The sequence below is a fragment of the Mirounga angustirostris genome, unplaced genomic scaffold (assembly GCF_029215605.1).
Source record: "Mirounga angustirostris isolate CCGP_5_RB_7025 unplaced genomic scaffold, mMirAng1.0.hap1 SCAF_2, whole genome shotgun sequence".
NCBI lineage: Eukaryota > Metazoa > Chordata > Mammalia > Carnivora > Phocidae > Mirounga > Mirounga angustirostris.
In genome coordinates, this window is record NW_026991710.1 from 181,269,905 (window position 1) to 181,414,083 (window position 144,179).

General features: G+C 36.6%; 1 protein-coding gene and 1 pseudogene across 5 annotated transcripts; one reads left to right on the forward strand and one right to left on the reverse strand.

Annotated features, from left to right (window-relative positions):
• Positions 1–15,743: 15,743 nt before the first annotated feature.
• On the forward strand, positions 15,744–120,741 carry MICU3 (mitochondrial calcium uptake family member 3). 5 transcript variants are annotated; one of them, XM_045879736.3, is made up of 15 exons: positions 15,745–16,347; positions 58,314–58,467; positions 65,032–65,063; positions 72,183–72,261; positions 75,992–76,039; positions 79,324–79,406; positions 82,204–82,275; positions 85,330–85,368; positions 97,427–97,522; positions 103,107–103,207; positions 103,648–103,819; positions 114,807–114,915; positions 116,695–116,852; positions 117,927–117,995; positions 119,606–120,741. In XM_045879736.3, exons 1-14 carry the CDS (start codon positions 15,958–15,960, stop codon positions 117,993–117,995), a joined length of 1,602 nt encoding a protein of 533 aa, XP_045735692.1. In that variant the 5' UTR covers positions 15,745–15,957; the 3' UTR covers positions 119,606–120,741. The 5 variants fall into 5 exon arrangements, with proteins under 5 accessions (XP_054364558.1, XP_064441678.1, XP_064441679.1 ...); XM_054508584.2 differs by lacking the exon at positions 15,745–16,347 and adding an exon at positions 32,685–32,905; XM_054508583.2 differs by lacking the exon at positions 85,330–85,368 and having other exon boundaries at positions 15,744–16,347.
• On the reverse strand, positions 36,967–37,582 carry LOC123847693 (chromobox protein homolog 1-like; annotated as a pseudogene).
• Positions 120,742–144,179: the final 23,438 nt, after the last annotated feature.

A 144,179-nucleotide genomic window follows, 5' to 3' on the forward strand; every position in this document is an offset into this window, starting at 1 on the left:
CTCCTTTGGGTAAATATCAAGAAGTGTGGCTTCTGGATTGTATGCTAGACTATGTTTAGTTTTGCAAGAAAATGCCAAATTGGGGATGCCTGGGTGGCTCAGTGGTTAAGCGTCTGCCTTCAGCTCAGGTCATGATCCCAGGGTCCTGGGATCGAGCCCCACATCAGGCTCCCTGCTCAGCGGGAAGCCTGCTTCTCCCTCTCCCACTCCCCCTGCTTGTGTTCCCTCTCTTGTTATCTCTCTCTCTGTCAAATAAATAAATAAAATCTTTAAAAATAAATAAGTAAAAATAAAAATAGAAATAACAGTATCTAATACTAAAGATTGTGTTGTTACTAAATATGACGACATATATAAAGTGCATAGTAGAAGACCAGCTTCACAATGGGTGCTCAATAAATAGTCCCTGACGGCATTATTATTTAAAAAATCCATAGTGGGCTGCCTGGGTGGCTCAGTCGGTTAAACGTCTGCCTTCAGCTCAAGGTCATGATCCCAGGATCCTGGTATCAAGTCCCATGTCGGGCTCCTTCCTCAGCAGGAAGCCTGCTTCTCCCTCTGCTGCCACTCCAGCTTGTGCTCGCTCTCTCTGACAAATAAATAAATAAGAACTTTAAAAAAATAAAAAGAAAACGCCAAATTGCCTTCCAAAGTAGCTGTACAATTTTGTATTCCCACTAGCACTGAATGAGGGCTCCTATTTCTACACATTCTCAACAGCATTAAGTGTTGTCAGAGTTTTGAATTTTGGCTATTCTAATAGGTATGTAATAATACCTAGTTGTTTTAATTTGTGATTCCCTAATGGCATATGATGTGGAGCATCTTCTTATATGCTTATTTGCCATCTGTGAGGTACCTATAAAAGACTTTGGAACATTTTTTAATCTGGTTTTTGTTTTCTTCTTGTTGAATTTTAAGAGTTCTTTATGTATTTTGGATAATAGTCCTTTATCAGATGTGTCTTCTGCAAAATTTTCTCCCAGTCTGTGGCTAGTCTTCTCATTCTCTCAACATTATCCCTCACAGAGCAGAAGGTTTTAAATTTAATGAATTTCTACTTATCAAGTATATCTGTCATGAATTGCACCCTTGGTGATGTATCCAGAGAGTCATCATCATACCCAAGGTGCTCTAGGTTTCCTCCTATGTTATATTCTAAGAGTTTTATAGTTTTTATCTCACACTTAGGTCTATTACCTATTTCAAATTAGTTTTTGTGAAGATTTTAAGATCTGTGTCTAGATTTATTATATATATATATATAATATGGATATATATATATATATATGGGTATATGCATGTGGATATCCTGTTGTTCCAGCACCATTTATTTTTTTTATTTTTTTTTTAAGATTTTATTTATTTATTAGGGAGAGAGAGAGAAAGTACAAGCAGGGGGAGTGGCAGGCAGGTGGAGTGGCAGGCAGAGGGAGAAGCAGGCTCCTCGCTGAGCAGGGAGTCCAATGTGGGACTCGATCCTAGGACCCTGGGATCATGACCTGAGCCAAAGGCAGATGCTTAACCTACTGAGCCACCCAAGCGTCCCAGCTCCAGCACCATTTATTGAAAAGACTGCCTTTATTCCATTGTAGTGCCTTTGCTCTTTTTTCAAAGATCAGCTGACTGTATTTATGTGAGTCTATTTCTGTGCTCTCTATTCTGTTCCATGGACCTATTTGTTTAGTCTTTCATCAATACCACACTGTCATGACTACTGTAGCTTTATAGTAAGTCTTGACTTCAAGTATTGTCAGTCTTCTAACTTTGTTTTTCTCCTTCGATATTGTGTTAGCTATTCTGGATCTTTTTCTTCTACATATAGACTTTAGAATCAATTTGTCAATACCCATCCAATAACTTGCTGAGATTTCGACTGACATTGCATTGAATCTATAGATCAAGTTGAGAAGAACTGACATCTTGACAACATTGTCTCATATTCATGAACATGGATGATCTCTCCATTTATTTTGTTCTTTTTGACTTCTTTCATGAGAGTGTTGTAGTTTTCTGCATTTAGATCTTGTACATATTTTGTTATATTTATACCTTTTCATTTTTATGAGCTAATATAAATGCCACTGTGTTTTTTGTTTGAAATTCAACTTGTTCATTGCTGACATATATAGCAAAGCAATTGACTTTTGTGGTTAACCTTTTATCTTACAACTTCATTATAGTTGTTTATTAGTTCCAGGACTTTTTGTTGTTGTAATTAATTCTTTTGAATTTTCTATATAGATGATCATGTCACCTCCTCAGCAGAGAGCCTGCTTCTCCCTCAGCATCTCCCCTTGCTTGTGCTCGCTTGCTCTCTCTCTCTCTCTCTCTCTGTTAAATAAATAAATAAAATCTTAAAAAAAAAATAATGGGACAAACCAATGCCATGTGCCTCTTAATACCTTAGGAAGAAGACAATGTCACTCATTTGGTATTCCTGTCAAAAATGCACAATTTAATCATGAGGAAACATCAGATAAGCCCCAAGTGAAGGACATTCTGTAAAGCAATTGGCCTACATGCTTCCAAAATGTCAAAATCAAGAAACACAAAGACAGGTAGGTTGAGGAAGTCCTCCAGACTAAAGGAAACTAAGGAGACATGAAAACTAAATGTGTTGCATGATCCTGGCATGGAGTGTGAACCAGACAAAAATACAACCATAATTGACATTATTGAAAGAACTGGCAAAATTTTAATATGGATTACGAATTAAATAATAGCATTGTATCAACATTAAATTTCCTGATTTTGACAGTTGCATTGCAGTTATATAAGGAAAAGTCTTAGGAAATCCAAAATAAAACTTTATGGATAAAGGGGCATGATGTCTGCAAAACTGTCCTCAAATGGTTCAGAAAAAAAATGTTTATGCATCTAGAGACAGAAATAGATGACAAAGCAGATGGAGTGAAGTGTCAACAAAGAATGTGAATAAAGGGTATATGGAGTTCTCTGTACTATTCCTGTAGCTTTTCTATAAGCATGAAATTTTATAAAAATTTAAGTTTTTAATGTGAATTTTGGAAGGCCACAGCTCAGATATTAGAAGCGCTTTCATTGTAGGAGAGAAAAAACTAAATTCAACAGCCATTATGTAAGATAACTGACATTAAATCGGAATTTCTGAACTATTTGCATGGAAGAGTCTCAGTCTGCACAAAATCCCAAACCTCCACCAGAAGAGGTTGGATATTTTTTTGTGAATAGTATTGACCACACGTGGAAAAAGGAAAGTTAATTGACCACGAAATCACATAATTTAGGGGACCAAATTTAAGCAGAATAAAATTTTTTTAATTTTTTATTGTTATGTTAATCACCATACGTTACATCTTTAGTTTTTGATGTAGTGTTCCATGATTCATTGTTTGTGTATAACACCCAGTGCTCCATGCAGAACGTGCCCTCTTTAATACCCATCACTGGGCTCACCCATCCCCCCACCCCCCTCTCCTTTAGAACCCTCAGTTTTTTTTCAGAGTCCATCGTCTCTCATGGTTCGTCTCCCCCTCCGATTTCCCCCCTTCATTTAAGCAGAATAAAATTTTGACATAAACTGAACAACTTTGTCATGGCCTACTTATTTCAGGAATGTCAACTCCAGCCCCCCTCCCCACTTTACCCATCACAAAGAGCAACAAGAGTAGTAAACAACACATAGTTTGATTTTTACCATGTATTTTTTTCTTTCCTTACTCACTTTTTAGATATAAGCAAAATGTTGCTACTCAGTAGTGATAAGACCTTGAGAAAATTAAATTACTGGAGCCCCAGAGCTCAATTTTTTCCTCTATAAAATTGGGATAATAACGTGTGTCCTATCCAACATGCAGGCAGAAGTGTTGTAGGAAGCCTACAGACAAATGTGTATGAAAATCCATTAGTGCTACAACATCTAAGGGATTTTTTTTTAAGATTTATTTATTTATTTCAGAGAGAGAGTGTGTGCACGAGGCGGGGCGGGGGGGGGGTGCGGATAGAAGGAAAGGGTATGCAGACTCCCTGCTGAGCTCAGAGTCTGACGCTAGGCTCATCTCCTGACCAGGAGATCATGATGTGAGCCAAAACCAAGAGTCAGACGCTTAACTGATGGAGCCACCCAGGCACTCCTAAGTGATTATTTTAATGACAATATTTATTATCAATTTTTCCTGGGTTTTAGGCCACTTAAAATTCCATGGTTTGCTCTAGGTTGCAAGAAGATAAAGATGGCTTATCAAAACTATCATCAAAACTAATAGTGGTCTGTATTTGGAGCATAGAAAAAAATGATCTTTTGGTTCTTATAATGAAAGATTAAACTAATTGCATTTCAAGGTGGATCTACAAAAAGTATACTTCTAAAATAAAGTTTTGGAAGTAACCTATTTCACAACATCTGGCTAAATACACATCATTCATTCCTATTTCATATGATCTTCTGTCATTGTTTGAATATGTCATAAAATTGTGGTGTGAAAGTATTTTATCTTTTTCATGTCATGGAAGGAACTTGCCAACTCACCTCAACCAAACACCTTCATTTTGCAGATGAGGGAAGATGGCTTTCAGAAAAATGCCACCTAGTTAGTGGAAAAACCATCATTAAAATTGAAATAGTTCACATCTATTTCCAAAGCTGTTCCCACCCCACCTGCTGCAAATACCAAAGTACTGATAAAAGCTGATTCTCTAGAGCAACTGAAGTATACCTTATAAAAAAAAAATTGACATCATTGCTCATACACATTACTTCATTTGTTTGCTCCCAGAATCAGCAATTGAAGAGTGAATTAAGATAAATGATTATGGTTGCTAACTTTTTTCACTGCTTATTACCTCCTTACTATGAATGTATTCATAGATTCCACTAAGACTCTTTCTTTTTCATTTCTCCATGTTCAAAGTACCGAAACAGTATTTTAAATTAAATATGCCTCATCTGACTGAAACAAAGCCACATAAATACTAAAAGAGTATTTTTATTTTAATAAATAAAAATCAAATCATCAGTATTCAAATAAATTGCATTTTTTGAGGGCACAAAATTGCCATCAAAATTCTGATTTAAAAAAAATGACACTCGGGGCGCCTGGGTGGCTCAGTTGGTTAAGCGACTGCCTTCGGCTCAGGTCATGATCCTGGAGTCCCTGGATCGAGTCCCGCATCGGGCTCCCTGCTCGGCAGGGAGTCTGCTTCTCCCTCTGACCCTCCCCTCTCTCATGCTCTCTCTATCTCATTCTCTCTCAAATGAATAAATAAAATCTTTAAAAAAAATAAATATAAAATAAATAAATAAAAAAAATAAAAAAAATGACACTCTTCCAAATAAAGAATCTATTCATAAAATTCAGGAAGTCAGTAGATTTAAATAATTAATGAGTTTGTTCATTGTCTCTCCTGAGAATGAATTAAAAATAAAACACACCATCACAAGAATGGAGATACAAGAGTTTAATTTATTTGTGACACCAATAATATGGATGAATTACATTCTTTTTAGAAAACAGAAAATGGAAAAGTGATTAATTAAACCACCTTGAAATTTCATATCTTCCCCCAAAGTAATATGATAAGAGTAACTGAAGCCTTATTTACCCATTTTATTTCTCCCCTAATTAGAGGCCTCCGATAACCAGTCCTGTTTTTGCAGAACTGGAGCATAGCTCTAGGCAAAAACTGCTCAGAAGGACACTAGCTAAGTTAGTGCTGGTGTAGGGAGGAGAACTGGGAGAAGGGGAACGGAAAGAGGATTCAAAGGCACTTCTTACATTTTGGCACACAATTTAGAAGATGGAAATAGCGTTCCCGAAGGGTCACTCTGGAGTGAGCACCATTAGCTCGTGTGAGTCTAGTAATGCAAATGGTACCAGCTATGCAGGTGACATGGTGCCAGCCACCTCCATCCTGGCCTGAAGGCGGCTTAAGAAGAGAAGGCGAAGGGGCGCCTGGGTGGCTCAGTTGGTTAAGCGACTGCCTTCCACTCGGGTCATGATCCTGGAGTCCCGGGATCGAGTCCCGCATTGGGCTCCCTGCTCGGCGGGGGGTCTGCTTCTCCCTCTGACCCTCTTCCCTCTCGTGCTCTCTGTCTCTCATTCTCTCTCAAATAAATAAATAAAATCTTTAAAAAAAAAAAGAAGAAGAAGAAGAGAAGGCAAACATCCCTTACGTTACCGAATGGTGAGAATACAGTTCCTGGTAGTACAGGTTGTGAAACACATCACATTTACAAGTAGTCCGGTTTGAATGTCAATCCAAAAGGAAACACGTTCTTTGTCTGTTTTCTTCACTTACGAATATCAAGCACCTACAACAGTGCTTGGCATTTTTTTATGCCTGATAAATCTTTATTGGCTGATGGATATACGGTTTCGGATTTTTCCAGAAACATGAAGGACTTGCTTAGATTTTTTAATTTATTTTTCTATTTCCCCTGAGAAAGCTTCCAAGTCATAGAATGTATATGCAATGCTGTAAAATTTAATTTGACTGTTGGAAAACTCGGGCACACCAGGAGAAATATTCTTCATCCTAAAAAATAATAACCTCCGCTCATAAGCCCATGCACTGAGAGAAAGGACAGTCTTGGCCACAGTGGCCGAGTGGTATAGCTCGTCTCCCATGGGGTCAGCCACTAGAGGACGGTGTGGGTACACATGCTGCCATGCCCTTGAGAAGGCCAAGAGGGACCTTGATAGACAGAAATAAATGGTGCCCAGTTTCACTTCAGCTCCTAACCATACTACTGGTAAATTCCTCAGCCAAGTCTCCCTTCCAAAAATGGAAACAGAAGACGGCACAATTGTAATGAGCATGTCAGTGGCAAAGATAAAAATCACAGGAAAACTCTGAAGATGTCAGTAATCTCCACAGGAATAAAATGCAGCTCAGCAAATACTATACAGCTGTCAGGATCCCGTGAAAGTGTTAACACTGAAAATATTTGACTCCAGCTGTTGAAAATATTTGACTCCAGCTGTTCTTGCAAACAAGGCTCTAACCAGTCCTGTTAAGAAAATGCCAAAGAAAGGAGGGGTAGCAGACAGAAGCTAGATCAGGAAATATCTCCTGGTAAGGCATGATCCATTCAGTTTCCTCCTGGCTAAAACACAGACCTTAGACTAAATTATCCCGTGGTCCCATTCAATCTAACATTTTATGATTGCTATCCAAATTTCAAGGTAAAATTTAATCGGAAAATAAAATTCAGTAGCTTTGCTCTATAGACTAATTATAGACAAATCTTTAGAGATAACCTCTCTCTTAAAATCGTCTAAATTCTCCTTTTCTTAAAATCAGAGCTTTAAAGGAAGGTTCTAATTATGAAACTCAAATACTGATATTTTATCAAAATAAATATGTAGATAACGATATTTATATACATGAGATTCCAACTTCTGAAACATAATATTTCTGTAGATGTATCTGCAAGTTCCCATTGTTATGTAAATGCTATATAATTTATAATTTTTGACTCTAACATAATCCATGTATGGTATATGTAAGCTGTCTTTCAAAGTATGATTTTTTTTTACTAATATCGCATTTAAAATTCAACTAAATTTCAGTACAAAGTTCCGTAGCAGTCAGCTACCCCCATTAAGACCTCACTCCCAAAGCTTTAGTTCCACATTTTTAAGTGCCTAGTGACCTCTTCTAGCTGGATGTCATAGGAGTCCTTCATAATTATCAGAGAAAGTTGGAAGAAAATTTAATTTTAATCTATAGACTTGGAGAGAAGAACAAAGGAGCATTCACACGATGTTCTGAAATTCATTTCTCATTTGTTTCCATTTTTAAAAGACTTAATGATGAATTACTCTTTTTACCCCAACTTTTAGCTTGTCCTTCTTCTTAATTTGGTTCATTTTCAGTTTGAAACAGAACCTGGTTTGGATAACGATCTTGAGTTTCACATATTGTTTTCATCATTGTTTGATGTTTCTCTTTATTTAAAATTCACTTTAGGGACAAACTCTTTACAGGCACATAGATGTTTATTAAGTCAGGGTAATTATTATATTTAACCATAGCCAAGAGTTCAATGATTAATTCTAGATATCAGAGAACACAGGCCTCCATTACATAGATTTTGATCAAAGCATGTGCCCTGAAACAAATACCACACACAATAAAATTCTAATCAAACATGGTTTCCTTGTATAATACTAGAAAGATGGAGGAACAGGCCTACTTAATCTGGAATAATTTGTTTAAGGAGCCCCATGCACCTGCATGATGATGTTAGAGTAGCTCATTTAGTGGTTTTCTATAACGTCTTATCATCAAGTGAATGGTTCACTTCATTTCCCTTGATGTGGAGGTCTGAGGTTTACAGGTTCCTGAACACAGGATTTGCGACAATCCTGAAAAAACTGCAATCCTTTCCAAAGTGCAAGAGTTTTGATATGCTTCAGTTGCCAAGGAATTTATGAACACCCATATTTTCAGACTTTTGTTTTCAGATCAATCTCCAGTGTTTGAGGCAAACTGATTTATTTTAACAGAAAAAGATATGCATAGTGACCTAAATCACTTGTTGATTACTTTGGCTTAAGAATGACTACCTTCCTATGGACAAAATAGAAATTTTAAGTGTAATAAATTTAAATATTGTTTAGATATATTATATTACTGTAAATTTGAAATAATATATTTTAATCAAAGCTAAGGATTAACATTAACATAAAGCAAGACCTAATGACCTGGTAAGATCAGAGCTCATTCCTATTGGGTATTGGCTTTTAAATGCACAGCTTTCTACTCTGGGAGCCAAGACTCAGCTCAAGAGTAGTCTCTACCCTGCCCCCACCCCCCAAAAAAGAGTAGTTTCCACCTGAATAATCTGATGGTTGCCAGAGGGGCGGGGAGGTGGGAGAGACAGGTTTCCAGTTATGGAATAAATAAGTCATGGGGATGAGAGGTACAGCATAGGGAATACAATCAATGGTATTGTAATAGTGTTGTATATAACAGATGGTAGCTACACTTGTGATCAGCACAGCATAATGTACAGAGGTGTCCAATCACTTTGTTGTATGCTGAAACTAATGTAACATTGTGTGTCAACTACGCTTCAATTAAAAAAAAATGAAAAGGAAAACATTAAAAAAAAAAAAACAGTAGTTTGCACCTGGTTCTGGGTAGTCCATTGTTCCCATCCATACCTGAGAGGATTCTTTAACTTCAAGTCTTTGGAACAGCAAATATAATTAATCGGAAAGAGTAAAAATAATTCCATAGTAACATCTTTATATAGGTTGATTGAAACCAATTAACAACCCCAAGAAGGGAAGAAAGGTTGTTAACCCCTATTGACTAAAAGATGGGTAAATTAATTCGCTGTTTGTGGCTAAAGGTAAATTTTTAATTCTGGTCTTTTTTTGGCTTAGTCTTATGTCCTACTCATACTGTTTCCTTCTTGTGTCAAACACTGATCTTCAAGAATGCCCAAACTCTCTAATGGATATGGTAATCGTTAAGTACCTGCTAGTAGTGTCCTGGAGATAGCTTGCACAGCTCAATGGAACTAACAATTAAATTTTCAGGAATTTAGTGAGCCAGACATTATTAGATTAGCGACATTATTAAAAATTAAAATATATGAACTTACACTTGGATACATTATATTAAAGTCAAAGGTAATGAGTACTAAGAACTTATCACTTCCCAATTATTTTCCTACACCTATTATATCTTTCTATGTGTTTAATGGATATTCTATATGATGATGTGCTACTGCGTCTTTGTCATGTAGGTAGCTTGGCATCGGCCATGGTCAGAGTATTTATACCATGGAAATCTGCCAATGCCATAAATCACGACTCCCTACTTCTTCTACCCCCAGAATCAATTGTTAGACTTTCACCAGCACACCAACGGTACATGCCCAGGGGGAGTTCTAAGAGAAGCTGTTCTCCCTATATGCCCGAAATAACAGAACAGAAAAACTGGAAAATGCTCCTCCATGACTCAACCTTTTTCTTCCTAGGCACAGCTGACTGGCCCAACAGTAAGAAACTAACAAAGGTAGAAAACACACCAAGGCCACACCAAGTCAATGTTTTCTCTTTAGAACCTAAACTAAGATTCACAGAGACTGATGGAATTAGTGGTCAAGTCATGTTCACAGGAGTATGTTAGAATAAATGTCCTTGAACACTTACTATGTAGATCTTTAGAGCTGACCTGCTTATCACATTTCCTAAGACTCAGTACCACTCTTCCCTGGGTCAATATGATTTTATCCTAAAAATATCTTTTATTTGAGCTAATGCCATTTCTTTCTATTTTTTGCAAGTCAATGTGCCTTAAAAAAAACTTTTAAATTTTTTCTAATTCCAATATAGAAACTATGTAGAGGTAGGGCAGAATATTGAAACACAAGTCCTGATTGTGTGACCCAGAGAACATTCTTTAACCTGAGAGCCTCTGTTTCCTCATCAGAAAAAAATTAGAACTGTACATTTTAGTGGTTTTTAAGCCCTAAGATTCTACAGAAATGCTTCAGGCCTGGCTATGAGAGTTTAAAGGGAGGCTTTAAGTGAACGGGGTCCAAAAACCCTCCTGTGTTCAGCGAGAAACATTCTACTGTTGAGGCACTTGGGTGGCTCAGATGGTTAAGCATCTGCCTTTGGCTCAGGCCATGGTCCCAGGGTCCTGGGATCGAGCCCTGCATTGAGCCCCACATCGGGCTCCTGGCTCAGCAGGGAGGCTGCTTCTCCCTCCCTCTCTGTCTCTCCCCCTAATCATGCTCTCTCTCTCTCTCTGTATCTCTGTATCTCAAATGAATAAATAAAATCTTTAAAAAAAAATTCTACTGTTATTTACTTTGTACTTGGGGGCTTCTTTTGTTTATTTTTTAAGATTTTATTTATTTATTTGACAGAGAGTACACTAGAGAGAGCACAAGCTGGGAAAGCAGCAAAGGGAGAGGGAGAAGCAGATTCCCTGCTGAGTAGGGAGCCCAAAGCAGGGTTCAATCCCAGAGTCCTAGGATCATCACCTAAGCCTAAAGTAGTTGCTTAGCCGACTGAGCCACCCAGGTGCCCCTGGGAGCTTCTATATCAGATTTCTTTTGACAGTTTCCAATAAGGACTCTCCACACTACCCCTAAAAGCTTTAAACGTTTACAAATTTTCCAGATTAATTTATCTCTAAATTCTTTTCAGTCTGCTAAATCTTTCAAGGGCAAATATAAGATGTTCACATGTGTATTACAGAAACATTTAAACATCTTCCAGTTTTTCTGTTCTATTATTTACGGTCTTCTCCAATTGGAGAGTTGCAAGGAAACCATGGTGGTCCCGTAACACAGCTCAGCCCAGTCTGATAGCCTACTCTTTGCAGGCATACTCATCTACCAATGTATTTTTTCCTCTGAATTCTGGACCTGGTCTGAAAATTTTGCTCAGTACAGTGTTTTGGATAACCAGTACCAACCAATTGGCGTTGGCAAGAAATGAAGCTCGTTTGCCATCCCTGTAAGTTTCTTCAGGTAAGTACATGGACTTACCTTATGCTATGTTTGATTTCTCTAATGGTTCCCTCTTGGCGCTGTTCTTTCTGTCTGTTCTGAAGGCTGCCTTTCTGTTTGGTTATCTGCCCTTAAGCAACTTCCCGTCTAACACCTGACAGTCTGGGGTTAGAACCAGAGACAAGGGTATATATTGGTTATAACACCAGACACCTACTGGGTCTGTCCATATGGACATTTTTCAGGAGAAAGTGTTACAAGTTAAAGAAGATAAAACAGTACATTGTTGCTTAAAAAAAGTTCTTTTCGTCTTTTCTTAGTAAATAAGGAAAATATCTACTGAGCATCTTCTTAAAGGTTTTCAGGTACTACAAGTTTTTTATTAAGATACTCATTGGTTAAATCTCTTTAGGCTATATTAAGATTCCCAAATACATAAGAAAACGAGTTCCTGCCACCAAATGAGGGACAAAAATGGCAAGAATTGAACAGTGAGACACTGCCAGCTGGGCTCTGGAAATCATATAAAGTCAGAAATTATATAAATCGGACTGGACAGATGTAATCGTCAAAGTGACTTTATTACTTGTCTTGAAGTTAAAAACTTAAGTTTGTACAACTGGCAGCTTGGTTGTTGTCACCAGTGAGATATGGAGTAACAGAAAGGGAAATGTCAAGCTCAACTCGCTGACAGTCAGCCATGGACCATGCTGGAATTCCTCAGAGGACCAGAAGAACCTGATGAAACCCTGTTCCTTTAAGGCTCTTGGTCCAGCAGGATCATGCCAAAATATATGTACGAGGATGACTTCAAATCACAAAATCACAAAATTTGTTCCTAAATCAACCCTTCTCCATGACCACACTCTATCTCGGATCCTTCCTTGCCAACGTCTCGCTTTCTCCTTCTGGCCTTCCATTTGCTTTAGTTACATTTCCATATGTGCTGCTTGGTTTATCAGCTCCTTTAGCCTCTGATAAACTACCTTATTTCCTTGCCTCCTGAATTGCCTTCCCATCTTGGCCTCTTCCCCCTACAACAATAAAAAAAAAATTCCCTTCTTCATTTGATAAACATTGCCTGGGGTCCTACTATGCGCCTGCAGCAGGGCTAGATACATACTTTGGTTTAATGGAGCTTAGGCACAGCTTAGTTTTGACAGAGGGAGAAGGGCAGGGGACAAAGCATTGTCAGTCTGTCTTTAGGGGTGGAAGATAGTCAAAATAACAAACAGACCCTCAGTGCCTTGGGTAACTTGGTTTTCATAGCCCTGGATGCTGAAGAATTGAGTTCCAGACTCCTAGTGGCTAGTCCTATAAAGACAAAAGACCAAGAAAAAGCTATGGCCCCAGAGAACATCTCTTGCCCATCACTTTCACTCTCTCCTTTGAATTTGCTAATTGTACCCTAGGGAAAGCAGTGCTGAAGATGGGGACAATTTTATGACAACTTTCCCAAGAGAGAAGGGGCTTGCTGCAGCCTTGCTCTTTGGCTGGTAACTTCCCTCTGTTGGAATTGAGTGCACCTGCTGCTAGGGGACTCATGTGCCCTGATGTAGGGCCTTAGATATAATTGCTCATTTTTTTAAAGATTTTATTTATTTATTTGAGAGAGAGAGCGCAAGTGAGAGAGAGAGAGAGAGAGAGGGAGAGCACAAGGGTGGGGGGACAGCAGAGGGGGAAGCAGACTGCCCTGCCGAGCAGGAAGCCCAATGCAGGGCTCGATCCCAGGACATCGGGATCATGACCTGAGCCGAAGACAGATGCTTAGACGACTGAGCCACTCAGGTACTCCGCTCCTTTTTTTAACTGGTCAAAATTCTGGCGCTCAGATTGAGTCACATAAGGTAAGCAGAATATTTAAATAGGACTATTGTTAGACAAGACATTTCTGCCTAGGCAGGACACATATTACACTTAAATTTCACATTTTTTAAAAAGATTTTATTTATTTCTTTGACAGAGAGAGACACAGCGAGAGAGGGAACAAAGCCGGGGCAGCGGGAGAGGGAGAAGCAGGCTTCCTGCCGAGCAGGGAGCCCGATGCGGGGCTCGATCCCAGGACCCTGGGACCATGACCTGAGCCGAAGGCAGACGCTTAACGACTGAGCCACCCAGGTGCCCCTAAATTTCACATTTTTAAAAGTCACTTATTTGCAATTTAAAAAGTAGTGAAAGTTTAAAATAATTAGGTCATTGTATGGAATTTTAATAGGAAAGAAAGCCATTGTAAGGCATTTATAGGTTTTGAAAAGAGAAATGACATGTGAAAAATGCTCTGAAGTATTTGTATATGTATGCTTGGTATGCTTGGAGCATTTTGGTTAATTAGGACCATGGGTTCAGAAGGTGATCACCTATTCAATTTCATTATTTTATAGGAAATTGTGGCCTTCAAAGCATTATAAGTTTATGCAACTAAGATGTGGCAAAACCAAGAGTCCAAATCTTTTGCTGCCTAGTTTATTGCTCCATATTGATAAATATGCTTTCTTGATAAAACTTCTTTGGCTTGATCCCTGCTGTTGTAAACATTTTAAAATGCTTCAGAGCATTTCTTTTTACTTAGATCATAGTGAACATAAGTGAATTTTTTTGAAGGTATGGACTCTCACTGTGGAATAGGGACATTTTTTGGATATTATTAATGCACAGGAGAATTGACATAAAAGTTGAAGGAAATTGGACTAAATCTATATTGATCTAATATTATCTTTAATTTTGAAAAATCCCAAATTCCTAATATCATGTTTTCCTGTAATTTTTCCCCTTGAGAGTAAACCTAGGAAAATATCAGGTAATAAAGGAATTTGGTTATTTTTATGTAGCTATAATCACAGAGAAGAAAGCAATATTCTTTAGGAAATTTTGCTTTTAGAGGGGAAGTACTGTGGAAAATTGTAATTAGAATAACTTTTGCATACAGAGAGAGCTTTATCTAAAGCTCTGTGAGAACCTAACAAACCTAAATCCAGCACCTCTCGTAGCAGAACTTGGTTTCTAGCCAGAGAAATGACTTGCAGGAGCTGTATTAAATTTATTTAAACTAGAAAGAAAATACATACATATTTGAAGTCATCTCAGAAGGAGAATTTCTGTCATTTTCCTGATCTGTAAGATGATGTTATGGTGTCACCTCTTTAATTCTCCTTAGAGCTACTCAGCTTTTAATATACAAGTAATAAAAATTCATTAGTCTGTCCAAGAATTCTGCCATTAGGCCATGTTGGAAATTTATAAGAAAATCCGGAAATTGTGTTCAGTTCAAAGTAAACAATGCCGGAAGAAGAACTGTGTTATATATCCAGAGAATAAATATTTCTTTGGGAATACAGAATTTTCCAAAATTCAAAGAAGGCAGAAATGGAAGGAATTGTAGTGATAACACAAGGAGCTAGTCTTCCTCATTCCTGCTAGTGAGGAATGGGAATAGCAAGATCTGTGTCGGAAAACCTCATTTTGTTTGCCCTAGTCTTTATAAGAATTGCCAGAATCAACTGATCTAATTCCCTTGTGACTATAGCTCAGTAGAGACAACTGGATTTTGTTGTTTACACCCCTAGATGCAGAATATTTTAGGGGACCTGGCACCATTCCAGAGTATAGAGACCAAAGCCAGCATTACTCAGTTAACCAAAACTGGGCTCAGGGGTGGGAAACTGGTAAGAAGGTCATATATACTTTCTCATAGAAGTGACACTGACAAGGTAGCGAACAAACAGGTATATCAATAATAAAAATAAAGACGACACAATCACACTTAATCTTTATTTTATACTTATACCAACAGCATCCCCACAAAAGTAAGGGTATCTTTCAAGACGCTTCTGATTTGAATTAAGTGACAAGTATGGTCATGATTTTTTTTTTTTAATATTAATTGTAACTAAAAAATGTTAGCCTGCCCCCCTTAAAAGTCCAGAAGCTGTCACTGGGTAGTCAAAGCAGTCTTTGACTTAATCTGCCATCTTTTTGCCTTGGGCCACACTTGACCTCATTTTTACTGTACACCTGAAGATACGATTGCCAATTTTTCGTGACCTTGTGTCAGGGGACGTGACTTTCTTAGAGGAGCACTACCAATGATTCAGAAGCCACCCAGCAAAGCGAAGTCGATGGGCCAGGTTTGCGGACGGACGCCTGGACTCCCCCGCGCCCCAGGGCTCTTTGAACGTCTGCGGACTTGGCTGTACCCTGCGGGGCTGGGTTCTGGCGCAGTCAGGTGCTGCCCGGGCAGGCGCAGTCATTCACGACTGCGGCGTCGAGACACGAGTGCCGGGCGGAGGAGCAGCCGGGATCCGCCCCCTCCCCCAGGATCTCCCGGCCCGACGCCCCGGTCGCCCCAGCTGAAGGCCGGCTACGGGGTACCCCAGGCCGCACGTTTGAAGGGCTCGCCCTCGGGCAGCATCGAACCTCCGCACACCGACTTCTCGCGAGGTTTCGTTGCCCCCCCGCCTCCCCGCCGCCTCTTAGGTCTGCTGCGGGCAGCTCCCGCAATGGCTGCGCTGCGGAGGCTCCTGTGGCCGCCGCCTCGGCTCCCGCCTCCGCTCTGCCCTCACCATCCCTTTCCTGGGCGGTGGGGGCGCCCTGCGGGGGTAGCCGCGGGCCCGCCCGGCCGGCCCTTCTCCTGCCGGGAGGAGGAAGAGGGGGCTGTGGCGGAGGCGGCTTGGAGGCGGCGGAGGCGCTGGGGGGAGCTGAGCATCGCGGCAGCGGCCGGCGGGGGTCTGGTCGGCCTCGTGTGCTACCAGCTGTATGGAGACCCTCGGGCCGACTCCGCGTGGGCACCCGCCCCGGGGCGCCCCTCGGAGAGCTCGGCCGCAGAGCCGGAGGACCCGCCCCGCGGCCGGGGGCTGCTTCCCATCCCGGTTGCGGCTGCCAAGGAAACGGTAGGTGCGTGAGCGCGTGCGCGCGCCGGGACTGGCCCGCAGGTGACGCCCGAGGGTAGGGCCGCCGAGGCGTTCCACCTGAGCGCCGGAGGGAGGGTGCGACAGTCCTGCTGGGTGCGCTTGGGACCGTGGGCCACCGTGACACCGGACATTGGAGGTTGTCGCAGCGTGAGGTCTGCGGCCGCAGACGGGTACCTCCCGGGAGACGAGACCGAGACGTAGGCCAGGCAGCCCAGGCAGTCCAGGGTGTGTTCACGCAGCTGTTGGGAAGACGTAGCTGATGCTGTCATTGATGCATCAGGACCTCAGAGGTTGCTGCAGGTACCACCTATTAACCAAAACCCCAAACCAAGACAAAACAAAACAAAACGACTACAAAGAAGTCAAGAGTATAACAGGCAGAAAGTGGAGGCCTGGGTATGTGAGAGACAGGAACGCCCGGGCTGGACCAGGTAACAGCAAATGATCCAGGCGGTCCAGTGCAGTAGGATGAGTTCTGAAGCAGTGGTCTGAGGTCTCAAAAGCAACGACATTATTGCATAGCACTTTATTAGTGCCAAGGGAATAAATGCCAAAACTGTATAACTTCCTTATTATAGGTCAGAAAGAATGAAGATACCCCCAGATTGGAAACGGAAAAAACAAAAAAATCTATTCAAAAGAATATATCCCGTCCCACCCCACCCCCAAATCAGAAACTCTTAAGTAAGGAAAATAAGTGAGAAGATGGATAGGACAGCACAAATAGGAAACTGAATGAGGCTAACTCCTACAGAAGATCAAGTGGAAATGTTCAAGTATCATTATGCAACTGATAACGTAAGGTAAAGATGAGGGTAAGAGTGAGTGGGGCAAGATGCTTTTGTCATATCGTTGTATTTAATAAATAGTCATGTAAATGACTAGGAGTCACTTAGGGAAATTTTCTTTGCAAGACTAAAGAGTGTGAAGGGCTTAGATGACAGTAATTTAGGAAAGAGGTAGCTATTCTGTTTTTAACTTTAATGAAATGTATAGATTCCTTATTCTTTGCCCAAATACATATTGGTGGTCTGAGGTGAGTGCATCAGTTCTTTCGGTGGAGGTCGTTGATGCATTTAAATCAGGGAATCTACTGTGCTATGGACTTTCTAGCTGCAAATTATAAATACATAGGATAAAGTACTTCTATACAATGAATACTTAAAATGCTAGCAGCAAATACCCTCAACTTTCATCTCCCACTCCTCTTCTCCCCACCCCCCCCATACATTAAACTTGTGTCCCCATTGACCAAGACAGAATTTTTCATCAACCATAGTTGATCTGGGAACAGATTAGGAAGGTAGAGAGCATTAAAACAGTATTTTCTTCTTTTTTAAAAATTAATTTTACTTATACTTTTTTTTTTAAGATTTCATTTATTTTATTTGAGAGAGAGAGAGCGCACACACGCACATGCCTGGGGGGGGGAGGGCAGAGGGAGATGCAAAATCCCTGCTGAGCGGGGAGCCCCACTTGGGGCTCAATCCCAGGACCCTGAGATCATGACCTGAGCCAAAAGCAGATGCTCAACCAACTGAGCCACCCAGGTGCCCCTAAAATTAATTTTACTTTTAAAGTTGAGAGATAGTATGTAGTTTTTAAAAGACCACACTTAATAGTGTCTTCCTCATAGTTATGAAAATTAAATGAATTAATACATTTTGAATAGTTAGAATTGAGAAATCACGAACAGTGGGGAAGGGTAGAGGGAGAAGCAGACTCCCCGCCGAGCAAGGAGCCTGATGCAGGACTCGATCCCATAACCCTGGGATCATGACCTGAGCTGAAGGCAGACGCTTAACTGACTGAGCCACCCAGGTGCCCTGAAAACTTTTATAATCTCTTTTTACCCTGATATTTGAAACTCATAATAAAGAGCTTTATGTGGGCGTTTTTTCATTTATTGTGCTAGGAACTTGAGGATCCTTTCAATATAGAAATTCATGTTTGAAAGTTCTGTATGCTCTTCTTGTATTATTTCTTTGACAGTTTCCCTTTCTGCATTCTCTCTGTTTTCTTTTTCTGGAACCTCTGTTAGTCTGAAGTTATGCCTCCTGACAGATCCTAATCTAATTTTAATCTTCTAACTTTTTGATCTTGCTTGTTTTTATGGGAGATATCTTTGACTTTATCTTCCAGCTGTCCTATTGAAAGTTTTATTTCAGCTATCCTAATTTTTTAACCCAAAACTATTTTTTGTTCTCTAATGTTCCTGTGGTACAGCCTTCTGTTTTTGTTTTATGGCTGCTAAATTTCTCTTTTTACTATAAGGATATTAATCATAGTTTTGTTTTGTTTTTTTCATTGTCTTCCACTTCATGCATTGTGTTGTTTCTTCCAGGTTAATTTTTATTCCTGTTTGATTTTCTAAGCTCTCACTTTCATTTTGGAAGTTTTCCTCACGTATCTGTGGTTGTTGCCTTCTATATTTGAGAGCTACTCAGAAGCTATTTGTACATGAGAATGGCTTTTCATTTGGTAATCTGGGCTTTTTAATAGAGTGGCATCCAAATGTCAGTGTTTTGTTTTGTTTTTTTTAGTTTGTTTTGTTTTGTTTTGTTTTAGAGAGGGAGGGGGGAGCGGCAGAGGAAGACACAGAGAGAGAATCTTAAGCAGGCTTCACGCCCAGCATGGAGCCCAAAGCAGCCCATCTCAGTCTCACGACCCTGAGATCATTACCTGAACTGAAATCAAGAGTCAGATGCTTAACCAGTTGAGCCACCCAAGCGCCCCCAAATGTCAGTGTTTTCTAAGTCCTTTTCTCTGGTGTCACGGAGTTTCTCCAAAGAATAGGAGAGGTTGGAGGAGCTGTAATCTAGATGCAAGTTCACAACTCCTTGAATTCCCAAGGTCTTAACCTTTCTGGGGTCTGTATCTCCAGTCAGCTCACTTCCATTTGGTTTCCTCCTCCTCAGTACTCAGGTATTGCCTCTGCCCGCCTAGGTCAATTATCATTCATCCATCTCCATTTTATAAAAATTTGATGAATTCTTTTGATTGTTTTAGTCTCCTTTCCTTTTTCTCTTTCTTAGTTCTTATATGTTTCTATCTTTTAAAAAAATTTCTTTTACTGTGATTTTAATGTGGTTAAGAAAGAGATGGAAAGAAACTCATGAAGTCAGTCTGCCATTTTTCAGAAATATTTAAAGCTGTTTTGCCACTTTACTCATTATGCTCATTTGATTTTCCTGAACTGGTAGAAATTATTCCTTTTGTGGTTTAAAACTATAAGAACCTTTGATTTATAAAACTTTTAAGCAGCATGTTATGCTAAACATAAGCCTAGCAATAAATTAACCTGTACATGTTATGAGACTATAAAATTTAACTGATAGGCATGAATAGCAGTAGCTTACAGACATACAGTTCTGTTACCATAGCCTTGAAGATTTTTGTTTTTAAGACATTGCCTCTCAACTTCCTCCAGGAGGCTTTCCCTTACTCTATAGATATTAAAATGCCCCTGTTTATCCTATACTACTAGGTGATGACTTTTTGCAATTATTTTTTGTCTTCTCTGCTTTTTTTAGCTCTTTAAGGAGAGGCATTGTGTTGGTCGTGGTCTCCTTTATATCTTCATTGCTTGATATGGGGCCTAGGCCTGGTAGACACACAATAAATATTTGTCAAATGAATAAGCCCATGCTAAACATTTGCACGGGACATATGCACTGAAAAGGCACAACCACATTCTGTGAGAATTAATAGTTTAATATTTTGTTCAGCTAAATGCTGGTTATTTATAGCATTAGGAGTCAGAAGACTTCGGTCAAGGTCAAAATTCCAGGCTTTGGGAGACCAATCACGTGACACTGTATTTATTTTAATTGTGCAAGTTTGGCTTGCCAAAATTTTTCAGTAGACATGCCTTGAACTTTATTAATATTGTAAAGAGATGGTGACAAGATTCTGTTTTGAACCCTACAATTTTAGCCTTAAAACATTATTTTTATTAGTGGGAAAAATTTTGTTCTAGGATTGCCTTTTTGTTTCAGGTTCAAAAAAAAAAAAACTTAGGTTGCTTAATACACTTTAATCCATATTTTACTCATTGTACAGAACACATCTATTTTATGACTTGCACATAGTTTTACTCTCAAGTGGAAAAGAGAACAGTATTTGTATCTCTTTGGTATAGTTCTATAATAATTGCCAATAATCAAGCATTTTTTATTTCTTTCACTGTATATCTATTCCAACCTCTTTTTAAGGCAGCACATTTTGAAACAGGAAGTTATGCTTATTCTTTCCCAGAATATCGAAGACTTTGATGGATGTATAAATGGAGAAGATCCCTCACTTTTTATAGAGTGAGGGAAGGATCGGTTAATTTTGTGTAGAAGAACATTTTGTAGAGGAGGCTACACAAGGTGGGTGATCCCCCCTTTTTGCTTTCTGAATCACTCAGTGTCAAATCCACCAGATTCCACGCACATTTCTTCTAGTGGCCTGACCATGTTATAGATTCACATACAGTGATTTGAGTGTAGATTTTTTTTTCTAAGTAAATCACAGAATAAAATTTGGATGAATTTGGAAAAAAAAATATATCCTCTTTCTGGTTATACCAAACCAGGAGTTATAGAAGTGCAATACTTTTTGGTCTGGGTTGCAGTGAAAGATACAACATTTTATGGATGTCTTTTTATTCAGATCCACATTGGGAATCAGGAAATGAAGCTGTCATGACTTTGAACTTAAATTAAAAAATCCTCATCTGTAATTCTCTTTTAAGACTTGGAAATTGTCAAATAATGCACAGCAGTCAGTTTGAATGAAGGTGTATACAGGTTTTTTCCCTTGATCTACATAATCTCCACTTTAAAAAAATATAACATTGAGTTGTATTTTGAATTGGAATTCAGGTAAATAGTATTTGGGTTTAATGTAACTTCCTAGTCGATTCTCACATTCTGACATGTAATTCTGTTTATATAATTTGGGGCTGGACTGTTTATGAATACTAAGTAAAGTAAAATGTAGCTTTCCTCTTATTGATTGAATATATAATTTATCTTTAATAATTTTTGGAAATGGATGCCATTTTCTGCCTAAAGATTAAAGAATATATTTGAGATTATTAAAACAGTTATATTAACCCTAAATTTTTGAAGCTTCTTTGAGGGAGGTTTCATTCATCCTCCATATAGCACATAAATTTTGTAGCTCATAAGATTTTAATAAATTCTTATTTGATGACTGAATGAATGAATTCTAAATCCTGAAATAAGTTACAATATTTTATTATTACAGTTCTTTAAAGAGCTTGCTTTCACAAAATCACCTCATCCATGCAAATTTGCATTTGACTTTAGAGATTAGAAAATTAATGCAAGGGAAAATAATGGGTGTATTACTTCTTTGTGTTATCTTTGAGGATTAATGACTGGACACTGAGTCATAGCATTAGTAGTATATTTGAATTCAGTAACTAATTGCAATTTCATTAGATAGTAGATGCAGAATGCATACATTTTTGTTTTTTTCTCTCTATATGAGAAGACAACAGATTCATTCTCTTTAGAGTCCTTAATCTTTTAGTATTAAATACTTTAATATTTTACTTTGAGGTGGTTGCTCATGTAAAATTATATATCTAAACTATTGACTACCAGATTCCTGTACCAGTTTTCCAAAAGTTTCTTAGTTGCTATCAACATAGCAGTTCTGTCACTAAATGGCTCCTTTAATATCTTCCCCCTCCATTTCTTTCTCTTTTAAATAGTATACATAAAATGCTAAAGAGTATTACCTTTCCTGTTCCTGGAAAAGTATTAGGGGAGATCATTTATCTTAGAGTACATAATTCTACCCAAATGATTAATATTTTTTAAGATTCATGTATTAAGCAGTTACTTTCAGGTTCAGAGCCATAAGATCAAGATTTCCATCTCATGTCCCATTTAGAAACAATTTATCCATCTTTCCACTCATCCATTTATTCATTCAAATACTTTACTCAAGAATGTTTATTGAAGTGTAGTAGGTACTAGAGATATAGTCGTGGATGAAATAAAATTCATCTCCTTTTGTAGCTTACAGTCTAGTGAGGATACAGAATAATTATAATGCAATATGCTAAAGTGATGTGATGGGAAAAATAGAGTATACTATGGGATCGTATAGGAAGGAGATAAAACCCAGGCTTGGGACATTAAGTGTGGCTTCCTGGGGGAAGTTAAGTCTAAATTGAAATTTAACAGAGAGGTAGGAATTATTAGGGAAACAGGGAGGCAAAGTGGGTGAAGAAATGTGTTCCAGGAGGAAATAACATGTGTGGGAACAAGCATAGCGTGCTTCCAGAATTGAAAGATCAGTGTGGATGTATAGCAGAGAATTTGAGGAAGGAGTGATCAGACAGACTTTAGGCTAGAAGGTAATCAGGAGGCAGATAGTACAAGACCTTCTAAGACTTATCAAGGAATTTGAACTTTACCTTAGGAGTAATAGAGAGGCATTGATAGATGTTTAGGCACAAGGATGATATAATTAAATTTGCATTTTAGGAATATCACTTTGACTGGATAGGGATTGTAGAGGGAGGGATGCAATGCTGAAAAGGAGGAGGCCAGGTAAGAAGATTACTTCTTAGATGAGAATGTTAGAGGGTATGATTCTCTATATTCTTTAATTAAAAAAATACATCTCAAACGGTTTTTACCCATAATATTTCTTTAGACAAGAAATGGTTATAACTTTACTAGGGAAATAGCAGTGAAGCAATGAGAAGTTGCTGCATTGGAGAGAGCTTCAAGAGGTAGGATCAACAGTATTGGTAGTTGACTAGATTTTAGGGATGAGAGAGATGGAAGAATCTGGGATGATATTCAAGTTTTTGTTTGGGACACTGGGTGGATTGTGCAGCAGTTCACTGAGACGGGTCCTCAGGAGAAAAAAAGGTTGGGGGGAGTGTGCTGAATGATGTTTTTAGAATGGATCAAGGTGTCTTCTGGACAGCTGAAGGGAAACTTCCAGTTGGATACATAGGTCAAGGCTTAGGAGAGAAATCTGTGCTATAGCAATAGATTTGAAAATCACCAAGGGCTGACTGGGTGATAGACACTGGGGAGGGTATGTGCTCTGGTAAGCGCTGTGAATTGTGCAAGACTGTTGAATCTCAGATCTGTATCTATGAAACAAATGCAATATATGTTAAGAAAAAAAAAAGAAGATAGCAGGAGGGGAAGAATGAAGGGGGGAAATCGGAGGGGTAGACGAACCATGAGAGACGATGGACTCTGAAAAACAAACTGAGGGTTCTAGAGGGGAGGGGGGGAGGATGGATTAGCCTGGTGATGGGTATTAAAGAGGGCACGTTCTGCATGGAGCACTGGGTGTTATGCACAAACAATGAATCATGGAACACTACATCTAAAACTAATGATGTAATGTATGGGGATTAACATAACAATAAAAAAGGGAAAAAAAAAAGAATGGATGACATTGTTCAGAATATATAGAACATGAAGAGAAAAGCACCTTAAGGAAGGAGTCCTGGTGAGCATCAGTCATTTAAAAAACTGTCAGAAAAATGGAATCCTGCAAAAAGCTGAGAAGTAATGTCTAGACTGGTAAAGCCAGGAGAGTCATGGAAGCCAACAAAAGGTAGTACTTCAGACAAGAAGTACTGTAGTCAGTTTCAATGAGCACTACCAGAGGAGTTAATCATAGATGAACAATAGAAAGTGGTCACTGGATTTAGCAATAAGGAGGTCATGGATGATCTTGGTGAGATTTTAGAGGTGAAAATCAAATTATAGTTGGAGAAGCTGAGAATAAAGGTAAAGAAAAGGTGATGTGGACAAGATGAGTCAGAGTTGACAACACTTTTATAAATTTGGCCATGAAAGGGAGAAGCGAGGGCAGTAGCTTAAGGAACATAGAATTGATTTTTTTTTTTTTTTTTTAGAGGAAGACCCTTAAATATGTTTAAATGTTGAAGGACAGAAGAGGAACACTAAACCAAAGGAAGGAGAGGTGATAATTGATTTGCCAAGAACCAATGTACAGATGGGAAATGAAAGTTAAAGCACAAGGGAAGATTTTAATAGGAACAATGCCAAAAATAGTGTAATGGGAAGAAGGGATGGGGACACAGAGATTATACATTTTTAGTGGCAAGTGGTTGAAGGAGCATCAGTCATTTAAGGAGTTCTTGCCTGATGATTTCTATTTTTGCTGTGAAATAGAAGGTGATGTCATCTTCTGAGAGCAAGATAATAGAAATTTGTAGGGTAACCACGATAGAGATTTGGAGAGTGGTGGATTGAAATAGCCATTAAAAAAAAGCACAAACCACTAGAAAACCATGAAATCTTTTTTAACTTGCTCATGAAGTGTAGAAGTTTTTCAATGGATATTTCTACATGGTCACAGCTTTTGCTATTTTAATTCTTGTTTATTTTATTCCACTTTTAAGATGTTATAAACCTTAGTAATATGATCTAATTAGTACTTTTTTTACCCATGATGTAATATTTAACTTACATAGGAAATGGACCAAACTTACAATACACTAGAGATTTTATTCTTTTATTTAAACTTGATGGGCAAGTTTAAACTGGAGGCTGTTAGTTCTCACTGATCTCCTGTAATTGTTGTTCCAAACACTAAGAATTTAAGTAACTTTACTTTGTTTTAGTGTAAACACACTTGTATTGGAGAAAAATGTGTTTAAAAAAATCAAAAGTTTTATTTATGGCGTTGTCTATCTAGCATTAAGGAAAATGCCTAGTCATTTGTGTACTAAACAGGATTCTCTAGACATGTTTTTCATCTTCCTTTTTAAGTAACCCTTTGCTCCTTAATGCTTTGACGTATTGATAGATTATATAAGCAAAATAAAATGTGGAAATTTAGTGCTGTATCATTTAATTGATTAGCGTAGGAAGTGTTTGTTCATCAAAGAGTTAATTTTCCAAATTGGAAAGTAGAATCCAAGTTTTTTGCTTTGTCTGCATTCACTAGGTTACCTTTTATTCATTTAATACTCCAGCTCCAGAATTTAGAATACAGAAAGTGTATATAAAAGAATTTCAAATAATTCCATTTTTTTCTGCTCTCTGATAAGGATGGTATCTATCTAATTGATATGTAAATATTGACTAGATGAGATATTTGGATGATCTCTTTCTCCGGAAGGGTTATAATGGATTATTCAATTGCTTGGAACAATTCAAAATGGATTTTTCCTAACCGGTTTCACATCAGGTCACAAAGGCTCTCATAGGTTATGTCCAGTTTAAGCTAGCTCCAGCCTGTTAAAATTAGTTACATTCAAATAGGATCATCTAAACTTCTTCCAACTGCAGTTGACCTTTGAACAACAGGGGTTTGCACTGTGAGGGTCCACTTATACGCAGATTTTTTTTTTCCATAAATACAGTACTGTAAATGTATTTTCTCTTATGATTTTCTTAAAACATTGTCTTCTTTTTTTATTAAAGATTTTATTTATTTATTAGACAGAGAGAGACACAGCCAGAGAGGGAACACAAGCAGGGGGAGTGGGAGAGGGAGAAGTAGGCTTCCCACGGAGCAGGGAGCCCAACATGGGGCTCGATCCTAAGACCCTGGGATCATGACTCGAGCCAAAGGCAGATGCTTAACAGCTGAGCCCCCCAGGTGCCCCAAATGTGGTCTTTTCTTTAGCTTACTTTATTGTAAGAATCCAGTATAGAATACATATAACATACAAAATAATTGTTAATCAACTTTCAGTTTATTGGTAGGGCTTTCTGTTAACAGGAGGCTATTGGTAGTTAAATTTTGTGGTAATTAAAAGTTATACACGGATTTTCAACTGCACAGGGTTTGGTGCCCCTAACTCCTGCATTTTTCAAGGGTCGACTGTACTTTAATTTTATTCTTAATACTCTAAAGATGAAAGGTGACTTGTAATTCTCCGTATATGTACAAGCGCATTCATTTATCATCCCCAAGAGATTAAGACAGGTTTTGAAGCTGTTACTACCATCAGACTTAATGATGGAGTCCTATGGGCAATCATAGGCAGCTTTTGGACTAAGGTTTGTGCTGAAAGGAGATCAGTACAACTTTTGTTGTCAGATGGCTTTCTCCATACTGAGTCCTATCCAAATAAATGGATCATATTAGGATTTTATGTCCTCCTAGTAAAGAAGCCAGTCTGAGTGACCTTTTGGTCCCGTGCTGTGTACATGTATAGTCGCATATGCCTGTCCTGTTCTCCTCTGATCTGCCAGCCCTGGTGATTGCTTGATCATCATCAAAGTCAGATAAGAATTTTGATTCAAGTGGTTTATAACACAGGCTTAATCAAAGTGAATACATCCTATCTGGGGAGTAAAATTAAAATCTGTAATTCATACTTTGATATTCTAAATTTTATTGGAAGCACAAATACTGGGTGCTTTTATGAACTAAATATTTAATTATCAAAAATATTTCATATGTATCACCAAATAATTAAAATCTAGAACTTATCCTGAATTATTATAGTAGTTATTTTAAAATTTTTGTAAAACTGCAGGCAAGCAGGCAAACTTATCAAGGTTCTGCCATTTGCTGGCAAATTATAGGAGAGTAGCACTTTGTGTCTTAGGTGTTTTACCCACATCCCCCACCCAACAGAATTCAGAACATGGCTAAAGCCACAGATTGGCTTGCACATTGATCTTCAGTAGAATGGTGAAAATTGGAATGATATGGAGAAGTGAACCACAGAGCGATTATCTGAATGTCAGATAAATAAGAACAGAAGTTACTCAGGGACCCAAGGGTATGTTATTTGATTATAGGCTGATAGAGAAGTTCTAGAAACATGTCTCTTCCATATTTTGGTTATATGTTTTATTAAGGAAGGTTTCTTAAAGTCTACAGAAAAGTGCCATTCTCTCTCTCTTTTTTTTTTTTTTTTTGAGAAAGTGGCATTCTTAAATGCACTGTAAAATTCAAGTATCTACAGCTATGCTTTCTTAATTGTAGGAGAGCACAGTGGCTCCCTAGGGAGTGAGTTTAAGTCCTTTGGTACTAGTACTGGGGATCAGGGTTTTGGCAGACAGAGGGGTCAGAGGTACCTAGAAAAATCTGTGAAGGCACCGTGGTATCCTACTGAGTCACTCACAGCACTACATCCTAATCCAAAAGCGACTGTGATCTTCATGTAATTGTTTAGCTTGGGAAAATATAGAGCTTCCTCCCTTTCTTTTCCCTCACTTCCTCCCTCTAAATGATCTGCTTGCCCATTTCTACTTATGAATGCCCTCTACAACTTTAAATTCAGGGATTAAAGAAATTATGGAAATAACATTGGTTAAAATAAGTGAAAGTAAGGTGCCATAAGAAGCAGATAGCTTGGGATCAGGAGAAATGAGTCACCTAGCCTTTACTTACCTGGGCCCTGAATAGCAGAGTCAGCTCCTTTTAATTGGCTTTTCAGGAAGTCTCAGAAAACACTTTCATTTATTACATTTTACTAGCCAGAATTTAGTCAAAATAGTCATTTTTACTTAGCTTATGTAACTATCTAACTACAACAAAGCCTGATGAATGTAACCTTTATTCTATGTGCTATTGTGCCTAGCTAAAAATCAGTTTTCTTTCTAAGGAAAAACTAGAGAATGAGTAATAGGTATCTATCCATCTTTCTTAGGTGTGAAGTATATTGTATTAGGAAAATGGCTTTTTTTTTCTTTTAAATGAAATGAAAATGCTCATAAATAAATTATGGAATGCCCATTTAATAAAATAAATGGTTTAGACTTTTGGTTTTAACAATATAGCATACTATATAATCTGTCGTAAAAATATTTTAAACATCCTTTTAAATACCATACTGTACTCATAAGAAATTAAGGGAAATTGCCAGGGGCAGAAATAAAGAGGAAACTAATAACTAGAACAGCGTGAGCTGTGGCTTGCTTGGGCGAGCAGTGGATTATTATTCATAGAATTGTAGGCACTTGGATTTTAATGCCTGTTTGGGGATGGAAACAAGACCTTGGGAAGTTGAAATTGAGACACCCAGAGCCCTCTTCAAAAGAATGGACTAGAAAAAGTCATTCTCTTAGTGTGATGACAGGGAAACCTGAAGATGTCTGCCTGGACTGCAAGTGGAAAAAAACATCTTCTGAGAATGTATAAACATGGTCCCTCACTACCTCATATGGGTTCAGAGTTAGAACTTACATTACCCAAACAGAGAAAAAGCTGATGTCACTGACAGAAAGAAATAGAAAACTTTTTTGGAGGAAATACCGTGAACACTGGCCATATGTAATTCCTACAGAAAAGATCTGGAAGAGGGTAAGCTCATAATCCCAAAGTACAAAATATATGAAGTTTTATTAAAGAAGAGTTAATAAACTGAGTGGATTCCTAACAAAAAGTAGGATAATTTGGTTGAATCTGTAAGTTAAGTGTATGCAAAATGATTAAAGATAATGAAAAATCAGTATGAAAAAGAATTAGTAAAGAATTTCTAGACATGTAAAATATAGTCCTTGAAGGCTGGATCGTTAAGGCAGCATATAAGATGTAATTGAAGAAGCAATTAGTAATCTGGACAATAATTTTGAAGAAACTACACAGAATGTAACACTTTTAAAGAAATGGTAAACATTAAGGAGAATTTAATAGACATGAAAAATAAACTGATTCTAAAATTTGTCTATCAGGGGGCACCTGGGGAGCTCAGTTGTTAAGCGTCTGCCTTCGGCTCAGGTCATGATCCCGGGGTCCTGGGATCGAGCCCCACATCGGGCTCCCTGCTCGGCAGGAAGCCTGCTTCTCCCTCCTCCACTCCCCCTGCTTATGTTCCCTCTCTCGCTGTCTCTCTCTCTCTCTGTCCAATAAATAAAATCTTTAAAAAATAAATAAATAAAATAAAATTTGTCTATCAGGAGGTACAGACTGAGAGAATGAGAGAGGCAATATTCTAAGAGAAATGGTAGAACAGTTCCCAGAAAGGAACAAAGATGTTAATCCCAAGATTTAGGAAGCATAAACTGTCCTGGGTGGGATAAATAATAATAAATTTGTAGATTGTAGTAAAACTGTAAAATCAAAGATAAAGAGAAGCAGGACAGATTTGTACTAAAGGATAGTAGCTGGCCTGATTGAAGACTAATTTGTAACACTGGATAGAAGTCAGAAGATAGTATAATATGTCTTCAAAATGCTGAGAGAAAATAATTGTCATCTTAGATTTCTATACCTAGGTAAATTGTCATTTAGGAATGAGGATAAAATCATTTTTGTAAGATTGGGACAGCTTCAGAATATCATTGAAAGAATTACTAAAGAATGGATATTCTTAAACATTGACTACATACTACAACAAAAATAGTAATTATTGAAAGGAGTTAAAACAAGGTGGTCCTCAAATATTGAACTATAGTGATATGGAAGACAATAAGGCTTGATTAAAGGTTAAGTGTTCTATGTGGGAAACAAAAATAAAATTAGATGTCTACCTCATGCTGTAATAATCGAAGTCAATTAGAGTCCTAAATGTGATTTAAAAAAAAAAACCCTCAAGATATTTAGAGGAATATATATGAAGATAAAATTTTGGCCCTATGTGGGGGAGGATTTTCAAAACAAAACAAACAGCACAATCTAGAATGGAAAATACTGCTACATTTCACTTCATTAAAACAAAAATTTCTAATAAAATAGAAGTCTTGGAATGGCAGAAGATACTTATAATACATAGAACTTGCAAAGAATATCCAGAATAAATAGCAATGATCTACAAATAATTTTTTATTTTTTATTTATTTTTGAAGATTTTATTTATTTATTTGAGAGAGAGTGAGTGAGAGAGAGCATGAGCTGGGGGAGGGGCAGAGGGAGAAGGAGGAACAGATTCTCCGCAGAGCAGGGAGCCCGATGTGGAACTCGATTCTGGGACCCTAAGATCATGACCTGAGCTGAAGGCAGATGCTCAACCGGCTGAGCCACCAAGGTGCCCTGCAAATCATTTTTTAAAAAAGACAACACAATAGAAAAATGGACGGGGGGTTTGAACAGGCCATTCAAGAGAATGATACTCAGAAGACCAAACACATGAAAAGATGATCAACATTACTAATAATAGGAAATGCAATTATAGCCATAATGAAGCACCATTTTTTACCAATTAGATTGGTAAAATTAAAAAAAAAAATTGACAACTTTTGGCAACAAAAATTCTCATACTCTGTTGGTAGGAGTACAAATCTTTGGAAAATAGGTTGACATTATATAGTAAATTGAAGATTCACAGGCCTAATAACTCAGAAATTCTATCTAGGTATAAACTCTTGGGAAACAGAAACCTGTGGTAAGGAGACATGTTTAACAATCTTTTTAGATGTCCCCGATACCTCCATTTCTAACCCTACAACAGCTACTTCAAAATGTTGTGTTTCACTCTGCCTGCAGCACACCTCACTTTGTTCTGTCTCAAGCAAATGACCTCCCATTTTCACAGGGAAAATGATCTATCAGAAGTAAATTTGCTCAGTTTCTTCCTCAGAACTGACTTTGCCTTTATCTCTCTCTCACTTCTAGTTCCATAGGAATAAAGGTATCTTCCTGCAAAACTAGAGAAAGGAGTTTGGAGTCCATGATTTTTCTCTAGCAGTGCCCAGTAGTCTAAGAGATGGAGCAGTTCTAGGTGATAATGTAATGTGGTGATAGAATTTTTTTCCTTGAATTTTGAATTTGGGAAGTTAGAGAGCTTTGAGACTAAGTTATTAAATGGGCCAACATTGAATGTTGACATTCTCTCTGACATGATTTGGGGTGATGAGGAAAACCATGAGTTATGTTTCAAAGTCCTCTTTAAAAGTGAGTAGGAATGCCTACAAGTTGCCGTTGGCAAGGTTTTTAAGTGATATAACCAGGGCATATCTACCTCCATCAGCATCAGTGATACAGAATTTATTTGGCAGATATTAATGCCTAAGTGAAGTTGGTGGCAGAGAAGAGCAGAGTGCCTTCATCATCTCAGTGACAAAAATACAAAAATAAAAAAACTGGTTGATAAAAGACAGCTGACCACATTTATTTAGTTCCACAGGAATGTTAAACTTGGGAATATGTTTAAGACCAGTTTTTACTGATGAAGGAAGATTCTTGAAAAAGTGAACATTCTACCCTTGGCCACATAAAATCCTTGGATAGCTTCTCCTTAATTTTTAGAATATAACACAGTCCTATAATGTACTCTTCTCCAGGAAGAAATACCAGATTTTTGGCACACCTAGGTGATTTAGTTAAGCACCTGACTCTTGATTTCAGCTCAGGTCATGATCTCAGGGTCATTGGATCCAAAGCCACATTGGGCTCTGTGCTCAGCGAGGAGACTGCTTGAGATTCTGTCTCCCTCTCCCCTCCCCCTGCTGTCTCTTTCTCTCTCTCTCTCTCAAATAAATAAATAAATAAAATAAAATCTTGAAAAAAAAAAAGAAGTAACACCAGATTGTCTAATTATAAGCTTTCATTTTCTGCTTCTTGTCAGGACATTCACATCATTTCCAAGATTCAGGGTCAATTTAATATACAGAATTAGATTCAAATAGGATTTTATTAGGGTAGGCTAATTTTAAAGATTTTTTATTTATTTATTAGAGAGAGTGAGCGAAAGAGAGAGAGTGCGCACGTGCGCAAGCAGGGGGAGGAGCAGGGGGAGAGGGAGAAGCAGACTCCCTGCTGAGCAAGGAGTCTGATGTGGGGTTCGATCCTGGGACTCCAGGATCATGACCTGAGCTGAAGGCAGATGCTTAACCGACTGAGCCACCCAGGCGCCCCTAGGGTAGGCTAGTTTGTACTAACATGTAGACCCTCAAGTTTCAGTGGATTAACCTGATAAAAGCTTACTTACTGTTTATGTAATAATTCTTGGGTTGTGTACAGGTTGATAGGAAGACTCCTGCATGTGGCTCTCCTCCATGCTGTCATTCAGACATCTAGAGTGATGGTGACTTTGCCATCTTCAACAAGTGGTTTCCAGGGTTAGTCAGGGCGTCACCATACCAGTTAGCCAAAAAGGGGTGATGGAGCATAGAGGGAGCCTTCTTGTGGGAAGGTTTAATGGGCCAGGCCCAGAAGTGGCAGGCATCACTGCCATTCATATTACATTTTCTAAACTGAGTCATACGGCCACATCTAAGTGCTAGAGATACTGGGAAATGCACTCTAGCTGTATGCTTAGAAAGAAGAATGACTTCATTAATATAATTAATATATTTTTATACTACCAATTACTTCAAACATCATATCCTTAATTTTTTAATTCTCTTATAAGAACTGATAACTCCTCAAGTTTAAATAGGAATTTTAATTGAAAGTATGTATATCATATATAACATGTGTAGATTTTATATTGTCCCCAGGTAATCTAAGTAAATTTCAGTCTGCAAAAATAATCTTACTGCACTGATGAAACCTGAAGGAGAATCTGCTTTCCTACTTCAAGTCTTACAGGTTTCCTTGTGGTAGGAGAAATTCATTGGCCTAATCTCTACAACCACCTCCTCTTTGAGCCTGATCAAGAGCCACTTTCCAGGTATATACTCTATAAATCTGCTAGAAATTTATGAACTTGCTATGGTTCCTGCAAATAAGCACTGCATAGTTCTGTATTTGGAGATAGAGAAAAACTTTATCTGTTTCCTTGAGCATCAGCTTTTTTGTCTTCCTTCATAGGTAACTTCTAGATGAAAATATTTCAGACTTTCTTAGATAATAAAACTGAATCCCCACATAAAATTCTCTAAGTATAAAACCTTGAGAACAGAAGTTAGAGAGTTCATATTAATTATACCTTTAAAAATGTTTATATCTCAAATGAGATGTGTGTAGAGAGGTTCAGTTTTAGGGCTCTGCCACCATCTGTCTTTGTAACAGTAACTGAGTCATTTAACCTTTCAGGGTTATCATTCTATGAAATGTCATAGGTAGGGATGATTGATTTGAATTTGTAAGGTCCATTTTAGCTATAATAGTTGTTTAATCTTAAAATCACTTTATTCTTCCTAATATTTTGATTATAACTTGTTGCTTTAAATGTTCTCATCTTTTTAATCCTCTCTAAACTTAATTTTTTTAAGTTTTTATTTTAATTCCAGTTAATTAGCATATAGTGTTATATTAGTTTCAGGTGTACAATATAGTGATTCAACAATTCTATACATCACCCAGTGCTTATCATGACAAGTGCAGTCCTTAATCCCTGTCATCTATTTCACCCATCTCCCACCCATCTCCCCTCTGGTAACCATTGGTTTATTTTCTATAGTCTTGTCTCTTTCTTGATTTGTCTCTCTCTCTCTCTCTCTCTCTTTCTTTTTTCCCCCTTTGCTTGTTTGTTTTGTTTCTTAAATTCCACATATGAGTGAAATCACATGGTACTTGTCTTTCTCTGACTTATTTTGCTTAGCATTATACCTCTAGCTCCGTTTGCAAATGGCAAGATTTCATTCTTTCTTATGGCTGAGTAATATTCTATTGTATATATATTTTAAATCAAAACACCAGTTTTATAAACTTTGTCACAGATAATGCCTTTTCAACTTTCATTCGTGTTAAATTCAGGGACATTTAAGTTCTCTCTGAAAATAAAATGTCAATGTAATGGGAATAAACTGCCAAAACTAAGTAATATTACATGATTTTTAAAACTTGTATATCCTTTTCAATAATAATTTCTACAACTGAAAAATTGAATTATTTTTAAGGTTGTATACCTTTTAATAGTGCTTTTTTCTTATATTCTCTTTTTAAAGTTGTTTTTGTCAAATTTAAAAGGTATATAAAATTATACAGTTGACCCTTGAATAATGCAGGGCTATGGGCACCAACCCCCTGTGCAGTCAAAAATCCATGTATAACTTTTGACTCCCCCCAACTTAACTATTAATAGCTTACTGTTTACCAGAAGCCTTACTGATAATATAAACAGTTGATTAACACCTGTTTTGTATGTGGTATGTATTATATGCATATTATTACAATATGCATACACCTTATTTTATTCTTTTATTTTTTTAAGATTTTATTTATTTATTTGAGAGAGAGAGAATGAGAGAGAGAGCACATGAGAGGGGGGAGGGTCAGAGGGAGAAGCAGGCTCCCTGCCCAGCAGGGAGCCCGATGCGGGACTCGATCCCGGGACTCCAGGATCATGACCTGAGCCGAAGGCAGTCGCTCAACCAACTGAGCCACCCAGGCGCCCCACCTTATTTTATTCTTACAACAAGATAAGCTAGAGAAAAAATATTATTAAGAAGATCATAAGGAAGAGAAAATACATTTACAGCACTGTACTGTATTTATTGAAAAAAAAAATCCATGGATCAATGGACCTGTGCAGTTCAAACCTGTGTTCAAGGGTGAACTGTATATTCCAGCATTCAGAATTAATACTTGTTAACATTTTGACATATTTGTTCATAGTTTCCTTTCAGAGATAAATACTATCTAAGTGTGCTGTCTTTTTTAATAGCAATATTAAAGAACTTTAGCTTCTTTCTTTTTTTTTTTTAAGATTTTATTTATTTATTTGACAGAGAGAGACACAGTGAGAGAGGGAACACAAGCAGGGGGAGTGGGAGAGGGAGAAGCAGGCTTCCTGCGGAGCAGCGACCCGATGCGGGACTTGATCCCAGGACGCTGGGATCATGATCTGAGCCGAAGGCAGAAGTTTAACGACTGAACCATCCAGGCACCCCAAGAACTTTAGCTTCTAATAGGGTTTCTCTTCACTTTTTTTTTAATTTATAGTTTTAAGACAAAAACTGACAACGTGGTACAAAGTTTACATTTAAACAAAGTTTTCACAGAAACCTAGCACATGCCTAAGAAGATTTTACAGTGGATTTTTAGGTACAGGTCTAGACAATGTCGAGAACTGATGTATCTCATGATCCAAGACAGCATTTTGGGTATTAGGTAATTCCTGGGATTAGAAAAATTTTGTTTTGTTTTGTGTTTTTTTTAATTATTATTATGTTATGTTAATCACCATACATTACATCATTAGTTTTTGATGTAGTGTTCCATGATTCATTGTTTGCGTATAACACCCAGTGCTCCATGCAGTACGTGCCCTCCTTAATACCCATGACCAGGCTAGCCCATCCCCCACCCCCCTCCCCTCTAGAACCCTCATTTTGTTTCTGAGTCCATAGTCTCTCATGGTTCGTCTCCCCCTCCGATTCCCCCCCCTTCATTTTTCCCCTCCTGCTATCTTCTTTTTTTTTTTTTTCTTAACACGTATTGCATTATTTGTTTTGGAGGTACAGGTCTGTGATTCCACAGTCTTGCACAATTCACTGCGCTCACCATAACACAAGTGAACCATGGCCCCAGTATGAAAGTTTAATCTTCTCCTGAGACCAGGGCTTTTGAAATCCTTCCACTCTTAAAGTGCCACCACCAGTGGTTTCAGAGTTCACAGTTCAAGAAGCAGACAGGCTCCAAGAGTTTTCCATTCTAAGAGCATGGGCCTTTCTTTCCCTAGTCTCCCACCTTCTATACCACCCTCTCCCCCTCCCCAAATACCTCAGCCAGTTGCTTGGATGAACAAGCTGGTATTTATAACTTTATAATTGAAAAAGAAAGGGTCTGGGCGCCTGGGTGGCTCAGTCGGTTAAGCGACTGCCTTCGGCTCAGGTCATGATCCTGGAGTCCCAGGATCGAGTCCCACATCGGGCTCCCTGCTCGGCGGGGAGTCTGCTTCTCCCTCTGACCCTCCTCCCTCTCATGCTCTCTGTCTCATTCTCTCTCTCAAATAAAAAAAAAAAAATCTTGAAAAAGAAAGGGTCTTATCAACATCAAGGGTTAGCATCTCTAAGACAGAACAGTCGCCTGGCCTATGTTCCAATAAAACTTCCCTCCTTAACCAGTTTCCATTCTACAAATGACAGCTGCTGACTAACTGCTGTAGTCCTTTGTTGGGAACAGCATTAAACTCAGGCAGGGGACACATTGACTTAGAAGTTTCAGATATTCACAGCTTTTAAACAGTCTCTCACAGTCTTCATTTAGGTTGCCAATGACTTTTTTTAAAAGCTAAAATATTCTGGACATAAAACCAAATCATCATTAGGTTGTTCTTTTCAATGTTTCACCATTTTCCCAATAAGGCCCCAAATTTTAACAAAAATGATTCTGTCTTCCTTCCTTCCTACTCCATCCCTCCTACCCCTAAATAGTACACCAGTGATCCCCAAAAACTACATATACACCACACTGTAAAAATGCAATTAACGCTTTTGGAAAGCAGGCTGTGTGTTGTGGACATGCTCTTTGAAGATCTACAATATTGTTTGCTCTCCTATACACCTATTCTGCAAATTTTGTCCTTCATGGAAGGCATTCTACTTTTCTCAGCAAAGTACAGAATGAGCTGCCTTGCAGCACTTCTCCTTCCCCTCCACTGGGATGGGTGTGCAAACTACACAGCTGGAAAGGCTTTATATTCCTTTGGGCGGCTCTAAGTAGTGTACTGACTCTTCAAAGGACATCTCCTCAAGCCACCTCTATGGTGTCAAGACAAGTAGAACTCCTTTCCCTCTCCACTTGAAACCCACGGTCAGATGTGACAGGGGCTAGGACGCAGGAGAGTTAATTCTTGTCATCTTTTTTGTCACCATCTTCTGAGAGGTAGGAATGCCACATCAGACTTTCCTCATAGAAGGATATGACCCCTGTGGACACTTGACATTGGCTTCATTGGAAGGGACCAGGTCATCCTCATCACATTTTTTCCATTTCATCAAGAACATGAGCTCTGTACCGGAGTCTGTAGCTCCAATAATATGCTCCAGCTCCAGACCCCGAGCAAAGCCTCATGGCTTTTCTGACTCTTCTTTCTTCTTTGGTTTGTTCTCTCCCTTATTTTCAGAATCAGAGTCAACTTTGCGCTTGCCTTCCTATAATTTTTCTGTTCCATGTGCCATTTTCTGTGACTGTAGGAACTCGGCAATGAGGTCAGGACAGCCCAGGTTCTCTTCTGGCTCCCATGTGTTGTCTGCATCTGATGACCCCTTCCACTCTAGGAGGTAGTCCACTTTGCCTTTTCCTCTTGATGTTTGGGAAATTTTTACACCACATATTCTTCTTCCTCATCCTCTAGCACCTCCTCCACTTTCTTCTTGTTTGGTTTCTTCCTCAGTGCCCACCAGCTTTCTAGTCTAAAGGGTGATGCTGCGCCCAAGAGCATGAGAGGAAACCGTCCCATGCTAATGGTGTGTTGGACCAGTGGGGGCAGTGGCCTCCAGAAAAGGAACAAATCTCTTCACGTTCTAAAGCTTGTTTTTGTCTTAGCAATGGAAACAAAAATTAATATAGCATGTGGTTGAGAGTGTGGTCTTTAGAATCAGAATACCTAGATATGAATCTCAGCTCTTTTACTCAAGAACCTTGCCAAAGCTAATTAAATTTACATGCCTCATTTCCCTCATCTGTAAAATCAGGATAGTAATGGTCCCTACATTACAGGATTATTTTTTTTTAAGATTTTATTTATTTATTTGTCAGAGAGAGAGAGAGTACAAGCAGGGGGAGCCACAGGCAGAGGGAGAAGCAGGCTCCCCACTGAGCAGGGAGTGCGACCCTGGGATCATGACTCACCCTGGGATCATGACCTGAGCCAAAGGCAGGTTAACCGACTGAGCCACCCAGGCATCCCACATTACAGGATTATTAAGAGAGCTTAAAATGGTCAGGCACATAAGAAGGTCTTGGTATGTGTTAACTTTTTTTTTTTTTTAAATGTAGCTAAATAGGGACTTTGTGTATGGATAGCAGCAAGGTTACGATGCTAGGTATGAGATTATTGCCTCAGCTTCAAATCTGCCCTTCATTGCATCTGCTTGTAATGCTGGCGTTGGAACTTGCAAATGTTTCTTTTTTGCCGGTAGACTGTGCAGCAGGCACACTGTAGGCAGAAGAGGCTTCTTTCTCTGACTGGTGTGCCTCTGTCCTGCTTGTTCCTGGAGCACTGTGAAACACCCAGTGACACTCACCTCAAGCCCTTCTGTGTCAGGGGCCAGGCAGAAGATGGAAACCACACAGTAATTTGAACAGATAAGCTTCAATATGAAGAATTGTTCACTATTTACAAGAGATTAGCTACTAAGAAGGAATCAAAATTCAAAAGAATATTCTAGGGCTGAGGGAGAAAACCTAAGGAAAGAACAAACTTGGAAGGGGGGCTCCCTCCCTAGATTGGGATTTAGGCCTTGTTAGAAAAGGTGTATTCACAACTAGAGCTTTTTTCCCACAGTTGCTGGGCTGAGGCTGGCAGACCCTAAAACGTAGCTAGGACTGGCTACCTGGAAACTGCCTACTGGTGTGCACTGGGCCAGTGTTGACAGACAGGGAACCATGAGATAGAATTGGCGTGCAGGAGATCCCCCACTATGATGCAAGTAGGCCAAGGCTGGTTGGTGGGCAGGGAACTTCAAGTTGTGACCTTCCATTGGGGTACAGGTAGGCCAAGGACTCTAGGACTGATCTTACTTAATGTTTGTTTGTTTATTTATTTGTTTGTTTCTTTATAAAGAATCCACAAGAGGGTACATAGTAAAATCTCCAGGTATTCAAGTTCTTCCAGACAATAAAATTCTAGCTTGAGGGAAGTGACCTGCCAGAGCATTTTTAAGACCTGTATAAATGAGTAGAGGAAAAGGGCAGATGAGTCACTCTATGGTTGGTGTTATGGACTGAATGTGTCCCCTCAAAATTCATATGTTAAAACTCTAATGTCTAGTGTGGCTGTATTTGGAAATGGGATCTCTAAGGAAGTATAAGGTTAAATGAGGTCATAAAGGTAGGCTCCTGATCTGATAGGATTAGTGTCCTTATAAGAAAAGACATCAGAGAGCTCACTCACACTTTGTTAATATGCCCACACACTGAGGAAAGACCATGTGAGGATATAGAAAGAAGGTGCCATCTGCAAGCCAAAAAGAGAGCTTTCACCAGAAACTTAACATGCTGACACCTTGATCTTGGACTTGTAGCTTCTAGAACTGTAAGAAAATAAATTTCTGTTGTTCAGGCCATCCAGTCTATGGTATTTTGTTATGACAGCCCAAGCTAATAGAGTTGGGTAAGTTCAAGGTGATTCATTTAGGGTAAAATAGTCCAAACTATTAATGATGTATTATGTTTATTCCTTCCAGTTGCAGTCTAGAAAAACTATCTTGGGAGTCAGGTAGCCAGGCCTAGAAGACTGTGGCTCAGTGCATAGCTAGAAATTTTGTCATGAAGGGTCAGCCATCACTCTTAAGAAATAAATAGAATACCACATACCATATAATCTAGATGTTTGGAACTGAGCCAGGAAGACTGAGAGAAAGGTGGTAAAGGCAGATGGGAGCCTCAAGGAAATGCCAGGCCGTTGGAATAGTTTTGTCATCATGGACACATTTAAAGAACTCCCAACTTATAGTACCACAAAGGCATTTGATACCTCAAACTTTATACATGGAGCTGAGCTGCCAAAGACTATTTCTGGACCCTGCTGATCAACAGAGTAGACACTCTTGATGAACTGATTCTACTGGCTAACGGAGAAGGAAGTGTTCTCATTTAGTTTTCATTTAATCTTTACAGTTTGTGGAATTGGTATTTATTTGCCCACTTTTTACATTGAAAATGCTAAAGTTCAGAGAGGTTATTTTTCCCAAGGTTACAACTAGGAAGTGGTGAAGTTGGCATTTGAACATAGGCCTGAAGGATTGCAAAACCAATGCACTTTTATTCCAAAATGCCAAGTTGTGTAATGTGGAAGAACTCTGGATTTGGTCAGAGACTCAGTTGCTGTCTGCATGACAGTGATGAAGGCTTCTCTAGACTAGGCTAGTAACTCTTTTGTAAAATGAGGCTAATAATATATGTGCTGTTTGCTTTTTAAAAAGTAATGTAGCAATCCACAGCTTTTTCTAAAGTCCATACATGTGTGTGTATGTTTCTTTAAAGCATGAGCTTGGTTTCTGTCTTTTTTTGCCCATTCTTTCATAACTTGTTTTTTTCTCACCAAGCTATGTGTCCTATAAATCTTATGCAAGTACCACCTCCTGATCTACAATATCCTTTTTAATGGCCATAGACTACTACTCATTGATGTATTATATTAAAATGTTACTGTATCAATATATTAATAGATTTCTGATTCTTGTCTTATAATTGGGTACCCTTCCAAACTCTGGATATACTGTAATTTATGTTCAGTATTGTTTATTTCATTTTCAGGTCGTTTTTCAAATCAGATTTGATAGGGGTTTGTCTATTTTATTGATCTTTTTAAATACATTTTTTAAATTAAATTCATTTACTGTTTTATTGTTTTGTTTACTTCTGCTTTTATCTTTATTATTCTTTTCTGTTTTCTTCAAATTTATCTTATCCTTTCTTTGGCTTCTTGAGTTGAATACATATATTTACTTTAAATTCTTATTTTTAAAAATATATATTTAAGGATATTAATTTTCCCATTTAGTAATGGCTTTGACCAAATTACACAGATTGCTGTTTGTGAGTCCCTAAATGTCCATTTTCAAAAACTGTATTCTCAGTTTTCGTTTCTTTTTTAACCCAAGAATTGTCTAATTGTATAGTAGTGTATCTCAAATTTTCCATAGTGGTTTTTTTATGTTCATTTCTTTGCTGATAAATTTTAGCATTTTTCCATATGAGGCAAGGAATAAAACCTGAATGATTTCTTTTTTAAAAACAACATATAACTAACTTTCAAAAATACAATAAATAGGTAATAATATAAGGCATAGCTATATATGCACTGGACAGCTTAAAAAATAAACCATCAGCATATATACCTCTATCATAATTCTCTCTTCCCCAAAGAGATAACCACGGTTCTAAATTTGATTTTTATCATTCCCATGAATGTTTTCGTAATTTTATTACAAATGAGTGTACCCCTGAATGATATATACTTGTTTGGTAGTATCCTTTTATAATTTGTATTTTTATTTAATATTATATTTAAGAAATTTATCTACATTGATATAAGTACGCCTGGTAAATTTATATTCACTACTCTATAATATTCTGTGAATATTTCATTGAACCAAATAACTTCCACATTTTTATTTTATTGATATTTTTGTGAAGACTAATATATGGTCAGTTTATATATTTTGTTTATTAAAAACAAGCATCTTATTTTTGTTTTGTTACACAGATTCTTTTTCTTACATGGTTTCTTCATTTGATCTACCCATTTCTAGTAGAGATGTATTTACATCTCAGCCGTGATTGTGAATTGGCCAAATTGCATTTTTCTAACAGGTTTTCCATCATATAATTTTAAGTTGTTTTGTTTTATGTGTGTAATGTCTTCTTGGTGAATTTTTCTTTGTCCCATTTAATGCTTTTGGCCCATAATTTTGTGTATTTTCAAACATTTGGGGCAATGTTTACCTCTGACTCTTGTAAGGAATGTTTATATTGCTTCTTAAAAATATGAGTTCCTTTTTTTTAATGAGAGTCTAACCCACTCATATTTATTGACATATCTACATCTGTTTTTGCTGTATTACCTGAGCATGTGTAATTTTTTTCTCTTTATGCCCCGACATTAGATTGGTCCTTTTTTTTTTTTTCCTCTTTTCTGTCTCTCTGGTGGCTTGAAAGTTGTACATCCTGTTTCTAGTCTTCCAGTGGTTACACATACAAGGCAAATTATTGAACATTTTTGACTGTATTGCCTTCTCCACCCCACAGTTCTGAAGCCAATTACATTAATGCCAGATAATTGTTGATTTTTAATATGCTTCAATTTTTAAAGGAATCATTATTTAATAATTGTAAGTTTTACAACCACTTTCATGCATTCATTTATTTAGCAAATATTGAAGAACTTGCTACAAGCAAGAAACTGGGGAAGCTGAAGTGTACCCCTTAAAAATTCCTGCCTTTGTGGAATTTATATTATTTCAGAAGGCTAGATGTATAAATTTTGTATTTGTCAGTATATTTATAATATGTAAAGGCCAGATGAGATCATCATAGAAGTAATTATAGGTTTTAAAAAGAGAGTCTGAGGACTGGCAAAGAAGTAAGTACCAGCAAAAGTACAAAGAATGCCAGAGAAGTAAAAGGAAAATCAGGAAAGTGATGTCTTGGAAACTGAGAAAATTATTTTAAGGAAAAAAGAGTTATCAAATGTGTCAGATGCTGTAAGATGAAAACTGAGAATTAACCTTTGAATTTAGCAACAAAGAGTTCATCCATGACCTTGATAAGCAGTTAGTGGGGTGGTAGAGGGGAGAACCTACTGAAGTAGAGGAGGTCAGAGACAGGAAGTGAATGCAGGAGACAAGGTGGAGAGGAAGGGAAGAGTAGCTAAATGGAGAAGTAGGACAGGAAGCCTTCTAAAACTGGAGGAATGCCAACATGTGTATGCTGAAGGGAAGTGTTCAGTAGAAGAGGGAAAAATAGTGAGGGAGTAGGCAGGGCAAGAGAGGTACTGCTGGAGCAAAGACTTTGAATAGGCGAGAAGAGATGAGATACACACCCTAAACCTCTATGCATACTGCCTCCTTAGATAACTTTTACTCACATCATCCTCCTGTCAATATTGAGATGATATTTGTGAAAGTACTTTGTAAACTTGTAAAGAACCTTATAATGTAAGCTACTATAACAATGCAAGTGGAGACTTTAGACTAAGTGGTCAGTTAACTTTTTTTTTTTTACAACTTTTTTTTCTATTTGATTTCAGCCAGGGCAATACTATTGGCTGGTCTTCAGACTGTGTGTATTTCCACATGGACACATTTACCTAGCATCAAAACACTTCACCTAGAGTACTTGGGATTTTCCCACATTGGAATTTGATATTTAACCTTTCGACCACCCAACAAGCAGAGAAACTGTTACCCCTTTTATCTTCTTAGAAGCTTGTAAATGAGCCTGAAGCCATTTGAGAAAGCCAGGTGTAATACGTGAACATCTTTTTAGTTGGAATAAAAATAGATGTGAATAGAATTTCATAAGATTCTTATCCAGAAAATATAACCTAAAAATCTAAATTTAAAACATTTTTGCTCTTCGGTGTTTTATAAAAATGTTAGCCCTGTTGCCAGTATCAGGTAGGTCATAATAACAAATGCTCAGCTTCCTACTTGAAATCAAATAAATGCTTAATTATTCTTTATTTTTAAAATTAGTGTTGGTTTGATTTAATATCAAACCATTTTTAAAGAAACTAATAAGGGTAAGTAATCAAAATAATGTTGGTTAATACAAATGGTTATTTTTCCTCCTTCCGTTTTTCATTCTCATGGCTCTGTTTCTCACCTGCTAAAAGGTAATACATTAAACAGTGTTTAGATAATTGATATAATTGTTTCAAGCTACCTCTTTAGGGTATTATCAGCTTGTAGGCATCAGTTTCTCTAATTGTCAAGTAGTGAATCTTTTATCTGGCATTTAATCTTGCCTCCCTGGGAAAATCAGACCTTACCACAGAGTAAATTTTCGAATTGCTGACCTGAAGTAACATGAGACTGTGCCTTGGCAGTGAACCTTTGCTTTCTGTTATTCATAGGAAGGATAATGATGTACACTGTTGCCTGAAGACCCTTGTTTCACTACCTTAAGAAGTAACATCTAAGTACTAGTTGGAAAGGTCTGAGTTTGGAAATTCCAAAGAAGATAATTGCACTGACACGATATTTTTATTTCTTTTGGAAAGATGAGGTAATTAAAAAATGTAGCTTTTATTATTTCTCCCACTTCTTAAACATTCATCTTGCTCATGTCAACATGACTTAGAGATTCCACAAAGTTACGTGAAAAATGATCATTACTTATTTTTGTGAATAAATTATGTATTTTGTTTTACAGTTGTATTTTAAATTTTTATTTCCATGTAAACTCTCCATTTTTATAAATAGGAAAACTGAGATTAAAATGTAGCTCACAATTTTTCAGTAAAACATAAAAGATAGAGCTTTCTAGAGCTAGAAAGAAAATTCCCTAAACATTTTTAGCAAACTTGAAAAGAATGTTAAGCAATTCCCATAAAATAATTTCTTAGAAGGTATAAAGTGTAATTTCCTAGGAGGAATAAAATGAAAAGGCAAATTTAAATTCTTTTTTGCCTCTAGATTTCTGTGATTTCATTTTTCTTCTGTGTGGCCTTGCACTTAAATATAAGATAATTTATGTGCCAACTCTGAGATCCATGCTTGGATAATTTTCATTAGTGGTTGTGCAAGATCTTTTTGAAATGAAAAATTCCATTTCCTTCACAAAATTTGCCACATCTAAAAATTTTTCAGTGATACCTTCCCTTAAACTTAAATGTCCATATTCTCCTAATCTGTGAAAAATAACACTGTAAAAATTTTAACATATCTATTTAGAATATGCCCATATAAAGCCAAGAAACCATAATTATATTTAATAGTTAATATTTGTCAGTCACACATGCTATAGTGTTTCATTATTTTGAAGTTTGATGATACTTTATTGTCAGAGTGAATTTTACTATATTAATGAAAGAAATGAAGCTGTTAAAATTTGAAACAAGTTTAAAAAATAAAACTTAAGTTTATATATATGAATTTTCAGGTAATTTTATTTTTCTCTGTTACTTGGATCATAGATTTAGAGTTTTTAGGGTTTTTTAAAATATTTTGAATATAGCAATCTGTCAACAAATTTAGTTTGGGAATAACTCAGTTTTAGAATTGTAGAGCAAAAATTGGAAGACCATTATATTTTTCCCTATAGATGGTTCAATTCAGACTTTGTAAATCAAGCCGTAGGACGGTAATTACTGTTTAGCCTCCTGTAGCTAATGTGGGTAGGTCTGTGGAGGTAGAACACAAAACATCTGTTTACACTGGACGTCTCTCAACATTTAAGGATGGAGGCCCAGACCCAGTGTTTTCTTAATCTCACTGCAGTGTTTTGTGGAAAGGTCAGAGATACAGAAGCATTCTGCTAAATTTGGAAAAGCAGAGCTAGGGAGAGTGCAGATGTAAACATTAAACTTCAAGTCAATAGTGGCTGTGTCTAAGACTATGGAAAGAGATACAGAATGCAGAAGATAAAATGTGTGGAACTCTCAACCTGGGTGAATCATAGCAGTTTAGTATTTCCTGAAAAATACATGAAGGTGATTTGGAAGTGTTACCTCCCATGAGGCTTCCAATCCTACAGATGTGGTTTGTTTTGGAAGTGAATTTCTCCAAGTCTTTGTTCAACATACATGTAATTCTAATATTTTTCTCCCTGGTCCTTTATATCCCATGAGTCCTTGATACCCAAAGTTGGTATAACAGACTGCAAGCTGTTGACCATAATCTCTTCTCTTCCTCCCTAATAGTTAGGGCTGTAGATGCCCAGTTTTTCATTTTCCATCATCCCTTGTGCTTAAGTTTGGCCATGTGACTAAGTTCTCTTCAATTGAATGCGAGCAGAAGTGATTTATACTGCTTTGAGGCCTGGCCAATAAAAGCTTATCACATGAACTTCTTGCATGCCGCCTCACCCTCCCCACCTCAGTTGATAATGGCTTCACCCTGAGTCTCTGAAGCAGAGTTCCCTGATCCCACTCTGCAACCCTAGTCCCAGAATGTCCTCTCTGGACTCTTATGAGAGAGAAATGAACACCCTTCTGTAGTGTTTGAGCCATTGTATTTGAGGAGTTTAGCCTATCCTATCTAATACAGTAGAGAAAGGATTAATTGGTAAAGGCTTTGAGCACTGAGAAGGGAAGAAATGATTATTTTTTGATGAAGGTAAATTGTATATATATATATGCTATATACATAATAAAAGCTACATTTTTTAATTACCTCATCTTTCCAAAAGAAATAAAAATATTGTGTTACCAGTGCAATTATCATATATATATATATATATATATATATATATATATATATATATATATATATATATATATATATATGTCAGCTGGATTGGTCTCCTATATTCTTCTGGTATGAAAGTTCACCTAATTGCAGACCTATAGGTTCAGCCTGACCATAGATACTAAGACAAAGGAGCTTAATGGCTACTTGTCCACTTTTGACATTATTAATGGAAGTGATCTCTGTGATTTAGTCCTAGTCTTATGGATTCCTACTTTACACCCCAGTGGCCTTATGCCAATTTTCCAGGGACTAAATTTCTTCTTTCTGAATCCAGGCTTCTCTTGATTTGGTCTACTCATCTCTTCTTTGAATAATGGTCTTTTTTTTTTATTAGCATATAATGTATTATTTGTTTCAGGGGTACAGGTCTGTGATTCATCAGTCTTACACAACACACAGCGCTCACCATAGCACATACCCTTCCCTTTGAATAATGGTCTTAAGCCAATTTGCCTGCTGCTTGAACCACTGTGTATCACCTTTCCTGGCTGATTATCCACAGTCTGGGTCTTGTACTTGGTTCAGGATTGTGCCAAATAAAACATATGCTCTATTTCCCTTACTTTTTCTGTTCTGGCTTCTCTTCCCTCTTCTGCTGTACCCTCCTACAATCCTTCATGTAGGAAAAAGGGTAATCTAAATTTGAGCATCTTCCAAATCATACTTTTATTTATCTTTTTCTCCAACAATAAAGTACTTCTATGTTATAACTACCACTATTCATTCAAATTTGAAAAGCTATATTCTCTTCTATCTGGCCTTCCCTAATTCATATACTGATAAATTTCTCACTAAATATATTGTTCATTTGTTCTTATTCCTCTAATCAAAAGTTAGAAAAATTTGTGAATTTCATTAATTAACCCCTTTTGAAGCAATATTATAGAAGCAAAAATTATTCTTTATTGTAGAAAAGAATTGGTAATGTGTAACTGAAAGAAGCTAAGTGAAGTAATATGTAGCTAGTAATATTGTAATTATAGTTGACCCTTGAGTAATGCAGAAGTTAGGGGCATCACCACCCCTCCAGTTGAAAACCCCTATATAACTTTTGACTCCTCCAAAAATGTAACTACTAATAGCCTACTGTTGATTGGAAGGCCTTACTAGTAACATAAGTAGTGGATTAACACATACATATTTTGTATGTTATATGTATTCCGTGTTCTTGCACAAAGTAAGCTAGAGAAAAAATGTTCAGAAAAATTATAAGAGAATGTACATTTACAGAACTGTACTGTATTTGTTGAAAAAATTGTGTAAGTGGGCAGGTGCAGTTCAAACCTGTGTTGTTCAAGGGTGAGTTGTACTTTAAAATTTTAAGTACATAGAACCCTTTTAAAATCTAAATATGAAAAAAATCTACATATGTAGTTTTTATGTATTGCAATCACTTGGGAGGGGTAAGAATTGAGTGCTCCACATTTTAAGACTTAAGCAGCAAATTACTTTTGCCTGTATCCCTACTTAAGAAGAGATTCATTTAACCAGAATTTTTACTGTATTAAAATAATAAAATGAAAAATAAATCTCATATACCTTTTATTGCAATAGCTAAACTTAAGCATTTACCAACGTTAGTTGTTTTTTTTTTTTTAACACTTTATTTATTTACTTGACAGAGAGAGAGCGAACACAAGCAGGGGAGCAGGAGAGGGAGAAGCAGGCTCCCCACTGAGCAGGGAGCCTGACCCGGGGCTCCATCCTAGGACCCTGGGATCATGACCTGAGCCGAAGGCAGATGCGTAACCAACTGAGCCATCCAGGCGCCCCCCAAAGTTAGTTTTAAAGATGTGTTTGAACAACTTTTTAAAAAGATACCCACAAATTATGCCATATCTTTCTCACTAAAACTTTTGATTATCTTTTATTATCTCACTCTAAATTCCTAGTTTGGAATCAAAAGCTTCTCTTTTGTTTGTCCTTTGTCTACTACCTGACCCAGACTCGGGTATCCCTTTGGCTCTTTATTACCCAGTTGCCGATTTTGTTTTCATTCACAAGCATTTGTTTATTCACACAATTATCATTTACCAAGCCTCTTAGATGTTCCAGGCATTATGTTCATCACTGGTTAAGTTCTTATAAACGTAACAACTACTACTCTTCTCAAGGAATTCCTGGTTAAATGGCAGAGACAGATATGTAAACAGATAATTGCAACCCAATATGAATGGGTGAAAGGAGTACAAGTGACATAACAGGGATGTATAAAGATCTAAGATAACTAGGATTTTTTTTTAAAGGTTTTATTTATTTATTTGACAGAGAGAGAGACACAGCGAGAGAGGGAACACTAGCAGGGGGAGTGGGAGAGGGAGACAGGGAGCCCAGTTGCGGGGCTCGATCCCAGGACCCTGGGATCATGACCTGAGCTGAAGGCAGACACCTAACGACTGAGCCACCCAGGCGCCCCGATAACCAGGATTTATTTAAAGTACAGTATTGACTCTCAGGGAACTCTCAATACTCGCTGTTGTCAGAGTTTCAGATATGTTATTACAAGGATGTGATTAATTAGGATTGATTGGGAGCAGTATCTTATACAATACAGAGGACATGACTGCGGACATTTTATGACAGTTCTCCTTTCTGAGAGTCTGAGTGGAAGAATCACTGAGATTATTTGATAGGGAGCAGAGATTCATCTTCTTGGAAATAGCTGCAAAAGTTTCTCACTTCCAGAGAAATGAAAAGCAGAGTTGATCTAAAATATTGCTGGAGCTAACCATACCTCAGAGACATTATAGTTCCCAGAGCTCATCTCAGGCACAGAGTGAAATTAGACTCATTCTTGTTTCTACCAACAGGTTAGGACTAGCTATTGGTTAGTATTAGTTTAGTTGGTTTCATGAGGTACTAGCAGTAGACAGCTACTGAATATGTTGATAATTAGCAGATCTCTATAGCAGACACTCTAAAATAAAGCATTTAGGAGACCTGATAAATAGCAGCTTAACACCTACCACTGGGATGAGTGGATAGGCAAGCACTGTAATCCCAGGGGAACTCCTGAAGGATTCAGGAAAAGGCCTCAGGCACAGGTTGGCAGGTACTGAGTACTGACACTGGGAAATAAGGGGTAGGTTCTAACAATAAGAAGCAAATCGGAAGCTCAGTTCCTGGTTCCAGAGTAGGACAGACACCACCACCCAAATCTCTGGCCCGAAAGTCTTTGATTATTCCCAGGGTGGGACAGGATTGGTTCCAGAGACTGAAGTGAATGAAACAAATACCACAAATAGTGCTTAAGTATCTTCAACAGGTGCTTTTAGGAAGAGGAAGTCAAGGACACTATTTCAGTATCAGAGTTCTCACAATGAAGATTCTGGTTCTTCTAAACACCAGCGAAAACAGGAATTCAGGGTACAAATATTAATTACATTTAATCTCTAAGGATTTTTAATTAGAACAAATTTTTTAAATTGGTAAGTAATAAGCTATACTTCATGGATTGATGTGCTCCTTATTGCCTAACAAAAATTATGTTTCAGTCTCCCTGCATTTAAAAAGAGCTTTTTGAGTGGGTCTGCTGATAATAACAACAACAAATAACTTCCAAAGGCAGGAGTACATGCAGAGAAAAGATTTCACCTTAGAATAAGCCATTTAAAAGAAGCATCTCCAGGAAATATGGAACGTGGAAACTTTGTGTTGAAGTTTGAACTTTGGAGAAATTACTTCTTAGAAGCTTAACCAGTCTTCAGCTCCATCTATGCTTCTAGTACCCACCAGCTAAGTTCTTAGAGAGGCCATTTCTCTTTGTAGCCACTATAAACTTGGGGGTTTTCTCTTTAATATTCCTTAACAATTTAAAGGCTGTCACTTCCTCGGTTTCCTAAGTAGGTGTTTTTTAGTTTGACTGTCAACCTATGGAAATTAAGAATTTTTCTTAGATGACCATGACTTATATTAACTCCCTGTGGTTAACAAATGGTCTAGTTATATTTTATTGCCACTTTTGAAAGGCTTATTTTTTAAGTACATAATATTGGATTGATAATGGAGATTTTCATTTTAATAATTAATGTTTTAACAACTAAATGTAGATAATTCAGGTTTTTTGGCTTTCAGGTTTATTTTTCCATTCACCTTAGCTATATTATACTTATTGATGGTTTTTCTATATTGGGAATTTGTGATGCAAAAGGTATTATTTAATGAAACAGTACATATTAATGAAAAATGTTTAGATTAATCTTAAGTTTTAGAAGTTAACTTTAGAAAGATACATTGGATTTAGATAAGCAAAAAAGGTATTAAAGTAGATCATCCAGTGAATACTGGTATACTTCACCTGTTCCTTGTAATATAAGGATTATACCCATAGGTTCACACCAGTGTGCTACAGGGAAATGGCTGTATTTGTTTTTTAAAAATGCTCTGAACATTAACATGATACAAGGTCATTGTCATTTGTAAGCAAGCAAGACTGCCAAGAGGATTAGTAAACTGTTTTGAATATCATTTTTCACCTTTATTTATTGGTTCTTGTTTTTGAATAATCATAATAGTGATATTAGAACTTCAGTAGGTTTAGATTTTTTTAACTTTGTAAAGTTCAAAAGCAAAGCTGAATCCTTTAAAGGTCTGAGAATTCCTTCTCATATTTTGGGAATCTTCTTGTCTGAAGCTGTCCCTTTTCTCAGGGATTCTAGTGGATCAAGTCAGGTATCAGCTGAACTTCATGGACCACTGCTCCTTATCAACCTCGTAAACACTGTAAAGTTTAATGTGGTTAGAACTGTACCACAGTAAACAAACAAACAAAAAACCTGAATTCTTCATCTGTGCCCTTAGATCATTCATTAAGAAAATAGTCTGTTTTGGGGCACCTGGGTGGCTCAGTTGGTTACGAGTCTGCTTTCAACTCAGGTCATGATCCCAGGGTCCTGGGATCGAGCCCCACATTGGGCTCCCCGCTCAGCATGGAGTCTGCTTCTCCCTCTCCCTCTGCCCCTTCCCCTTCATTCTCTCTCTCTCCCTCTCTCTCTCTCTAATAAATAAATAAAATCTTAAAAAAAAAAGAAAGAAAATAGTCTGTTTATAAACCACAGAGAAAGAAGCATGTGGACATTTGGAAGGTTTGAGACTGAATGGGCATATATGGGTAGAATATGATTAAACCAAGCTTACTCATATTTGTCTATAGAAACAGTTTTAGATAAAGTAAGTAATCTTCCAATTGATTATTTTATAATTAACTTATTTATATATAGTGCACATACCAAGTATCTGTTGGATGAATGAATGAATTTACATTAGCTCATTAGTTGATTTTAAATATTCATCTTGGAAACTAAAAATTGTTAAAATATAATATAATTGAGTTTTGTCCAATACCTTTTGAGTTTTTGTTTGAGGATTTCTATTTATGCTGGTACTTGCCCAACACATTTTAAATTTTTGGTTGGGGACTCATACTTATATTTCTATTTGGGTAAAAAAGGTAAAGAAACAAGAGGACCAGATGATCTCTAAGGTCTATGAAGACCAGTCTAACTCTAAACACATTTATTTCCAGTGAACAAAGGAAAAGAGATACCTATTCCTGATTTAAGGTAGAAGATAATGATCAAAACCAACAGCAGACATTGCATTTAATGGCAATTCATTAGAAGCATTCTCTTCAAAACATGGAACAAGATAATTATGCTTACTATTACTGATAACTATTCAGCATCATATTTAGAGACATAGACCTCTCATAATTAAGACAATGAAAATGAAGTATAAATATTAAAAAGGAAAAGCTACAACTGTCATTTATTATGAAAGAATTTATGATTATTTACTTAGAAAATCGAAGGAAAAAAGTTATTAAAATGAATGAAGGAGTTTAAAAAGGTAATTGGATAGAAAGCAAATATACGAAAGTCATCAGAAATAACCAGTTGAAAATGTAACAGGAATAAAAGGTTCCATTCACAATTCACAATTACACAGAAACTATAAAATGTACAAAAAATCTACCGAAAATATGTAAAACTTATATGAAGAAAACTGCAAAACTTTACTGAAAGACATAGTTGAAGACCTGAATAAATAGATATCCATGTTCCCAAATGGGAAAAATCAAGTCTCCTAAATTACACCAAAATCGAGTGTCATCCCCAACAAAATGCTAGTAGGATTATTTAAATAGAATTTGACATATTGATTTCAAAGTTCACTTAGAGAAGAAACTTGAATATCAATCACTATGAATATTTTCTAAAGATTGATAATAAGATGAAATCTTGCTTTACCTAATATCAAAACATAACCACAAGCTATAATAATTAAAACAGTAAGGCATTTGAGTAGGGAGTAACAAATAATATAAAGAATATAAAGCCAACCGAAGTATTGATTTCCTTTTCTGCTCTTCATCTCATCCCATTCTCCAGTCAGATGAACCCATTCCTCCCAGTTGATGATAACTAGACTGTTTTAGGATCCGGCCAATATACTGGATCAACATGGGAAAATTGGTTTTTACTTTTTACCAGTTTATGTTGCATTTGAGCAGTGCCAGTGTATATTATTGCACTATATGATTTATCTCACTAAATTGGGAAGAGGCAGTGAAGGAAGCAACAAGTGAGCAGTAGCAGGAAGCCCTTTTAAGCACCCAGACTCTGGTTATCTCTTATACATAAATCATATTCTTCCCTTTTAGCATATACTTTTTTTGTCTGGGGCATGAACCATTCTCAAATACCTTCCCAGTCCTTCTTTTAAGGTGTTGCTAAATTTAAGACCTGTAGGCACCACCTAATACCATTATCAAAAATGATGTGTATTATTGCTAAGGCAACAAGAGGTAGAATTCATTAAGTGGAGTTTTGTTGTTGTTTCAAGTTTTTATTTAAATTCCAGTTAACATATAATGCAATATTAGTCTCAGGAGTAGTATTTAGTGATTCATCACTTACATATAACACCCAATGCTCATCACAAGTGCCTTCGTTAATCCCCATCACCCATTTAACCCATCCCCCGCCCACCTCCCCTCCAGCATTTGCTCTATAGTTAAGAGTCTGTTTTATGGTTTGCCTCTCTTTTTCCCCCCCATGTTCATTTGTTTTGTTTCTTAAATTCCACATATGAGTGAAATCATATGGTATTTTTCTCTGATTGACTTATTTCACTTAGCATAATACACTCTAGTTCCATCCATGTTGTTGCAAATGGCAAGATTTCATTTCTTTTTGATGGCTGATTAATATTTCATTATACATACACACGCACACACGCACGCACGCACACACACCACAATTCCTTTACCCATTCATCAATCAATAGACATTTGGGCTCTTTCCATAATTTGGCTATTGTTGATAATGCCATTAAGTATTGGGGTGCATGTATCCCTTTGAATCAATATTTTTGTATCCTTTAGGTAAATACCTAGTAGTGCTATTTCTGGATCATAGGGTAGTTCTATCTTTAACTTTTTGGGGAACTTCCATCCAGTTTTCCAGAGTGGCTGCACCAGTTTGCATTCCCACCAACAGTGTAAGTGGGTTCCCCTTTCTCCGCATCCTTGCCAACATTTGTTGTTTCCCGTGTTGTTAATTTTAGCCATTCGGACAGATGTGAGGTGATATCTCATTGTAGTTTTGGTTTGTATTTCCCTAATGATGATTGATGCTGAGCAACTTTTCATATATCTGTTAGCCATCTGGATGTCTTCTTTGGAAAGATGTCTATTTAAGTCTTCTGCCCATTTCCTAATTGGATTATTTGGTTTTTGGGTGTTGAGCTTGATAAATTCTTTATAGATTTTCAATACTAACCCTTTATCAGATATGTCATTTGCAAATATCTTCTTCCATTCTGAAGATTGCCTTTTAGTTCTGTTGATTGTTTCCTTCACTGTACAGAAGGTTTTTATTTTGATGAAGCCCCAGTAGTTCATTTTTGCTTTTGTTTCTCTTGCCTCCCAATCTAGTAAGAAGTTGCTACGGCTGATGTCAAAGAAGTTACTACCCGTGTTCTCTTCTAGTATTTTGATGTTTTCCTGTCTCACACTTAGGTCTTTCATCCGTTTTGAATTAATTTTTGTATATGGTGTAAGAAAGTGGTCCACTTTCATTCTTTTATATGTTGCTGTCTGTTTTCCCAACACCATTTGTTAAAGAGACTGTCCTTTTCCCAATGGATGTTCTTTCCAGGTTTGTCGAAGATTAGTCGATCATACAGTTGTGGGTCCATTTCTGAATTTTCTATTCTGTTCCATTGATCAATGTGTCTGTTTTTGTGCCAGTACCATATTGTCTTGATCACTACAGCTTTGTAATATTACTTGAAATCCTGAATTGTGATGCTTCTAGCTTTACTTTTCTTTTTCAAGATTGCTTTGGCTATTCGTGGTCTTTTGTTGTTCCCTACAAATTTTAGGATTGTTTGTTCTAGCTCTGTGAAAAATGCTAGTGGTATTTTGATAGGAATTGCATTAAATGTGTAGATTGCTTTGGGTAATATAGAAATTTTAACAACATTTGTTCTTCCAGTTATGAGCTTGGAGTATTTTTCCATTTCTTTGTGTCATCTTCAATTTCTTTCCTACAGTGGAGTTTAAATGAAAACTTAACTCTACTTGGTCAGATTTTTTCTGAAACTGTTACTCAGGTGGTTAAAGGATTCACACTGTCCTATAGTTCTGCCTGTTCTCTCTGAGTAGAGAATGGATTAGAGGCAAAAATCACAGGCCATTACTGTAAAATTTTAGGGAAGTAGTGTGTGCTTACACAAAAGTGGTGGCTGTGGCGGATGTGAGAAATTAGAGGGAGAACAACAGGTTTTGTTGATTGATTGTTAGTAGAAGTTAAGGAGAAGGAAGAGTTGTCAGCATTAGCTCATGGAAGGTGGATCAAATTCCCAGCTGCAGTGGTCAAGCGGGTTTGGCGTGCTGGGACCAATGACAGACACTTAGGAAGGAAAGTTTCATGAGAAAACACAGGTACATCATAAGCAGTAATGGCAGCAGCAGGTAGAGGCGGAAGTCACAGATCAAGTCCATATTAGATCATAACAAATAAAGATGTTATGGGCAAAAACTGGTTCAAGATGTTAGACTAAGGCATGGCTTCAGATAATGGTGCAGAAACAATGAGAGTTCCACACAGAGTGGTCCTTCAGGGAATTCTCTGGAAAATCAGTCATGGTTGATTGGGACCAGTTAGGTCCAAGGAAATGGCCTAGCAGGAAGAAAGCAGGAGAGAAAACTGTGGTCACAGACAAGATTGATTTCCCTGTCCTAGGAGGAAGAAGAACCCCCTGGAATATATGTATAGAAAGGGACCTAAGATGTTAGACCAATCCTTGAGGACTATTCAGGGAGATTATTGCCCATTATTGACGTTAAGTTGCTCAGTGTCTCACTTCTCACCCATGACAGAGCCAAAACAGTTTCCCAGTACCTATGGATTACCTGAGTAATTGTTACTAACGTACTGCTGAACTGGCTTGTCTCTGGTATGGAGCTGCGTTATCTTTCTAAAGCATCATTTTCTTTGTGTCATTGCTCTACGTAAGAATCTCCTAAAGCCATGTTTTCTATCAGATTAAATTCCAGTGTTTTAGTCTGGCATTCAGAAATCTTATCAGTTTACTTACCCTTTTCCATGAATGCAAATCCTCTGCTCTGGGAAGGTTCTTACCATCTTTTCAGATATTCTTTGTAAACCTAGAATGCTCATATCTTTTCCTGACATTAAAATTCATTTTTTTTCTTCCTGAAACCTTTTTTTTTTTTTTAAAGATTTTTATTCATTTATTTGAGAGAGAGAGAGAACATGAGGAGGGGGTGGGCAGAGGGAGAGGGAGAAGCAGGCTCCCCACTGAGCAGGGAGCCCGATGCGGAGCTCGATCCCAGGACCCTGGGATCATGACCTGAGCCGAAGGCAGACACAATGACTGAGCCACCCAGGTGCCCCAGAAACCTTTTTTTTTTTTTTTAAGATTTTATTTATTTGAGAGAAAGAGAGAGCACAAGCATGGGAAGCAGCAGAGGGAGAAGGTGAAGCAGGTCTCTGATCAGGGAGCCCGATGCAGGGTCCCAATTCCAGGACCCTGGGATCATAACCTGAGCTGAAGGCAGACGCTTAACCAACTGAGCCACCCAGGAGCCCCATGAAACCATTTATTAACCTCAATCTCTATAGTGCTTTTTATTTTGATTTACTCTAACCTGACTCATTACTTTCTTCCATGTTTGTACCTTTTGTCTCTCCAACTACCATTTTGTCCTTCCATATAGATTGCATATTTCTTAAAGGCAGAGACTATATATTCTATCTCTTTTACATGCCATTAAAAAGTAGGGAATGAACCTTTCTTTTAGTTTTTAATTGACTACTTGTGTAATGTTTTTAAAAGTCTTAGTCTTCAGAATAGTGAGAAAAGATTAGTCATTTGCCTAGCTTTTCATTTAATAAAGTGTAACTTAGAAATACAAAATGTAGTCTCCTCTTGAAAGTTCTTGTGGATTGTTTTGATACGACTTCTCAAGATATTAGATATTTAAATAATTTTAATAGTTTACACATAATCTGCATTATGACCTCATAGACATGGAAGAGACAATAAATAGAATAAGCTTGCCATCCTAAATAATAATTTTTTCTAATATAAAGTAATTTTTATGAAATGTTCAAAATATAATTATTGTTGATAATCTTGTAAATTGCTATTAACTCCCTAGGGCAGAGTGAAAATATATATGAAAAGATTTTGATTGATCAATCAAATCCACTCTTAGGAATTTATCTCAAGGAACTCTTTGTACGTATATGTAAATATATTCTATCCTGGTCATTTTAACATTGTTTTATAATAGTAAAATACTATGAATAACCTAAATAAATATTCAACCGTATGTAATTCATAAATTGTGCTATCGTACATTTACTATGAAATTTTATACAGTTGCTAAAAAAGGGTCTACTAGAGTATGTAGAGTATTTAGTGACATGAGAAACTAGCCCTGATATATTAGTAAGTGAAAAATATCAGATTACTGAACAGTGTAGTGTAATCCCATTTTTGCCGAAAAAGAAAAAACTAAACCTATAAATTTTAAAAATTCTGTCTTCTGAATTAAATATAATAACTCTTCATCACTTTTGTAATAAAAAAAAATCCTTCTATTAAAAAATAAAGTTGCTGTGGTTCAGAGAGAAAGGACCAGTGAAAAATTATCCACAAAGAAAGGTCTTGAAATTAAGGAAAACAAAAGAGACTTCCTGCCCGCTGCCCCCCGCATTTATACACACTCTTCTAATTCTGTTAATCTTAACCTTAGGTAGAATTCAGAGCAACCATTGGTAGTAACTGTACTATAGTGATCTAGAGTTAGCAACTTCAGTTCTAATCTAAGCGCTGCCACTAAGTGGTTTCTTTAGTGGTAGCCCTGAATAGCATATCAGGGTTTCACTTTCTTTTTTTAGAAAATCAATAGACTACGGGCACCTGGTTGGCTCAGTCAGTTAAGCGTCTGCCTTCAGCTCAGGTCATGATCTCGGGGTCCTAGGATTGAGTCCCACATGGCGCTCCCTGCTCAGCAGGAAGCCTGCTTCTTCCTCTCCCTCTGCCTGCTGCTCCCCCTGCTTGTGCGCTCTCTCTCTCTCTCTCAAATAAATAAATAAATAAAATCTTTAAAAAAAAAAACCAACAGACTATACTGAACAGAATTCTGATTAGATCAATAGAGAGCACATAGTAGGCATTCAGCAATAGTTAATGTTCTTTCTAAAGAAACTACTAGCTCAGAAAATTTCATGTTTTCTGGAACTGAAACTTCAGAAGTAAATCACAGGTCCTTTAAAGTGCCAGTTTAGAATTTTCAGGCCCTTAATGATATTTATTCTAGGATCTTTCAAACATTAGTTCATTTTATTCACATGGGTAATTTATTTATAAAATGATTAAGTTCTCCAGAAGACAATATTTTCACACTTGGTCATTTACTCTGTTAATTCACTTTCAGCATAATTAAAAGCATTTAGCTTCTAAAAGGAGACATTATTTCACACAGTCCAAATTTATTTGCTTTCTTAACTTTAGGTTGCTATCAACCGAACAGACATTGAAGACTTAGACCTCTATGCTACATCTCGGGAAAGGAGATTTCGTTTGTTTGCTTCTATAGAATGTGAAGGACAGTTATTCATGACTCCATATGATTTTATTTTGGCTGTTACAACTGATGAGCCCAAATGTAAGTATGTTTTTTTAAATTCTCTTAATAATTTTATAAGATTTTTTTCTTATCTCTGGTTTGTAAAATGTGGAACAGGATAAGTTTTCAGAATAACTAACCAAGTAATGTATTTCAAAAGACATTATGCTATATAATCTTACTAGACTAATATTTCTTATAAACTCTGACTGATATCTCTTTTCACAAACTTTCATTTATTTCCTCTTTTTCAGTTCATTGAACTTAAAAACCACCTTACTCTTGATATTCTTTATAATATTCAGTTCTTCTATCCAGCATGAACAGAGTAATTCAGAGGACTGGCTTTGAAGCTAGACCTGGGTCAAGAATTCTACCTATATTTCTTCTGTATTTGTCATGGCTCCTACAGGGCAAATACATACTGTTACTCATCTTTTCATGTGTTAGAGCAGTGGTTTTCAAACTCTTAGGCATTATGTACCTTCTTGCAAATCTCTTCAGTGAGTAATAGAAGACAGCTATATTCTCATTTGCTTTTTTTTATTCAGTAGTTGCAGTGTGTTGTTTTTCATAAAGTATATTAAGAAAATCTGCCTCACAGATAAAGAAGTAGGAAAAAGGAAGAGTATTTTAATAGCCCTTTCAGATTATTGTAGATATTCTTCTTTGATACTGAATCAACACTTGGCTAGTGGTAGTTTCTTAAAGTTTAGTTGCAGTGTGGAATTTGAAACTTTTGTCATCTGTTATGTTAAAATCCACTGGCCTACACTGCACTTTGAATGGATCTTTTACCCTTATATAATCTTGTAACATCAAACCGAAGATACTGGTTGATTCAGTTATGCAGATCTTCCAAATGTTGACATATTTATTATACAATACATTTTTAAAATCACATTCAGTGATATTGTCATAATATTCTCATGAAAGTCTTTACTTATTGGAAAGCTGTCAAACTCATGGTGGTGTATACAAGTTTTCCCAAACTCTAATTTTTACTGAAAGCTCTAATGTTATTACTGGCAACAAATACTGTCAGTTGTTTTCTTTAAGTTAAAGCTGACTTTGTTCATTTGTAAGAAAGTGCCTGCCAAATACCTAAGTCTAAATAACCATAATTTGTCTGTCAGTTGTTCTTTCAAGTAAAAATCACGTTCCATGAAAAAAAGTTCAGTTCACAACTCAAAGAATTACAGTGCTTTCTCTCAAGACAGCGATAGTACTTTGGAATGCAACAGAGTGCTTTATGCACACTTCCCATTTCATCTCACAGCATATGACGACATACTCAAAGACACCTATCCAATGCCGGGTATTGCACTAGGCACTGGAGATAAAGGGGTGAGGGAAACAAACAAATAAAAATAGGTGCCCTCCACCCTCACAATGCTTACAATCTGGTGGACAAAACCAGCGCTGATCAATGAAATAAGTAAATAGCAAATTATATCTGTGATAAGTGCCATGAAAGAAAGATACTTGAGGCTCTGAGAGCATATTTTGGAGAAGTAACTTAGGTAGCTCAGGGAGATATTCCCTGGGCAAATAAATATCCACATGAAATGTGAATTGTGAATAAGAGTTAACTAGGCTAGTAGGAAGTTGAGAGTAGAGAATTTCAGCAGGAGAAACAGCAAATATCAAGGTGCCATGACAAGAAGGAATGTGATACATGTGAGGAGGGGAAAAAGATCTGGGTAGCTATAGTGCAAGGAGCAAAGAAGAATATGGTATGAAGTGAGGGTGGGTATGTGGGGCAGTTCCACATCATTGAGTTGGTAAGCTTATATTAAACATTTTTGTTTTTATCCTAAAAGTAATGGAAAATCATGGCAGTAGTGTAAGCTGCAGAATAATTTGGTGTGTTAGAAAACAACTCAACTGAGTAACTTTTTAAAATCCTTTTGGCTTTATTCAATGATTCATGAATCAGGCAGCATCCAATCTAGCAGATAGTGAGGAGCTCCAAGGAGCTGTATAAAACAAAAGACTTATAGGCAGAAGGGAACAGGAATAAGAAAGTTATACGAGGCAAAAAAAAAAAGTGGGTTAGTTATTGAAAGGTTACTACCTTCCTTTAGAGGACAGCAGGGGTCTCTCAGGCAGATTACAAACTAGTGCTGATTGACTGATTTAAGATTCCATTTCTGGCAGAACAGAAACTGTAATTAAGCCGTGGCTTGGTTATGTGGGTCTTAGCATAAGGAACTCCATATTGAACCTGTTGTCTTGTTTTTAACAGGTGCATACCATTATTAGATTGTGTTTTGAAAAGATCTTTCAGGGTGGACATAGATTGAAGAGGGCCAGAGTGAGCATGAGCAGATCAGAGAGGAGACTCTTGTCCAGGCTTGAAAAGCTTCTAATAAGGGTGGTAATGGTGATGATGGAGTAATGAGTACTAAAAATTTCTGGCTGGTTTACCTGTATGGATGGCAGTGGAGACCAGGTTTGAAGGGAAATATTGTAACTTCAACTTTGGACATGATGGATTTAAGATGCTTTAGATATCCAAAAGAGGAGATATGGAAGAGGCAGTTGGATCTGGCTTTTGATCATTCATTTCAAGTCATTGAAAATCAATGTACCAAATAATCAGTTGTTTGATAATCTACTTGAAACTGCCAAACAAATGCCTTAAGTTATGTTAGAACAAATTATAGCCCTTTTTCTTCAGAGCTAGGGATATGGCAAAACCTTAAATAAATCCTTAAGAGCTAATATATAGCATGGTTACTGTAGTTGATAATACCGTATTGTATAATTGAAATTTGCCAAAAGAGTAGATCTTAAGCATTCCTAATAGTAACCAAAAAAGTAACTATGTGAGGTGAAAAAAAATGTGTAAAAGCTCAAAAAAAATTAAATCCTAAATAATTTGGCAAATTGGCTACTTTGAAAATTATCTTTTAATCAATTAATATTTTAGATTTTAGATTATTTCCGTTGGAGATGAGGGGAGAGGGCTGGGTAGAGTATATATTTAGGGTTCATCTGTATGTGATTGGTAATTAATGCAATAATTATGGATGAGATTGTCTAGGAGGCAGTATAGAATGAGAACATAGGTGACCAAGGACCAATCCTTGAGGAACTCCTAGACTTTAAATGATGAAGGTACAACAGCTTGAAAGATGAGCCTCAAAAGGAAAAATAGGAGTATCCAGAAACATGGGAACAAAATCAAGAGTATGGAGTCATAGAAGTCAAGGAAAATGAACAGAATGGTCAAATGAGATGTCAAGTTAGATGAGGACAGAAAAATGTCTACTAGATTTAGTAATTTGAAGGTTATTGATGATTTTTAAAATGATGTTTCAATGTAGTGATTAGAACAAAGACCAGATTGCAAGAGCAGATGAAGAAATGAAGACAGTGAGTATAAAGGACCCTTTCAAAATGTTTGGCTGTGAAGTAGAGAGGAAATGAAAGATAGTACTTGAAGGAGAGACTTTATCATGCAATATTTTGTCAGGAGACTCTGAGGTTATCAACTGAAGGAGAGGGAACTATATGAACAAACACATGGGATCAAGAGAGTAAATGATGTGTTCAGAATAGTCCACTTTGGGAGTCTGTAAGGTAGTAGTGATAGAAAAGGCTATAAATTGAGTAGGGCTCTTTTTTGGAGGAATTTGAGGGCTGTGGAAAGGATTATATCTCTCTGCGCTCCTTTAATCTCCCTTTCTTCCCTCCCTTCTAGAAATATTTATTGAGTACTTACCATGTACCAGATAACCGTGTTTCGCCTTGGAATTGGTTGTTTGATACTTTTTGTCCTCTTAAAATATTTTAAGTTTCGTAAGTATAGAGACTGTACGTAGAAAAGGCCCTTATACAAAAATAGATCTATATGTGTTCCATACATTTGTTTAATTGATTTCATACAATTTTTTGTATGAAATCTTTTTATATTTATTATTAAGTTAGCACAGATTTGATAAAACTGTTGATGTATTTTTTAGAATATCAAATGGTATTTTTGCATCAAATTCTATAATTTTTGTCAAATTTATGTTTGAGAAGTCATTCAATAAGTAATGCTTAATTTAGAATTTCATAGTTTGAAAATTTTTAATTCATTATTTTCTTGAATTTTTTCTTCATAATATACTGACTGTAAGCCTGTTGGTGGCTTTTTACTTTTTGGAAATAAATTTCAAATTTGATTCTTTTCAAGATATTACAAAACTACCACTTGCAGGAAAAAACATTCCATTATAAAAAACTTGCACAGGACATTTAACAACCAGAAATTAACTGATCAGTTAGTTTCAAACTGGGACTTTTAAAACATAGTTAAGAATGATCACTAAAGATCAAGTATTTGTAAAAACTTTTTTTCAAGTGTAGGGTTACAAAAAGAAATATTTGCCTCGGAAGAGAAAATGTTTCATAGACTGAATATTAAATCATATGTATATCAGTGTGGCATATTGAAATTAGACAGACTTGTATTTAAACCTGAGCATTCATTTACTAGCTTTGAGAACTTTGTTAAATTATTTATTTTTTTGTCTCCTCATTTATAAAAATAAAAATAATAGCAACCTCATGAGATTTTTGAAGATTGAGTGATATTGGTTGTGTTTAGTAAGATATCAGAAACACAGTAAGCACTTAATACATGTTGGTAGCTGTCATTGTCACTATCTTCATCATCGTTTGAATTCATAATCATAATATTTTTAAAAAATCTTTGATATAATTTTATGGTGACATCAACAGGAAAAAATTGGTATGCTGTGTAAACATTTGCTTAATATAGTTCAAATAAATGTTAATCAAGATATATTTGATTGTTGATTAAGCTTTGTGTTTGAAATCTAGAAAAATTCTTATTTTACCTACCTCAATAGAACCTAAAAGGTAAGTTTCCCTTCTAGAACTAAAATAATTGATTACCTTCATGTAGCTTCAAGTATTATTTTAATTTTAGTTTTAAAAAATATATTGTTAAAAATTTCAAACATACATAAAAGTATTAAAAATATGATGAACATCAACCTATAGCTGAAGAAATAAAATACATCCAATAGAATTGAAGTCCCTCTTCACCCAAGTTATATTTATATATGTAGTAACTTCATATGAAATAAGGAATTTAGAAAATCAGAAAATCCTTTGAAGAACAATCTTAATGGCTCTTTAGTCTTTATAAAAAAAGCTAATAATACTGAACATGGTGACATATCCGGCAGAATGAATATGTCTTTTGTGAATAATTTACCCTGGAAATCTCATAAACCCTACAAAACTCAAGAGTGTGTCTAACTTCCTCTTCTGATAAATAGCTTCTGAACATTGCATAAGAGCATGTGCATGTACTTTAGTGCCATTTGTTTTTCTTCTGTTCATACTGCTATATTTCAAAAGCAACAGATAATAAATACTATTTACAGTGTTCTGTTCATTATGAAAAGGAGGATGAAATAAATGTATTAGAATTAAGGCTAAATCCTGACTTCTTTATAAACCTGTGATTTTAATCACTTGATTACACATTTGTATAAATTATCTTGGGTAAAAAAAGGATATTGTTGCTATATAGAGAAGAAGTCAATCTCCATAAAAATTGGTTTGCTGAATTTTAGAACATACTTCTATGCTTTCGATCTTAAAGTGACTTTTTATATTGCTTACAAAAAAGAAAGTTACATGGCAAAAACTGCCTGTCTTATAGTCTTGACTTCAATGTACTGTTTACAGTAACTATGGTTAATTATAAAGAAATAGCCACATTGCCATGTAAAAAAATTATTGGTTATCATTATTGTAATGTAGCTGAAATAATTAATATTTACCAGCTCCTAATGCAGCTGTGTTATAAGACTTAATCACATATAAATCTGGAGATAATTCTTGGGCAGACATTAGATATTCAGAGTTTTCAAATCTGAGCAAAGGAAACAGCAATGGTGACTGAGCATTTATTCCAATATTATAAGATTTATAGTGTTTGAGATCTTCAAGGGTGTGAGGAGGAATCAGAAAAAGAAAGTGATCTCGGTAATTTATTCAATTATAACACTCTTGTTCTAGAAATGATTCTTAAATACGGGGAAAGAATGGAGAACAGGATGAGGGTCTCCCTATCGTGTTACCTGCTTTCATCTTCATCTCCTTTTCTCATTGCCCCGATCCTTCCCCTTCACCCTAGAGAGACCTGGCGTTTGAATTGTAACTAGAGATAAAGCAGACATCATAGGCAGCACCTTAAAATTATAATTTCTCTATGTTCATATTTTATGTTCTAGTATGAATATTTAATAAATATCAGTATTTGTGTTTTTAAGCCCATAGGATGTTTAACATGGAGTAAGTTAACTTTATAAATCCAGAAATCCCCAAAGTAAGATGATTATGGAAAATGTTTCCTATTCTACTGCTATCACTTATTATAACTAGTGTATAGTACATGAAACAAATACATAAGTCAAATCTATACCTTAGATCCACATCTCAAAGCCAAAAAATATTTTGTTTTTAGATATGGAAGCTTGGTGTTATGAGTTAGGGTTGTAGATGGTTACTGAATTCAGATGTACATTACATGAAGTATTTATTATCTAACTCTTTTATATTTGTTTATTACAGTTGTTAAAACGTGGAAGTCACTTACCAAACAGGTAGGTTAAAGCTCTTGGTGTACATATGCATGCACACTATATATATATGCATACCCACTTTGGAAAATAGTTTGGCATCATCTATAAAATTAAAGATACACATACCCTGTACCTACCAGTTCTCTTGGATCTCAGTTCTGCCATACGTATACATAGTAAAGTTAAACTTGAATATGCCCTATGATCCAATAATTTTACACTAGTCTCTATACCTAGAGAAACTTGTACATGCATGAGAGGTTCACAGGAATGTTATTAGATTATTCATGGTTGGCCAGAAAGACTACAGTACAATGTCAATAAGATAAATAAGTTTTTATATATTCATACAGTGAATAGTATACCAAGTGAAAACAAATGAATTATACTGGTGCTTAAACTAGATGAATCTGGGAAACATAATGACAGGCAGTTCACAAAAATATAAATTACAGTTCCATTTACATAAAGTCTAAAAAGAAACGACTTAAGGATGCATTCATAGGTGGGAAAACTAAGGAATGATAAATATTAAATTCAAGACAATATTTACCTCTGGGGGAGATGGAAGGAAATATCATCAGTGAGAAGTGCAAAGAGGCTTCTAAAGTACTGGTAATTTTCTGTTTCTTAACAATTTCTAACTTTAAATTTTACATATATTCCTTTTGCACTTTTAAATGTATGATAAACTTCAATTTAAAAAAAAAGAAACATATTAGTATAGCATTCTAGGGAACTTCCTTAATCAGTTATAGAGAATCTTCCAAAAGCCTGTAGCAAACATGATGTTTACATATAAAACTTTAGACATTCTCTTTCAAATTAGATAGAATACAAATATGCTATCACAACTACTACTCACTGTTTTATTACAGGTCTAAGCTAAGGGAGTATATTAATTTGCTAGGGCTGCTGTAACAAATGCCAAAGTTGGGTGGCTTAAGCAACAGAAATTTATTTTCTCACAGTTCTGGAGGCTGGAAGTTCAGGATCAAGGTGTTGGCAGGGTGGGTTTCTTCTGAGGCCTCCCTCCTTGGCTTGTAGATGTCTGTCTTCTCCCTCTGTCATCTCCCCATCATTGTTCTGTGCATGTCTGTATCCTGATGTCTTCTTATAAGGACACCAGTCATATTGGATTAGGACCAACTGTAATGACCTCGTTTAATAATCTTAATTACCTTTGTAAAGGCCGTCTCTAAATACAGTCACATTCTGGGTACTGAGAATTATGACTTCAAATTTGAGGTAGACATAACTCAGGCTATAACATGTAGTACGACAAGAAAAAATAGGTTCCAAGGAGCAGGACAGTAAGAAACAATATGATTGAGAGAAAAATATAAAAATGCATAGATTTCAAATTCAGATTTAGTAAAAGTTTAGCAAGGTTGCTGCTAGTATTTCTGCACCAGCAATAGCAATTAGAAACTGCACTATCAAATAAGGTACTTTTCACAATAGCAACAAAAAGTATTAGATTCTTAGTGTACTTAACAGAAGATGTGCAAGATATTATTCTATTTTTTAAGAGATATGAGTAAGCAGAGAAATATGTCATGTTCACAGATGATTCATTTAGAAGAGTAAGGGCCCAGAATTTTCCGAACAATTCTGAAAAGGAAGGAAGGGAAGCAAACAGACAAACAATAGGATGAGAACAATTGGGCCTGTCTCATATTAAGATTAATAATAGAGCTATAATTAAAATAGTATTATATTATTGCAAGAATTTTTTAATTAGGTGAAAATAATAGAATATAGAATCTAGAAACAGACCCAGGCATGTATGGGAAGATCTGTAAATCCCTGGAGGAAGGATTGACCTTTAGGTATTGGAACAATAGTCTTTCCAAAATGGGGCTAAATACAATTAAATATCAAACTGACCACCATATACAAAAGCAAATTTCAGATGGATTAAGTTCTTACTTTGACAAAAAATTCTGAAATATTAGAAGTAAAATAAAGGACACAAGAGGTTTCATTAGATGAGACACATAAAACAAAGCTCAAAGGAAATTTTGGAAGATTTTACTAAATTAAATATCAGAAACTTTGGCATACCAAAAGAGTGCCAACAATGTTAAAAGATGTATGACAGATGGGAAAATATGCTTGCAATATATTAACAAAATATTAAGTGTACTATACTTATATAGGACTCCTGTAAGTCAATATAAAAAAGATAATCAGCTCAGTAAGAAAAAAAGGGTAAACATAGAATGGCTGATAAATATATATAAAGGACCTCAACCTCACTAGTGATTAGGGATATGCAAATTAAACCAATAATATGGTACTGTTTCACACCCATCAGATTATCAGCTTCCAGAAATCTAGCAGGACCAATAATTAGCAACGAAGAGGAAAGAACCAGGTGAGGGTGTATTGTATATTCACTTTTGAGAGGAATTTGGCAAATGTAATAAAGTTGAAAGTACACATCAAAAACTCTACTTTTAGAGAAGTATACTAGAGAAATATTACACCAGCAGTCCTGTACGTATTTTCTGCAGCATCGATTGTAATAGCCAAAATTAAAAAAAAGAAACAATATAAATGTCAGTCAGTTGAGAAATGAATAAAAAAAATTGTGAAATAGGCATTCAGAGACAAATACAGTAATACAGAACCACAATGAAAAAATACATCCAAGTTATGAATGGACCTAGAAGACTGAAAGTTGAGTAACAGCAAGTTGCAGAATAATATAGACTGCCTGTTCTTAAAGTGCAAACACCTTTTCAGGGGTCCATGAAGTCAAAACTATTTTTATAATAACACCAAGAAGATAATTTGTTTTATTATTTGCATTCTCTCACAAGTGTACAGAGGGGTTTTTTAGAGGCTACAGGATGATTGATGATGCCATCAATCTGACATCTAATAGAATATGTGTTTGTGTATTTTTGTGTTTAAAAATTTATCATTTCTACTTCCACATGCATTAAATATGATATCCACATAAACAAGATCTCCTTGGGGTCCATAATAATTTTTAAGAGTATAAAGAATTTACATTTCAGGGGCGCCTGGGTGGCTCAGTCGTTGGGCGTCTGCCTTCGGCTCGGGTCATGATCCCGGGGTCCTGGGATCGAGCCCCGCGTCAGGCTCCCTGCTCCATGGGAAGCCTGCTTCTCCCTCTCCTGCTCCCCCTGCTTGTGTTCCTGCTCTCGCTGTCTCTCTCTCTGTCAAATAAATAAAATCTTTAGAAAAAAAAAAAAAAAAGAATTTACATTTCAGAACTGCTAATATAGAACTGCTGTGTAGCCATTAAAATGCAATGAAGAATATTTGGCAGGAAAATATGCCCATGAAGTATTAAGTGCAAAGAGTAAGTTACAAAACAATATGTAGAAAATAATTTAATATTTGCTGCAATGACAAAAAAGCTATATAATTATGCCTAGAGAGAATTAGACTAAAAGGATTTAAATAAAACTTTCAATTATGGGGCGCCTGGGTGGCTCAGTTGGTTAAGCAACTGCCTTCGGCTCAGGTCATGATCCTGGAGTCCCGGGATCGAGTCCCATATCGGGCTCCTTGCTCAGCAGGGGGTCTGCTTCTCCCTCTGACCCTCCCCCCTCTCATGTGCTCTCTCTTTCTCATTCTCTCTCTCTCAAATAAATAAATAAAATCTTTAAAAAAAAAAAAAAACAACTTTCAATTATGGTTCATTCCTGGATTGAAATTAGTTTTTATTTTCTATACTTGCTAATTTTCCTATAATGCATATATATTAACTATATAATAAGACAAAATTATACTTATTTAAGAAAATTATATAAATCTTTTACAAGGCACCATAATTCTAGGAAAATGAATTTGATACAGCAAATATCTATTTAATACTAACTTACAATATGCGATATAACTCTGATGCTAACCACCCAGATTTAGTGTCAGACTCCACTGATTTAAGGGCACAGTCCCCAACAAGACTGCCCTTATTTCAGATGCCAGCTGCAAGATCAAGGGTCCCCAGGCCCCCCACACTTCTGACCAACTGGCTACAAATCCAAGAGGCTCCCATAATTCCCCTTGAAGTTCAGTAATTTGCTAGACTGATTCAGAACTCAGACACATTCTGTATTTATAATTAACAGTTTATAATTATTTTAAGAGACACAAATCAGGACTAGCCATATGAAGAGACTCTGAGGACAGGTATAGGAAGATCCCAAACACAGACCTTCCATGCCCTCTTCCCATGGAGAAGTGTGTCACCCCTCCTGGCACACCAATATATTTACTAGTGGCAATCTCCACTGAGCTTGGGTGTTGAGTTGTTATTGAAGGTTTCATTATGTAGGTATAATTGATTCATTGGCCCAGTGATTGAACTCAATCTCCGTTCCCTTTCCCTACCCCTCCCCAGAGGTAGGGAGACCTCAGAGCCCCAACCTTCTAATCCCATGGTGGTCCTTTCTGGCTATCAGTAACCCATCCAGGGTCATCCTATAACCAAGTGTGATTCAAGGATATAGCATCTTCCAGAAACCAGGGGCAAAGGCCAACCAAAGTATTTATTATTTTTTTAAAGATTTTTTATTTATTTGAGAGAGAGCGAGAGAGCACAAGCAGGTCCCCTGCTAGCAGGGAGCCCAATGTGGGGCTCGATCCCAGGACCCTGAGATTGTGACCGGAGCAAAGGCAGACACCTAATCGACTGAGCCACCCAGATGCCCCAAATTATTTATTATTATAACACTACTACATGTAAGAGACCAAGATCTAGGCACTGGGAATGGGGAGAGAAATACCCAGTCTGAGCGGAAATACAGATTTTAATACGTTTTAAAACTTCTTAAAGTGAACTGAAGACAAAAATCAGTATGTTGGGGCGCCTGGGTGGCTCAGTTGGTTAAGTGACTGCCTTCGGCTCAGGTCATGATCCTGGAGTCCCGGGATCGAGTCCCGCATCGGGCTCCCTGCTCAGCGAGGAGCCTGCTTCTCCCTCTGACCCTCCCCCCTCTCATGTACTCTCTCTCTCTCTCCCTCTCTCTCTCATTCTCGCTCTCTCAAATAAATAAGTCTTAAAAAAAAAAAAAATCAGTGTGTTAATTAGATAATCCAGACCAGAAGAAGCTGAATTATTACTAAAATAAACTGCTTAGTCAGTAAGGATCTGGTCAATCATTTAGTAGTTGTGTGACCTTGGGTAAGTTCTTATCCTCTTTAAGTCTCAGTAAAATATGCATAATGAGGATGTTAATTAAAATTAAATGAGAGATTATATATTGTCAGGCACATAGAGGGCACTCAATAAAAGGTAGCTATGATTTTTTTTTTTTTTTTTTTTTTTTAGTTGTAAACTCTAGCTGAGTTCAAGCTGGAAGAGATGAAGTTGAATATATGGAAATAGTTAAAATGGAGAAAGAGAGGTTAATATTTATATAATAGATGTGGTATACATTAAGGTATATAAAATATATGCAAAATGTTCTTTTTAATCTCTTGCTCTAACAAAAATATTTATGAGTTTATTGTTTAAGCAGTAAATATTCCAGCTTCTCGTCATTATTCAAGCCCGAATTCTTACCTCTGTGCTGTTGCTATTCTAATCAGAAGCTACTGATCATCTGGTGGCGTCTGTTACTTGCAGTGCAGAGATAGATAGCACTATGAAGGGAATGAAAGCGGGGTTCACAGTGGGCTTCGGGGAATCCATAAATCCCCTAAAAATACCTGTGCTGCCTTTGGCATCCCAGGGTTTCCTTATTTGCCTGTCAGCTCAGCTTTGTAATGAAAAAAAAAAAAAAAAAAACAGTTTATAATGTTACAGAGCATTTTTAGGTACAGCCACATCAGGAAGGGTTTGTCTGAAAGTGCTTCTCAAACTGGAATGTAGAGAAAGAAAATCGCCCGGAGTTCTTGTTAAAAAATACACATTCTGGTTCAGTAGGTCTGGGATGGGAACCGAAATTCTGCTTTTTGAACAAGCTCACAGGTTATGCCTAGGCTATTGGGGAACCGCATGTTGAGTAGAAGAATCAGGTCTGGGAATAGAAGTGGTTTCTAGTGTTTTTCAGTGTGTTACTTAGCAAACCACCTTTTTTATTTCAAATTATTTCAGTTTATCTCATCAAATCCTTTAATAATTTTTCTTTACAATTAACCAAAATACAATTTTCATTTAATTATTTTGAACTCAGTATGCACAATAAATTCAAATTTCCTTTAGTATCTGAACAATGATTCAAATGTTTAAATTTTCCAAAATAGCTCCCCAACCTGCTGTGGTAGTTTGATTTAGAAACAAACAAAAAAGGCTGACTAAGCAATTGAAGTCTGTGTTCTTTACTGAGTATGTAAGTTAAAATTAGAAAGAAAAAAAAAAAAGGAAACAGTGGTCATAATCACTCAATACCCCTGAACTCCATCTGACATCAGCACTCTTCGAGTCACTACTAAAATATTCTTCATTCTTTCCCAATTTGATCCTCTGTCCATTTACTTCCTCCACAAAGCTCCCTAAATCCAAGAGGGCTACAGAAAAGAGACAGTATGTGAAGCCAGGTCATCATCTCTGACCTTGATTAGGAAATTTACCTTTACTTACCACTTTCATGAAACTATCCTTTTCTAACTGGTTCCTAAACTTAAACTCACTGTTTTATCTTACCCTGATTATTTTTTTTATTTTTTATTTTTTTAAAGATTTTATTTATTTATTTGACAGAGAGAGACACAGCGAGAGAGGGAACACAAGCAGGGAGAGTGGGAGAGGGAGAAGCAGGCTTCCCGCGGAGCAGGGAGCCCGATGCGGGGCTCGATCCCAGGACTCTGGGGTCATGACCTGAGCCGAAGGCAGACGCTTAACGACTGAGCCACCCAGGTGCCCCTTAACCTGAATATTTTATATATGTTCCTCCACTTGCAAAATTTATCTGAAATTTTTGGTAGCTCTAATTGAATTCAACATAGCTTCTTTATGATTTACTTTATATTTAGACTGTGGGCAAATATTGGGTTTTGTGGTTGAATGAACCACAGGTATAGAATAGAATAAATACAGCCATGTCTCAGGTCTTCTAAGTGGAGAATTTTTTTGTATATGACATTTAAATATTTTTTATCTATTTTATAAGTAAGTGGTTTACCTATTAATCAATGTTATGATACCTTATGTTATAGGAATTAAATCAAATGCTCTCAGAAACACCACCAGTTTGGAAAGGATCTTCAAAGCTTTTTCGTAATCTTAAAGAAAAAGGTAAGTTAACTTTAGTACTTATGCATTTTAAAATGGACACTGTATTATTTATACTCTTTATATATATTTTTCCTTATACTTAAAATAATATAACAAGTTACTTATATGTGCAGATGTGTGTGTGCATAGAGAAAAAACTGAAAAGAAAAATACCAAAATATTAATGATTGTTTCTGGGTAGCGGGATTAAAAGTGTTTCTTATTTTTAAATATATTATTCATGTCTTTCAAATTTTTTAGAAGAAAATGAACTTTTATGGCATAAAAAATTACTTTCCAACCATATTGAGTAGTGAGGGTTATATTTAATTATAGAAAGCATTTTTCAAAAATATTGATCTCCAACTATTTTTCTTCCATTTTACTTCCAGGAGATTATAGATTTTTAAAAGATTTAATAATCACTGTGAAGAACTTATTGGATATGTCTTTTGGTCACCCAATTTGAATATGTTTCTTTTAAAACAACACTCGTTGCAAAATCCACCTTTCAACCTACTATATGATCTATATCTATGTATCTAAGCTAAGTTGTTATAAATTCATACATTTCCTCGCAATCAAATTATATAGTTTTTATTGCCATTTTCTTTTACACTTAACTTTTGGTACATATTTATAGGAAAGACTAATTAATAAAATCTCTTTAATCTTAAAAAGGAATTTTTCTTGTAAATATACTTTTTTATATTTTCAAATATAAGAGTATATGAAATAAAAATATTAAAGAAATTATATAAACAGTTACCTTTTTCATTTTCATCAATTTTGACAGATATTGGTTTGAAAATAATTATACTCTAGCATGAAGACAAATATTTTAAAGGATAATTATAATCCATGTATTTTATCTGAGTGGAATTAGAAAATCAGATTGCTTCCACCTGGTTCAAATGGAATCTGAAAGGGGTAGACACCTTACCTTTCATCGTAGGCTTTGCATAATTAGGGTTTTAAAATCTTTGCGAAATCAGAGCCATGGTATATTTAAAGCTCTTAGAAATTTTTTCCTGGAAATTGTCTTAAAGATTGTCATTCAAATCTAGGGTGGGATGATAGGATTAGGAAAAATCAAAGCTCAGAAAGATAAGTTAGCAAATATAAAAATATTTACTTTTAATACCTCTCATGGGAAAATACAAATTGGATCAAGTATCATCTGAGAAAAACAAATGCATGGAAAAAGGAAATTCTTTGTGGTCATAGAAGGGGTTGAATCTGGAAGCCCTGGGTTTAGGCTTGTCCTAATCTTTATGTTACATGAATAGTTGCAAATTTTGGGGGGGAAATGATCTATTCAGTGCTATCCCAGAGAATTATCTATAGTGATGGAAATGTTCTATTTCTGTGTTGTCTCCCATAGTAGCTACTAGCCAGTAGGCTTTTAAAAAAAGCACCTGAAATGTGGCTCCTGTAACAGAGGAACTGAATTTTTTATTGTATTTAATTTTATTTATTTTAAATTTAAGTAGCCACATGTGACCAATGGCTACCCTGTAGGATAGTGCAGAGCTATGTCATGGTGATTGGATTATCGAAGGAATCCATGTACACAAAAAGTTTTAGAACCATTAGGTTAGGCGAAGTAGAATGTCCCAGAGAGCCTTGCTTTTTTATAAATTGGTTTAAGTGGCAAAGGAATTTTAAAGCTAAATCTTGAGAGCTATTGAAGATTAATTTACAGTTGCATTTTATCTGCTTAAAGTATTACCCCCGCAAGAAAATGTTATGCAGTTTTACAAAAAATTAATTGTTATGCAACATTTATGAAAACATATATTTCAGACTTAGTTATAACAGCCAGCTGTGTAATGTATCATGATATAGGAACTAAACAGTATAATGTTTTTAAGGAGCTTCCCTTAGAACTTTTTTATTGAATTTTCAAAAGAAATGTAGTTGACATCTTTCTTACCCTCTTTTTTTATATGCTTAGCATATGCATTTTTATTTTATTTTTTGATCTTGGGTAGCCTTAAAATAAATTAAAAGGTGAGTCTAACAGTTTTACATTTTTGTAATTGGAAAGCATTAAGAATCTACAGTTCATGTTGAGTAGTATTTTCTCTTTTCGTTGATCATTTTTATTAAATTATATCATAAATTTCACTTTGTTCTTGTTTGCGGATTACACCACCTCAAAAACCATTTGGTCCTACAAACAAGTACCTACCATGATAATTATGATTAGTACTCTCACTGCTAATTGTTCACTGAGGGAAATCTTGAGTTAATTATCAAATAAAAGATGTAGTTATTAAACTTCTTTATATCAACCAACATCTCTTGTGTGTTCCACCAGGTCAATTAGAACAACAGTCAGTGATGATGGGATTGTAGAGACATAGAGTCCATTTCCCAATCCCATTCCCCTTTTTTCCTTTTCTTTCTTCCTTTCTTTCTTTTCTTTTCTTTTTCTTTCTTTCTTTCTTTCTTTCTTTCTTTCTTTCTTTCTTTCTTTCTTTCTTTCTTTCTTCTTTCTTTCTTTCTTTCTTTCTTTCTTTCTTTCTTTCTTTTTCTTTCTTTCTTTCTTTCTTTCTCTTTCTTTCTTTCCTTCTCTCTCTCTCTCTCTTTTTCTTTCTCTCTCTCTCTCTTTCTATGAGGGATCCCTATGGAATCTAGGTATTGTATCTTTTATATACATTGACCATTCCAGAATCTTTCTCCCATAACATTCATGGCAGTCAACCAGAACTATCTGTCTATAGGTCACAATATTGTAGTATAAACAAAAGAAGGGAATGCTTTCAGGGCCTCCAGCTAGTTCCCTTCAAGTTTTCTGACAAACTGCCTGACAGTGACTTCTCTTCTCTTTGTTCTGTAACAAAGAGCGGAGCCTCAAAGAACATCAGGTAAAATGGACTTTCAAGGTTCACAATCTGATTATTTAAGGATTTTTGTATACCCTTTTACTAAACATTTGGACTATCTGATATCTGTGGAGAAGTGTTACTGACTTATTCCTGATTTTAATTTTCTCAGGATCTACCTAGAAGCTCAATTAAGTGTTAGTTCTAGTTTGGGGTGTTATGTCCAAAAGCAAGAATTTGAGTAACAGAATATATATTTGTATTTACTCCAAACAAACACCTTTTAAACTTTGTAATACTAGGATTACAGAGAACTCAGGATGCAATATTCAGAAAGGGTAAGCCATGTAATTAAGACAAAAACTTCTTAGAGTACATTTAATAGAAGCATTAACTTTGTCAAAAATAATAATAACTTGAAAGCAGAAAAGTGATACAGAGTTTTGTTTTTTTAATGCAATTACAGAAATCATATTTGTAAGCAGGAATATCTAAATGTTTTTTTCAAGAGTTATTTGTTATTTTTTTCAAGAGTTATTAAGAAGTAATTAAGCACTTTACAGTTTAACCATTTCCAACCTTTTTATTTTATGTTAGTTCATCCATTGAAAACTAGCAACAAGTTTAAAGTTATAGTTATAAATAAACAATATAATTTTGCTTTCTTGGCCAATATATCTAGGAGTATTAATGGTAATTTTGCATGAGTTTCCACAGAAGCATTGTGAAACAAATTAAAATTAATTTTGTTGCTTCTTTTGCCATGATTTTTAATAGTTTAGTCTTGTTTAAAACAATACTTAGCTTGTTCTTTAAAACAGTAAGTTCCTTATTAATATTACTTATTACTGTAAGAATAATATTTTGCTTGATAAAGTAATACTTTATATATAGCATTACTAATACTATTTTTCTTCTAGGTGTGATTTCTTACACAGAATATCTTTTTCTTTTATGTATTTTAACAAGTAAGTGTACTCATTGAGTCTACTTTTGGATACAGTTTTGTTTTTAAATCAGAATCTTGGAAAACAAATCTTAGATTCTTTTACTATTGAAAATCACTTTAGGTTTATCTATGGTTATTTTGCAAATTTCATGTCTAAATGTTATCAGCAAATAGCACTATCAAGAGTCAAAGACATAAATGTTTTTATGACATACGGTATAGGAATAAAGTGCTCATAAATTATAAATTTTAGATCATACATCATTCCTTTTGGTTTACATGAAAGCCTAAAAGTCAGGTCATGTAGGGATTTGTAAATTTCCTGCTACACTCATTGAAATCTTAAGTTTCTTAAGACTAGTGTGAAAGAAGGAGTTTTCTAACTGTGAGTGTATCAGAACACCCATTATACATACTAAAACAGCTTTGTTATTCTCTGCCTCTCATATGCAGCAATTTTTATGAAATATAGGAAGGGCTTACTAATGATTTCAGTTAAATTTCATTGCATTTAATGCAGGAACTTACCTGCTATTGTGCACTGTGCTCCAGCCACCTGGCATTTCTGTTCCTTGAAGTCTCACCTCAGGAACTTGTACTTTCTGCTCCCTCTGCTGTCAGTGCTTTTTCCTCAAGATCCTCATGATAATAAACATTATTCAGTTTTCGTTTGAATGTGAAATGTGAACGCTTCTTGACTATCCTCCCTAAAATAGCGCCCTCTCTTACCTCTCCCTTTTTATCCCTTTACCGTGTTTTATTTTCTTCATAGCACTTAAAACTACTTGAAAGTATTTGTTTATTGGTTTGTATGTTTTCGTCTCCCCATACTTGAATGCAAGGTCCATGATGGCAGAGATTTTCTCTTTTTTGTCCATTTCTGGGCAGTGTCTAGCACATGGTAGCCTCTCAAAAACTAGGTGAATGAGTGAAAAAAAAGAATAAATGAAAGAATATCGCTAGAGGGATTTCTGTTTGTGGGGATTTGTAGAGATGTCTGGAAATACGAATTATCAGTGAAACTCTGTCATTAGAAACAAGTCATAAAATTCCTTGTACTTCTATGATTAGAAAAATCAGAGCCATTATGTTATTCTGAATTTAGTAATGAATGATGTTATGTTGGAGTTCTGTCGCAGGAAGTTTGGGGGATGTACATGTGTGCATATGAATTTTGAAAATTATCATCCTTTATTTTTTCTTGTATTTTTTTTCCTCCTGGACTCAAAATGAAATTAAAATGTTGGTGCTGAAGAACAAGAAGTGTTGTGCAGTTAGTAATACAACTATCTGAGGTTGTTCCACACTGGAAGCCATTATGATTCAAGTCTAGTCAATGATGAATACTCCATGAAAACTAGAGGAGTACCAAGGATATCTCAGAGACTTGTGAAAAAGTTATATTGTTAGCTATAGAACAACTTTGGTTACAAAACTGTTAAGTCTGAAATACCTAAACTGGCAGAGTGACAGGCAAGAATATAATAGAACTGGTTAGGAAAGCCACTTGTTGAGATGGGACAGGGTATGGATAAGAGTGTAGGAAGAAAACATACGGTGGTTTTGCTTACATGGAAAGGTTAGGATCTTTGGATGCAGTGAATCTTCCTTTGGAGTTCAGAACCTATTTTAGAAACTTCTGGGAATTTGAATTGAAAACTTTTGGATGTTTTTTAGATTAGAACCAAGAGAAATGTGAAAACAGAGCTGGCAGAAAGTGGGCTAGAGAATTCACCTTACCTGTCTATGATTCTTTCCTCTTTGCTATTTATTATTTTAACCTCATTTTCCCTTCCAAACAGTGAGGACTTCTTTTCATTGTGTATTTTCAAGATCATTTTAACTTAAAACTTGGTTATTAGAGATAATGAAATTTTTTATTTCTTTCTTAACTGAATGCTAATGAAAGTAAGTTTCAATTCCTAAACTATATGCCAGAAATGAGCCTGCATATAAGACTGGCTTCTGTTTCCATTTTCAGAGACAGCTATTGCCAGTTAAGAAAGTAAGGTTACGGGCGCTTGGGTGGCTCAGTTGGTTAAGCGACTGCCTTCGGCTCAGGTCATGATCCTGGAGTCCCGGGATCGAGTCCCGCATCGGGCTCCCTGCTCTGCAGGGAGTCTGCTCCTCCCTCTGACCCTCCCCCCTCTCATGTGCTCTCTCTCTCATTCTCTCTGTCTCAAATAAATAAATAAAATCTTAAAAAAAAAAAAAAAAGTAAGTAAGGTTACATGCTTCTCTTTTGCTAGTTTCAAGATTTTACAGCAGGTAATGCCAAATATATCTGTGGGAGGCCCCTTTTAAAAACTTTTTGCCAGTCATCTCAAAAGAAGGGGTCAGAGGGACGCCTAGGTGGATCAGTCCGTTAAGCTAATGACCCTTGGTTTTGGCTCAGGTCATGATCTCAGGGTCTTGAGATCCAGCCCCACAGCAGGCTCTGCGTTCAATGTGGAGTCTGCTTGAGATTCTCCCTCTCGCTCCCCCTCTACCACTCCACCCCTCACGCGACTGCGTGTGCCTGTGTGTGCTCTCTAAAATAAATGAATGGATGAAATCTTAAAAAAGGAAAGGGTCAGATGTTTCACAAAGGCATGTGCACTGAGCTTCTCTTTGAAGGATATGTAAGTTTTCTTCTGTGGGAGGTTTTCTTCTTTATGCTTTAGAAGATAAAGGGATTGAACCTCATTATAAGGTTCATAAAATTAAACAGTTCTTAGTGTTTACAAGTGCGTCTTTCTCAGAAAAGCAATTGTTCCTTGTATTTTGGGGAAATTGAGAATTATCCAAGCCTCTTTTATTTTATATGTCTCCTTTTGAAGCTTCTGAAAGTTTAAACCCACTATGTAATCTCTTGTGCTTGACATTTATTTTCATAGGTCATTTCCATTCTGATTTTCCTAAGAATCAGGATTGGTCCATTGTGTCATATTTTTTTTCTTGTGTTCTAAATATTGAACATATGTGATGATTTGCTATTTCCCTCTGAAACTGACAAACTTGGGATAACAAAAAGAAGTACTTCTTTTTGGAAGTTAAGGTGGTTAAATTATACTGCCTGTGTTGCACAGCAGGTATCAGACAAATACTTTTAAAGTGTATTATCAATTTTGTTGCTAAGAGTGCTAATACATGAAACAGAAATATGTATACATATGTAGCTTTTATTATATTTCATTAATAGTAACCTGCTTTTAATTTCTTGGTGAAAGAAAGTATTTTTGTACAGAGTATACTTAACTATTCACAACTGCACTTTAAAAACATTTTTCCATTTCACAAGTGCTTTTCTGTTCTTTCTGGCAGAGCCACATGCAGGTTTTAGAATAGCTTTCAACATGTTTGACACTGATGGCAATGAGATGGTGGATAAAAAGGAGTTTTTGGTGGTATGTATATTATATGCTGCATTTTATCAATAAATATTGATATTTACATCCTTATGTTTTTGCATTATTTGGAACAACGTAGAAGGAAGAGTGAAAAATTTATGCTTTCTCCTTAATTTAATGAAGAAGTACAGCATTGTGTACTTTAAAAAATTTTTATATTATAAAAATATAAATTGTATTCATTATATAAAGATGATTATAGTTGTTTACATGTTTCTGAACATTTGAAATGAGTCAGATATTTTCCACTGGGTGGATAACAGGCAGTTCAGAGGTGTGGTATATGCTCGGGTATGCTCAGACCCCATCGTATCAGCCCCCAGCCACAGCTCTTTGCCACCGGAACTTCCCTTCCTTCTCACGATAGGACCTGTGATTTTTTTTTCTGCTTTTCTCTTCCACTCATGACTGCCTTATATTCCAGTCTTGTCCCCATTTTGCTATTCCTTTCTCTTGTCTTTGAACAAGGGCTGATCTAAAATGGGGAGAATAAGATTGTTCTTAGGTATCTGCCTTCAGTCTTTCTCACCTGACTGATGCAGCTTGATGCTGGTTTGGCAACATCATCAGCTGCTCACTGATCTTGCCACTCCCCTTTCCGGAATTTTCCTATTTCTTTTTACCCATGGATCCTGCATCTGCTTCGGTGGCAAAATGCCTATTCTATTTTTTTTCTCCAAAGTAGAGATCCTTAGAGTAACAAGTTCTACCCTTAACATTTATGTTCAATTCTGTATTTACCTATAATTCCTAGCTAAAAGAAAAGGGAGAGATGGCATATAAATAGCCATTTTATTTTCTATTTTCTTTTGTAACAAGCCATTAAAAATCCCTCAGAAAACCTCTTAAACAGCTTAGTATTTTCCTCAGACGCTGGAACATGGAAGAGAAACTATGAAATCATTGTTTTCTGTGGTAGAAAAGGGAAGAGATAAAAATCCTTGTCATAATCAGTGGCCATTCAAAAGGAAGCAAGCAGACTAATTACTGGGATCTGTCAGATGACTTACTCTAACACCCATGTAGCCTTTGCCTGGGGACAGTCCCTGAGTCACACCATTGGAACCTGGAACCATGAAGGACCCCTCATTTGAGTGCTTTTCGGGATGCCGTGGGGAGGTGAGAGTTTTCAGTTTCACTGCAAAGATAGACATATGTTCCTAACACCCTAAAATAAACAGATTTAGTTTAATATAGTTTTGTTATGATAGCATAAAACTGTCTTTTAGGACTTTCAGAATGGGCCTAGTATTCTAAATAATTTTTAATAAATTTTCTGTGGCAACACTGCCAAGTTCTACCCCATCGACTAAAAGAGTACCTTTAGGAACTCAGTGCATTGAAAGGTGTCTCTATAGATGTCCTTTGGAATATTGTCTGTTTGTGGGGATGGGAGGTAAAAACGTTCACGTACAACTTGTTTCCCCTCTCTACTCTTTGCAGTGGCTGTCCTGCTGCCTCCTAAGTGATGTTTTTTGTTTGTTGTTTTTATTTGTTTGTAAACAGCAAAGAATTCCTGAAAGCAGGAGGTAGAGTTGAGCTGACTTCCTTGTAGAGGTCTAAAACCTATGATTCTCATGCCTACTTAAAAAATGATTATTAATAACCCTTGCTAAAAACTCTTTTCATGGGATGCCTGGGTGGCTCAGTCGGTTGAGCGTCTGCCTTCGGCTCAGGTCATGATCCCAGGGTCCCGGGATCGAGCCCCGCATCGGGCTCCCTGCTCTGCGGGGAGCCTGCTTCTCCCTCTGCCTCTGCCTCTCTCTCTCTCTCTCTGTCTCTCATGAATAAATAAATAAAATCTTTAAAAAAATAAAAATTAAAAAATAAAAAAAAACTCTTTTCACTAAGAAAAAGTGTGAAAATGAATGTATTTGTTAAAAAATCATTCAGATTCTATACTGTATTTGTGTTATCACATATCTTGGGAGGTGATACGTTTTATTTGACTTTCAACTATTGCCATACAAAATGAAATGAAGAGTTAAGATAGCTGTTCCAGTTACAAAGCCACAAACAGTGACCTCCCCAGAAAGCTGTGATAGAGGTAGGACTAGGCTTCCATTTGTAAAATAGGATTTTAAAGAGGTGATAATAGAGCTGACATTTCTTGAGAGGTTACTATGTGACAGGCAATGTGCTGAGTAACTATCTGTAATATTTCCTTTGCACAGCATTCTTACAAGACCTGGTGATTGTACCTCAATGTAGCTGGAGGAAAAAAAAATATTCCTCTAAAGTAAGGAATTATCTACATGTTCTGGAAATGGAAAACAATCCCTCAAATAATTAGAGTAACTTGTCCAAGGGGTTGTACGCAGAGCCCACAATGTACAATTACCTGAAAGGGACTTTAGGGGGCGTCCTCATTTCACATATGACTAAATTGGAGCCTCGTGAGGGATATGTGACCTTGTCCACCATCACAAAATTAGTATGTGACAGAAGATGGGCTCACACCCAGAGTCCCTGAATTCTATTCCAGTGTTATTTCTACCCCAGTTGGCTTCATCTCTTTTATTTGTGTGTCACAAATTCCCTGTCTTTATGTCTTAGAGATAAAGTAAAGCTATAATTTTGTACATTTAACTGAACCATAGGCTGCTGATGGCAAAGGGTGTGTTTTTTTTCCTCAGGAAAAAAAAATTGGTATCAGAAAATGTATCTGTAGTAGTTTTAATGTTCTTGGTAGATGAAGCTAATTCTTTGTTTTTAGAATATACCTAGCACAGAGTGGTAACTAGGTACCCAGAAACTCACTGGATATTTGATTCTTGATCACTTTCTCTTTCAGCTTCAAGAGATATTCAGGAAAAAAAATGAAAAGAGAGAAACAAAAGGAGATGAAGAAAAGCGTGCAGTGCTGGTAAGAATAATTTATAGTAGTTTAAGGTGGGTTTTCTAGCTGAGAATTATTCATGTTGAAAAACAATAATTAAAGTCTGTAACTGTGGAGCTGTCCCTTTTGGGAAAACTTTCTGAAGTTCTTACATAGAAAATTTGCTTCAGATTTATATGCATCTCTATCAATATTATATCAAATATTGATATTAAACATGTGTGTCCATAATCCCACTCATTATATCATTTCCATCCATATTGTTGTTATCCATGAGATTTGAAGGGTATATCATATAATAGATGAATACAGATCATTATGCATGAAAAAACTTAAAGGTGAATTGCAAAGATTTAATTATACATGTGAATGAATTTAGTGGCACTAAATTTGACTAACGTTTTCAACTTATTCTGAAGGTAGAGTTAAGCAACATTTCCCTCCATTTTCCTACCAGTTTTCTTTTTGTTTATCCCACATATTTCAGTCTGACAGTATCCCAGGTTCATATAATAAAAATAACAAACATGTTCTGAGATCTTACTATCAGGGACTGTAGTAGATGCTTTGCATGCATTTTCTCATTTAATCTGCTAATAGTTCTCTTATTGTCTGTAATTATGTCAAAGCCAAGATGGGAGTCCATGGCTGGGCAGCTCCCAAACTGTACTTTTACCCACTATAGCATATTTTTTCATCTGGCACTTAGCAGAAGCACCGTTCTGTTGAGATGTAAATGATAACTGTTTCCTTTGCAAATTAGTGACCCTGTGCAGTAGTTTAGTTGGTCTACCTGGAATTCAAATAATTAACCTCAGGGAGTTGCAACTTTTTTTTATGATTTTCATTGTTATAAGGATATGTATTATGTTTTTTAAAAACATGGATTATCTATAGCAGATGGTGCCGTGTTCAATCCCAATAGATTAAGTTTGTATTTATATTTAATAAAATCAGATTATCAGGATATGAAATACCTATTATTTCATAGTATATTTGACTATAATTATCAGTATTTGTTGAACCACCCTCAATATTCTAATTGACAAAGCTTATGGAAGACACTGTTAAAAAATCAAAGAGCTGATATAATGTTAGCCAGGAATTAAAAGGGGCATTACGAATTCTCTAATTCAGGTCTCATGGTTTTTAAATTATAATCTATAAATCCCATAGGAATTAGCCCCATAAATGCCATTTTTTAGAATATTAGCAAATAACACTAGAGAATTAAATACCTTCATAAGTTTTATTTTCTGTAGATAACATTGAAAGAGTAAGCAATTGTTTTAATTTTGATGGATTAACTATACTTAACTGGATAGCCAAGTTGTTAATAAAATATCATTTAGGAGGTTGAACTATGTTAATTAATCTTTTGAGATACCTCAGTGATAGAATAGATCATATTTCAATGGATATAGATTTGTGTTTTTTTAACTTGAGCATAATTGAAACACGTGGTATTTACATTAGTTTCAGAAATTTAACTGTTTTATTTATTTGTTTATTTATACTACTTCCAGAAAGGACCTGTGGATCTTCCAAGAAAAGCACAATACTATTTTAATCATTAACATTTACTAAAATACGTAAGTCAAATAACAAAGGGAGAGAGGAAAGGGAGAAATGATAGCAGACAACCCACATTGGGAAAAGTTAGTGTCAGCACAAAGCTTGGCTCTGAGCTTTATTGCAGCCCAAGTAAAGTAAAGTTAATGCTGATTTAATGCAAATAGCTCATAATAATGATATAGTAAAACCTCATTAACTTGGACTAATTAGGGAAAGTCTACCTGAATTATGAAACTTAAATTATATCAGCATACCCTAAATTGTATAATTTTATATGCGACAGGTCAGGGAAGCATTCTCTAGCAAATATATGGAGAAGGAGACTTGTTTTAAAGAATAGATAAAAAGAATTTATAAGTAATATACTGTATAACTTGCTTATATGTAAAGAAATGCCTACTAGAGTCATTGATCTACACAGGTACCTCGTAGGTATTTATCTTACAGAGTTTAATTAGTGCTCCTGAAATTTATTTACATAATTTAGCGATCAAAACTATTCCTTAAAACAATTCAGAAATAAACTTTAGTACAGCCTCTGAACTAAATAAATAGCATTCTAAGACAGTATAGCTCTCTACAAATATTTGTTACTATGTTTAACAATAATGATGATTAGTGGTAACTTACTGTTAATTGTTGCCACATTTTAAATAATGCAAATCTGAACTGATGAGATTTTTGAGTTTTTAAGCCACTGAAATTTAGTGTGTAGTGAAAATATATCAATTACATTAGGGAGACAGTATAACACAGGCTTAGGAGTCATTTATTATCTGGGTGACCTTGAACAGGTCCTTAAGCTGCCTGTGCCTCAGTTTCTTCATTTGTACAATGGGGATAATAGTAGTGATGACCACATGTGATTGTTATGGAGATTAAAGGAGCTAAAACATGTAGCCACTTAATAGCATATGCTTCAGAAGGAAAGAAGGGAACATAACATTTCTTGAGACACTCTGTGCTATATCCATTATAAATGTTACGCCCATTTAGTCATCATTACATTTCTGCCAGGTAAGTATCATACCATTTACAGATGAGAAAGCCATCTTAGAGAGGTTCATTAACTTGCCTAAGATCACAGCACTAAAAAGAACAGAACAAGATTCCGCTGCAGATGTCTCATACCATCTCCACTGCCATGCTCATCTATCTAGATTGTTCCCCTAACCCATATAGAATTGCTGAAGCATGTCTAAATAAAACCATGTACTTCAGAGGAATGTTTTACTCAAAGCAGTAGCTGATCAGAAAGTTAAAATGAAAATGGTTGAAATGAGCACAGATTCATTTAATATTTAATTATATGAGATTTGAAAAACTTTGCTACTCATCTTTAACATTTATCCCACTTGTATTGTGTGTGTGCTCTATATAGAATGTAGCATAATGATTTGCCCTTCCTAATTGATTATTTTGTCGTCTTTTTCTTTTTTTCTTTTGCTATACTTGGGTTCATTCTGAAATGTGACACTTCATTTGGCCCTTTGTGCTCTATGTCAGCGTCTTCAACTTTATGGATACCATTCTCCTACTAATAGTGTATGTACAATACTTTAAATGTTCTTTATGTAAATAGTCCTCACCTGTTATACTTGATAATGTTATTTCTTTATATATAGCTATATCTGCTATTGAGAATGTTTAGGAATTTATTGAATATAATAAGGTGCAGCCAAGCCAAAATTTTCTATTTCCTTCCTAGATTTATGAGAAGACTAAAATTTACAGCGCCACTGTGTATCTTTAACCTTAGATTAAACTAAGGAAAAGCTGAGTGAACAACCACCAAAAGCTCTGGTAAAATAATGAAAATTTTATATTTTTCAGCAGTGTTTGAAGAGTTAAATACAAATTATGGAGCAGATTCTCAGGCTATGCTCCTGCAGAACACAGGTATTTTAAGAACTAGATCTCTCCATCTGATACAGTCTTTTCTCAACTCTAATAAAGAGAATATTAATAGATAGACTTTTCTTAGTCATTAGTATTTTTGCAAAATTTTTCTAAAACTTTTGATGCCTGCCTACTGCCTGTGGTCTATACAAAAGCCTGGTATGATACCTGATATATTTAATATATCAGTGTATCATGTTATTTCTCAAAGAGGATTATGATTTTCAGACTCTTCTTTTCTTGAAAAAGTTGAGAATTCCTGCAGATACCTTCCAGATATTCTTATGCTAAGCTTTTCTTCTTTCCTTCCTCCTAGAAAGTCAGAGCTTGTTGGTTAGCCCAGCTCCTAAACAACTGAGAATAGGCCATGGCCCCTTTTGAATGTAAACATGCACAGTTCATTGAATTTCCCCAACGATCCTTAAGTCACTTGGAAGGATCTTTCAAATTATCCCCCTGAGAGGAGCCCTTCAATTCAGGTTACCTGACTCAGTATCCTGCTTGAAAGTGTTACAGTCGTAAGTGTGCAACTGTAAAGCAGGTGTGCTGTCTCCTGTGTTGGAGAGTTGATCAAAATTCCATACTATAAAAATTAACTCTGTTCTAGATTTGAACATATATTGGAGGATGATTCAGCATAAAATAAACCCAAGGTATCTTGCTTCAGTCACAAGGAATGGACCTAGAACAGGCTGGAGAATAAGCCAAGTCCATGGGACCCTTATGACTAATTGTTTTGATAACTCACAAGTACTTTAAATTTTTACTACAAAATTCACTACTGTTCCCAGTAAATAAAGTCTGCCATTTTCTTAAAAATTTTAATGTTCCTCTAGTAATCATTTCAAAAATTTGTAAGAATGTATAAAATGAAAATCTCATAGATTGTAATGCCATATGCCATCTGAAACTTAATAAATGTTAATAATATTTGTGACTTTAACTTATTCTTCTAATCTCATGTGTCATTGCATGAGCCATTTTTCCAACTGTGACATTTTACATTTTTCCTTTAAACTCAAATAATTTTCATATAGATGATGATGTGGTTTTTAAAAATATACATAAAAGTATAAAAATATACATAAAAGTACTATCATTAAAAGGAAACAGGTACTAACATAGCTCTAGTTTAAGTTACATATAGAAATTGCAGTAACTCAGAGAATAAGAGAATGATATTAAGAAGCCGATTTAAGGGGCGCCTGGGTGGCTCAGCCGGTTAAGCGGCTGCCTTCGGCTCAGGTCATGATCCCAGGGTCCTGGAATCGAGCCCCGCATCCGGCTCCCTGCTCAGCGGGGAGCCTGCTTCTCCCTCTCCCTCTGCCTGCCTATCTGCCTACTTGTTCTCTCTCTCTCTGTCAAATAAATAAATAAAATCTAAAAAAAAAAAAAAGCCGATTTAAATTGCCTATTTTGCTTATATTATGCTTGCTTATTTAATAGTAAATATATGATTTTACATTTTATTGTGGTAGTATTTTTTTTATTATTTAACTGAAGACATTTTTTCCATCTAAGAATATAAAATACATTTTTTTTAAAGATTTTATTTATTTATTTGACAGAGAGAGACACAGCGAGAAAGGGAACACAAGCAGGGGGAGTGGGAGAGGGAGAAGCAGGCCTCCAGCAGAGCAGGGAGCCCGATGCGGGACTTGATCCCAGGAGCCTGGGATCATGACCTGGGCTGAAGGCAGATGCCTAACGACTGAGCCACCCAGATGCCCCTAACCTTTTTTAAAGGCTATAAATGTATGGAACAATGCTAGACCAATTCTCAGGTTGGCTTGAATTAACTAGCAGTTATGTGCTAGTTTCCAAAATTGTAGATCAACTGGAGTGCCAAAGTATCTAATGTGAGTGCAGTTCGTGGAGCTGGATATAACCTAAGATTCTACCTTTAGGAAGAAGTTCCTTCAGGAAAGGCAAGGACCCTCCTGACTTTGACTATAGAGAGATTCTGTGGCCTCTGTTAATAACCTGTTAGAAAATTTAATCGCTCTTACAGTAGATTCTGCCTGTATTAAGTCAAATTATTTCCTGCTACAGTGTAAGGTTGAGCATTCTCCTTCATATCCATGAAAATAGTTACCTTGTAGCCTTTTCTGTTCTGAATAACCATGATTCTTTCCATATTTCTCATATATTCAACTCTTGATTATCTTGCCACAGGAATGAAAACAAGTATTAAAAATTCAAAAGAATAAATAGTGCAAATCAAGTATATTTTACTTTGAAATGTCCTATATGGTTTTTTTAAGTTTTTTAAAGATTATTTTAATTGCCCTAATTCCATTGTAGTCAGAAGAATGCCAATTTTTATACAGTTTTTGACATGTATTGAAACTTGTTTTATGGACTAAAACAATGTCTGTGTTTGAAAAGAATGTGTATTCTCCAACTAGGGTACAGAGTTGTATTATATATAAGACCAAACATGTTAATATGTGTTTTAAACCTCTATCATTATCAATATTTTTGTCAGCTTGATCTGTTAATTAGAATGTTAAATTATACTTACAGTGATAGACTTGTTAATTTTTCCTTGTAATTGTTATTTTTAAATTTTATATATTTTGAAGCATTGTTACTCCCTGCTATAATAATATAGATTTCTTAAATCTTTTTAGTGAATTGAATCTTCTCTTATATACTATCCTTAGATCTCTAGAAATATTTTTTGCCTAAAAATCAATATAGTTGTCAAAATAAATGTACCAATTTTATTGTTATTAATATTTTGTATTATTTTCTATTTAGTTTTATTTTCTGTTCTTTAGTAATGAAACTTTCCCTTATTTTTAAAATACACTTTTTAGTTCAGAAATTTACTGCAAATAAAATGTAAATATAAAATTAATAATGAAAGTTTAGACCTCGTATAGATCAATAAATAAAACATTGCCATGACCCCAAATGCCCCTTCCTAGGTCTTTCTAATCATAATCCCTCCCTCTCCTCCAAAAGATAACCACAATCATGACTTTTATGTAAATCACGTCTTTGCTTTGTGGTTTTACCACCTACTTAATGCATCCTCAACAATATATTTTTTTTAAGATTTTATTTATTTATTTGAGAGAGAGAGAGTGAGCGAGAGAGAGCACAAGCCAGGGGGGAGAGGCAGAAGGAGAGGGAGAAGGAGACTCCCCACTGAGCGGGGAGTCTGATGCGGGGCTCCATCCCAAGACCCCAGGATCATGACCTGAGCCGAAGGCAGATGCTTAACCAACCAAGCCACCCAGGCGCCCCAACAATATAGTTTAGTTTTACCCGTATTTGTGCTTCGTATGAATGGGATCATATTAAATGAGTTTTTCTGTTCTTGCTTCTTTGCCACAACCATCATGATTGTCTGTTTCATCTGCACTGTTGTATCCAGTCCTACTTTACTCACTTTTATTGCTGTAAGCAGCAGTTCTCAAACATTCTGGTCTCAGGATCCCTTTATTGAAAAGTTAGAGAGGACCCAAAAAAGCTTGTGTTTATGTTGGTTGTATCTGTGTGTACCATATTAGAAATTAAAACCGAGAAATTTAAAAGTATTTACCAACCCATTTAAAAATAATAAACTCACAAGTTAAACATTTTATGAAAAATAACTTAAAAAATATAGTGAGGAGGGTGGTATTTCACATTCTTTGGGAATCTCTATAATGTCTGGTTTAATAGAAGACAGCTGGTTTCTCATGGATGCTTATGCATTCAACCTGTTGCAGTATGTTATTTTGGCAACAAATACTACTAAGTGTTTCCCTTGAAGTGACAGGCTCACTTGGTTCATTTTCAGAAAACTGCCCAAATACCAAATACCAAAGTCTGAATAACTATACTTTCTCTAGCCATTGTTCTTTCAAGTAAAAATGGCAGCTCTTGAAAGAAGTAACTAGTTCGCCTTGCAACACAAACCTTTGCACAAAGGCTTTTTCTCAAGACAGCCATTGTACTTCAGAAGTGTTTTATGCATGCTTCTAGTTTCATCACACTGAAAATTAAAAAGGTGTGTGTTCCAAGATTAATTTAAAAAATTGTGTTTTATTCTTCAGCAAGTACATTCTTAAGTGAACTCTTTTTTTTTTTTTTTAATATGAGTGTATGGAACTGAAGAATGTAATGACTTTGGTCTTTGTTGCCACTGAATGTATATGTAAATGTAAATAGTTACCCTGAATGTAAATGTACTAAGACATCAGCAGTTTTACCCCCTTGTAATTGTTATTTTTAAATTTTATATATTCTCTTTATCGCTGCCGCACCATCCTTCAACACAGTACCTGAGGCAAACAACATCTGTACGATGCTTTTAAGAAGATACAACTATTTTATATTTTGTCCAGCTTTTTCCGTTATTTTCAGTGAGAAGCTTGCTGCTGCTTACTAGCCTGCCATTAATAGAAACCTGGCGTATCTTCCTCGGTTTCTGTGCTTATATCTTGATAGGTCTTTTTTAAAAGCATATAATTTGCGTATGTTATTGGTTCTTTTTTATATGGGTTGATAATTTCTACTTTTTAATTTGACAGATTCAGTCAGTTTACATTACTGTGATTATTAATTTATTTGGATTTATTTTAGCCATTCTGTATACTCTTCTCCTTTCTTACCTTTCTTTTGAATTAACTAAGGTTTATTTTTACTCGTTTTATTTTCTTCTCTATTCGTTTAGAAGACACCATATTTCTATGTCTTGTATAGTTATTCTTGAAATTTTAATAATAAGTATACTTAAAATAATGAAGTCTTATTAGATAGGCCATATCTTCACCCCTTCCTTAAAAATAGTCTTAAAGTGCTTCGATGGCTTTCATTTCCCTCCTGGCATGGATACTTGAGGTTATGCAGTGTTTGTTTTTCTTGTCTTTCTTTCTTTTTTTAATCCCACAAATTAGATTTCTTAAATATATACGATCAGTATTAGTTTAGAATTACTTACATATTTGCCATTTCTTTTTTTTTGTCTTTTTATTTTTTTTATTTTTTTTATTTTTTTTTATTTTTATGTTAATCCCCATACATTACATCAATAATTTTAGATGAAGTGTTCCATGATTCATTGTGCACAACACCCAGTGCTCCATGCAGAATGTGCCCTCCTCAATACCCACCAACAGGCTAACCCATCCTCCCACCCCCCTCCCCTCCAGAACCCTGTTTGTTTTTCAGAGTCCATCATCTCTCATGGTTCGTCTACCCCTCCGATTTCCCCCGCTTCATTCTTCCCCTCCCACTACCTTCTTCTGGCAGGATATATTCAGAGCACTAAATGAGAAAAATATGCAGCCAAGAATACTATATCCAGCTAGGCTGTCATTGAAAATAGAAGGAGAGATAAAAAGCTTCCAGGACAAACAAAAACTAAAGGAATTTGCAAACACAAAACCAGCCCTACAGGAAATCTTGAAAGGGGTCCTCTAAACAAAGAGAGAGCCTAAAAGCAACATAGACCAGAAAGGAACACAGACGATATACGGTAACAGTCACCTTACAGGCAATACAATGGCACTAAATTCCTATCTTTCAATAGTTACCCTGAATGTAAATGGGCTAAATGCCCCAATCAAAAGACACAGGCTATCAGACTGGATTAAAAAACAAGACCCATCGATATGCTGTCTGCAAGAGACTCATTTTAGAACCAAAGACACCCCCAGATTGAAAGTGAGGGGGTGGAAAACCATTTACCATGCTAATGGACACCAAAAGAAAGCTGGGGTGGCAATCCTTATATCAGACAAATTAGCTTTTAAACCAAAGACTGTAATAAGAGATGAGGAAGGACATTATATCCTACTTAAAGGATCTATCCAACAAGAAGATCTAACAATTGTAAATATCTATGCCCCTAACATGGGAGCAGCCAATTATACAAGGCAATTAATAACAAAAGCAAAGAAACGCATCGACAACAATACAATAATAGTGGGGGACTTTAACACCCCCCTCACTGAAATGGACAGATCGTCTAAGCAAAAGATCAACAAGGAAATAAAGACTTTAAATGACACACTGGACCAAATGGACTTCACAGACATATTCAGAACATTCCATCCCAAAGCAACGGAATACACATTCTTCTCTAGTGCCCATGGAACATTCTCCAGAATAGATCACATCCTAGGTCATAAATCAGGTCTCAACCGGTACCAAAAGATTGGGATCATTCCCTGCCTATTTTCAGACCACAATGCTTTGAAACTAGAACTCAATCACAGGAGGAAAGTTGGAAAGAACTCAAATACATGGAGGCTAAAGAGCATCCTACTGAAGAATGAATGGGTCAACCAGGAAATTAAAGAAGAATTAAAAAAATACATGGAAACCAATGAAAATGAAAACACAACTGTTCAAAATCTTTGGGATGCAGCAAAGGCAGTCCTAAGAGGAAAGTATATAGCAATACAAGCCTTTCTCAAGAAACAAGAAAGGTCTCAAGTACACAACCTAACCCTACACCTAAAGGAGCTGGAGAAAGAACAGCAAATAAAGCCTAAACCCAGCAGGAGAAGAGAAATAATAAAGATCAGAGCAGAAATCAATGAAATAGAAACTAAAAGAACAGTAGAACAGATCAACGAAACTAGGAGCTGGTTCTTTGAAAGAATTAACAAGATTGATAAACCCCTGGCCAGACTTATCAAAAAGAGAAGAGAAATGACCCAAATCAACATATTTGCCATTTCTTAATCTCCTTTTTAATCTCATTCTCTCCTAATTCTTACAATCTTAATCTCAGAAAATATATCCTCGAGTTAGGATCTTTCTGGAATTATCTTGATTTTGCCCTTATTTTTTCCCAGTTGTATTGAGATATAATTGACATGTAACACTATATCAGTTTAAGGTGTACAACATAATTTGATATATGTACATATCGCAGAATGATTACTATAAGTTTAGTTGACCTCTGTCACCTCAGATAGTTACAAATTGTTTTTCTTGTGATGAGCACTTTCAAGATCTACTCTCTTAGCAACTTCCAATATACAATACAATATCATTAATCATAGTCACCATGCTGTACCTTACATCCCCAGGACTTACCTATCTTATAACTAGAAGTTTGTACCTTTTAACCATCTTCATCCACCCCACACTACCACCACCTGCCTCTAGCAACTCCCAATCTATTCTGATTCTATGAATTCATTTTTTATCTTTATTTATCTGGGCTCTTATTTGGGAAGATAATTTTATTAGGTATATAATCGTAGGTTGACATTTATTCTCAGCAAATTATATCATTCCAGTCTTCTGGTTCCTATTATTGAAATTGAAAGGTCAGCTCTGAGTCTAATTACTATTTTGTAGTTGATCTTGTTTTTCTTTCTACCTACTTTTAAGATTCTGTTTGCCTTTGGTATTCTACAATTTTACTACAGTGTATCTCTCTTTTTGCCTTTATCTATCATGAAATTTACCAGGCTTCTCAAATAGGGGGATTGTTTTCTTTCATTAATTCTTGAATATTCACTGCCAATATTTCTTTGGATATTATAGTCTCTTTCCCATTTTCTTTGTTAATTACTTTCTGGAGCTTTCATAGATATTCATGTTCTCTTCTATGTCTCTTAACTTCTCTTTAATAATTTGCCATATTTTTTATCTTTTCACATTGCATTTCTGTATAACTTATACATGTTATATTCCTGTTAACTAATTTTATCCCTAGCTGTATATAATATGATATTAAATTTCAGTAGTTCCATCTTTAATGTCCAGAGGTTTTATTTGGTTCTTTTTCTGATCAACCAACTAATTTTTGGTCATCTGTTCTTACTGAAAAATACTTTCAAATACAGCTTCATATTCCTTAAGCTTATTAAACTTATTTTGTATTCCATACCTACTATTTTCAATATCTGAAGTCTGCAGGTCTTGTTCTATTGTTTGTTGTTTCTGTTGGTTCTCACTTATGGTGGTTTATGTTCTTATGTGTTTAGTAATTTTGTATTTTGAATATGTATTTGTTGGAATGTGTCTGTGGAGATTCATTAGGGACTGGGCTAAGTATGTGTTTTTTCCAGGAAGGGGTGTGCGTGGGTGTATGTGGGTGTGTGTTTATGTGTGTGTGTTTCTGTGGAAAACTGCAGTCCTATGTAACTTTAAATTACAAGTCTCACATTATAGTTTTTCAGGCCACAGTTGTCATAATGGCACAGATTATATAGGCTTTTTTATTGTTTTTATTTTTTCTGTGTTTTGAGTATCACTAATAGTAAAGACAGTTTACTGTCAGATTCTATGGGTTGCTATTTTGTTTTTGCTTTCCCAGTTTGCCTAATCTCGGAGTATAATCTTTCTCAGATTCTAACTGTAACTAGGGTATTTACCTGTCTGCACACAGACAACTTTAGGGAGCCATTATTCTGCTTACCACAGTGATATATTCCCTTCTTGAAATCAGTCCTTTTTTCCTAACTTCCTTTTCTCTTCTTTCCTTCTGTCTTTCCTTTCTCCCTTCTTTGATTTCCTTCCTTCCTTCTTTCCTTCTGTCTTAGTCAATTCATTTTGCTATAATAAAAATATCAAACACTGGGTGGCTTATAAAGAACAAACATTTGTCATTGTTCTGGAGGCTGGGAAGTCCAGGATCATGTAGCAGATGCAGTGTGATGGGTGATGAGGGCCTACTTCCTAGTTCATAAATGGCACTTTCTCAGTATGTCCTTACATGGTGGGAAGGAGACAAAGGAACTCTCTCAAACTTCTTTTATAAGGGCACTAATCCCATTCATGAAGGCTCTGCCCCCGTGACCTACTCCCCTCCCAGAGGCCCCACCTCCTCCTAATACCATCGCCTTGGAGGTTAGGATTTCAACCTAAGAATTTTTCAGACCATAGCTCCTTCTTCCCTTCTATTATTAATGTCATGAAATGCCTTCAGTAAGATCCTACTTTGGCTCAGCCAAAAAGGCATAGGGAATTCTTGACCGAAACTTCAAAGTTAAAGGAAGTTCTACTAATAAGAGACTCTAAACTTAGGCAAAAAATGTGTCAGGCTTACAGAATACAGTACATTTGGGACATCATTTTGCCTGTGCCATCCATTTTTGAAGTTCTTCTGAACTATCTATGTCTTCTTCTACCTTTTTTAGTAAAAGTCTACACCTACCTTAACATTCTAGTAAAGAGGCCTAAAGCTTGTATAGTAATCAAAGACCCTGAGAAGACTTCAAGAAGTCTTTGCAAATTTTCCTACATTTACATATCAGAGCATTATAATATCTATTTCATAGCCATCACAGTGCTCAGTTAGTGATATTTGGGCATTTCTCTTCTCAGTCTTTCCTTAGTGTGTAGGCGTATATTCTGGTTTTGTATTTTATTTGCATTTCTTGCTGTAAAATCTATTCTGATTTTCATTGCTACTTTAAACTTATTTTAAATATTGTGTTATACTTTTCTGACATTAAAGTTTTCTACTAGTTTTGCATGTTCTGAAAATTTACTCTCAATTCCGTCACCCAAGCCATTGAAAAATTAAATACTGGCTCCTGAACAGACACACATCTAGGAATCTGTGACTGCTGAGAAAATCACGGATACATGAGCTTTTTTTCCCTTAATACTAAGAATAGCAACAGTTGCTGTGAGACTATTGTTCCTTTTTTCAGAAACTCTAATCTAAAAGACTGCCTGTATAAAACAGCATATATAAGCAGTTATAGCAATTCAGTTATATATTCTATCATAATTTAATCTTTGGAGCTAAATGTTGAGTGTGAAAGCTTTCTGCAGGAGGGACCAATAAGCTAAATAAGATTTTTTTATTGAAAAAAGTAGTATATGATCCTGATAGATAAATAAACATTCTTAAAATATTTTTTTTAAGATTTTTATTTATTTATTGAGAGAGAGAGAATGATAGAGAGAGAGCATGAGAGGGTGGAGGGTCAGGGGGAGAAGCAGACTCCCTGCGGAGCAGGGAGCCCGATGCGGGACTCGATCCCGGGACTCCAGGATCATGACCTGAGCCGAAGGCAGTTGCTTAACCAACTGAGCCACCCAGGTGCCCCATTCTTAAAATATTTTAAAATATAGGAAAGCAAAAAGAAGATAATAAAACATATCCTAATCTCACCAGAGATAATCGATATATCCAAATATATTTACTTCTTTTCTAAGCTCAGAAAATGTATTTTTTTCTATAGAGATCCATATCAATATAGTTTGTCAAACTACTTTTTTCCCCTAATATGTTGTGAACATCCTTCTGATGTCATCAGTGTTGGTATATGTACATATGTGAGTGTGTGAGTGGTGATGGTGACCAGTGCTGGAAAAAGGAAGGAGGCATTGCTTCACAAAGTGAATCAATCATTCTTGTTGCCCTTCAAATAACAGTGTAGTCAGCCTGATTTTCTAGCTTGATAGGTTTAATAATCCCTTTCTTTATCATATACTGACCTTTTCAGTTACAATAAAAAATGTATCCAAATTGAAAATATTGAGATAATATTTGCAGAGTATTTAATCTAGTTAACATTTGACGTTCTACCATACTTATATAAAAAAAAAATGAACTTTGTTCTAAATTCAGCTAATTTTACTTGACTTATAACTGCTTAGTTAAAGCTTGTTTTGTTACTAGAGGGTGTGGTGAGTGGATTCTCTAACATATTGCTGCATTTACACTGATGGTAATAAGTATGTCTATGTTTATATAAGTGATTCCTGCTAAATAACACTTTATTATTAAGATTTTATTAAAATATGGGCAGTAGGCAGTGTTGTTCTGATTAATAATAATGAACTAAAGCTTAGTTTTTTGAGATAACTCCCAAACACCTTGTAATTTTGTTAGTGGCACCAGATTTTAAAATTAACACACACAAAAATAAAAGTTCTCCTTATCATTAGACACTCACTCCTACGTACATCATGCAGCATTTTCTTCTCACAATAACAGGAATACCAAGCCTTTGAACATGTGAAATCTTCCCTGATAAATCCTGACAGAAACTGCATTTAATTGTGTTTGTTTACAGAGACCCAAGTTAAGCTTGTAGTTCTATGTTTTCATATGAAGATTAGACTGCCCTTAATTGTGATCTCACCTTCCTCAGATTAGCCAATACTGAGACAGAAGCTAGTGTCCTATCCTTGCAAAAGGTTAGAAAGTACCTTATTTATTCACAGTAGACATACCTACCAAATCCCTGAGTAGTTTTGAGTGGTTTAACCTAAACTGGCATATTTCTTTTTGACAACTGTTAGATTAATTTAAATTTTGTGTCTCTACATATGAATGTGGTCATTTTCTTTGATGCACTGACACGATGTACACTAGCCAATAATTGATTTTTAAGTTAAGCATGATTTTTATAGGTTGCTACAAAATTACCAAAATACTGTCCAAATGAATTTACTTCACATAGGTGTGAATAAAATTTTTATTTCACATTTTCTTAGAAGTTATGCATGTTTCAGTAGACAACATGGGGGAGGGCTGAGGAATGTGATCCTTTTTGACAGAGCCACATTGTACGTGGAAATAGTGGTTATATACCATTACACCTTTGAAAATACCTTGGGTTTACCAGCAACGTAATATAATACTGTTGTGCGCAGCAGAAAACAAAACAGGTAAGCTAATGTGTTTTCTTTTCAAGGTTGGCTAGAAGAGACTTAAAAGTGTATAAATTATCATTCTTTGTGACTCTTCTTTAGATTTCAGATGTACTTCTTAAAACTTCTACAGGTACTTAAAACAGATGCTGAGGAACTTGTCTCCAGAAGCTATTGGGATACACTGAGACGTAATACAAGCCAAGCACTGTTTTCAGACCTCGCAGAGGTATAATTGAACCTCAACCAGGACCTTGTACTGTTTGCCATTTTGTTAAACTAGTCTTCATTTCATTTTAGAGTTACAATAATGAAACCAAAAATAATTTTGTATTTTCCCTTTTCTTCAGTAAAGCAGTAATTTCTATATATAAATGATAGATTCGAGTATGTCAGTGCTGGCAGGGGCTGCAAGGTTACCTGTAACAGTCTGTGTTAAGTCAGCTTGCTTGTTGTAGAAAACGTGCCTTTCTAACTTAACTAAAAAGAAATGTCGCTATTTTCAATTTAAGGATCACTTTCAGAAATTTGAGAATACTATTTTACAGTTTCACTGAATCTTTTAACCTTATAATTTTGCCATGTTACATGAAGTGCTGCGACTTTTAACTTGGTAAAAGACAGCTAGTGCTTTCGAGTTATGGTAGATTTAAACATTAAATGTCCGAATATTAGTTGTGTGTAGTCTACCATGGCGAGTAAGGGAGGTATGGTGGGAGCAGTCAGTCAAGGAAGGGAGGAATATTTTAACTTGACATTATTTTGGATTGCCAATGCATAGAAAACTAAAAACAGACTGACTGTTATTCATTATTGTTTCTGAATTCCATAGAGACATGCACCTTATCGCTGCACTCAGGTGGGCTCCCCCCTTCCCCCCGCCCACTCAGCATGCTGCCATTGTTACTAGGGATTTGTCATTTTGTTTCGGGTTTTTGTTTTGTTTCGTTCTTAGGGATTTGTCATTTTAAAAGATGGGCTTTGTCTTCTACATTAAACACGATTTCATATATCCTATTAAGAATTTTTTAAAACTTTACTATCAGTCTTAATACTGAGATATTTTTCATTATTTTTCTCTTTAAAGCTGGCTTCTCATTTCTTTTTTCTGAAGTTTGACTTTTAAAAATTACACTTAAAAATATCTAGAGAAGTAAACTGAAATCAGGTGTGACTTCTCTTATCCGTATGTAGTGTTACTCAATTGGCACCTCTAGACTGGGACAGATACTTGGAAATGTTAATTTTGTCAGTTGTGTTCAATTTTAAAATCCCAAAACAAATAAAGCATTTTGCCCTTTTTCTAATTTACTTCTGATATGTAAATATGATGTAATTATGACCAGTAAATAACCTTTTAAAATTACCTTTTAAATTTGAACCATTTTTTAGTCATAAAGTGGTAATAGATGTTTCATGTAAGGTATTTTAGAAGTACTTAATTCTGTAATCATTTATGCAGGCATATAGTAGTCAGTGCCTAAAAACAAGAGCAAATGGGGACATTGGCCCAAGAGTCGTACAAGCCAACTGTGACCTAGCTTGAAACTAACAGTCATGTCACTGCTCTCTCTCCATCCTAGATTGTCCACCTCAGCCTCCAGCCTATCTTTAATCTAATTTAACTCTGCTAGAAATTCTCACAATTAGACACAATCCACTGATTTGATGTTGAATTTAATTCAGATCTTGGGAGGTTTAATATCAGAAGACCAGTTAGCTCTTACATACACTCAGAGATTACATGGTATGCATAAGACCTTTTCGAGATGGAAACTGTCAGAGGTGTGCTTGGAGCTGGCTTTTATGGCTTCCTAGAGTTAATTCTGTACATCTCTTCCCAACTCAACATCCGTGACATCCTGTTGGTACTTGAAAGCGGCCATGATAGAAGTATTAATACCATAGAAATAGGCATACACTACAAATCAAGCTTTTTTTTTTTTCCCTAAAGAGCTAGTTTATTTTACTAGCATACCATTGGCTGTAATCAATCCACATTATAATCATAAGCTACTAAATTAATTAATGAACTGATTCAAACATCATGAAAGTAAATCTGATAGAAGAAAGACGAAAACAAAACTTACATTGTGTTCTAAAATAAAATCATTATTTGGGGATTATCTCTTACTACCCTCCCACATTAGAGAGGATAATTGAGAATTAGTTTTAATTAAGTTACAACTCATTGAAATTCCTTATAGGTTACTGCTGATGCCACCGTAACATTGAATTGTTTGTAAGTATTTCAGGATTCAAATTGGTTCAGAAAGAAAGCTTAGAAATCTACTTGATTTCCCTCCCCCCTGCCCTTTGGATAGAGTTTGATGTGATTATTATCCCATTATAATCAATAAAAATATGTTAAAGGTATCTTAAAAATCTGTAATATCTTACATATTTTTAATTCCATGCAAATTTATCTATTTTATTTTTGATGAAATTATTTAAAGTAATTTTTAATCACAACAAAGATAAGGGCCTTTCATGTAAATGGCCCATGGGGATTCTTTTGTGGCTTTTTCTTGCTTTGTTATGAAAACACCTGAATTCATTTTATTTTAACAATGGGCACAAGAATCAAAGGGATAAAGTCTCTATTTTTGTCCCAACTCCCCTGTGATTTAAGTTATATAACACTGTTAGGATACTAAGAACACTGGTATGGTTTTCAATGACTCCCAACAGTGCTCTGTTTCATTGAATGGGGCGAGAAAAGTTTTCACCATTTCCATTTTCTAATTTTTTTTCTCTAATGTCAAACTGTTACTTATGCCTCTGTGGTTCTGGATTATCTGGATAAGTGCAACCTAAGTCTAATAAGATTTTGATGATGAAAGACTGTAAACGAAGATCTGCTCTGCTCAGTGGGCATGAGAAAAGCTGGAAGAATGAGGTCATTATTGAAAACCTGTATGAAACAAAGCCATCTCATTTCACTGTGTTAGGTTTTGAGGTAAAGGACATCACAGCACTAAAGGAAAACATTTCTATGGTAGCTGAGTTCACTAACTTTGGGTGTTCCTGTGACATCTCATTTGAAGGCTTTTTTTTTTTTCAGATCTATATAACATGTGTAGTTGCAGTTAACAAAAAAGTAAGAGTGTGCCATGTAAAACTTTTTTTTGCATGAAGCTTCAACATTATTATCTTTTCTGTCTTGTCTAGTCCTTTTTCAACTTCTTGAAATATATTGATTTGGCAAAAATAAATAATATTTGTTGAGCGTTTACAATATGCCAGTTATAGTGCTAAATGATTTACATGTGTTACCAGATCCTCACAACAACACTTTAAGGTAGGTACTGTTGTTATTACTGAGGGTAATAATATCCTCAGAGAGATTAACTTCACCGAGGTCACTTAACTAATAAGGAAAAACATCAGGATTCAAAGCCAGGAATCTGACTCTTGGGCTCATCATCTTACGTGCTCACCACCCCACTGTTTATTTGTGAAGTCAGTAACTTGTCTAAAACACCATGGCCCATCTTCTGATCAACTTTATCTCCCCGCCGCATTCCAGTCCTCTAGCTTCTAGATGGATACCCCAGTTCCTAATGTTGCCTGCTGATTCGATAGAGCGTCCACTCCTGTGCTCCATTAGGCCTGCCTTCTCAAATATTTTCTCCCCCAACTTAAGCTATTCCATGGGTAATAATGGGTTAGACTTGATCATACACAATCACAAAGGAATGTTTATAATTGACATGAGATATCTCCTTTTTTCCCCAAAGGTCTTAATGCTATATGCCAAAGCATCTTGTGACTGCCAATAATAACATTTGTATGCTTCATTTACACTCAGAGTCTAATTTTATCTTCAAAATCATTATCGTAGATAGGTTTATGCCTATTTTACAGATAAGGAAGCTAAAGGTCAAAAAACTCTGAACTCAGGTCTTCTGATTTTAAATCCTGTCCTTAACAGCAGTCTGCCTCCGCAACGTAAAGCTACTGGTGAAAGTAATAGTGCCTTTTGAGAACTACTCAGAATTACCCTAGTTTGTTGTCACAGGCAGAGCCCTGGAAGGCTGGCACCACTAACGTTCTTCAACATCCATTATAAGCTTGTTCAGGAAGGCATAAGACAGTATGTGGCACCTGGCTTCCGGGCTGTTATTTTCTTCCTGGCAATCAGGTCTTCAAAGAACTTCATTGGAGATATATAGGAAACTTCTAAGTTATTCCAACTCCTGAAAATACTTGGGAGTTGTCAGCAAACTTAAACTAAGTAGAGATCTTTCAAAACAATTTTAAGGAGGTTATATGCTAGATAATATATATATGTAATCCTAAGATTACTGAGGAAAACAAGCTAAACAAACCTAAGTAAGACTACACAATTTACTAAAAGAATTTCAACAATTTTAGATAATTTAAAGTAGAAGATACCCTACATGTTGGAGGTTTTAAGAGAGGCCTGAGTAATCAAAGTAGCAAAGAGACCACTTAAAAACAGGAATTAAAAGGCACGTAGGAGGGAAAAAGACCAATCACAAGATGTACTCTTTGTAACACCAAACTAGTCATTAGAAGTTAATAATATTTGGTCTAGGGAGAAGGGAAATAAAGATCCAACAAATGTTAAAGGATAAAAGGCTGTCTTGATGAAAAATTGGGAAGAGAGCTATAAGGAATCAAAAGATTACCAAAAGTGTGTGGCCAATGGGTAAGATGAGACTTTCCATCAGGGATCATAGAACACAACTTATCCTTTGTAGAGAAGTATATACTTTTTATTTCTTATGTTTTCTCTGAAACAGAATTCTGGCCAAGAGGTAACATTTCAGATATGTACCTTTGGATGGACATTTACAGCTATTTTTTTTTAATACAGAAAATGTTAGTTATTATTTAACCTCTTATTTTTCTTACATTTCCCAGGATAATATATGGGAGAGTTAGAATCATTTGAATTTTATGATTTTTGTACCTGAGTTTATAAGATAGATATGAGTTAATGGAAGGAAGTGAGGAAGGAAGGAAAGAAGAGGAAGAAAAGAAGGGATGGAAGGGGAGAGAGAAAAAAGAAAGGGAAATCTGTGTCACCACATTAAAGGAAAGAAGGACTATTTTCAGAGGCCATTAAACTTTATAAGGACTAGACTTAAGTGATTTTAAGAATACGCTTGTTGGAACTTGAAGGAAAAAGTCCTCTGGAATTATTCTCTTATCCATTCAAAAATAATGTAAGACTTTTAAAATAAATTATAGATTATGTAAATTCCAAAATAATAGTAGTATAGTTTCTCTTTCAAAATATGGTATCTTCTATTTAAAGTATCATAAATATGGAATACAATAGGAAAGTATCATGCTCAAAAGAAACTATTTTGTGAAGCATAAGACCATCCTTTTGTCGGCCCCATATATTTCATATATCTGAAGAATTTACCTCTTTTGAACATCCTTTAAAAAAACTGATTTTTTTTAGGTTGATTAGGAAAATCCAAACTAAATGACTTAAAGATAAGACATTTAGGTGATTACTAAAAGATTTCAACTATTTTAGATAATTTAAAACACAGGTATTCTATATGCATAATTTGAGGTTGAAAACTTCCGAAAATATAGTCATCTTTAAAGTTTTTTAGGATAAAGATCAATTTCAGTCATGTTTCTATTTTCAAATATTGAACTTCGTTTTAACTGTAATGGCATTTATTAATGCAGCCTTACGCTTTTCATTCTAATTTTAACATATTCATGTTCTTGGTATTTATATGTTGATAAAATTCTTTGAGGGACATTGGGTATCCCTATTGTTTGTTTACTGCAGCTAACCTTTAAATTGTGATTTTTTTAAGCGTGCTGATGACATTACAAGTTTAGTAACAGATACTACACTTCTTGTACACTTTTTTGGAAAGAAAGGAAAAGCTGAGCTCAACTTTGAAGATTTTTATAGGTGAGCTTAATTTTATATTTGTTTTGAAAAATATTAACATGCTAAAGTCAGAAAGGTCTTTAGAAAGAATCATCTGGTGCAGAAATACTCACCTCTTCGCTGATTTCAACAAACAGGCGCTTCCATCAGTACCTATATACTAGTTATTATATTGATAAGTATAACGGGAAGTTAATGATGAGAAATGCCTGGATATCTGGATTATTTCCTGTATATTCCTAAGGAAGTATAAGCCACAGTGATAAGCATGGATGTAGTGTCCTCTATAGTAAACACCAGGCACTACACAATAACTCTTTTAAGTCTCATCACTACCCTGAAAGATCTTTTTGTTGTCCCCAGTTTAAAGATGAGGAAGCCAGAGCCCTGAGAGGCTAAGTATCACCTGTTGCCATCACTCTTCATTTATCTTATTCATTCTTTCTATATTTTTGTCATAGATTCATGGATAACCTACAGACAGAAGTTCTAGAAATAGAATTCCTTTCCTACTCTAATGGGATGAGCACTATCAGTGAAGAAGATTTTGCTCATATTCTTTTACGATATACAAATGTGGAAAATACATCAGTGTTTTTGGAAAATGTGCGTTACAGTATACCTGAAGAAAAGGTATCTAATCTCACATATCTATTTTATTACATATATTATCTTATAATCATATAGATCTATAGAATATATTGTTTCTTAGTTCTTTTCTCCTCTGTGGATTAATAGGTATTTTGGGTATATTTCATTCTTTTTTTCTCAGTGTCCTAGGTGCTCTGGCTAAATTTTTAAAATCGATTAATGTAAAATTCTGAGTAGAGATCCATGTTTTTCTTAGATATGCTGAAAACCATTAAGGTTATTAGCAATTGTTTTATTCAAATTATGAATATCGTCTTTGAAGAGAATTCTGCTGAGATACATGCTTTGACTACTACATAAACTAATCCCCTTGTATGAAACAGTTTATAGTGACATCATTTCAGTCACACTTTGTTCTCTAATATCCTTAATAAAAGGTCATTTGAAGACAGCCATTGATGAGTGAGTGATCTTATCAGCAAGTGAAGTGAAGTTTTTCAAAGAGTTTGGATGGCATGAATGGTTAAGAACCCTGGACAACTGATTGTCTATTTGTTTAGCAGCAAATGTGTTGTCAGCAATTCTGAGCAGTTGCATTACCTAGTGGTATTTGAATGCATCATTGCAACTAAATAGAACTGGTGTTACAAGTACCCCTTCAAGCATGAGATGTTTTGGATATATTGCCTTCTATTTGTGTTTATAGAAGGATCAAGTTAATCTATCCAAGAGAAACTTGCAAATAGTTTGACTTTGTTTAAAATGGATACACTGTGACAGTGCTAACAATTCGCCAGGTCCCCTAAGGAATGAGAAGAAAAGACCTGATGCATTTGGCCATTAGTTTACATAATCTCTTAGGGGACTTTATCTGTTTTACATGATTAAACTGAATGTTTTCAATTCAGAGACACTTCCCTAAAAATAAATATTAGAAATTGTACTACTTTGTCAAGCTGCTCGGATATTATTTAGGGCCTAAATGAGTCTGCTTCTCTTTTTCTTTTATCCAATGGAAGCACAGAAATCTAGAACTCAAAAAGTTCAATTCCAGGGTGAAGAGTGTATGGGAACTCTTTGTACTATTTTTGCAGCTATTTTTTTATACCTAAAGTTATTTGAAAATAAAGTTTTCTTTTAGGTTAAATTCAGTTTCTGAAAACGTATAATTGATAGAAGTATCTTAAGCACTATACATCATTACAGCTAAAAAAAGGAAAATTTGACAAATGAACCAACGTCGATTCTCATGACTTTTGTTTGTTTGTTTTGGTATTACCTCATCAATCCTTAGAACCGACTTCCAGACATTGACATCTTTTTTTAGAAAAAGGGAAGCTGAGTCTCAGATACTTAGACGCTTGCCCAAGGAATCAAACCCACGACTGTAAGCCAGTGATATTCCTCCAACACCCTAACTTATATCTTTCCCTTCCTTTCACTTCTCATCCCCTCTCTCCAAAAAGAATAACAAGTACAGCTACTTGGATGGCACTCTACATATTCTAAAATACTTTTAGTTCCATTCATGCATCTAGCGGATATTAGGCATCTGCTATTTACAAGACCTTATTCTAGTTACGGTGGGTAAAGTGACAAGATAAGCAAAATCCTTGTCTTGTAGAAATACCTCTTAGTGGAGACAATAAACAAGTAAACAAAAAATTAATAAGTGATATATTTTCAGATAATAATAAATATTGTGAAGAGAAACAAAAATCGTGGGGACTGGAAAATAAGCTGGACTGTCAGGGAAACATTCTCTGATCAGGTAGCTTTTGAGGAAAGACGGTGAGGAATGACCTATGCAAAGATCTGGATGAAGAACATTCCAGGCGGAGGAAACAGCAAATACCAAGGGCTTGGAGTCAGAAAAAGCTGAGATTATTTGAGAAATTGCAAAAAAGGGTAAAATAAGTCAATAGGAAAATAGTAGGAGATGAAGGAAAGACAGATATGGGTTAGATCTTCCAGGACCCTGTAGACCAAGATAAGGAATTTAGATTTTATTCTAATGGTGGTTCTAAGAGTGATGGGAAGCTACTATAGTATTTAAACTTTGAAGCAGGGGTCAGCAAACTACCTACCTCCTGTTTTTGTAAATAATGTTTTATTGGAATATGGTCACACTCATTCTTTGAATGTACTGTCTGCGAATGCTTCGGTGCCTTAGTAGCGTAGGTGCAACACAGACCGTATTGCCTACACAAATGAAAATATTTACCCTCTGACCTTTTATAGAAAAGTGTGCTAACCTTGCTTTAGAACATTGGTGAATATACATTCATCCATCAGGTATTTATGCAGCAAGTATTCACTGTCTACTGTGACAGCCAAATGGGATCTGACTCACGTGCCAGATACCAGATTCATGTTTCAAAAGATCATCATGGCTGGTATATTGAGAATAGACTTTGGTTGGCCCACCTCTGAAAGAAAGAGACAAGTTAGAATGTTGTCACAGGAGTTCAGGGAAGAGATGAGCATGGTTTGCACCAGGGTGAACGTAGGGAAAGGTGGTCAGATATTGGGTCATTTAAAGAGTAGAGTTGATTGAACTGGCTGCTGGATTAGACTTCAATGTGAAGGAGAAAGAGGAATCAAGAATTCCTAGGGTTTGGGCCTGAACCACATAGTGAAATAGTGGTGCCATTCACTGAGCCAAGCAAGACTGCAAGTTTGGGGTTAGGAAAAAATTGATAATTTCATTTCGGACAACTTGAGTTTGAGATTCCTATGAGGTATCTAAATGAAGAAATTACATAGGCAGTTGGATATGTGCCTCTAGAATTTAGGGTGCCATCAGGACTATTTTTGGTAATCATTAGTGTATAAACTTCCAAATTATGTCTCCAGCTTAAACGTCTCCCCTGAATTTCAGACTTTTACACTGTACCACCTACTCAGCATCTCCACTTGGGTATCCAGTAGACACCTCAGGCTTACTCGTTGCAAAATTAAAACTCCTGATCATCCCCCAAATTTCCATACACTGTGTTTCCTGTTGCAGTTAATGGAAACTCTGTTTTCCCTACTTGTTCTAGCCAAAATTTTGGACTCCGTCCTTTGACATTCCACATACAATCCATCAACAGATCCTCCTGATGCTGCCTCCATCCGCAAGACCACTCTTGCCACCACCACTGCTGCTACCCTTGTCACCTTCTCTCTTGCCTGAATTCTTGCACTTGCCTCCTAAGTCATCTTTCTGCTTCCAACTTTGCCCCCCCTACAATGTGTTCTCCATTTGGCAATTAAGGAAATGATTGATACCATGATTCAGATCTTACGAACTTCCCATTGTACTCAAAGAAAGAGCTTAAATCCTTACAGTGGCCTACAAGGCCCAGCAAGCTGTTCCCTCATCTCTTCCCATCAACCCCCCCCCCGCCCCCTCTGCTCCAGTCACGCTGACAGCTTTACTGCTTCTCAGCACCAGGCAGTCTTCTGTCTCGGGGCTTTTGTATGGGTTCTTTTCTCTGCCCAGAATGCTCTTGTCCTAGATATCCACATGGCTTACTGTGTCATTTCTCAATGAGGCCTACCCTCCAATCTAATGGATAAATAATCACGTATTTATAATAACATATAAGCTATTATGTAAGTAATAATCTATTATAAAAACTATAACCCTCTCCCTTGGCGTTCCCTAGTCCTCTTCCCTTATCTGTTTTTATTCCATAGCATTATCATCTTCTAACATACTATATTAGAGTATAATATAATATAGGTTTAGTTTTTACTTTTCATTATTTATCTGGATAAACAATAGAACTTGTTTTTTAATTATTTGTTGTCTGTGTCCCCAACTAGAATGTAATGGTGGTATTTTATCTTTTTTTATTCACTCCTATATCCCAGTACCTTGAACCCCTATTGAATGGAAGTAGAACTTAAAGCTTTTCTGTTTTTGTGAATTTTACCTGCAGATATATTCACTCATGTGAAACGGCAGATATACAAGGTTATTTATTAGAGTGTTGTTTGTAATAGCAAAAGATTGGAAACTATCTAAATGTCTTTCGGTAAATCAGTAAATAAATTATGATGTATCTATAGAATGGAAAAGGTATTCCCGAAAAAAGACAAAGAAGATTCTTTATATACTACAGTAGAATGATCGCCAAGACACAAGTGAAAAAGCACAATTTCAAACAATAACTGTGAACAGTGTACAGTATACTACCGTTTGTTTAAAAAGATAGCCTATGCTAATTCTGGAAGGACCCACATAATTAGAGACAGTGGTTCCTCCAAGGAAAGGAACTGCATGGCTAAGGAACAAGGGTGAGAGGGAGGGAGATTTTGCATTGTACACGCTTTTGTCCCTTTTGAATTTTGAACAGATGAATACAGTGCCATATAAAATAATTTTTAAAAATTGTAAATGCCATGGGACCAGATGAACTTACCTAGGAGAGAATGTAGGTAGAGACTGTAGAAGGGAAGAGGGCTTCTCCTAATAACTATGTAATGTAAATATTAACAAGAAAGTAGTAAAATTCATTATTAAGCTTTGAGGAAACTGTTATTCAGCAAGATTTAAGTGACTTACTTCAGGTCATTCAGCCAGTAAACTTCCAAGTTTGAATTTTCTGCTTATTCCAAACTGGTACATTTCCCTCAGCCTTTTAAAGTTGTTTATATTTTAAAAGTTATCTAGTTGTCATTTAGATCAGTTACCTATAAAATTTGAACAATATAACTAGTAGCATACTCAGTTTATGAGATGAGCATGCATTTTGCGTTGAGAACAAATTAATTTACTCTTGAGGCTCTTGTAAGACCGTATTTTCTGAATGGTTATTTTTATTTGGCTGATAATGTCTTCTAATGACTAAGATGGATTTTTCAAGTTAATCTTTTTCTCATTCTAGTCTTTTGTTTCTGTGTATTTTATTGAGGTAAACATCATGTAACATAAACTGTCTTAAACTGAGCAATTCACGTGGCATTTAGTATGGACACAATAGAAACACCATCTTTATTTCCAAAACATTTTCGTAACACCAAAAAGAAACCCTATTCTTATTAAGCATTTCTCCCCAGCCTCTAGGAACTATTGTCTGATTTCTGTTTCAATGGATTTACTTACTCTATTTTATATCAATAAAATCATGCAATATGTGACCTTATATGTTTGGCTTCTTTCATTATATTTTTGAGGTTCATGTATGTTGTAACTTGTATCAGTACTTCATTCCTTGTTATGGCTGAATAATATTCTATTGTACATATACTGTTTATCCATTCATCTGTCCATGGATGAATATATGTATATATATATATTCAAGTAAGTAATAGCCATCCTAGTGGGTGTGAAGTGCTATCTGTATAATTACCATTAGCTTCACCTTAAATAGAATTCTTTATTTCTTCATACAGCTTTCAGTTAGAGCCTGGTTTTCTTTCTTTTCAGCTTTAATGATTCCCTTTAGCATTTCTTGTAGGACAGATCTGCTAGTAATGAGCTCCATTGGCTGCTGTTTATCTGAGAATGTCTTACTTTCTTCATTTTTGAAGGATAGTTTTACCACATATTATCTGAGAATGCCTTAATCATTTTTGAAGAATGGCTTTGCCACATATAGAATTCTTGGTTTTCAGATTTTTTTCTTTTAGCACTTGAACTATCCTACTCACTTTGGCCTCATGGTTTCTTTCTTTTAGCTTTATTTACTTATTTGACAGACAGCGAGAGAGGGAACACAAGCAGGGGGAGTGGGAGAGGGAGAAGCAGGCTTCCCGCCGAGCAGGGAGCCCGATGTGGGGCTTGATCCCAGGACCCTGGGACCATGACCTGAGCTGAAGGCAGACACTTAACGACTGAGCCACCCAGGCGCCCCGGCCTCATGGTTTCTGATGAAAAATCAGTTGTTAATTTTACTGAGGCTTCCTTATATATGAAGAATCACTTCTCGCCTGCTGTTTTCATGATTGTCTTTATCTTTTGACAGTTTAAGTATATGTCTTGGTATGAGTCTCAATTTATTCTGCTTAAAGTCAGTAAAGCTTCTTAAATGCATAGACTTTTATCTTTCATCAAATTTCAGAAGTTTTCAATCTTATTTTTAAAAATATTCTTTCTGCTCTTTTTCTTTTTCCTTCTGGACATCCCATAATGTGTATTTTGGTATGCTCCATGGTGTCTGCAGGTTCCTTAGGTTCTGTTACTTTTCTTTATTTCTTTTGTCTTTCTGCTCCTCAAACTGAATACTTTTAACTTATTCTTTATTCTGATTGCTCAAATCTATTGCTGAGCATCTACTCAACTTTACATTTCAGTTATAGTACTTTTCGGCTCCAGAATTTTTATTTGGTTTCTTTTTATAATTTCTATCTATTGATATTCTCATTTTGTTCACAGGTAGTTTTCCTGATTTTCTTTAGTTCCTTATCCATGGTTCCCTTTAGCTCTTTGAGTGTATATGACAGTTGATTCAAAGTCTTTGTCTATTTGGTCCAATGATTAAACTTCTCAGGGACGGTTTGTTGATTTTTTTTTCCTGTCAGTGGCCATATTTTCCTAATTCTTTGTATGCATTGTAATCTTTGCTAAAACCTAAGCATTTTGAATATTATGCTTTGCTAACTCTGAAAACCAGACTCTCCCCTGCAGTTGTCCATTTGCAGGGTAGCTTGAAAAGTCACTAAACAAATGGAAAAGACTGTATTTCTTGTCATGTGCAGTCACTGAAGACTCTGTTCTGTTATCTTTGTAATTAGCCAGAGAACTGACAGAGATTTCCTTAAATGCCTAGAGCCAGGAAGAAAAAAATACATATAGTACTGTCTTTGCAGTTCAGCTCTGAGCTGGAGCATTCCTTCAACACTAAGCCAGGCTACCTAAGCCTCTTCCTTTGCCTTGATCTCCTATTTCCACAAAGCCCACAGATCTGCCAGAGGTAGTTACCTAACATCTGCTCAGGTCTTTTCAAAGCATGTGTCAGCTCCTGGGCCTGTTTAATTTCCCATGTATTTACAATGGCCCTTTGAGCCCCTGTTCCAATAACCATTCTCCTCAGCCTTCTCTTTGCCAGGTTTTTAGATTCTGTCTGCCGCTTGTCCCATCTGTCATCCCTTGCCTCAAACAGGCACAGAGTGTGCATGTCCTTATATCTTTCGATAGTTGTCGCTATCACCATGAAAGCCAAACCAGTCCAAGACCGAGGGGGCAAATCAAAAGTCAGCCTCTGTGCTAGTCTCTCAAGGAACCACCAGACAAACCAAATCCCATACCACACCATGTTAATAACAAGGCCCATATCAGCCCTCTGGCACCAGGAAGCCGCACCAGGAACATTAGCCACCAGCCCCAAAGCTGCTGCCACAGCACTGAAAGATGAAAATGGTAGTTCGCTGGACAGAGACACCACAAGGCTCACACTGAATTTCAACGACCCTTCTCCTTATTACTCAGTCCCCTCCTTGCTATAAACTTCGGATTCGATTCCAGAGTTTCAAGAAAGTTGATTCTGTCAGTCTTTCCCAGCTGATGGTTGTTTCAGTGGAGGGATGGATTCTTTAGGCCCCCTACCCTGGTCTCCTAAGAATTACTTCAGGCTTACACACCTCCACCGAAGATAACCAAGTGCACACATTGGGAGCAGCCTCAGGGCTGCAGACGGGGCATGGTAGCAGCCCGAACCCCCAGTGTGATTACGGTAGCAGTTTGAGATCTACCGCATGTTCTAGTTTGTCTTTGTACTGAATTATGTCTTACCAGCTATCTCAGTTGTGTTCACTTACGCCTTGCCACACAGTTCAATCCAAGTGCTTGTTCCCATCTGAATGACATATTTCAGTAGTATATGTACATTTTTATTGTAAAATACACATAACATAAAATCTACCATTTTAACCATTTTAAAGAGTAAAATGTGGTGGTATTAATTATGTTCACAATGTTATACAACCCATCGCTAGTGCTAGTCCCAGAACTTTTTCATCATCTTACACAGAAATCCCATAACCCATTCCACTTCCCCTCAGCCCACAGCAACCACTGATCCACTTTCTGTTTCTGTGGATTTGTCTATAATGGATATTTCATGTAAGTGGAATCATACAATTTGTGAGCCTTTGTGTCTGGCTTCTTTAACTTAGCATAACTTTTTCAGAGTTCATCAATGTTTTAGCAAATATCAGCACTTCATTCCCTTTTATTGCCACATAATACTTTCTCATTTGGATATACCACACTTCCTCTGTTTGTCAGTTGGTGAGTTGTTTCCAGTTGGACTATTTAAATAATGCTGTTATGAGCATTTGTCTGCATTTTTTCATGTGGACATATGTTTTGAATTGTCAGAGAATTAGATATATACTTCAGAGTAAATAGCTGGGTCACAAAGCATCCTTAATTTTTAACATTTTAAAGAACTACCAAGCTGCTTTCCAGAGTAACTATATTAATCCATTAGTAATGAATGAAGTTTCTATTTTCTCTACCTTTTCTCCACAATAACACTTGTTATTGCCTGCCTTTTTATTTTGAGTCCTCCTAGTGGATGTGAAGTGGGATCATTGTGGTTGCGACTTGCATTTCCCCGGTGAATAATGATGTTGAGCATCTGCTCCTGTACCTGTTGGCCATTTGTATATTTTCTTTGGAAAAATGTCTATTCAAGTCTTTTGCCCATGTTTTCATCATGTTGTCTTTATGTTACTGGTTTTTAAAAGTTCTTTAGATGTTCTGGATACTAGAATCTTATTAGATATATGATTTGCAAATATTTTCTCCCATTCTGTAGGCTTTTTACTTTCGTTGATAGTATCCTTTAATACACAAAAAATGTTTACTTCTGACAAAGTCTCATTTATCTATTTTTAATTTTGTTGCTTATACTTTGGGTGTCATATTTAAGAAACCATTACCAAGTAGGAGATACAGCATCCCTTCCACTTTGAAAATAAACAATATATTGATGTTAAAACAAAAAAAAAAAAAAGGAGGGAAGAAACCATTGTCCAATTCCAAGGTCATGAAATTTTCATTCTGGTTTTTATAAGATTTTTACAATTTTACCTATTAGGTTTAGGTCTTTGATCCATTTTGAGTTAATTTTTGTATATGGAGTGAAATAAAAGTTCAGTACCTTTCGTTTACATGTGGTTATACAGTTGTCCAGCACCATTTGTTAAAAAGAAAGATGTTCTTTCTCCAATAAATGGCCTCGGGACTCTTACTGAAAATCAGTCTATCATAGGTATTTGGGTTTATTTTTGAACTCTCAGTTTCATGTCTTTTTGATGTTTTAAATTTTTCAGTTATTATCATCATTTTGTTTTTGTTAAAATGTAAGTTACTTCTTTTCACTCCACTTCTAACAATTAGGACACATTTCATTCAAATCCAAATGTTCCATTAACAAAAGTGATTCTGGTGGTGAGGGTGGAGAGGAGGAAGAAATGACCATCGTCCCTCTCTCTGACACGTCTTTCCCTCACTGCTGCTAAGAATGGATTGCTTTAAATTATCTCCATCAAGATGAATGCCCTGTTTTTCAGTTTACAGTTCCGTATTTCCCAACACAAAGAGTTTAATCTACATAGAAGAATTACTGTATGGTTTTGAATTTGACTTGTCTTTTCCAAACAGGAGAACACTGTTTTGAAAAATCTAAAGATTCAGATGGTGAACATTCTATTCTGTCATTCCTTGATTTGCTTTTTAATCTTATGTTCCGTAAAAGTATTGACATTTTTGTTTATACTTTGCTTAAAAATTGCTGTGGCAGCTGGTCGCAGCATAAACTGATACAGAACCAGAACAGTGACCGGTTTCCCTAGCAACAAGCTCTCCACATCAAGACAGACCCCTTCTGGCTCAGTCCCCCTAATTGATTCAAACAGCCCTCCCTGGAAAACATGGCAGGTGGGATTGGGTCACAAAGCAGAATCCAGGGTTGGAGTGTCTGTAAATGAATATTAGAAAAGAGAGAAAATTGTGAAGAGAAAAGACAGTGAGAATTCTCCTTGTAAGTGAAAAGGCGTTGCAAGTGAAGTGGAAATAGTGTATGCCAAAAATTAGTACTATTATTTTGATAATAAATTGGTAATGAATATTATTTTGATAAACATTTAATCAGTAGTTGGCTTATATTAGACTCTTGTGGTTCTTTCCCTGGCTTTCCAATGCTGCCTTGTTAGTTTCCCTTTCCTTTTACTTCTGCATTAAAGTGTGAAATTGTTAAGCCCCAGCTCTTAGCCCTCTGCTCTTTTCCCCTTTACTTTCTCAATTATGTCGATTTTGCTGAGAACACAGTAATTAAATGGAGCTCTTCGTGTCCAAATTGGTATTATCTAAGATACATTGTGCTTATTTTAAATAATGTTCCTGTTTAATTGAACTAGTAGCGTAGCAATAATTGCAATTTATGTAAATGACATCCTAGAAGCCTTCCCATGGTCCTTCACCAAGCCCTGGTGTTGGGCCCAGAACTGTAAGGGTACCCTCACTGTACTTCCTCCTGCTATCCTGGCAGTGTTAATCACGACAGAAATAAGTAAAAGTACACTGCTTTGGGCTTACTCAGCATGTGGGCTTTTGCGTTGTCATTATTACAGATGTTGATGACCTACCTAATGCTAAGTTACATTTAAGGAATACATGTACAGGAGAAACTGGTGTTTTAGGGGTTGTCTTCCCCTTACTTTTTTTTTTTTTTTCTTAATCATAGTTACTTTCAGGGTTTAAAAAATTTAGGCCTGAAATACAAAGTTATCACAATTGAAACTTTTTTATTCATTTTTGTTGTATCATTTTTTGAAACACTGTGCTGATAATTAGTGTTTTAAAAGTATTTTCACCTAGCGTTGCTAATGGTAGCAACCGCATGCCGTGGAAATTAATATGAGTGAATTTTACATTTAATTTGGAGAAAGGAGGCTTCAGAACATGCCCTGGAAATGTTTACTCACAAGATACATTGCAGATGCTTAATCTATTTATTTCTAGGAAGTATGGATATTTATTGTAATAAATTTGGCAAAACTAAATATATTTACATATATTCTCTTAATATAGGGCATCACATTTGACGAATTCAGGTCATTTTTCCAGTTTTTGAACAACTTGGAAGACTTTGCAATAGCCTTGAATATGTATAATTTTGCAAGTCGTTCTATAGGGCAAGGTAAGTAATCGTCTTTCAAAACTTAAAAGGAAAAATAATCATATGTTCTTTCTAGGAACTTTGACAACAAATTAATGAGACATTTCGTATTGGCCATCAAATTGCCTGAAAGTGTGGTGGTGTATGCTTCAATGGGAAATCTATTTTCCCTAAGCAGAGTTTAGGGGAGTTTGCTAAATTTTTCCATTAAACTTATTACTGGCCTTCATTTCATATTATGGGGAAGAGCTAACAATGCTTGTAAAGATCCAAAGAGGAAGAAACCTCATGGCCACTGGTAACATGGAGGGATACGTGTCTACCTATAGAAGAGCCAACTGGCCATGCCCAAACGTCATCACAGGATGATATTTATATTTCCGATTTTACCCTCCATCTCTGCTGACTCAGAAACCTGAATGTTGCCGCCAGAGCCCCCTCTGCTGTGGACTTACCTTAATCGAGTTTTATGAATAATATATAAAATTGAATGTTGATTTTGCATTAATTTACAAAGAAATACAGCTGTCACAGAATTCAGAATGCTGTCATCCTCAGGACCAGCTCATTCTTGCCCTGTAGACAGACTAACCAGTCCAGTCGTTTTTCTAGGATTCTGCGGCTATGACCACTTTCCCTTCCTTCATGGGCCATATCCTTTTTTAATATTCTTGCCACATGAGGACTTTCTATTTATGTCTTTGAAGTAATTTTACCTGTGTCTGCCATAATCTAGTAAGTGCTAATTCCCAAGTTTAAATCTCAGAGGACAGTCTTGTTATTCCCAAGTTCTGGGGAAAAGCCAAACTGTGGGCCCTAAGTGCTAATAAATTATCTCTCTCCCAAAAATGTAGATATTGAATCCCTCACTTAGCTGCATTCATGTATTCACTGAGTTAGAGAAATCTGAAAATTATTCATATTTCACCCTTTGTCTAGTGCAGATGTTCAAATAAGGCATCCTCTCAACTCAACCTACCTTAATGTTTTCAAACCAAAACTTTGGGAGCCCTGCCTTCACAGACCAGCATTTACTGCCATGATAAACCCACTAGTCAACCTTGAGAAGAAAAACAAGTCAGTATCTGCTTACCCGGTTCAGAATGGAAAGTTACTCTTTTATACTTTTTGTAACTGGGAATGAAGGAAATCAAAAGTGTGTTCTTGCAGGTGCTAGGAATAAGTATATCTCTCTTTTCCTCTCTGATGTTTCCTAGACAGCTCACAGAATAATCTTTCTAAGACATAGACCTCTTCTGCAACATACCTGCTATGGAAACTCTTCAGTTCCACAAGCTGACCCCATTCATCTCTCAGGGCTCAGCTCACATACAAATCGCAGGCTTTCCTAATCACTGCTCTTCCCTCTCCTTTCCCTACGACTCCACACTACAGACAGAAGTAATCATTCATGTCCAAGTTCTCATACACTTTGTTAATATCTGTGTGGTCCTGTGTTAGGTTATTTGGGCGGGTGTCTCATTGCCCATCTGAACTGTAAGTTTCTTGATAACGTATTCATCTTAATTTCTAAAGTGTCTGTCACTGATAGTAGGTGCTCATTAAACATCCACTGAATATGAATACATTATTAACCTAAGATACAGCTACTTCTTGGTCCTTTTAATTCAAACCACAAACATTTTCTGTTCCCTGAAAGATAGCATGACTAATGAAGAGTCATGTGTTACTAAGGTTATGACCCATGTTTAGAAAAACTTCTTTGATAACCTTTCTAGCAATTAACACATTATAAAAATAGTGTTAACTGTTTACTTCTTTTCTGTGACATTTATCTAGATGAATTCAAGCGTGCCGTCTATGTAGCTACTGGCCTCAAACTTTCACCACATTTAGTGAACACAGTCTTCAAGATTTTTGACGTTGACAAAGATGATCAATTAAGTTATAAAGAATTTATTGGAATTATGAAAGACAGACTCCATAGAGGATTCCGGGTAAACCAGTAAATTTGAAGCCTATTGATATCCTTTTTAAAAATCGAAGAAGGAAAAAACCCTAAGTTTCAAAAACAATGTATATAAATTCTTAAGGATATAAATGTGAAATGTTATATTTGAAAAGAAAAAACATAAGGTCATACTTACTTTCCAAAACACTTCAAGGTGATAGATAAAAGTTCATGCTCTTTAAAAATATAAATCAGTTTGAATTTCAGTAAGTTATTTTCATATTCAATTAATTTAATGTCTCCATCTCAGTTTGTGGGGAGAAATGTTGCCAAATATTTTTTGATTAATTCAGTCAGCACACAGGCAATTCAGACTTGGTACTATACAAAGAAATAGCATGATTCTCATTTTGCACGATGCAGATTTCCACTAAGCAATTCGAGACTCTTAAGTCACTGCATCTTCAGTACTTTAAATGGAGAACAAGGTAAAAAAAATTTTGCCTATTGAACTGTTTTTTTTTCCTGTTAACGCCTTATACTGAAAATTACTGATTTTTTTCCTCAGAAATATGTTTTAAGTTATGAAATATAGTGTAAGTCAACAAACATTTACACATTTAACATATTTGTGGATGTGCCACAAATGGAAAAAGAAAAAATTTTTCTAGTAACAGCTAGAATGTTCAGTCTTCTCTCTTTGTTAAGAATACCCCTAAGTATGATACATCTAAAAAGATAAAAAGTTATATATACCCCCCCAAAAAATCAAGATTCATCTGAAACGTTTTTAAAGATTTTTAATTATTTTTTAAAAATCCAGAGTGTTGGTACAGATACTGTGTACTTAACTGCCACCTAGCGGTCACTTGTTAACATTGGAGACTGATGGCACAAATAACCTGAAAGGATGGATATACGTTGAAAATCACCTATTTTTCCTCAAAAATTTTAGAGTAGCAAGATCGAATTAAAATATAACTATGCTAGAAGCCTCTGACACTGTATTTCTCTCTCAAATTTTATGTGTTTTTATTTTTGCTTTATGTATTTATTGCATACCTGTGTCCACATAACATTTTATTTACATTTGCTTACTTTTTAATCCTCTGTTCTACAGGGTTATAAAACAGTGCAGAAGTATCCCACTTTCAAATCCTGTCTAAAGAAGGAACTTCATAGCAGATAAGTATGTTAGCGTCTCTAAATTTGTTCAGTAACAAAGGAAGGGTCATAATCTATTTTTCTATGATGACCTTTAGGAAATCCCTGAAAGAAATAGACTTATAACTTATTTTTTATTTTTAGGCCACTAATTCAATTTACAAATTATTCTTCTAATGATTTTAGACCAGTAATTTAATTTAAGAATTAGTCATTACAACAAAGCATTGGTTTGCTACTATTAAGCTGTGATGCAAAAATGAACTAGAATAAATACTCATCTGACTGGAATTCTCTTGGAGTGTCTCGAAAGAAAAATTTTCTGTTAAACCTACAGTTTTGTATCTGAGCAGATACAGTATAATGACTCCAAGCAGGATTTTCATCATCTAGGACCATTAGCATCTAAGGAATATTAGTTACCGTTTTGTAGGATCATGTCCAAACATCGGCTGCAATAATAACAGGGAACTTTTTAGAGTTATTTTAGGTGCCTGGCCCTGTACGAGGTGTTCCACGTGTAGAGTCAGAGATAGATGTCCCATTTAACACCAGGGAAAATAAAGACGTAGTGAGTAATTACCTAAGATAACTTGCTAGTCAATGGCCCGCTAGGATTTGAGCCTCATTCTGTCTGATGGCAAAGCCATCTTATTTTTTTGTTACTAAACTATCACCATAGAATGCAGTAATTGAGAAAGATGCAGGAGATTCACTGATTTTGTGTCAACCCAAAGAAATAACTCATATTTGCTGCTCATCTCCAGAATGAGAGGTTTGCCTTTCCTTTTTTCTTGTAAAAGCCTATTGTAGCTATAAAATGTTGGTTGATTGTGGGTTCTGATTAGTTAGGTCTGGACAGTGAATGCTTGCAAATATGTATATTTCTTGCTATTTCTCTTGAGCTTGAAACGTTTGTATTTGACTATAGCAGTATCTCCCAAAGTGGTTCCATAGGATATCAATGTGTATTATTCTAAAAAACAAAAAAAGCTGCTTGGTCAAATAAGCTTGAGAAATACTATAATAAGCATGGTTCAGTAGGTTTCTTCCCCCTTAGAACTTATCAGATCTTAATATGCCACTATTTATTTGTCTCTCTAAGAGAAAACCAAGTATCAGCTATTTTGCAAAGCTTTCAGATCTGTTTTTATGGAACTCATTTGGGAAACTCATGTTGGATCTAAAATGTTTAGAGGCAAGTAGGCTTATTTATCTATCTAAGGTGGTAACTGTTGAGTGAGCAAAAGAAGTCAGGTCTTCTTTGTCTCTATTTGAAGGAGCTTTATACTCCCTATAAGAATTTAAACTAACATTAAAAAAAAGTAGAACCCTATCATTTGTTCATTTAGGTAGTATTCCCAACCATGTAGTAGTACATAGACTGAGAGACAAAAACAACATTTCTTTTAGACCTTTACAATACCAAAGATTAGACAAGTTACTAAACAAAATACTCAACTTTTAAGTTAAAGTTTTAGTTAAGTCTTTGAATCTTGTATTTTCTATCAAGTGTTTTCATTATGTGCCTTACTGTTTCACATTAATATCATAATAATAGTTGATTAATGCCATCACTCTTGGTTTCATCCTATATAAATATTGCTTACATATATATATATTTTTTTTAATTAGGTACTTCCAAAGCAAAGTTTTAAGGATTATTATCTACAAAACGATGCAAGAAGCACAAATTTCAGAGAATGGAAGCAGATCTGAGATCAGAACATGTAGAAATGAAGGAAAAGATGAAATGCTAATTATAATTTTTCTTGACAGAATTCTTGAACATAAGACACTTAAAATGCATCTTCTCACTAACTATACATGTTATGTGTTATCAAGTTGAGCTTTTGCCTTGATTTACTGAACTCTGTACTTTTTCATTCCCTTCACAAGTATATAGATACTTCCAATGACTATATAAGAATGTATTTAAATTTTTTATTTATTTATTTATTAGAAATTGCCTCATTTCAAAATAATGTATGACTCCTGGAATCTAGATCCCTTAAAAATTAACAGCAACAACATATTTTCTTTGGTTTTGGACTGTGAACTTATTTTCAGAAAATGAATATTCCTTGAGATTTATTTTAGGGCCTTTAGAATTGTTGAAAAATCCCCATTATTACCAGGTTTTTAATTACATTAAAATAATTTTGAAAAACAAATAGAAATTAAGCTAATGTATAATATACTGTGATGGTTTACATTGTACTTTGAACATTTAAAACTACTTAACATATATTGTGTGAAGCATATGAAGTTTTTAAAAAGTTTTTGCTCATTTACCAAAGTCATCAGAATGTCTGTTATTCTTTTATGTATACAGTAAAGAAATGTAAAATGTAGATACTTTTTTTTCCTCAAAAAAGTCCCATCTCGCTGGTGGAAAGAGTAGCATTTTTGGCAGCCATCGCCATCCTTGCTGTTCTGGTCCTGGACACGCTTCTCCTCCTGTCCACAGACGGCGTACATTCATACCACTAGTCAGAATAATCTCCTGCAGCTTTGTGACCTATTGCACATCGTTAGTCCGCGAGTGCTATAAAACGCAAATATGAAATGGGGGCGCCTGGGTGGCTCAGTTGCTTAAGCGACTGCCTTCGGCTCAGGTCATGATCCTGGAGTCCCGGGATCGAGTCCCGCATCAGGCTTCCTGCTCGGCAGGTAGTCTGCTTCTCCCTCTGACCCTCCTCCCTCTCATGCTCTCTGTCTCTCATTCTCTCTCTCAAATAAATAAATAAAATCTTAAAAAAAAAAAAAAACGCAAATATGAAATGGTTTAGAAGAGCGATGTATATATTTGGTAGAAGTTAATATTTTGTTTCTTGTGAAAGGACCACATGCCAGACAGCCAGTAATAATGAATAATTTAAGTGTAATTCATTATTTCAAAACAATATGACTTAAAGAGAAAAAAACTTTCTAGTGAGAAACAAAATTAGACGTTCACATGGAGAAAATAATTTGATAGTACTTAATGGAAGTCTCTTCAGTTAAAAAGTGTAGTTTATAAAAGGATACTGTGCAAAAATTAAAAAATGAATTTAAGTTAGTATATATTATATGTGGAAGATAAGTTCATTTATCTTCTTTTCTAAGATGTATTTAATGTAAATTGTACATACTCTAGCTATTATCTTGCTTTTGCATATGAAAATGGGAAATACTGACTTTGTTTTTGTGAGTTTTGTGAGGTATTAATGTGAAATTGATAGTTCTGCCTCAGCCTATTTATAAAAGTAATGTTATTTCCAAGAAGATGTTACTATTAGCATTGACTATGTATTTGTTAAACTTTTTACATTCTTTATCTGGTATTATTTCATACATTGCTATAGAAATATATGATTAATAGATTTGAAGATTCCATATAGTATAATAATTTAATTTCACCTGCTTTGAAGGTTGATTCAATTGATTGACTAAATGAAAGTGCCAGCCCACTCATTTAACATGCCCAAAGTCTATTTTACCTTACACTGGATGTTCTCAATATTAATTATTTGCTATCCAGGATAATTGAGAAATGCAATTTACTTTTATATTTAAGTTATATTATCTTGCCTACATGGAGAAATTGCTATTGAGAACAGTTCTTTAAATAGAGATTTAAAAATGAATTAGCTCATTAAAATTCTTTATAATTCTCTCACTCTCCAAAGGCATACTACATATGCAGTCTTCTTTGCTTTTCAGTGTAAATGAATATTCCTCTATAAGGCTGCAGCATAATATTAAAATGGGAATAAATAAAATATTCTGATAAATTAAAATGAGAAAGAGTAATTACAGTGATTCCCTCTGTATTATCACTGCTGAACTTTATCATCTATAAAATGGGAGGTGAAAATCTCTCACTGGATTATTGTTTACATTGATTAAAAAAATTTTAATGCTTTGAAAACAGTAACAGACTAAATACATGTATGCTGTTACTCTCAGTTATTTCCTTCTACAAATTATTCTGTGGGAACATGAAGAAGCTATACGTAAATTTTAGTATCATACTCTCTACAGAAAGTCTACATGTTAAAAGGTTTATGCTATTTCTCAGAATCATTTCATATTGAGAAATTCATTTAAATCCTAGTTTATTGTTCTTACTATAAAATACAATTGTAAAGCAACCTGTTGTACATTCTTAATATTATCTCAAAATGAATATACCTGCCCTTAAATAGAGAAACTTAGTACTTTGTTTTTATGTGTATCTGTGGACTAATGTCTTTCTGAAAAATGTCACCTCCGAACTTTGAAAATTTTTGTTGATAACCAAACCAACACTGATCTTAGATCTTAGACCCTCTGGTATAGCAATACATGCCAATGAGATTAATCTCATTGGTATTTTAGTAAGTGTAAATAAATCACAGAGCCATAAGCTTCTCAAACTGTATAATAGGAATTCATATAGAGTTAGAGAGTTTCATGTGACTGAATGGAATATCAGTTTTGTTTTACAGTACTGATTGTTTAAATGTCTTAAAATAATTAAACCTACACTACAGCAGACCCTGTTTTACTAATGTTAGTACTTGGTAGGCATCATTTTACTAAGACAACTCCTACTGTTTTATAGCTATATGTTAACATTTTACATAGTGCTTTTACTCCCATAGGCTGTAAAAATATGAATTGTATAATATTCACTAATGTTAAAATAAAAATTCTAAGTGATAAGAAAGCATTGTGGTTTTTTCTTTTAATTGACAGCATTTTTACTTTGTGTCCTGCAATCAATCACATCTTATATTCTGTGAAATACTGTATGATGAAAACCAACGCAAAGATATAATTCTCTATATCTTTATAATTATCATTAGATCACAATCAGTATTTTTGGCAGACATCTTAAAAACTGAGGAATATACCTATAATTGTGACTATAGGCACATAAATATACAACGCTGAGAGGAAATGAAAACATTATTATGAAAGTTTTCTGGAAAAGATAAATTTAATCCAGTGTTGTAAAGGAAGAGAAGGACAAGCAGTTATGGGAAACAGGATAGAGAAAGTAAGAAGAGAATGGAGAAGGGATCTGAGTGAGGAAAGATTTTTTTTTTTAAGATTTTATTTATTTATTTGAGAGAGAGAGGATGAGAGACAGAGAGCACAAGAGGGGGGAGGGTCAGAGGGAGAAGCAGACTCCCTGCCGAGCGGGGAGCCCGATGTGGGACTCGATCCCGGGACTCCAGGATCACGACCTGAGCCGAAGGCAGTTGCTTAACCAACTGAGCCACCCAGGCGCCCGAGGAAAGATTTTTTAAACCTGGATGGAATAGAGGCACCTGGGTGGCTCAGTCGATTAAGCGGTTAAGCATCTGCCTTCGGCTCAGGTCACGATCCCAGGGTCCTGGGATCGAGCCCCGCATTGGGCTCCCTGCTCAGCGGGAAGCCTGCTTCTCCCCCTGCTTGTGCTCTCTCTCTCTCCCTCCTCTCTCTGTCAAATAAATAAAAGAAAGAAATTGGGATTGAATAGACAGTTTTTAGAAAAATAAATTTAAAGACATGCAAGTTAAATCAATGACAATATATCCTTTCCCATATCAGACTGAGGAGATGGAGTGGTTTGGAACACGGTGTTGGTTAAGCGTGCGTGGCAATTACTGGTGAGGCCATACATTTGGGTGCAGCACCTTTGGAGGGCAATATCTAGAAATAGTTCCAAGTGCTGACCTAGAACTTTACTTCTGGGATTGTAATATCCCAATACATACATTCATAAATTTGCATGCCAACAAATCTATCTACAAAAACGACACTGCATGTAACTATGAAAAAGAATGAAGTCTGCTTATCGTGCTGATCTGAGATGATTGGCAAGGTATTTTTATAGGAGCACAGCAAGGTACAGAAGGATCTACAATATGCTGTTTCTGTTCAAAACACACTTTCATTGCCTAGACTTGTATTTTAATGTATCTTTATCAAAGTTATATGTATATATTTCTGAAAGTCAAAGAGCTCTAGAGGGTTAAAATAAAAACCAGCATCTCTCTTCCCCTCAACCCTCACTTCTGCTTTCAGAGGCAATGCCACTTTCTAATCTTGGGATCTGCCTTCCTATTTCAGCATAATATGTTACACAGATACTTACTGATTGATTTAATTTTTTAGATTACTGACTGTTGACTTCCTACAAAGGAAGATGGGGGTTTGGCTGTCTTATGCAATCCCCCTCCAAGACGGACATTTCCCCTTCCCCATCCTCTTCGTATAGTTAGAACATAACTTTAGTGAAATCAATTATTACAGCATCATCAGTTACTATATTGCCTTTCTTATACATCTTCTTACTTTCCCTAGAGTTCAAATTTTCACCTTTTCAGCTTGCTTAATTTTTTGTGTAATTCTCATGTACCTACCCGTCACAAATTCAACCCCAGACTCATCTCCAGAACTAAACATATATTGTTAATACATTCCAACACCTCAGGTAATAGTAAGTTTTTAATCATAATTTTAGAAATGCCTCCCGGGGCTCTCACTCCATCTACAATGGTTGTTTTCTGGTCCTGATGCAGAACTTCTGCTGCTGGGCGGGGGGGGGGGGGGGGGGGGGGGGGGGGGGGGAAGGGGGTGGAGGGGAGGGGGAGGGGATGGTGTTGGTTCAGGAGGGAGCTTGAGATCTAAAGGCTTTATAAACAGAATTTCAGTAAATCTTATTTACAGTGCCAGCTTCAGAGGTATCTGGATCCTTCCATTCTTAAGCCTTTCGGGAACTCTGCAGGGTGAATCGGCCTCTTTGAGGGTGTCGCTCTGTTGCAGGCATTTAAGTTCTCTTTGGTAATTACCATCTGTTCCTGAGATTTGAACATTTTGTGCCTGTACTCTCTTGTCCCTGAGAAAGAAAGCAATGCGGGCGCCTGGGTGGCTCAGTTGGTTAAGCGACTGCCTTCGGCTCAGGTCATGATCCTGGAGTCCTGGGATCGAGTCCCCCATTGGGCTCCCTGCTCGGCAGGGAGCCTGCTTCTGCCTCTGACCCTCCCCCCTCTCATGTGCTCTCTCTTTCTCATTCTCTCTGTCTCAAATAAATAAATAAAATCTTTAAAAAAAAAAAAAAAGAAAAGAAAGAAAGCAATGCTTTTCTGTCATTTTGGATGGTTTCAGGAGGGAGTGGAAAAAGTTGTGTCCCAAACAACATATTTAACCTCCATACTTAGAATATATCTGGAAGTACCCATACGGAACTCAACTCGGTCACCTGTGGGGATGGGGCCATAGGTCTATTTAATGAAGGGGACCATAAGCTCATATATTTAATGAGCTGTTATTGGGCTGTTTGGGTGTTTTTACCGTGTTTTTTGTTTTTTGTTTTTAAGAAAAGCACGTTTTTAAAACTTAGGATCTCAGTCCAGAAAAAGTCGGAATAAACCATGAAGGTCAGGTGCTGGGTGGATTTATTCACCAAATCCAGAGTTAGGTTACTTTTTGAAGTGGACAGAGATGGTTTAAAAAAAAATGCAGTGGTGATTGTGAATTTATGGAACATCACATGATTTCAGCTTGGATGGCAGGGATGGCAAAGGGATTAATTGATAAAGGAATGGTGGTGGAAATAAATCAGTATGATTAAAAAAGATGGAAGACAGGGGCGCCTGGGTGGCTCAGTCGTTAAGCGTCTGCCTTTGGCTCAGGTCATGATCCCAGGGTCTTGGGATCGAGTCTCTCCTTGCTCAGCGGTGAGCCTGCGCTCCCTGCGCAGGGGAAGCCTGCTTCTCCCTCTCCCACTCCCCCTGCTTTGGTTCCCTCTCTCGCTGTGTCTCTCTCTGCCAAATAAATAAAATCTTAAAAAAAAAAAAGGAAGACAGCAGCCATACTCTCACAAAACATATTTTGGTGATGTTTACCATAAGAGACAAAGAACTGAACTTATTAGTCTAATTCAGTATGGCACTTTTTTTTTTTAAGATTTTATTTATTTATTTGACAGAGACAGAGAGAGGGAATGCAAGCAGGGGGAGTGGGAGAGGGAGAAGCAGGCCTCCTACCGAACAGGGAGCCCGATGTAGGGCTCGATCCCAGGACCCTGGGACCATGACCCCAGCCGAAGGCAGATGCTTGATGACTGAGCCACCCAGGCGCCCCCAGTATGGCACTTTCAAACCCATATTTTCAAGGATGAAGCAAGCAACTTGAAGGTAAGCAGATTAGTCTACTCATAGATTTTAAACTGAAGATAAAATGAGTTTAGGAATGAAAGACAATAAACATATTTGCAGTCTATGGCATATAATGCTTTACTCTTTGCAAGCTCTAGGTGTTATAAGAGTTAAAGATTCAAGCTGGAAAATCTACCAAAAAAACACTGAAAATCTATACTGTTTTATGTCATTGCTCTTTGGTGCTAAGAGGTTCTCAAGAAAGTGAGTATCTTATGTACTGTTTGTGCTGTAATATTTTATTACAGTGAGTGTACAGAAGATTAGCTGTCTCAAAGATTCTTTTGAAATCAGATTGCACATCAAAACTGCATTGTGCCCTGCTAAGTAAGCAAATTTAAGAAAGAGGAGAAGGCGATGTCAAGACTTATTGCAAAATGAACAAATAAAGGAAAAAAGATTTGCTTGGTGTTCAGCCTATTAAAGCACAGGCAAATGTCAGTCTTCATTTGTCAACTTAAATATGTTTTTCTAAAACTTACAAAGATTCAGTCTACAGAAAGTATCCTTTAGCTAGTATTTGGCCTTGAGAAATAAATTAGGCAACACGAAAGTACCAGATTATACTAAGAACTCAATTTCTCAGTGATTATTTACCACATAAATATGTACATTAGTAATTCAGATACAGATATTTGTTGACCTCTTTGTTATTTTCCTGATTATAAAATTAATACATGTGTTGTTGCTCCCCAATACTTGAGATTTTAGGTCAGAGGTAAACTTCTCTTCCACAATAGCTAGACCACCAAATACCCAACACACACAAGCATTTCTAGTCTCCAGGGGTTTCTCCCTTCAAAAAGGAAAAAAAAGGTAAAAAGAAATTTTTAAAAATCCACGAGCTGAGCCTCAGGGAGCCAAGGTGAAGATTAGGTAGCTTGCAGCCTGAATTGTACTTGCTAGAAATAACCAGGAACATAGGTAAGGATCCCAGGCCGGAGCAACAGAGTTCACAGGGGCTTGAAACTAGCATAATGGGGGGCCTGCAGGTTTTGTGAAAGGGTAGGATTGCCCCGAGGCCAGAGTTCTCTACTGACAGTCTCTGAGCAGACTGAACCTTGAAATAGCAGTCAGGAGGAGACCCTGAATCCGAGACCCCCTCCTCTGAGCTAAAATCTTCAAGAAGGTCCTGAAGGGTCCTGAGACAAGTGTATACACACACACACACACAGAGAAACACACTGGCTGAAGCAGAAGAAATCATCCAACAAGACTCTCTTAGATTACAGTCAAGCATAACCTCTTAACGACTACCAAATCTAGACAAAGCCAGCCACTCTGAGTGAGAATTAATAGACAGCAAATCAGAGCTATGTATGAAACAAACTATGGAATTACAAAAACTATTAAAAAAAAAAAAAAACCATTGGGATTAAACAGATACACTTACCAGATAGAATTTCTAGACATAAAATATTTAATTGGTGAAACGAAAACCTCAAGAGTTTTGGGTCCAGCCATCACTGAAACTGGTGGCAGACATATCCTTCTATCATAAACTACAGCACTGAACAGTAGACACTTCAGGGCTCTGGCCCTTGAGAGAAAGACACCGGCATGCTGACCTCTACATTCGCTCTGTTTCCTCTCCCTGGGAACACTTTCCAAACTGTAGCAGAGGGAAGGGAAGCCCAAACAGAATAGAGAAGGTGCATGAGATGGAAGAAATGAAACCAGAGTTGAGGCTAGCTTGGGGAGCAGGAGTCTGTGGGACAGAGGACCAGAGAAGAGGGCGCTGTGCAGAGGGGGTGCCCCAGAAATCTGCAGAGGGACACTCTTAAGTCTATGAATACTAAGCACATGAGCAGGGCAAGACTCCATGGCGCATGGCAGAAAGCAGGGACTGGAGGTCACACAGCCCTGGGAGACATCAGAGTTCAAATCAGCCAGGGTGTGAAGGCCTCATTAAACAACCCAAGAATTAAAGACATGCCTTAAGAGTAAGGCTACTCTAGCATATGAGTGATTCTAGACCCTTCCCAATAAAACCTAAAATTAATCTACAATAGGCACAAGCTGATCTCACAGTATAGTAACTACCTACCAAAATAAAATTCAGTACTCTTCAAATGAAGATGACAAAATCCATATTTTCTATTATGTCATATCCACGACATCTACTATAGACAAGTATTATATACACTATGCAGGAAAATGTGACCCTTAGCCAGAGGTAAAATGGACCATAGAAGCAGACCCCGTGATGATCCAGAAGTTTGAATTAGCAGATACAAACTTTAAGAGCACTTATAAATATGTTAAAGAGTTTAAAGGAAAAGACTCTTCAGAGAGGGCACAGCTTTGACTCACCGGATGGTGAAGATGCTGCCGTGCTTCCTACGTGGGGCTTGCTGGAAGTCTCTAGGGTCCCAGGGAAGACCGCCTACACAGAAGTCGAGTCCTCAATCCTCACAGAGTCCTCAGTGAGCCTTGGAGCTCGTCAGGTGCCGGAACCGCTGCTGGTGGCTGGGCACAGCTAGAACCAGGATCTGGAACAGCGGCAGCGTTCTGAAGGAGTCCAACATACTTACAGGTGGCTCTGGAATTCCAGGACGGAAGGCAGGATGTGGGAGCAGCGATCTGGGTTGGGGCACAGTCCCATGCTATCTGAAGATCCCAGACATACCACAGTTGCCTGAATTGCGTACTGGAGAAGGCAGGCAGTCACCAAATCCCAGAGGAAGCTGTACCCTGCAGGAACTTAGCACTAGAGAGACCACGCAGGGAACAGGTTGGAGGCAAAGCACACTCTAGGAGAGTGAGCCATACCAGAACCAGGAAGAGAAAACCCCTTCCTCCCCCAGTGTCCTTCCAGATCCCTCCTCTGACAATGTTTAACACCAGGCTGGCTGGCAAATGAGAAACATTTACAAAAATCCATCTTCGTTATTACAGAGTAAGGCAAAAAGGGTGAATTTGGGGCTAAAAGGAAATTAATGGATAAAGAGCATGACCCACCCCTTTGACCACTCAGCTTTCCATATAATGTCTACACGCCCCGGAATGCCAGACAACAATGCAACAACTCTGTAGGAGCCCAACAATCACTGTGTACACCACGGTGACTATGTTAATCACCCCTCAAAATCCACTGAATATTCTGTTGCCTAATGACTAAACTCTAAAATTAACCTCTAGCAATCTGTAGGGAGATATTTTTAATGGAAAAGAAAGAGAAGATGGATATTGTTGACGTATACCCGTAAACACATACCTGTAAGAAGCAAAAGGAAGGGGCACCTGGGTGGCTCAGTGGGTTAAGTGTTTGCCTTTAGCTCAGGTCATAACCCCAGGGTCCTGGGATCAGACCCGAGTTGGGCTCCCTGCTCATCAGGGAATCTCCTTCTCCTTCTCCATCTGTCCCTCCCCCTGCTTGTGTGCTCGCTCTCTCTCTGGATCAAATTTATTTATTTATTTGAGAGAGAGAGAGTGAGAGAGCAGGTGAGTCAGGGCTGGGGGGTAAAGGGAGAGGGAGAGAGAGAATCCTCAAGACTCTCCTACTCAGCATGGAGTCCAACTCGGGGCTCGATCCCAGGACCCTGAGATCATGACCTGAGCCAAAATCAAGAGTCAGACGTTTAACTGACTGAGCCACGCAGGTACCCCTCCACCATTGCTTTTAAGCTTAGAAATTCCTCTCCCAATTTGATAACTACCCTGTCATATATTTTTATGGTTTGTATTTTCTTTGAATTTAACTAAAAATATTCACCTAGGATTTTGTTAAATGGCAAAAAAAAAAAAAAAAAAAAAAAATGAGGACCTAACTCTAGATTTCCCTGCAAATATCTAGCCAATTTATCTAGCACTATTTATAGAGTAATTCTTCCCTTTTGCCACATAATACAAAGCAAATTGTATTTTAAATATTTTTACATTCCTGAATCTGTTTTAGGATATTATTCTCTTCCTTTGGACTGTCTGACTTTCCTTATAACCACATTGTTTTAATTATCATAAATTCATAATATTTTCATACTCCATAAGACGAGTTTACCTCCCCCTACAATACCAGACTTAAATTTCTCTTCTTTTCACCAAAAATTTTCTTAACTCTTCTTACTTGTTTATCCTTTCAGATGAACTTTACAACTGTCTTACCATATCTCCTCCCAAGTGATTATTGGGATCACTTTAAAATTACAAGTTAATTTTGGAAGAAATGACACTGTATTTGTCAGGTTCTCCACAGACACAGAACCAATAGGATGTACCTGTATACAGAAAGAGATTTATGAGAAGGAAGTGGCTCACAAGATTATGGAGACTGACAAGTCCCAAATCTGCAGGGTGAGTCAGCAAGCTGGAGATCCAGGAAAGTTGATGATCTAGTTCCAATCCAAGTCTGAAGTCCTGAGAACTAAGAGAGCTGATCATTTAGTTCCAGTTCTAAGGCTGGCTGGCTCGAGAGCCACTGTTTCAGTTCAAAGGCAATAAAGCAGGAGGAATTCTCTTACTTGAGGAAGGCATTCTTTTGTTTTAGTCAGGTCTTCAACTGATTGGATGAGACCCACCACATTAGAGAGGACAATCTGCTTTACTTAGTTCACTGGTTTAAATGTGAATCTTATCCAAAACACCCTCACAGAAACACCCAGAGTAACACTGGACTAAACACCTGGGATGGCCCAGTCAAGCTGACAAAAAAATTAACTATCATAACACCTTCATAATATTTTTAGCCCATCCAGGGACAGTTATGTCAGGAATTTATCCTAAAATGTACGGTTTTCTTTATCTAGGTCATACTACTTCTGATAAGTCTTTTCTAGATCCTATGTACTTGTCATTGCTTCTAAGAATGGGAATTCTTCCCATTGGATTTTCTATCTGATTATTGTTGGTATATAGAAAAACAATCTATTTATTCAGCTACTTAACTAAACTCTGAGTAGTTCCAACATCTTTTTCTACTGATTCTTTTGAGTTTTCTGATGGTAAGTCATATTATATGCAAATGATGACAAGTGTGTCTTTGCCCATTCTTATATTATTGCTCTTATTTCTATTTCCAGTATTATTTCACTGATTATAGTTCCCAGAGCAATGTAAAATACTAATAGCAGAAATCTTGATTTCCCGTTTAATAAGGTTATCTCTAATATTTTCAATGAAGCATAATATTTTCCTGTTGATCTGAGACAATTACTTTATCTTGTACCCTTTATTTCCTGGATTTAAAAGAGTCTGGAAAAGGAATGAGAGTTGAATCATCTCAAATGCCTTTTCAGCTTCCACTGATGATTACATTTTTCCAATTTGACCTCCAGATGCGCTATATCTGCTTTATAGGCTTCCAAATATTAAATTATTCTACATTACTGTAATAAAGTCTGGTCACAGTAAACCGTTCTTTTCACATCATGGTCTTAGACAAGCTGACTCCCATATATCAAGTTCCTCATCTCCAAATTGGGGCTAAAATGTGTATCTGCCCCATGTTATAGGGATTAGATGAGATAATTTATATAAAGTAAATTTAATTACAGTAATTAATTAGCACAATGTCTGGCTCATAGGTACGTTCGGCTACTAGTACCATTATTATTGTTATTAACCAAGAGGATTGAATAGAGTTTTGAGTGGGGAAGACTGTATTTCCTGTGGGAATTTTTATATGCATGAGTGAGAAGTTTCTTAAAATTTTCTTAAAGAAAATAAAATAGGTATTTTAAAATTTTCATGTACGAATCATGGGAAGGAACAATAAAAAGTTATTTTCTCTTATTTTATTTTAAAACTATGTTGTTAGTTTACTCCGACCTCCTTGCAGTCCAGCTAACTCGCTCATAATATTCCTGGGGGGCATTGGCCTCACGGTCACGTGATCAACATAGTCGCACAAAGCCCAGGACAGGAGGCCCCCACGATTGGGGTCTAACGCTCTCTAGTCCCCATTTTCAAATTCTTAATAATGTTATCTTTGAGTTTTTGTTTTACCGCTGAAATCTTTGGGACAGTGGAGATTGTGCCGGGGGCTTGGGGCCTCTGCTCACACGCAGTTCTCCTTCCCACGCCCTCCGCACCTCCCCGGGCTGGGTTCCTGGCTATCCTCTGCCTGCCCAGCTGCACCCTCCCCAGCCCTGCGCAAGTGTTTGCTTCCAACGTCCAGCCCCCTGGCAGGGACCTGGGTGCAGATACGGGTAGGAATGGGGCAGGGCACCCACATCCCACTGCATTTGGGGGCTTAGGATGGTGGAGGGCGTCCTGCCCTAAGGGGGCAGTGCCATCATGCATTCACCCACTCCTAATCCAAGTACTTAGACCTTTCTAACTCAGAGCTTGCAATACCCTTGGCAGTTGCCCATCCAAGGGAGTTGGAACACCAGGCCTGCGGACAGCGGAGATGTCTGACTGGACTTCACCGGGGAGCTCTCCACCTGCAGAGCCGTGGTGCATCCGCGCAGCGGCTGGTGTGGGACTCCGGAGCAGCGTCAGGCCGGCGCAAAGACAAGTGCAGGGGTCATGGGATGGGGTCCCAGCGCGTCCGTGAAGACGCGCTCTCACCTTGCAAGCATCCCGATGCCTGGTGCCTGAAGGAGTATACTTCAGCCTGCTTTGTGCTAGATGAACGCTTCTTCCTCCACCAGCTTCCCGCGCCTAACTTGTCTATGCTCTTCTGGCCGAGGGGAAGCTGTACCATGAAAGAGGAATGACGTAATTTTGATGATTCCACGCAGGAGTTAAATGCTCCGATGTTTGCATTCAAAACTGGCATTGGAGAATATAAAGATGAATGGGGAAAGCCGTGTTAATAATTCAACTTTTTTTTTTTTTTAAGAGAGAGAGAGAGAACGAGCAGGGGGAGCGGCAGGCAGAGGGAGAAGCAGGCTCCCCGCTGAGCAAGGAGCCCGATGCGGGGCTCGATCCCAGGACCCCGGGATCACAACACGAGCAGAAGGCAGACACTTAACCGGCTGAGCCACCCAGGCATCCCAATAATTTAACATTTTTAATTTTATTTACTGACCATGACATTAAGTAGCACATAGAAAACATCACGACAAGTTGAGGGAGAGAACAGAAGGAAAAACAAAACTTTAGACTTTAATACCGTAGACAGCCCTTTTTTCCTGCTTTTTTGAACAAAGAGCCCTGCACTTTCATTTTGCACATGGCTGCAAAAATTACGCAGCCGTTCCTTCCCTGGTTTGTGGACAGTTGGGCCAGTGTGCAAGCGTGTCTGTGAGTTTGGTGAGATACCGGATGGTAAGAAACAAATGAAGAACAGAGTTATAGTTTATGCTATTTGGAAGTGGGCATGGATTCTTCTCAAAATTATAATGGAGAAGATGCTGTCATATTCGGAAAAAAAGAGGAGAAAGGCTATTAAGATGGTAAGCATGCTGCTCATGGCCCTCACAGTGCGTGGCAACAAACAGCCTTCTGCTTGGGGGGAGCTGGTGTCCAGAGGGCAGCTGTGGTGAACTGTCTGACCGGATTCCTCACGGCTCATCAATAGGACGGGGGGACTCTACTTAACCACATTCCAAATGGGTTCACTTAAAAAAGGTACACAGTTAAGCTTATCACTTCAATAGAATGTAATTTATAAAGAATAAATAATCGCAAGACGTTATAACATTTTTTTTTTTTAATTTTACATGAGGCAGAAGCTATTTAGGGGTTTGAAGGACACACAGAACATTCCCTGAACTGTGTGGCAGAGCCAAGGGCTGAGGGCAGAAGACTAAGAGAGAACTAAGACTCGAGACAAATTAGGGAGGAAATGATGAATGACAGCCGCGAAGAAAAAATTCGAGAGCTGACAAATAATGATATCAACTTTGTTTGTCTTTAATTTACCCAGAGCTGGGAGGAATACTGGTCACCTCACTATTCAATAATAAGTAGGCACATCATCATCTTCAAACACAGAAGAATAAGGAACAACTATTTAAAAGTCACTGAAATGGTTCTCTGCATCCTAAACTTCGATGATTACAAGTGTCATACAATGCCTTGCTAGAGAGGCATTTTTATTCAAGATGAATTTGTAGAGCTGACCAGCGCTTTTGAAAAACAATCGTCTGAGGCTCTCTGTACTCATTAAAGTGATTCATGAAATTTTTCAATTAGATTCCTATGTATTTTTAAAAACCAATTTAGTTTCCACCTTTCAACTAAATGAATGAGTCAGTGTAGCGTGCAGACAGGTGTGGACTTGCATAATTATCAGGTTAAATGATCCTTGGATAGAACAGAGAAAATGGGCAAGGACTTAAAGCAGAATCCAAGAAAACATAACTTTTCCAAAAAAGATAAATTGGGAAACATACATAAAGAGGTGAAATACATTTAGCCCATCCGTTCAGCATAGTGTGGTTCATTAAGCATGGCTCTCGAGCCAGACTTCCTGAGTTCAAATCCCGACTCTGTCACCACCTACTTGTGTAGTTAAGCAAGGTTCTTTCACTTTCCAGTTCTGGGCTTTTTCACATGCGAGATGAGATGGTGAGAGTGGCTGAGTCCTGGGGTCTTTGTGAGAACTAGAGGGGAAACTCCCTGTAAGGCTTTGAGTTTAGCAAACACTTAATAAGTGTTGGTTATTATTACTCCTAAAATAATATCTCTAATTCATCTAGAATCAGCTTATTTGTAACTTGTTCGTAAACTTGACCTTGAAGATGAAAACAAAAGTAAAAACTTCATGGGCTATTGAAAAGTATAAAGTGGTGCTCATTATCAAAGGGAATTAAAAATAGGGAAAAGAAAATATAAAAAAAATTTTTTTTAATGATATTGCCAAATGCCGTAAACCTACCCTATGTATGTATTGCCTATTTTCATTGTTGTCACCCTCTTCATCTATTGAATTTTCTTGGTTTTCAGGCACCTACTTAACTTTATTAAATATTTTATGGTATGCATATGAAATAGAGTCAATGTACCTAGGACTATTTCTGTCTACTAGTTTTCTTTCTTCCTAAAAATAGAAAAGAGGATTGCCTATAGCCAAAAAAAAAAAAAAAAAAAAAATCTGTCTTCCTGTCAGCTCCTTCTGCTCATATCTCCAGGATTCCAAATTATATATTCACGTAATTTACATTTTCCCACTTTTAGTTTAAAAAATATCAAGTTAAGTCAAAAGCTAAAATGCATCCCTTTTTATAGCAGAAAATTGCTTCTATTGCTCAAAGCTAATTTAAAATAAAATCTGGTCATCCTGAAAAACATACGTGTGTGTGTGTGTGTGTGTATATATATATATATATTTTTTTTTTTTAATTTGGCTTCAGATCGCTAGTCACTCATATTCCCACACAACACTTTTTTTAAATGTAATGTTTTCCTTGAAGAAGTGGGAATAAAGCTTTATTCTTGTTGCAAAGCATTGCTCAATCCTGTGTTTAGTGTAGTATGTGGGATCGGGTAGATAACTAATACATCTTTGTTGAAAGAATAAGTGGATAAATGTATGAATGAATGAATGAATGAATGAACAAGGTAAGGCATATCAAGCCCGAAGAGCAAATATAGTCTTTGCCTTTTACTTTACTTCAGAACACATTTCCTAACCATGTGTCTGCCTTCTAATATTAAAACTAATAAATACAATTACTCACATACTTGAGAACTGCCACTAATACACATGTCCCAACACCTAAGGTATTTCAACCTCAATGAGATGAATTTGCCTTCTGTGATAATAAGTGCAGATTATAGCAAATATATATTCATCAAATATATTATGCATATATATATATATATATCTTCTCTAGATATGCCAGGCACTGTGCTAAGCACTTTATATACACCATCTCATGAACATCCTCAGCATCGCTATAAGATAGTAGATTCTATCTGAGGCTTAAGAAAGTTAAGTAATTCTCCTAAAGTCAAATAACAGTTAAGTATACAACCAAGATTCGGAGCCAGGTTTGCTGAGTTCCTGCCCTGATCTCTTCGCTGCCATGACAAACTGTTTACTGATGTAAGGACACAGGGAATGGACAGAGGGGACCTCTACCTCCCGGAACTGGGACCGGTGACAGGCTGTGATTTGGTGGCAAAGTTAGGACTCTGGGCCAGTAGCAAACATATCAGAGCAGACTGGAGAGAGTCTGTGGGCAACAAGCCATGGGGAAAAGATGGAATATTAAGACAGGAAGCAAAGTGGAGGGAAGGCTGAAATATTGGCCTCCAGCTAGAGTCATATAATTATCATCCAAACCAGGACACTTGAAAGTGAAAGTGGATTCTAGTCATAACTGTATGAGGACAACACTACAAAGCGGGACTGTCTGAACTAAACTAGGAAATAGGGTCACCTTTCCCATGTCCCTCTCTTGGTATTTTTTCCCTTTTATTCCTTCTTTTTTTCTCTCTCTTCTTTTACCTCCCTCTTTATTTGCCCCCTGACTCTCACTGGCTCTTCCTATGTACCTCAAGAGGCAATAATTTGCCACAATTATCTGAAATTGGGAAGCTCACTAAGGGCCTCATATTTGAACTTACTTGACAAATGCTACAGAAGGATATTTCTCCTTTTGCTATATTAGTTATCTATTGCTGCGTAACAAATTACCCCTAAAATGCAGTGTCCTCAGAAAACATTTAATACCTCACACAATTCCTGAGAGTCGGGAATTTGGGAGCAGCTTAGCTGGGTGATTCAGCCTCCGGGTCACTCACAGGGTTGCAATGGGGCTGTGAGCTAGGACTCGTCATCTGAAGGCATTGGAGAATATAAAGATGAATGGGGAAAGCCGTGTTAATAATCATGCTCATGCCGTAGCAGCTAACTTCTCCCAGAATAAATGATCCTAGAGAGAGGACTGAGGCACAGTGGTTTGTAACCTAGTTCCTAAAGTTCCCCTCTCTTACTTCTATTTTATTCTACTCATGAGGAAGGAGTCACTAAGTCCAACCACACTCACAATAAGGGGGATTGGACTCTACCTCTCGAGGGGAGCAATACCAAAGAATTTATGGACACATTTAAAAGCACCATACTCCATCCTCTGGCCACAAATTATCTACATTCTTCCCACATGCAAAATATACTCACCCTTCCCAAGGTCCATGAAATCTAATGGGTCAGCTCAAACTCCAGAATCTCATCATCCTATGAGTTCCTGGTATGGATGAGGCTCCTTGGGTATAATCCTTGGGTATCAATTCCTGGTATGAACGAGGCTCTCTGGGGATAGTTCTTCAGTGTACCCCCTCTCAACCTGAAGATGTGTGAACAACAGAGACAAGTTACCTGCCCCTGCACACACACCCCCCAGTACAATGGTAGAACAGAGATAGGATAACCCTTATAGACATTCTTGTTTAAAAGGGAGGAAACTGGGGCGCCTGGGTGGCTCAGGCATTAAGCGTCTGCCTTTGGCTCAGGTCAGGATCCCAGGGTCCTGGGATCGAGCCCCGCATCAGGCTCCCTGCTCTGCAGGAGGCCTGCTTCTCCCTCTCCCACTCCCTCTGCCTGTGTTCCCTCTCTGTCAAATAAATAAATAAAATCTTAAAAAAAAAAAAAAAAGGGAGGAAACTGGGAAGAATAAAGGAGTCAATGGCTCATAGCAATTCTGAAAGCCTTGTTGAAATGTTGGAAGGTCCTTCATTGAGATTCAATCTTACTCCTTGCCCAGGAATATTCTCTATGGCTCTGAGCTCTGCTCTCTGGGCTCCTGGTTCTGCCACCTTAGTCATCCCTCCTTTTTCATGAAATGTAGCACGTGTGTGCAGCTGTGTGATTTCCTCAGTAGTTTCCAACTTGAAGAAGTCTGAAAGTCCAAAGGACTCTATTCATTATGTATTACTGTTTCTGTCTCTGGCAATGTTTCTATGAAGATAATTCTCTAACACTTTACGGCTCTCCTATGGATCTTCCTAAGTTCTCTCCAGCCAAATCCACACTTACAAATGTCTTTGAGGTAAGACCTTCACTACATTGGACATTGGACATCTGCTGAGACACTGAGGGCTTGAGTGAAGCTAGAACAGCCGATTCCAAGAAGTCTCACTCTTACAGCTCTTCATTGGAGGCCTTTGTCCCCTGCTACCTGGCATTTTACTGGTTCCCCTGTGAACTTTAACTTCCCAGGCTTAGCTTCTTAAATTAAACTAGCCACTGGGTGGGGCGCCTGGGTGGCTCAGTCGGTTAAGTGACTGCCTTCGGCTCAGGTCATGATCTCAGGGTCCTGGGATCAAGTACCGAGTTGGACCAGTTTCTCCCTCTCCCTTGCCCCTTCCCCCGGCTTGTGCCCTCTCTCCCTCTCTCTCTCCCTCTCTGTCAAATAAATAAGTAAAATCTTTAAAAATATAAAAATAAACAAACAAACAAATAAATAAATAAACTAGCCACTGGGAGCCTGGGTGGCTTAGTCGCTTAAGCATCCAACTCTTGATTTCGACTCAGGTCAGGATCTCAGGGTCCCGAGATAGAGCCCAGTAAGACAGGCCTGTGCTCAGCAGGGCATCTGCTTGAGATTCTCTCTCTCCTGCTCTCTCTGCTCCCTGCCACCTCAGGTGCTCTCTTGCTCTTTAAAATAGATAAATAAATATTTTTTCAAAATCAGACGAGCCACATGTGGAGTTTAAAAGAAACCAAGCTGATCTATTTATTTACTTTTTATTATTATGCTATGTTAATCACCATATATTACATCATTAGTTTTTTATGTAGTTTCATGATTCATTGTTTGCGTATAACACCCAGTGCTCCATGCAGAACGTGCCCTCTTTAATACACATCACCAGGCTAGCCCATTCCCCCACTCCCCTCCCCTCTAGAACCCTCAGTTTGTTTTTCAGAGTCCATCATCTCTCATGGTTTGTCTCCCCCTCCAATTTCCCCCCCTTCATTCTTCCCCTCCTGCTATCTTTTTCTTCTTCTTCTTCTTCTTTTTTTTTAACATATAATGTATTATTTGTTTCAGAGGTACAGGTCTGTGATTCAAGAGTTTTACACAATTCACAGCACTCACCATAGCACATACCCTCCCCAATGTCTATCACCCAGCCACCCCATCCCTCCCACGCCCACCACTCCAGCAACCCTCAGTTTGTTTCCTGAGATTAAGAATTCCTCATATCAGTGAGGTCATAGGATACATGTCTTTCCCTGATTGACTTATTTCGCTCAACATAATACCCTCCAGTTCCATCCATGTCTTTGCAAATGGCAAGATTTCATTCCTTTTGATGGCTGCATAATATTCCATTGTATATATAGACCACATCTTCTTTATCCACTCATCTGTTGATGGACATCTTGGCTCTTTCCACACTTTGGCTATTGTGGACATTGCTGCTATAAACATCAGGGTGCACATACCCCTTTGGGTCCCTACATTTGTATCTTTGGGGTAAATACCGAGTAGTGCAATTGCTGGGTCATATGGTAGCTCTATTTTCAACTTTTTGAGAAACCTCCATATTGTTTTCCAGAGTGGCTGCACCAGCTTGCATTCCCACCAACAGTGTAGGAGGGTTCTCTTTTCTCTACATCCCCGCCAACATCTGTCATTTCCTGACTTCTTAATTTTAGCCATTCTGACTAGTGTGAGGTGGTATCTCATTGAGGTTTTGATTTGAATTTCCCTGATGCCGAGCGATGTTGAGCACTTTTTCATGTGTCTGTTGGCCATTTGGATGTCTTCTTTGCAAAAATGTCTGTTCATGTCTTCTGCCCATTTCTTCACTGGATTATTTGTTCTTTGGGTGTTGAATTTAATAAGTTCTTTATAGATTTTGGATACTAGCCCTTTTTCTGATATGTCATTTGCAAATATCTTCTCCCATTCTGTCCCTTGTGTTTTGGTTTTGTTGACTGTTTCTTTTGCTGTGCAAAAGCTTTTTATCTTGATGCAGTCCCAACAGTTCATCTTTGCCCTTGCTTCCCTTGCCTTTGGCGATGTTTCTAGGAAGAAGTTGCTGCGGCTGAAGTCGAAGAGGTTGCTACCTGTGTTCTCGAGGATTTTGATGGTCTCCTGTCTCACATTGAGGTCTTTCAACCATTTGGAGTCTATTTTTGTGTGTGGTGTAAGGAAATGGTCCAGTTTCATTCTTGTGCATGTGGCTGTCCAATTTTCCCAACACCATTTGTTGAAGAGACTGTCTTTTTTCCATTGGACATTCTTTCCTGCTTTGTGAAAGATGAGCTGACCATAGAGTTGAGGGTCCATTTCTGGGCTCTCTCTTCTGTTCCATTGATCTATGTGTCTGTTTTTGTGCCAGTACCATACTGTCTTGATGATGACAGCTTTGTAATAGAGCTTGAAGTCCGGAATTGTGATGCCACCAGCTTTGCTTTTCTTTTTCAACATTCCTCTGGCTATTCGGGGCCTTTTCTGGTTCCATACAAATTTTAGGATTATTTGTTCCATTTCTTTGAAAAAAGTGGATGGTATTTTGATAAGGATTGCATTAAGTGTGTAGATTGCTCTAGGTAGCATTGACATCTTCACAATATTTGTTCTTCCAATCCATGAGCATGGAACGTTTTTCCATTTCTTTGTGTCTTCCTCAATTTCTTTCATGAGTATTTTAAGTTTTCTGAGTACAGATTCTTTGCTTCTTTGGTTAGATTTATTCCTAGGTATCTTATCGTTTGGGTGCAGTTGTAAATGGGATCGACTCCTTAATTTCTCTTTCTTCTGTCTTGTTGTTGGTGTATAGGAATGTCACTGGTTTCTGTGCATTGATTTTATATCCTGCCACTTTACTGAATTCCTGTATGAGTTCTAGCAGTTTTGGGGTGGAGTCTTTGGGGTTTTCCACATAAAGTATCATATCATCTGCAAAGAGTGAGAGTTTGACTTCTTCTTTGCCAATTTGGATGCCTTTGATTTCTTTTTGTTGTCTGATTGCTGTGGCTAGGACTTCTAGTACTATGTTGAATAGGAGTGGTGATAGTGGACATCCCTGCTGTGTTCCTGACCTTAGGGGGAAAGCTCTCAGTTTTTCCTCATTGAGGATGATATTTGCTGTGGGTTTTTCATAGATGGCTTTTATGATATCGAGGCATGTACCCTCTGTCCCTATACTCTGAAGAGTTTTGATCAAGAAAGGATGCTGTACTTTGTCAAATGCTTTTTCTGCATCTATTGAGACGATCATATGGTTCTTGTTCTTTCTTTTATTACTGTATTGTATCACGTTGATTGATTTGCAGATGTTGAACCAACCTTGTAGGCCAGGAATAAATCCCACTTGGTTGTGGTAAATAATCCTTTTAATGTACTGTTGGATCCTACTGGCTAGTATTTTGGTGAGAATTTTTGCATCCATGTTCATCAAGAATATTGGTCTGTAATTCTCCTTTTTGGTGGGGTCTCTGTCTGGTTTGGGGATCAAGGTAATGGTGGCTTCATAAAACGAGTTTGGAAGTTTTCCTTCCATTTCTATTTTTTTGGAACAGTTTCAGAAGAATAGGTATTAATTCTTCTTGAAATGTTTGGTATAATTCCCCTGGGAAGCCATCTGGCCCTGGGCTTTTGTTTGTCGGGAGATTTTTGATGACTGTTTCCATTTCCTTAGTGGTTATAGGTCTGTTCAGGTTTTCTATTTCTTCCTGGTTCAGTTTTGATAGTTGATACATCTCTAGGAATGCATCCATTTCTTCCAGATTATCTAATTTGCTGGCATAGAGTTGCTCATAATATGTTCTTATAATTGTTTGTAATTCTTTGTTGTTGGTTGTGATCTCTCCTCTTTCATTCATGATTTTATTTATTTGGGTCCTTTCTCTTTTCTTTTTGATAAGTCTGGCCAGGGGTTTATCAATTTTGTTAATTCTTTCAAAGAACCAGCTCCTAGTTTCATTGATCTGTTCTACTGTTCTTTTGGTTTCTATTTCATTGATTTCTGCTCTGATCTTTATTATTTCTCTTCTCCTGCTGGGTTTAGGCTTTATTTGCTGTTCTCTCTCCAGCTCCTTTAGGCGTAGGGTTAGGTTGTATATTTGAGACCTTCCTTGTTTCTTGAGAAAGGCTTGTATTGCTATATCCTTTCCTCTTAGGACTGCCTTTGCTGCATCCCAAAGATTTTGAACAGTTGTGTTTTCATTTTCATTGGTTTCCATGAATTTTTTAAAATTATTCTTTAATTTCATGGTTGACCCATTCATTCTTTAGTAGGATGCTCTTTAGCCTCCATGTATTTGAGTTCTTTCTGACTTTCCTCTTGTGATTGAGTTCTAGTTTCAAAGCATTGTGGTCTGAAAATATGCAGGGAATGATCCCAATCTTTTGGTACTGGTTGAGACCTGATTTGTGACCTAGGATGTGATCTGTTCTGGAGAATGTTCCATGGGTACTAGAGAAGAATGTTTATTTTGTTACTTTGGGATGGAATGTTCTGAATACATCTGTGAAGTCCATTTGGTCCAATGTGTCATTTAAAGCCTTTATTTCCTTGTTGATCTTTTGCTTAGATGATCTGTCTATTTCAGTGAGGGGGGTGTTAAAGTCCTCCACTATTATTGTATTGTTGTCAATGTGTTTCTTTGCTTTTGTTATTAATTGGCTTATAGAATTGGCTGCTCCCATGTTAGGGGCATAGTATTTACAACTGATAGATCTTCTTGTTGGATAGACACTTTAAGTAGGATATAGTGTCCTTCCTCATCTCTTATTACAGTCTTTGGTTTAAAATCTAATTTGTCTGATATAAGGATTGCCACCCCAGCTTTCTTTTGATGTCCATTAGCATGGTAAATGGTTTTCCATCCCCTCACTTTCAATCTGGGGGTGTTTTGGGGTCTAAAATGAGTCCCTTGCAGACAGCATATCGATGGGTCTTGTTTTTTTATCTAATCTGATAGCCTGTGTCTTTTGATTGGGGCATTTAGCCCACTCATATTCAGGGTAACTATTGAAAGATATGAATTTAGTGCCATTGTCTTGCCTATAAGGTGAATGTTACTGTTTATTGTCTGTGTTCCTTTCTGGTCTATGTTACTTTTAGGCTCTCTCTTTGCTTAGAGGACCCCCTTCAATATTTCTGGTAGGGCTGGTTTTGTGTTTGCAAATTCCTTTAGTTTTTGTTTGTCTTGGAAGCTTTTTATCTCTCCTTCAATTTTCAATGACAGCCTAGCTGGATATAGTATTCTTGGCTGCATATTTTTCTCATTTAGTGCTCTGAATATATCATGCCAGTCCTTTCTGGCCTGCCAGGTCTCTGTGGATAGGTCTGTTGCCAATCTAATGTTTCTACCATTGTAGGTTACAGATCTCTTGTCCCAAGCTGCTTTCAGGATTTTCTCTTTGTCTCTGAGACTCGTAAGTTTTACTATTAAATGTCAGGGTGTTGACCTATTTTTATTGATTTTGTGTGGGATTCTCAGTGCCTCCTGGATTTTGATGCCTGTTTCATTCCCCAAATTAGGGAAGTTCTCTGCTATAATTTGCTCCAATATACCTTCTGCCCCTCTCTTTCTTCTTCTGGGATCCTTATTATTCTAATGTTGTTTCGCTTTATGGTAGCACCTATCTCTTGAATTCTGCCCTCGTGATCCAGTAGTTGTTTATCTCTTTTTCTCAGCTTCTTTATTTTCCATCATTTGGTCTTCTATATCACTAATTCTCTCTTCTGCCTCATTTATCCTAGTAGTTAGAGCCTCCATTTTTTTATTGCACTTTATTAATAGCCTTTTTGATTTCTACTTGGTTAGATTTTAGTTCTTTTATTTCTCCAGAAAGGGTTTCTCTAATAACTTCCATGTTTTTTTCCAGCTAGTATCTTTAAAATTATCATTCTGAACTCTAGTTCCAACATCTTACTAATGTCCATATTGATTAGGTGCCTGGCAGTTGGTACTGCCTCTTGTTCTTCTTTTTGAGGTGATTTTTTCCATCTTGTCATTTTGTCCAGAGGAGAATAGATGAATGAGAGAACAAAATGCTAACAGGGTAACAATGTCCCCAGAAAATATACACTAAACAAATCAGAAAAGACCTGAAACCGGGGGAAAAGAAAGGGAAAGAAAGAAAAAAGATAAAGATAAAGATAAAAACAAACAAACAAATACAAAACAAAACAAAACAAAAAACAGAATATGATCAAATATGATCAGGCTGGTGCAT

Coding starts and splice junctions, on each gene's coding strand:
- MICU3 (XM_045879736.3), top strand. CDS start 15,958: ATGGCTGCGCTGCGGAGGCTCCTGTGGCCGCCGCCTCGGCTCCCGCCT. Junction 85,369..97,426: donor ACCATTCTCCTACTAATAGT/GTATGTACAATA, acceptor AAACTTCTACAG/GTACTTAAAACAGATGCTGA. Junction 114,916..116,694: donor AAGTCGTTCTATAGGGCAAG/GTAAGTAATCGT, acceptor ACATTTATCTAG/ATGAATTCAAGCGTGCCGTC.